We start from the raw sequence: 113,459 nt of genomic DNA, 5'->3' as shown, positions 1-113,459 counted from the left end.
AGATCATACACTAGAGGATGGTCTATAGAGTGGACATAAGCATAATTTTTAATTTTGCATTAGAGAGGGAATATGTCTCTATTTATCATAACATCCAAAAGATGGGCAATCCTGTAAGTCAGGGGTCCCCAACCCTTTTTGCACTGCGGACCAGTTTATTATTGACAATATTCTTGCGGATCAGCCGACCCGGGGGGGGGGGGTGGGGGGGGAGGTGAGGAGGTGGGATTGCCAACGGACAAGAGTAGCAGTCAAGTACATTGTGTTTACCCATATAGACTACAATGACCATGAAGCCTTGCGCGGGCACCAGTGTGCATGCGTGACCTGCACATGTGTGTACCTTCCGATTTTTTTTTTCTCTACAAATCGTTTTTGGCGATTCTGTTTGGGGGGAGGGGTGTAAATCACAACCGGAATATAGGTGATAAGTGGCTAATACACTCAATTTCATTTCTAAAAGGGTTTATCTAACGAATTTAATATTAAACACAGTGCATATTTTCCTCGCATGAATATAGTGATAAGTCAATTATCAGGGGAGGACAGGGGAGATTGAAGAAAGTGTTGAACGAACTTCCAGTAGAAGTGGTAGAGGCAGGTTCGATATTATCATTTAAAGAGAAATTGGATAGGTATATGGACAGGAAAGGAATGAGGATTATGGCCTGAGTGCAGGTCGGTGGGACTAGGTGAGAGTAGCGTTCAGCACGGACTAGAAGAGCAGAGATGGCCTGTTTCCGTGCTGTAATTGTTATATGGTTACATAAATCACTTATAAGCCAATAGCATCATAACGTTTTAAGTAACGTTTGGATATTAAACACACAGCACAGATTTTCCCCATATAAACATATAAAATCATTGCCACACACCAATATCGCTGAATCAGTGAGAGCCCTGGGCTTGTTTCCCTGCAACAACATCAAGGGGTGATGGGAGACAGCGATACTCGAAGGGGGTTCCTTATGTCCAGTCTATTCCACAATTTAGCTTTTGTTGCATTCATTGCAGAGATATGTTGGAAATGGAAGCAACGTTCTCAGTGCTTTCATGGCTATCTCAGGATATTTAGCCTTGCCTTTGACCCAGAATGCCGGCAGAGATGTTATGTCAAATATACCTTTCAGCCCGCCGTCATTTGCAATCTCGAGGAGTTGATCTCCTTCCCGCGCTGACATGGATGACGCGCGGGTAATGACCTCGCGTGCGTTCAAGCTCAACAGTGCGTGACAGGGAATGAGGAAAGGTGCAGCTGACTCATATCGCCAAATCATATCATTTCCTCGCGGCCCAGTAGCGCATGCTTTGCGGCCCGGTACCGGTCCGCGGCCCAGAGGTTGGGGACCGCTGCTGTAAGTGTGTCACTTTCTATGTTCTCACATCAAATATTCATCTAGGATTGTGTTCCAGTCTCTGGAGTGGGTTGAGAGCCAGACCAAAAAGCTGTCTCTGATATAACTTTAGTTGCAATTTCTAAGAGGCCCATTGATACATTGAAAGAGGGTGTGTGTGGATCCTCAAACTAGAGGGACAGCATGAATTCAGTTGTTACAGGGTCCTTAGCATGAATGCCACCAACCACTGGGTTATCTGATTGTACCTTTTTGAGCTATACTGAGCCCTGTGACTATGATGTTCTCTATACTGGGGTAATCTATTAGCATGGAGTTAGATTACTGAAATATTCACTAACTCCAGGATAAACAATATTTCAACTAAAATAAACTTTATACAACACACATAAAAGTTGCTGGTGAACGCAGCAGGCCAGGCAGCATCTCTAGAAGAGGTACTGTCAATGTTTCGGGCCAAGACCCTTCGTCAGGACTAACTGAAAGAAGAGCTAGTAAGAGATTTGAAAGTGGGAGGGGGAGGGGGAGATCCCTTACACATCATGGTCTTTTAGTTTTTAATACCTCCTATTTGAGAATAATAAGTGATTTGAGACATTTGGATGTGTGTGCATAAAAACTGATGTAATGGAACAAGTGTCTTATTGAACTCTTTCGTTCCATCACTGCAGAATTATTTTCAATGCGATTGGTTGTTCCTGTATGTGTAATCTTAAAAGTCAGTGCACTCAAAGTAGTCATTTAAATGGACCGACTTTAAGAGCCCACTTTCCCCACTCACTGTACCCATCCCATTCCCAAATCTGCACCAATACCATAGTATCAGCTAAAACCTCCTGTCAATATTATTGTTTATTTTCATGCTGTCTGCACAAAATTGCCTTTTAAATAATTTGTGTATATTGATGTGATCAATTTTTGGAATTATGTTTTGTCACATTTCACCAGTTTAAAAAAAATCACCTAATAATAATGGACACCTTCATTCTGCTTCAAATTTGTTTTTTTTTTAAATACAGCATTTTTATTTTAATGCTGGTACTTAGTTTTTCCTCAAACTGTATCTTCTCCAGTGTTAGATTGTAAGTTTTGTTATTGATGGTGAGATGGAAGGATATATCTGTGCAATCAGCATAAAACTCTTCAGAGACCAACTGCAGTCACTATAAGTATTGTCACTTACACCCAGACCACTAGTGAGAACACCAACAATGAAGAACTATTGCTCTAAGGTCAACAAATGTCATTATCCACTGTCAGTGGTGAGTAAACTGGAGTTGCACACTATAGTGAATGAAAACTTTTTTTTTCCCTCTGACAATCTGCCACTGAGATCTGTTGGGTTATTAGATCCATAAGACATAGCAGCAGAATTAGGCCATTTGGTCCATCAAGTCTGCTCCGCCATTTCATCATGGCTGATTTTTTCCCTCTCAGTCCAATCTCCTGCCTTCTCCCTGTGTCTCTTCATGCCCTGACCAATCAAGATTCTATTAACCTCTGCCTTAAACATACTCAATGACGTGGCCTTCTCGGTTGCCTGCAGCAATGAATTCCACAGATTCACCACTCTGGCTAAAGAAAGTCCTCAGCACCATTCTAAAAGGATATCCCTCTATTCTGAGGCTGTGTCCTCCGGTCATAGACTCTTCTATCATAGGAAAAATTCTCTCCACATCCACTCTATCGAGGACTTTCACCTTTTGATAGGTTTCAATGAGGTCACCCCTCATTCTTCTGAATTCCAGTGAATACAGGCTCAGAGACATCAAACACTCTTCATATGACAAGCCGTTCAAACCTGGAATAATTTTCACGAACCTCCTTTGTACCTTCTACAGTTTCAACACATAAGAGGGCCAAAACTGCTCACAATACTCCCTGAGGCCTCACCAGTGCTTTATAAAGTCTCAACTTTACACCCTTGCATTTATATCCAACTGCATACACTTACTAACTAGCGTTTTGTAAAGAAAGGGCAAATCTAAACAGATTTATTTTAAAGACAGAGTTTGCAGCCTTGCAAAATTAACAGCCAGTTCCCAGTGACTCTGGGGCATGAGCTGGCCAGTTACCAATCTAGGATAGTACGGAGGGGCAACTGGCAACAAACACTGAGATTTGGATGCTTTGGAGTTTATGAAGGCCATTTGATCAAATCTACTTTTTAATGAGGATCTTAAAGTTTAAACTTTAGAGCACATGGGTAATTGATAAAGTTACAAGTGCTAACAGTAGTGTAAAGCTGGTATTGAATAGGAAGAAGCACAAAAGAGAGTGAAAGCCAGAGGGTTTGGAGGATGGCTTAAGGGGTTGGAAACTATCACAATGCTAGGGAGGAATGAACTGATTTAACCCTGAGCCAGTTACCAGCCCAGGACAGCAAGGAGAGGCAATGGACAAGTAGAGATTTAGATGCACTGGAATTTATGAAATGTGCCAGATGCCAGGCTGGGTACGGGAAAATTGTAATTGTCGTGTACATACATCTACAGATGCCTTTGGACACATCTTCAGTGATGAAGGTACCGAGAAAGACAATGCTGAGGGAGGAAGGAAAGCAGGTAGCTTACTCAAAGAGCTGGTATGGATCCTTGTAGGTACAGCCTGCAAGTGTTTCCAGTTAATGACTTCTACCTGGATTATTGAGTCAGTTTCCCATGCCTTTTGATAGAAAGGTGAAAGATTGCTAGTCAGAATCCTGGATTCAGTTGCATGGTGCTGTCCATAATAATACGAGTTGCGAGGCAATACTGGAGCTGCGATTTCCCCTAGTCTTGACCCCACTGACGGGGTTGTTGGTGACCTAAGACCCGTAATGTTAACTATGCCTCTGCCTCCTTCAGACTCCAGACGTTGTGCTGAACTTTCCGATGGACATGCAGCCTCGTATAGGGAGCGGGCAGGGCACAGCTTTATCGACCACCTGACAGGTGTCCGTATAAGGATTGAAAAGAATCATATTTGGGATCGATGTGTTCCCTCTCCTCTCCCCAAGAAGATATATCTTCCCATTAACAGTAGCGCAACCACTGAAGAACTTCTGGTTCAAGCTTTCCTCATCCACAGGAGTCCACTCGTCCGTGTCTATGTCTAGACGAAATGTTTGACCTCCCACTACATATATTGCACCATTCAGGAAAGTGGCACATAGATCATACCTTAAACGGGTAAAGGAAATGCCAGTGTTAGTGGTGGTGTGATTAATTATAAGACTCTGGTATCCTATTGTCAGTTACAACATCATGGGTAAGGCTAACTTTAAACCGAGTCCTTTGGATAGAACTATGCTTAATTGTAAACAGAAAATACTGTGAACACTCGGAGGTCAGTAGATATTTGAAAGATATGACCTTCAGGAGAACTGGTAAATGTTACAGGTGAAGCAGATCAGTAACACTCACAACATGCTGGAGGAACTCAGCAGGTCGGGCAGCATCCGTGGAAAAGATTGGTCAACGTTTCGGGCTGGAACCCTTTGTCATGAAGGATTCCGGCCCAAAACATCGACCGATCTTTTCCACGGATGCTGCCCGACCTGCTGAGTTCCTCCAGCGTGTTGTGAGTGTTGCTTTGACCCCAGCATCTGCAGATTATTTTGTGTTTACGAAGCAGATCAGTAAGCAGATGTACACAGAAAGGAGGGGCGGGGTCAACAGCAACAAATTTCATGATAGGGCAAAAGTCAACAGTGATGATGAACAGAACTAAGCAAAAGGAGATAATAATCGGACATGCAGAGAAACAAAAAGGGACGGGGCTATAAATATGGAATTATTGCTTGCTATAAGAGAACAAGATGAAGGGCAGTTAACCAGTGAAATTATGGTGAATGTACATTAACAACTTTTCACCCCGAAGAAAGATAGAGCCAGAGAAGAACCATGTTAAGGTGAGAGAGAAACACAAATCTAAGCAGGAAAATCAACATTTGGTCAGTTATGTAACACATTGCAATGTTTCACTGCTAATGTTCGAGTTATGACTAGAGATAACAGGGCATTGGAATGTATGTTATCCAATGGGAGAAATGTTGTTCTTTCTGGTGAGTGTGGAAGAGAGATTTTCGCAGTCTTTTGTCGGCAAGAGAAGAAGAAGGAAGACCCGTGTGGAGAGAGCTGGTAGACCACCGGATGGAGTGGACTGGGAGTGAGGGTCTGAAGATCGGCGACACTCGGAGGAGGTTGATGGTTGATACATAGCCTTTGCAGTGAGCTCCAACGTGCACTTTTGACTTTTTCCATAAAATGGGCCCTTTCACTTTTTATTTTCTTTACCAACCCTATATCCAGATTAAGATTTATAAAGTTCAATCATTTAATTGGATATGGTGTACTGTTAGATAGTTTGCGGTGTGGGTGCAAAATATCCCGGATGAGCCCCCACAATTGTAACCCTCAAACTCGGCCAGCATGTGTTCGTCTAGGGGAAAACAACTTCTGGCCCCGCCAAATTGAGAAATTTTGTTTGTGTGGATGCTGTGTGATGTGTTGCCCGGTTACAAATCCACACCGCAAAATATCTGATAGTACACCATATGCAATTAAATGATTGAACTTTATAAATCTTAATCTGGAAATAGGGTTAGTAAAGAAAATAAAAAGTAACCATCAACCTCCTCTGAGCATCACCGAACTTCAGACCCTCGCTCCCAGTCCACTCTGTCTGGTGGTCTACCAGCTCTCTCCACACGGGTCTTCCTTCTTCTTCTCCTGCCGACAAAAGACAGCGAAAATCTCTTCCAGACTCACAAGAAAGAACAACATTTCTCCCATTGGACAACATGCATTCCAAAGCCCCGTTATCTCTAGTCATAACCCAAACATTGGCAGTGAAATATTGCAGTGCATTACACTTACAATTATGAATGTAATTAAAAAATGATGGAAGACGCAGGAGAATGACTAGTTCAAAGATGTTTTATGAGAAGGCAACCAAAGCCAGAACTTATAGTGATCCAGAATACTTTTCATTCGGAGTGAGAAAGAAGAATCAAACCAGTCGCTGTACAATATAAAAAGGCAGTAAGTGTGGGGAACAGAGAAATTGAGGTGGCCATGTTACAATAGAAGTTCCCAATGAAAAGATCTGGTGAAGGAGGGGTGATAAGAGGCTAGAAGGATTCTGGAGATAGGATTTATTGTGTCAGGAGAAGGAGATAGTGCAGAGGTAGAAGTAGAGATGTCAGCACTCAGCAGTACTATAATTAATTGAAATAACGGGGTAAATGAATAAAACAAAGGTAAGGCCTTTTCGCAGCATTAGAGAAGACAGGAAAATCATACACAGATTGAGTGGAGGCATTAGGAAAAAGGGGTTGGAAAACCATGAGAGGAAAAGCATTTGTACCGTTATTGGGTCTAAGAATTGTTGAGCGTGTGATTGTTGTAATATGAAAGATAGAATAAATTTTTAGTTAAAGAACCCACTAAGGTGCAGTGGCTAAAGATGGAATGAATGGAAATGCCCTCCAGGGTAAGCAAGCAAAGAAGCAAAATGGTCCTGCTAAAGACTGTGAAAACTTGAGTATGGCTCAGCATGTATTTCAGGAAGGGTTGTTTGCGGTCTCTTGATGCAGAATGAAAAACTTGGGTTTGATCACCCTGATCCAAAATGAAATAAATAAATCCGAGACTGAGAGGGTTGCAAAAATAGTACTGTGTCTGAAAGCGAATGTTGGAAGATCTCTGGAGACCATGACAGGTCAGATAACCTCCTCCTATGCTGCATGTTTCCATGAAATTCAAGAGAAACAGGAAGCCATGAAAGTAAATGAGATAAAAAGATGATATCATTGGCAAGATGATTGGCCAATGCTGGAACCAATGGGCAGTGAATTAAACACAAAAAAATCAGGTTAAGAAGTCACTTTGGAAACAAAGTTAACATATTAAGTTCATATCTTTTGTTATAATTGGAATATGTTACAAATATAACAAGTGTTAAAACAGGTGTAATGAAAGTACAGGGTGAGAGTTCAAGACTAGATGGGCGATAAGAAGAGAAGGAAAGAACAGGTGTGAAGTTCTTTGGCAGTCTGGAGAGTAAGAATAATTAAAAAGACAAAGGGTGGTGGTTCAAGCTAAAATGTGGTGGTAATGAGATGTAAATAAAGAAAAGAACGCACCGGGGAAGGGGAGAGAAGGAGATCACATCCCAAACATCTGTGTCCACAGCCAACCGCTGAACCCCGCTGTAGACATCACCATTTTCATCCAGTCCACACAAGACATAAATGCTGGCACCATCACTGACTGCTGCTGCTCTCTCGACCGGCTGCACCATACGATGCGTGCTCTCCCACTGTGTGTCCATCACTAGTAGCCGCTCAACATCAGCAATCACCGCCTCATCAGTGCTTCCTCCCAACACATAAACGTACTCCCCAGCACCAACTGCACAGTGCCAGTTGCGAGACTGCTTCAGGGAAGGCCCTTCCATCCAGTTGTTTTCCCAGTGGTTATAAATTAGCACCCAATCTACGCAGTACCACACTATCTCATCTCGGAAGTATCCGCCCGTAACAAAGATGTAATTACCTGTTAAAGAGACAGACAGGGAACAACTTAATCACAGAATGGAGAAACTATGGAGAGTCTATACAATTAAGGTGGTTAATCTCCTAGAATTACTTCCAGAAATAGAAAATGGCAATATCTGCTTTTATTGGTATTGGTTTATTATTGTAACAGGTACCATACAGTGAAAAGTTTATACAGATCAAATCATTAAACAGTGCATTGACCTAGAACAGAGTAAAGCAACAACAATGTAGAAAGTAGTGTAAAAGTTAGCAAAAAAAAGTGCTGTACAGGTAACAATAAAGTGCAAGATCATAGCGAGGTAGATTGTGAGGCCAAGAGTCCAGTTTAGCATACAAAAGGTCAGTTCAAGAGTCTGACAGCAATGGAATAGAAGCTAGCTTGATGGGAAAGACAAAGCAAGGAATATCCAAGGTATTGAGGTCATGGTTTATGATGAAATATAATTCTGGTGTTGATGGGTCACAATTTTTCATAAGTGCCCTGTTTTAGGCCACCAGATAGATTCTGACTTTATCCTGTTTAGCGCTGTGGTAATGCACTACTGCACCATGGATTACACCCCCAATGTAAATGGAGTTTTGTCTCTACTAGGGGTGAGGACTAAGTCATATAGCTCTATCCTTCCTGTTAGTTCAGTCTTCAGCTGCTACAGAATCAATCTGGCAGATATAAATTTTTGTATTTCACATGTCTAGTTATTATTGGTGCTACACTTAAGTCTCCCACTCAGAATGCTTTCATTGCCATTGATATTCTTAGTGCTTTATCAAGTGTTGTTGAACACAGGACAACAATCTGAGGTAGAATAATAAATGACGATCAGCAGGAGGTTTCTTTACATCTCTTTAACTTGATGCCATGTTTTTTTTTGGTTTGGAATCAGTGTTGTAGACATTGCAGATCCTCCACTACTATGCAATGACAAGATTATCAGTTTAAAAAAATTACAACCGCATCTAATCTATACTAAAACTTGGATAATATTTCAAAGTTTCTAGCTAGAGATTACGGTCAATTAAAGTTTCGCGAATGCAACACCACTGCACTCTTAGGCAAAATTACTTCTAATCTGTTAGCAGCAGAGTTAATAGTAATGCTCAACGGACTAGGGATTCTATGGATGGCAGGTCAGCTGACAGCAACCGGGGCTAGGTAGCTTAGCTGAAGGAGTGGCAAAAGAACTCTGCAGAGAGTTAACCCATGTAAGGCTGCCGGGCCAGAGTATTTGGAGAGCATGAAGACCAGCTCATTAATGTCTTTATGGACATCTTCAACACTTCACTCATTCAGGCTGCTGTCCCCACATGCTTCAAATCAGACACCATCATCCCTGTACCAAAGAAACTCTACTCTTTCAGAACTACTAGACTACCAACTGGTAGCACTGATGCCAACCACCATGAAGTGCTTTGAATGGCTGGTAATGCCACATATCAAAAACTCTACTCCCGCCACACTGGACACTCATCAAATGCTTACCAACAGATCTGTTCTACGACCAATGCTATAGCATCTGTCATGCACCTGGCCCTGACACACCTAGAAAACAAGGACACTTGTGTCAGAATGCTGTTTTGGGATTTCAGGTCAGCATTCAACACTATTGTCCCGTAGACTTTGGTGAACAAGCTCCTATTGCTTGGTCTAAATACACCACTGTGCAATGAGTGTTGGACTTCCTAACGAACAGACCTCCGATAGTCAGGATGCACAACCGCTTCTCCATCCCCATCATCCTCATCACCCACTGCTGTATACTCTGCTCACGCAGGACTGCAATGACAAACACCCTGTTTATGGACTGTTAGTCCCACTCCCATCAGTCAATGGGGTGTGGTGGGTTAGTGGATAGAGGTGTTGATCAGCTTTACTGCTTTGAATCTGGTGGACCTAGCGTGGATGCTACACAGCCTCCTCCCTGATGGCAGTCCCACTTTTTGTCCCAGTGATGCTTGACGGACCAGGGATTCTATGGACAGCAGGCCTGGCAACAACAACCTGGCCGGTGACTTAGCACTCATCCTGTCAAGTATAGTATTCCAGCATGCTCCCAACATGCCTTGTAGATAGTTACTTATCACATTATATAGCCTCTGTCTTGGTCTTGTAGGCATGCTGTTATGTAGTTGGTCTATTTGAGTTTCCAGTCAATGGAGTTTGACCATGGTTTTCTTAGCAAATAGATTCTAGGTAACCTAGTATCTAGCAATGGTGGTTTGCTATTGCCTACCGTTGGGCGAACCAGAGAAATCGCCATTTCTCTTCCCAAATGTTCATCCACCTGTACTATAGCCATTGACATTTGAGGTCGTAGCTCATCCGCCTTCTCCGTCATAAGTTCAGTTACTGAACCCGCCGGATCTGCCGTTGGCCTTCGCTCGTATCCTGAGCGAGGAAACCTTGCAGGTGCTACCGTTCTGGGTCAGAGCGGCCCTGGGAGCAATGAATGACTAAGGGGTAACTCCACTTTCCCCAAAGCTCTGAAAGTCCCCAATCAGAGCCTCATCACCAGTTGCAGTTTGGAGTCATACCCAGGACTCCTTTCTAAGGTAAGGGGCCCAAAACTGCTCACAATACTCCAAGTGAGGCTTCACCAGTGTTTTATAAAGTCTCAACATTACATCCTTGCTTTGATATTCTAGCCCTCTTGGAATGAATACTAACATTGCATTTGACTTCCTCACCAGACTCAACCTGCAAATTAACCTTTAGGGAATTCTACACTTGGACTACCAAGTCCCTTTGTGCCTCAGTTTTTTGTATTTTCTCTCAATTTAGAAAATAGTCAGCCCTTTTATTTCTTCTACCAAGTGCATGACCATACACTTTCTGACACTGTATTCCATCACAAAGAAGAGAAAATTTGCAGGCGTTGGAAATCCGAGCAACGCACACAAAATGCTGGAGGAACTCAGCAGGCCCGGCCACATCTAGGAAAAGAGTAGATGCTAGATACTGCCTGGCTTGCTGAGTTCCTGCAGCATTTTATGTGTGTTACTGAATTCCATCCGCCATTTCTTTGCCCATTCTCCTAATCTGTCTTGCAGCCTCTGCTTCCTCAAAACTACCTGCCCCTCCACCTATCTTCATCGGCAAAATTTGCAACAAAGTCGTCAATTTTGTCATCCTAATCATTGACATATAATGTGAAAAGAAGCAGTCCCAATGTCGACCCTTGTGGAACACCACTCGTCACTGGCAGCCAACCAGAAAAGGCCATTCTTTGCCTCCTGCCAATCATTTGCACTCAATCATTAGTAAAGTGATAGAAGCTCCTACAAAGCCCTAACAAGCAGCAATAGCAAACTCACTGATGGGTAGCTTTGGTAGCTTAGGACCATTGAGTTCTAGCTTTAATACTACAGAGGGGTGCAATAATAGTCTCAGAAATCAATTCAAATCCCACCTTGGAGATGTAAATTTATTTTCTGAACTTAAGTGGCATCCAAGAAAAATCTATTCTTAGCAATGATGGGGACAAAAGAATTGATCCTTCTAACCTTCCCTCTAACATCTAGTTCATTAATGTCCTCAGGGAAAGAAATTTATCACCCGTTCATGGTGTGAGTCATTTGTGACATCAGAACTACAGTAACCTAGATGACATTTCACAGTTACCCTCTGAAATGTTTTGGCAAAACATTCAGTTGTATCAGAAACTACTGCAGTACAACAACTCTGCAAAGTTGCTTCTTGTTCAATTGGCCTTGCAAAGTTTATTTTATGGACAGCTGGGAGCTGTTTGGGAGAGTTGTCCCACAGATTAGTTGATTTAATGTCGTAACTTGCTGCATAGGCATATCTTGTTCCAGATGCTGAAGGTATCTCCTATAAATATGATGAAATGGCTTCTATTTGTATTTTTCTTCATCATCAAATCTTGAATCATATTTCCCTTTTTAATTAAAAGCCATCAAATTCATAATCAGTTGGAGGCTTCAAACATCTTTGTCTTTAACCTCCAAGGCTAGAACAGTTGTGGCAGCCTTAGCCATGACAATTCATGTTGAATTATCATCTAAGAATGAATTTAGGATACTGTAAATAGAGTCTGGATTTAATCAACACACATCAAAGTTGCTGGTGAACGCAGCAGACCAGGCAGCATCTCCAGGAAGAGGTGTAGTCGACGTTTCAGGTTGAGACCTTTCATCCTGACAAAGGGTCTCGGCCTGAAATGTCGACTGCACCTCTTCCTAGAGATGCTGCCTGGCCTGCTGCGTTCACCAGCAACTTTGATGTGTGTTGCTTGAATTTCCAGCATCTGCAGAATTCCTGTTGTCTGGATTTAATCAGTTATTTTGTTGTAAAAAGGTATCTTTAATAGAAAGTAATACACACAAAATGCTGGAGGAACTCAGCAGGCCAGGCATGCTGCCTGGAAAAACATCTTTCCCTCCCCCACTACTTTCTGCTTTCCGCAGGGTTCGCTCCCTACACGACTCCCTTGTCCATTCATCCCTCCCCATTGATCTCTCTCCTGGCACGTATCCTTGCAAGCGGAACAAGTGCTACATCTGTCCCTACACCTCCTCCCTTACCACCACCCAGGGCCCTAAAAAGTCCTTCCAGGTGAGGCGACACTTCACCTGTGAGTCTGTTGGGGTCACTTACTGTGTTCAGTGCTCCCGGTGTGGCCTCCTGTACATTGGTGAGACCTGACGTAAATTGAAAGACCGCTTCACTGAGCATCTACGCTCCGTCCGCCAGAACAAGTGGGATCTCCCAGTGGCCGCCCATTTTAATTCCACTTTCCATTCCCATTCTGATATGTCCATCTATGGCCTCCTCCACTGTCGTGATGAGGCCACACTAAGGTTGGAGGAACAACATCTTATATTCGGTTTGGGTAGCCTCCAACCTGCTGGAATGAACATTGATTTCTCAAACTTCCGGTAATGCCCCCCTCCATTTCCAATCCACCTTTTCACCCCTCTCTCCTCATCTCCTTGCCTGCCCATCACCTCCCTCTGGAGCTCTGTCCCCCTTTTTCTTTCTTCCATGGCCTTCTGTCTCTTTCACCAATCAACTTCCCAGCTCTTTACTTCATCCCTCCCCCTTTAGGTTCTTCAGGTTTCAGCTATCACTTGGTGGTTCTCTCTCCCCTTCCCCCACCTTTAAAATCTACTCCTCAGCTTTTTTTCTCCAACCCTGCGGAAGGGTTTTGTCCTGAAATGTCGACTATAATTTTGTCCATAGATGCTGCCTGGCCTGCTGAGTTCCTCCAGCATTTTGTGTGTGTTGCTCGAATCTCCAGCATCTGCAGATTTTCGCTTGTTTGTGATTTAATAGGAAGTAAATATTTTAAAACAGTAGGACCATGTTGTTCAGGTGCAAGCTTAGTTGTTACACAAGTCAAAACAGATACAGTAATTGGCTAAACTCAAGCACTTCCCTTAACTATAACATATCCAAATCAGTGATGGCCCAGAAGTGTGGTGGATTGAGTGAAACATAGAAAACCTACAGCACAATACAGGCCCTTTGGCCCACTAAGTTGTGCCGAACATGTCTCTACCTTAGAAATTACTAGGTTTACCCATAGCCCTCTATTTTTCTAAGCTCCATGTACCTATCCAAAAGTTTCTTAAGAGACCCTATCGTATCCGCTGCCACCACTGCTGCCGGCAGCCCATTCCATGCACTCACCACTCTGCGCATAAAAAACTTACCTGACATCTCCTCTGTACCTACTCTCCAGCACCTTAAACCTGTGTCCTCTTGTGGCAACCATTTAAGCCCTAGGAAAAAGCTTCTGACTATCCACACCATCAATGCCTCATCATCTTATACACCTCTATCAGGTCACCTCTCATCCTCCGTTGCTCCAAGGAGAAAAGGCCAAGTTCATTCAACCTGTTCTCATAAGGCATGCTCCCCAATCCAGGCAACATCCTTGTAAATCTCCTCTGCACCCTTTCTATGGCTTTGTTTGTTTCTAAATAATTATCTTTTATTATCTCCACAAGTAAAGCAATTGTTAAAATTGCCGACTTTCCTGAACCATGGGAAAAAACAGCAATGCGGTGACAAATTTTCTTTTAAAATGTAGCATGAAGGGAATTTTACAATTAACCCAAGATCTATGCTTGACTCAAGCACAGGGTGGGCGAAACAGACGCAGTTCATACGCCAACACGGGCATGTATGGAAGTGAAGGGAAATAAAAATGTCAAGCAAACCGACAAACAAAATTCTATTGCATTTAAGTGAATGGGTGATTACTGATTACCGCAAAGCTTATTAAGGGCGTGAGATGAATTATGCGTCATGTCTCGTATACAATTCGGGTTGAGTTACCTACTGCTGCCACGGCGTATTGAGTGAGGTTTCTGCGGCGGAGAGGGGAGCAGGCCTGCCATGTGTTGCTTTTAGGATAGAACTGAAAGAGTTCTTGCTGTTCCAGCTCATGTCTTCCCCCGAGGACATACATGGTCTCGTAGCACCTGCTCCTCTGGGCCGCCGTCCAGGTGCGGGGAGGGTTGCGGTTCAGCACCTTCAGGACTCTGGTGCAGATGTCGTCCTCGCTGCTGCGCTTGGACCGTTTGATCAGCAAGTCCAGGAAAGTGAGGCTCATGAAGGGAGCTCTCACCAAGCCCAATAGCGGCAGCAAGGCCGCCTCCCTGCAGCGCCGGTGGCTCGCCCACTTGACCAGAGCCTCGAACACCTCGTCCTCCTTTCGCACGTAGAGGTCGTCGCTGGCCAGCAGCTCGACGAGCGCCTCCTCGGAGAGCTGCACGAACTCCTCCTGGTGGGTGACCACGGCTTCCAGGTGTGCGAGGGCGACGCGGCGGGCGGCGGCCGTTAGGCCCGGGCACGCGAAGCGCCGCGAGTAGGTCCAGAAGCCCAGGCAGTTGGACACGTGCAGCTCGCGCTGCAGGAAGGCGCTGCACAGCAGCTTCAGCCGGTCGAAGAGCAGGAAGTCGGCGGCCTCCAGCAGGGCCGTCACGTTGTCCCGCTCGATCTTAACCCGGCCGTCGACTGCGAAAGCCAGCAGCAGCTGAAAGACTTCGGGGTCCACGCCTCGCAGCACAACGTGGCGCTCAGACCCTTCCCTGGAGCCTCCGAAGAACATGGCCCGAAAGTACTCGCTGGCCCGCGACAGCACGCCCCTGTTGACATGGAACAGCCGCTGGCCGACTTCCAGGACGGTGTCGGGGGCCGGCTCCCTGTCACCGTGGCCTGTTAGCTCGCAAGCCATTTTGCCCTGGCCTCCTGCTCTATATTTAGGTTGATTCAAGGAGCAGATGCGACCGGAGCCAAGTAGAACTGGCATCCAGAGCGGAAAAAAAAGTAAGCTGCTGGTTGAACTCAGCGGGTCAGGCAAAAACCTATTTTAATAGCGTGACAAGGGTGATACTGGTCCCCCAAACCAGGGTGATAAGCAAAGCTCCTTTAAATCATATTTAATGTAGCAATGAAACCTGGTTCCGTCAAACGAAGAACATGTAAACAGCTCTGTCAATACACGCATTATTTCCAACTAAACAGGGTTAAAAATGGAAAAACACTGAAAAAGTAAATCTTGAAACTTCCAAGTTCTGTACCAGAACAGATACAGTATTGGAGTTGGTTAATTATTGTTACATATACCAGGATACAGTGAAAAGCTTGTCTTGCATACAGTCGTTACAAATGATTAAAATACCCAGTGCATTGTGGTGGTACAAGGTAAAATAATGCAGAATAAAGTGCAAGAGCTACAAAAAAAGTGTGGTGCAGGTAGATAAGAAAACACAAGATCAGAACAAGGTAGATTGTAAGGTCAAGAATCCCAGCAATTCAATTGCATTGCCTACTGAGTGTCTGTGGGTGGAAATTAGAAACAGGAAGTGGTCAATAACCACCCAATAGTAACAGGGACATTGAGGAACAGATAGGGAGAGAGATTCTGGAACCCTGCAATCAAAGCAGGGTTGTCGTGGTGGGAAATTTTAATTTCCCCAATATTGATTGGCATCTCCCTAGAGCAAGGGGTTTAGATGGGGTGGAGTTTGTTAGGTGTGTTCAAGAAGGTTTCCTGACACAATATATAGATAAGCCTACAAGAGGAGAGGCTGTATTCGATCTGGTATTCGGAAATGAACCTGGTCAGGTGTCAGCTCTCTCAGTGGGAGAGCATTTTGGAGATAGTGATCGCAATTCTATCTCCTTTACCATAATGTTAGAGGGATAGGAGCAGACAAGTTAGGAAAACATTTAATTGGATTAAGGGGAAATATGAAGCTATCATGCAGGAACTTGGAAGTATAAATCGGGAGCAGATGCTCTCAGGAAAATGTACGGTGGAAATGTGGCAAGTGTTCAGGGGATATTTGCGTGGCATACTGCATAGGTATGTTTCAGTGAGACAAGGAAAGGATGGTAGGGTACAGGAATCATGGTGTACAAAGGCTGTTGAAAATCTAGTCAAGAAGAAAAGCTTAAGAAAAGTTCAAAAAATCAAGTAATGGTAGAGATCTAGAAAATTATAAGGTTAACGGGAAGGAGCTTAAGAATGAAATTAGGAGAGCCAGAAGGGGCCATGAGAAGGCCTTGATGAGCAGGATTAAGGAAAACCCCAAGGCATTCTACAAGTATGTGAAGAGCAAGAGGATAAGACATGAGAGAATAGGACCAATTAAGTGTGACAGTGGAAAAGTGTGTATGGAACTGGAGTAGATAGCGGAGGTACTTAATGAATACTTTGCTTCAGTATTCACCATGGCAAAGGACTTGGGCGATTGTAGGGATGACTTACAGCAGACTGAAAAGCTTGAGCAGATAGACATTAAGAAAGAGGATGTGCTGGAGCTTTTGGAAAGCATGAAGTTGGATAAGTCACCGGGATGGGACGAGATATACCCCAGGCTACTGTGGGAAGCGAGGGAGGAGATTGCTGAGTCTCTGGCAATGATCTTTGCATCATCAATGAGGACGGGAGAGGTCCCGGAGGATTGGAAGGTTGCGGATGTTGTTCCCTTACTCAAGAAAGGGAGAGTCGAGATAGCCCAGAAAATTATAGATCAGTGAGTCTTACTTCAGTGGTTGGTAAATTATAGAACATAGAATAGTACAGCACAGTACAGGCCCTTCAGCCCACAATGTTGTGCCGACCCTCAAACCCTGCCTCCCATATAACCCCCCCCACCTTAAATTCCTCCATATACCTGTCTTGTAGTCTCTTAAATTTCACTAGTGTACCTGCCTCCACCACTGACTCAGGCAGTGCATTCTATGTGCCAACCACTCTCTGAGTAAAAAATCTTCCTCTAATATCCCCCTTGAACTTCCCATCCCTTATCTTAAAGCCATGTTCTCTTGTATTGAGCAGTGGTGCTCTGGGGAAGAGGCACTGGCTGTCCACTCTATCTATTCCTCTTATTATCTTGTATACCTCTATCATGTCTCCTCTCATCCTCCTTCTCTCCAAAGAGTAAAGCCCTAGCTCCCTTAATCTCTGATCATAATCCATACTCTCTAAACCAGGCAGCATCCTGGTAAATCTCCTCTGTACCCTTTCCAGTGCTTCCATGATTGATGGAGAAGATCTTGAGATGCAGGATTTATGAACATTTAGAGAGGCATAATATGATTGGGAATAGTCAGCATGGCTTTGTCAAAGGCAGGTTGGGCCTTATGAGCCTGATTGATTTTTTTGAGGATGTGACTAAACTCATTGATGAAGATAGAGCAGTAGATGTAGATGGATTTCAGCAGGGCATTTGGTAAGGTACCCCATGCAAGGCTTATTGAGAAAGTAAGGAGGCATGGGATCCTAGGGCACCTTGATTTGTGGATCTAGAATTGGCTTGCTCACAGAAGGTAAACCAAAAGAGTGGTTGTAGATGGGTCATATTCAGCATGGAGGCTGGTGACCAGTGGTGTGCCTCAGGGATCTGTTCTGGGACCCCTTCTTTTTGTGATTTTTATAAATGACCTGGATGAGGAAGTGGAGGGATGGGTTAGTAAATTTGCTGATGACACAAAGGTTGGGGGTGTTGTGGATAGTGTGGAGGGCTGTCAGAGAGGTTACAGTGGGACATTTATAGGATGCAAAACTGGGCTGAGAAGTGGCAGATGGAGTTCAGCCCAGATAAGTGTGAGGTGGTTCATTTTGGTAGGTCAAATGTGATGGCAGAATATAGTATTAATGGTAAGACTCTTGACAGTGTGAAGGATCAGAAGGATCTTGGGGTCTATAGGACACTCCAAGCTGCTGCGCACGTTGACTGTGTAGTTAACAAGGCATATGGTGTATTGGCCTTCATCAACCGTGGGACTGAGTTTAAGAGCTGAGAGGTAATGTTATGGCTATATAGGACCCTGATCAGAGTACTATGGCTATATAGGACCCTGATCAGAGTACTTGGAGTACTGTGTTCAGTTCTGGTCACCTCACTACAGGAAGGATGTGGATACTATAAAAAGGGTGCAGAGGAGATTTACCAGGATGTTGCCTGAATTGGAGAGCATGCCGTATGAGAATAGGTTGAGTGAACTTGGCCTTTTCTCCTTGGAGTGACGGAGGATGAGAGGTGACCTGATAGAGGTGGATAAGATGATGAAAGGTGTTGATCATGTGGATAGTCAGAGGCTTTTTCGTAGGGCTGAAATGGCTAACACAAGAGGGCACAGTTTTAAGGTGCTTGGAAGTTGATACAGAGGAGATGTCAGCGGTAAGTTTTTTTACGCAAAGAGTGTTGAGTGTGTGGAATGGGCTGCCAGCAATGGTGGTGGAGATGGATACGATAGGGTCTTTTGAGAGTCTCTTGGATAGGTACATGAAGCTTGGAAAAATAGAGGACTCTGGGTAACTGTAGGTAATTTCTAAAGTAAGTACATATTCGGCACAGCATTGTTGGCAGAAGGCCTATATTGTGCTGTAGATTTTCTGTGTTTCTATGACAGTGATGACTAGATCCAAGGTGGAAAAGAGGCCAGAGGGAAAGGATCAGAAAATGTCCATGGTACGCAACAAGAAAAAACACTCCCTTCATTGGACAGCGCACATTTCAAAGCCCCCGTTATCTCTAGTCATAACCCAAACACTGCTGCTACAGAAAAACCATTACACTAGCAGTGAAACCTTTCCCAGGGTGTTACATTAGCTTTTTGACATCTTCTCACATCTCCATCTGGATTAGACCCACCCACTGAATGTAAAACCTTTGGTCCCTACATTTGGGCAGGGGACAATCTCTACACATATTCTAGCCTCATCATCCAAATTGTGAACTGTATTTTTGGTTGACAATATAGTAGCTGTATCCTTAAAATATTAGATTTTTCCATTCAATATGCAGCTGGGTGGTAAAACATTAGATCACCTGCCGAGTCATGCTGTCAGCTGTTGCAATACAGTACATTACAACAATCAAAATAGGAACAGGAGGAGGCATTGGAGCCTCAAGTCTACTCAGCCATTGAGTAAGACTGTAACCTCAACTCTGCATTTCCATCAATCTGTTATACCCATTCACTCCCCTTTGCTAAATAAATATTGATATACCCTACCTTAGAAATATTCAAAGATTCTGTTTCCACTTCCTTTGTAGAATAGTGTTCCAAATTCATGACTCCCAGAAAGAAAACTGCTGAATTTCTCTCTTAAATGCACCATACAATTTTTTTTTAAAATAGTAATCCCCAGCTCTAGATTGCCACACAAGAGAAATAATTCTCTCTACCTTGCCAGGATCTTACATGCTGCAATTAAGTCACTTCTTAATCTCATGCAAAGACAGCCTTAAACCTAACATTTCCTCATTAGACAACCCACAGTTTGCATTTTAGTCTAAGAATCCCCTGAACTGCTCCCAACGCATTAAAATTCTTACATAAAGAGACTGAAATTGTACATTGTATCCTCGGTGTGGTTTTGAATCTGTTGGAATTCTTTGAGGAAATAACAGGCAGAATAGACAAAGGGTCAGTGGATGTTGTTTGTTTGGTTTTTCTGAAGGCCTTTGACAAGGTGCCACACATGAGGCTGCTAAATAAAATAAGAGCCCATGGCATTACAGGAAAGATACTAGCATGGACAAAGAATGGCTGACTGGCAGAAGAGTGGGAATAAATGGGGCCTTTTCTGATTGGCTGCCTTTCACTAGTGGGGTTCTAAAAGGGTTAGTGATGGGTCTACTACTCTTCATGTTATATTTTAATGATCTGGATGACAGAATTTGTGGATTTGTGGCCAAGTTTGCGAACGATACAAATATAGGTGGTGGTTCAGGTAGTGTTGAGGAAGCAGGGAGTCTGCAGACAGATTAGGACAATGGGCAAAGAAGTGGTAGATTAAATACTGTGTAGGGAAGTGTATGGTCATGCACTTTGGTAGAAGGAATAAATGCGTAGACTATTTTCTAAATGGGAAGGAAATTCAGAAATCAAAGGTCCAAAGGGACTTGGAAGTCCATGTACAAGATTCCCTAAAGGTTAACTTGCAGGTTGAGTGGTAGTAAGGAATTCAAATGCAATGTTAGAATTGATTTCAAGAGGAATAGAATATACTGTAAAAGCAATTATTTCATGCTGAGGATTTATAAGGCATCGTTCAGAACACATTTGGAGTGTTGTGAACCGTTTTGGGTCCTATATCTAAGAAAGGATATGTTGGCAATGGAGAGGGTCCAGAGGAGGTTTATGAAAATGATCCCAGGAATCAGAAGGGTTAATGTATGAGCAGTGTTTAATTGTTCTGGGCCTGTACTCTCTGGAGTTTAGAAGACTGATGGGATATCTTATTGAAACCTACAAATACTGAAGGGCCTAGATAAAGTGGATATGGAGAGGATGCTTCTTATGGCGAGAGAATCTAACATCAGGGAGCAGAGTCTCAGATGAGGAGGACATCCCTGTAGAATAGAGATGAGGGGTAATTTCTTTAGCCAGAGGGTGGTTGATTAGTAAGGGAGTCAGAGGTTATGGGGAAAAGGCAGGAGAATGGGCATTGAGGAGGAAAATAATTCAGCCATGATCGAATTCCGGGCAGACTTGATGGGCCAAAATGGCCTCATGCTGCTCTTCTGTCTTATGGTCTTGCAAATGCCCTATGTGACTAAAGCACAACCTCCCAAACTTTGTATTCAATTCCCCAGCAATAAATTTAACAATTCTGTTATTTTTCCTAATTACTTGCTGTATCTACATGTTAATCTTTTCTAAATCATCCATTAGGATACTCAGATCCCTTTGCTTCAGAGCTCTTAATTAAGTGGTAAATGTTGACCTCTGCTGTTTGTGATGAAACATATATAGCCTGAATGAAAATGTAGATGTGTGGGATAGTAAATTTGCAGATGATATAAAGATTGTTGGTTTTCTGAATTGTGTAGAAGATTGTCAACAGATTCAACAGGACATAGATCTGTTACAGATATAGGCAAAGAAATGGGAAATGGAGTTTAATGTGGGCAAACGTGAGGTGTTGCACTTTCTGAGATCAGATGTAAAGGGATAGTACACTGTTAATGACAAGAGCTTTAATAGTGTTGATGTACAGAAGAATCATGGAGTCCAAGTCCATAGCTCCCTGAAAATGGCTATACAGTTTGATAGGGTGATAAAGAAGGCATATAGCTTGCTTACCTTTATTAGTCAAAGATGGGAAGTTATAAAGCTCTAGTTAGGCCAAATCTGGAGTGCATTCAGTTCTGGTTATGCCATTAGATGTGGGATAAGGAGGCATTGAAGAGGGTTCAGAAGAACTTTATCATGATGCTGCCTGGATTGGAAGGCAGGTGCGAAAAGGAAAGTTTATACAAACTTGGGTTGTTTTGTCTGGAGCGCCAGAACAGAAGGGAAACATGATAGAAATCTGAGTGGATAGTTGATGTATTTTTCCCAGGATTGAAATGTCCAATACTTGAGAGCATGCATTTAATGTGTGTGTGTGTGGGGGGGGGGGTTCAAATGGGATGTGTGGGGTAAGTTTTTTTTAACATAGAAAGTTGTGGCCAAGGGTGGTGGTGAAAGCAAATACAATAGAGGCATTTAAAAGGCTCTTAGATAGGGACATGAATGTGTAGGGAACAGAGGGATTAGTTTAGTTAGACATTTAATTACTAGTTAAATTAGTTTAACACAATACTGTGGGCCAAAAGGCCTGTTCCTGTACTGTACTACATAAAATTCTTTTATATTATACTTAAATAAACAACTTCACATTTTCAACAGTGTGCAATGGTTCCTTTAATTTACCACAAATATTCAAGGCTCAAATTAATAGATTTATGGATACTAAAGGATTCAAGATCTATTTCTGAAAGATGAGAGAATTGAAGGATATAGGGATCTGACCCAGAGGAGAGATTAAGGCCAAAATAGATCACCTATGGTCATATTGAATGGTGGCCTACTTCTGCACTTCTTGAATTCTTGTGACTTGTTGTTTATGGTAATAAAAGGGACAACAACAAAAGGAACTGTAGATGCTGAAATTTGGAGTAAGAATAGAATGTTAGAAGAACTCAGTGGGTCAAGCAGAATTTGTGAAGGCAAAGGTGTGTGTCCATATTCAGGTTGAGACCCTGCATCTGAATGAGATGGAAGAGGAAAGATGAGGTAAGATCAGTCCTAAAACATATTGAATGTTGAAAATTATTTCTTATTTGTCAAGGCTTGGTTAACAGTGCTTTATTTTAAAGGGTGTATAAACTCAGTTAATTTTATTTCATTGGTAAAAATGCAAGGTGCTTAGCATTTTGAGTGAAGGGCTTTCTGGATGATTTCAGCATAGTATATTTCTGCAGTGTTTCTGTATTGGTTTATTGGTGGAGGAATCTGAAGTCAAGTTTAAGATAATACTGAAGGGGCGTCAGTGACCCTTAATGTTCTCTTATGACATCATCCGGGTCCCCTGACGCGATCTTAGGGTTCACTGAGAATCGGATGCTTCAGGGCAAGACAGCATTAGGACCCTAATGAGACAGCAATGGCGATCAGAGATTCGTACCTCCCTCTCAGATACTGTGAGGATCCGTTCATGAGGCTCCCTAAAATCCAGCTGGTTTAACATACCGCGATGGCCGGCTGGAAAACCGTTGATGTTGATTGACAAGGAATGGACCATTCAGAACAAAGGGAACGGCGATAGTTGCGTCACAATTGGTCAATGTTCATAGCTAGGCAGGCGCTAGGGGCAACAGGGTGGTAAATCGAGCGGCCAATGATTGGGGCTGGCTCTCCACTGGCAGGCGAAGGTGCTAATTTGTGTTTGTCGTCCTTGAAAGAAACAGCAATCGTCTGCTATTCTGTTCTTTTTGCTGCGATTTAAAGTTAATAGGAAGGTCGCCGCGCTCCGATGGATTGGAATTCCACCACTCCTTCCACAGCTGTCCATCATTTGATGACGTCAATGCAAATGTGGCGGCGACCCATTGTCCAACGGGCGCAGAGTGCACGACAGACTGCTCTGCCTGCATGGTCATATTTGGTTCTCTGCAGTGGGAAATCTGTATGGTTTTAATCGTTGTAGATTGACTGAAGTTATGTACAAAATCATCGCATATCTTTTCCGAGTAGAATTCATTGTTTAAGTAAGTCCTTGATATAAAATAGCTGCGGCCGGTTGAAAATTGATGTTTGCACTGTGACAAACTTGTATTCGTTTCAGTCTTTTAGGTATGTATTCAGAAATGATCCATACAATAGATAATTGACAAGAATTCAGTGTAATCCTTTCCTTAAGACACTGTGTTCCAAAGGCTAAGTTGTCCTTCGTATCTAACAATGACAGGCAACCTGAGTGGGGGAGTTTTTTTTTAAAGTGGAAAAGCCGTTGCACTCTGGAAACTCCACTCTCCACCTTGGAAGACCGGATGTAGTGGTAGGGATAGTTGTCACAAATTGGGGTCTTCCCAGGTTACAGTAGATGACCACGAATTGTGTGCCTTGCCATGCCCTTCGCTCTTCACGAAGTGTAGAACCGCCTTTTTGGCCGTTGGATCTCACTACTGCGGGAGCTGACTTCAAATGCTAGGGCAGACATCTGGTTTAGTCCGCCTGTTGAAGCGGTATACCGGGGTGTGGCATGCAAACGGCTACTTGAAGCAACAGGTGAGAGCTGAGTGTCGGGTGGGGCTGAAAGGTGAGTGAGCTGCTCCAGAACGGACACGATAAGCCCTCTCTCTCACCAGAGGTGCCTCTTCTACCGGACACCCTATACACATAAACGGCGATGTCCATACAGGATGTACAATACGATTCACGGATAACTATTATTGTGATAATTATGTTTCCATATTTGTGAATTTGGAAACTTTTGAGAAGAGACAATTACGTTTAATTATAGCTGAACTTTGCCTAAAGTTTCTCGTCCTGATAAAATAATTTTAAATTTCCCGTTGCTACTTAAGATGAGTTTTACTGTTTCCACGTGTTGATTGATGTACGCAATTCTCACCGCTCTCCTGCTTTTGTAGTTCAATTACTCAGCCAAATAAATAACCGAAGCAGCTTGGTGCACGTGTAATTTAAAAATAAATTGGTTCATTACTTACAGACCATTCTTGTCTTAATATATTTTGCTATTTTAAAAGTACTATACAAGTGCAAATAGTTTTTGATGAATGTAGGCAATGAGATGGAAAGTTACGGAGCCTTTAGAGGTTTTGGTATTGTGATTAGGAACTACACAGATGTTAGTTTGTCATTACTTTCAGAAACTGATAAAGCTACCTTGTATTTGCCAAAAATTTTGACTTTTAGATTTCCTGTAATTTGTTACCTTAATCTAAGCATTAAATCTCCTTTAGTGCACACTCTATTTTCACAGCAGTGAAGTACAGCACGAGTGGAAATCCTGATGAACTGAGGTTAGGATCCAAGCAAATATGCAATAAAACATGTTGATGTGGTAGATGTCATAAGATACAGACATTCAAATGTCTGCTTGGCTTATACATCCAATGCCTTTAGTCCTTTTTAATGTACCTGACTTTCCCAATTTACTCAACTCCATAAATTTAGGAAAGCTTGCACTATGACTCAGTGGGTTTATCAATAGCATAGCAAAACCATGTCAACTGGATTAGCTAATCCTTAGTTTGGTTGCAATATGAATGAATTTAGTGTTCATCAGGGAAGGTGGATGTGTTGTGGTTCAAATGGCCCATTGCTAACTAGTGATTCTGCTGCATTAAGAAGGGAGGGCTAATTGAGCCTGTAGTAGGGTGCCTATTGTAATGGATTTCTGTGTTTATAGGGCAATGTCCAAATAATGAAGAATAACTAACCTAATGAGGTTTTATCCCAATAAAATGGGTTGATTTGAAATCTACAGCATTATTTTAGTAAAGATGGGTGATGCTACTGTAGGATATTCTTTTAAAGAAGTTTGTGCCCTGAAAATCTGAGTTAACAAATTTGAGGTGGGATCCCAGCAAATGTGTTTGATTTGATAAAATTTTAAGATGAAACTTGCACAACTTTTGAAAGCTAAAAATTCCTACTTGTGAATTCAGCTGATATTGCTGTACATAGAATTGATCTGATTTTAAATGGTTCAGAACACTGGCTTCTCAAATTATGGGGAGGGGAAACTTACTCTAATTTCACAAAGCAACTGACCTGATTCAGCGACTGAATTGGCTGGACTGTGGCTCTTCTGTGTAGTCACCAAATAGTTATGAAAGGATTGTGAACGTTCCACCCTTGTGTACTGGGTTGATAATTTTCTATAATATTTGGTCCAACAATCAGAATTTTCTGGAAGATATTTACTTTAGTGTTCTGCAATGTCTGACTAACTGGGTAGTGACTACAGTGTAAAGCCATTAACAAATGCTGCAGACTTCTGAGTCATAGGGCAAGCTACCAAAATACTGGTCAGTGGAAAATCCAGTTTCCCATGAACACTGCAGACAGAGATAAATCTCAGTGCCTAACAGTACTTTGTGTCTTGTCCAAAAGATACACCATTTGAAAGAGTTGGCTGTGTGGTATTTTAGGTGGGTTTTTGCTTTGTTTATTAAGTGACTGAGAGCAACATATTACAGTGCTTACAAATCATCTAATTTTCCTGCAGTGATGTCCATCAGAGAGGTTTGAAGGAATTTAAAAATAATACTTTATTTACTCTTTTGAATTATTTGAAACTTTTCTGATCAATATTTTATCTTCCTGACCTAAGTTTTGGATTTCCATAGCTTTTTGTATTCCTTTTTGCTGATTTTTCTATTTACTGACCAGAACGTAGTTGTTCCTTCTGGGTTATGGGTTCATTATGCATGGCATTTCATTGCTGGGTCCATTGTTTGCTTCCAGCCTGTCTCTTGAGGACATTTGGTTTCCTGCAGATGCTAACACTTTCAAAAATAGGATTCTTGATACGGGCTTTGGGGATTGATTGTGCTGGTGTTCTTTAGAACCAGCCATTATCATAGGTTAGCTGGCTGGTGGCGTAGTGGCATCAACGCTGGACTTCGGAGTGAGTACGAATCCAGCTGGCTCCCTTGCATGCTTTCCATCCGCACTGGGTTGAGCGTCAAGCTAGCAACTCGACCTCGTAAAAATAAGAAAGCCTGCTTAAAAAAGAAAGTCGTCATGACGGCGTCCCAATGACACTGAGTTAAGGGCTGCCTTTTTCTAATTATCATAGATTCGTCATTTAGATCAAGATCGTGAGCTGCTTTTCACAAGTGGATTTGCTATTTGTAGCTCTAGTGTGGCTCTTGAAACTTGGAATTGTAGTTGTAGATGTGATGTTATCTGCAGTGAATCCTGGCCAGGTGAATTCCTTTAGTAACTGGGAACTATAGTTTCTATTTAAATAATGCGGAATAAATTTGGAATTCTATTGATGTCTAATCATGCAGGGCCAAGATAGGTAATCGCAGAAAGTAAGCATCATATTGTTTCACTAATGCAAATAATGATATTGTTTCTATCATTTTTATATTGGTTACAGTAAGACTGGTGAAACACAAACTTGCTCCAGCATCGGAAGGAGAAACCCTCAGATGAAAGACCAATAACGAGTTTACCTGACTGTTGGGCTCTGGCCACATGTGCACAATCTGAGTGTCGTATAACATTCACATCACTTAGTTTCGTTAGCAGCTGTAGTTATAGCCAAGTGATTCTGGATTTGCCAAATATTGCAAGATATCGTGTAAGAATGAGTGAATTCTGGTTATGTTTCAACTGCTGCATTGCAGAACAACCAAGGCCAGTAAGTATGCTTTTAATTTAATTAATCCCAGAGTTTAGTTTATTGATTTCATAATGTTCAGAAGTATACTACTAGATTGTTTGGAAAATTTTTTATATGCCTTCTATAGAGAAGACACAGAAGATTAGAACAGGGAGATCATCCACTTTTTGTATTCAAGGATGTACTTAAAAGTGCATTTATATTGCCCAGGTTGAGGGAAACCATATGGAGCATGTGATTATTCTGATGCTTATTTATTGTCTTCCATTTTCTTTCTTCTCAGACTAAACTGATTGATAATTGTAATTTTGTGGGGCAAGGCATTTCTAAAGAACCTGCAGTAGACATTATTTATTATTTCTGTCATGTCACTTTACTGCTGACATGCCTGTCTATTAAAGTGTAGGACCACATCCCTAATATTTGTAACTTTTGGTTTTTACAGAAAAGGCGGCGGCGAATAGATAGAAGCATGATTGGAGAGCCAACAAATTTTGTTCATACATCGCACATGGGGTCTGGAGATATGTTAGGGAATCAAATTAACTCTGTAAGTTTCTCTCAGCTATTTTGAAAGGTTACTAGATTTTTTCAACTGTAATTTTGTCTGCTTTGCAATGGTGTGAGAATGAGCAAGCCAATATCTCACAGGCCATAAGAGGTCAGTCATAGCGATCTTTTTAACATGTGTGCAGGTCTTCTGTCATCAAAGATTGGAAATTTCTTGTAAAGGAAGGCAGCAACAGCTAAAGTAATTTTTGTTTTTAAGTATTTGTTATTGCTGATTACAAGAGGATCACTTAATTGATTTACAATTCTACTCAGAATCCTACCATAGCAAAGAAGCAGTCCCTTCGGCCCACAGAATCCAAGAACTTCACTTGTTGTGTAAGATGGGTAGAAATGCCCATTAACTGAAGATAAAGTTGACTTGCCTTTAAGGTTAACTGGTGTAATTTACTAGTATGTCATAGACTTGTACCATATAGAAATAGGCCCTTTGAATTACTGTGTCAAATACTGTGCCTGTCTATAATAATTCCATTTTCTGGCATTAATTCCATATCCTGTTATGCCAGTCAGAAACCCATCCAGATACCTTTTAAGTATTGTTACTGCTCTGTCGTCCACTGGCAGCTCTCACCTAAAATCAATGCCGTCTAGTTTTAGATACTCCTATTGTAGGGATTGGATTTGGCTATCTACCATATCTATGCCTCTCATAATTTTATAAACCTCTATCATAGCAAGTCAAATAAAGTTTATTGTCATTTAACTATATACATGCATAGATGTAAATAACCATATAATGTATATAGAAAGACAACTTTTTTCCAAATCAGGGTGTAAAGCACAGTAGTACGCGTAACACACAGTAACTCATGAAGGTAAGGATAAAATCTACAAATGAATCACACATAAATAACCAAGTGCATTAATTATTAAATATTCTAAGCTGCAGAATGGATTAACCAGTGACACTTCAAATCGATGCGGCAGGGAGTTCAGAAGCCTAATGGCCTGGGGAAGAAACTGTTTCTCATCCTGACTGTTCTTGTTTTTATGCATTATAGTCTCTTGCCTGATAGTGCAAAGTCAGAGGATGCTGAATGGATGGGTGGGATCCTTAATAATACCAAGGGCCCTGTATATACAGCGCTCCTGATAAATATCCCCGATGGATAGTAGGGAAATCCCTTTGATCCTCTCAATTGTTCAATCCTTTGTAGGGACTTCTGGTCTGAAGCTTGACTGCTTCCATACCAGGTGGAGATCCAACTTGTCAGGATGCTGGCAATGGTGCTCCTGTAAAATGCAGTTAAGATGGGGGGTGGAGCCTTGTTCGCCTCAATCTTTCTAGGAAGTGGAAGTGCTGCTCTGCTACCTTGTTTAGGGAGGTGATATTAAGGAAATAGGTGAGGTCATCTGTGATGGGAACTCTCAGGAACTTGGTGCACTTAAATCTCTCTATGGAGGAGCCATGCATTTGCAGAGGGGAATGGTTCATCTGCACCTTCCTGAAGTCCACAATGATTTCCTTTGTCTTCTCCACTTTCAGGCTTAAGTTGTTCTTCTCACACCAATCCACCAGCCGCTTCACTTCCTCTCTACTCCATCTCATCATTATTCTTGATGAGGCCAACCACTCTTGTGTCATCAGTAACTTGATGACACGGTTTGAGCTGGATCCTTCGGTACAGTCAAACATCAGTGGTGGGCTGAATACAGTGCCTTGGGAGTGCCAGTGCTCAGTGTAATGGGACTAGAGATGTTGCTGCACACACAGACTGACTGTGGCCTTACTGTTAAGAAGTCCAGTATCCAGCTGCAGAGGGAGGTGTTGAGACCTAATGAAGACAGTTTCTGCAGTATGATAGTGTTGAATGCCAAACTGAAATCTATAAACAGTCTAGCATATGAGACCCCATTTTGCAGGTGATCATATCACATCTTGGCTACAGGCAGATTGGAAAGTGTATGGTCATGCACTTAGTAGAAGGAATAAATGCATAGACTATTTTCTAAATGGGGAACAAATTCATACATGAGGTGCAAGGGAACTTGAGTCCCAGTGCAGGATTCCCTAAAGGTTAACTCAGGTTGAGTCAGTAGTACAGAAGGCAAATATGTTAGCATTTGTTTTGAGAGGCCTAGAATATAAAAGCAAGGGTGTAATACTGAATCTGTAAAAGACATTGCTCAGAATACATTTGGAGTATTATACTGTAAGCAGTTTTGGGCAGGAAGAATGTGCAGGCATTGGAGAGGGTCTAGAGGATTAAAAGAATGAATCCAAGAATGAAATGGTTAACATATGAGGAACATTTGGTGGCTCTGGGCTTGTACTTACTAGAGTTTAGAAGAATGAGGGGAGGATCTCATTGAAATCTACAGAATAGAAGGACATCCCTTTAGAACAAATGAGGAGAAATTCCTTCAACCAGAGGGTAGTGCAGCTGGGGGAGAAAGCAGGAGAATAAGATTGAGGGGGAAAATAAGTCGACCATGATTGAATGGTGGAGCAGGCTTGATGGGCCTAATTCTGCTTCTATATCTTATGGTCATATACTCCAAAAGAAACAGATGCAACCTATCCGATCTCCCTTCTAACTCAACCCCTACAACCCAGACTTTGGATGTAGGACAAAGCCAAAGTACCCAGCAGGAACCACAGGGAGAATGTGCTCTACAACAGAGAGCACCTGAGATCCCTGTATCTGAGACGGCAGTGGTAACTACTACATGCCATGGCACAAATAATCTTGGGTGAGCTTCAACCAGCATACAAAAGACAAAACATTAAAAGGAATTTAACTGAATTTCTAAATGGGTATGTGGGAATAGGTATGAGTTGTAGTGTGGGGGACTGACCTCTACTTTGCTGAGGCCAGGAGGTAACTCCCAGACACCACTTCCTTCTTACCCCTTGAAAAGGACCTCAATTGGGACCATCAGGCAGTTGTGTCCTGCACCATTACCAACCTCATCAACTCTGGAGATCTCTCATCAGCTGCCACCAACCTCAAAGTTCCCTTACCCCACACTGCTTGTTTCTACCTCCTACTCAAGATCCACAAACCTGGCTGTCCAGATCAGCGCACTGTTTCTGCCTGCTGCTACCCCACTGAACTAGTATCTGCATACCTCGACTCCATTTTACTCTCCTTGGTTCAGTCCCTTCCCACCTACATCTGCAACACCTCACATGCTCTTTATATCCTCAACACCTTTCAATTCCCTGGTCCTGATTGCCTTATTTCCACCATGGATGATGTATCCCTATACCCTTGTACTGTATCTGCTACCAAGAAGGCCTTAAAGCGCTCTGCTTCTTAACAGACCCAACCAGTTCCCCTCCACCACCACTATCCTCAGAGTGGTGGAACTAGTCCTCACCGTCAACAATTTTTTTGTCTCCTCTCACTTTTTCCAAACTCAGTGTAGCCACGGGCCCAAACTATGCCTGTATTTTTGTTGGCTATGTGGAACAGTCCATGTTCCCCAACTCTTTTTGCATTATATTGACTGCATTTGTGCTGCTTCACGTCAATTTCGTCAACTTTGCCTTCAACTTCTACCCTGCCCTTAAATTCACTCGGTTTATTTCTGACATCTCCTTCTCCGATCTCCCTGTCTCCATCTTTGAGACAAATTGTCTACCGATATCTTTTTATAAACCTACTGATTCACAGGGCTATCTTGACTATACAGTACCTCTACCCACCCTGTCTCCTGCAAAAATGCCATTCTTTGTTTTCAGTTCCTTCTCTGTCACATCTGTTCCTAGGTTGAGTTTTCCTTCTCAGAACATGTCACCCTCCTTTAAAGAATGGGATTTCCCTTCTTCCAGAATTTATGCTGCCCTCACCTGCATCTCTCCATTTCCTGGACATCTTCACTCACCCCATCTTCCTGCTGCCTTAACAGGGAGAGTTCCTCTTGTCCTCTCCTACCACCCCATGAGCCTCCGCCGTCCAACATACCATTCTCTGCAACTTCCGCTATCTTCAATGGGATCTACCATCAAATACATCTTTGCCTCCCCCACTTCAACTCTCCATTTTCTCAGTGATTCCCTTGACTATTTGTTTCTCTCCCCCCCCCCCCCCCCGGCACATATTCCTACAAGCAGCACTTGCCCATTCACTTCCTCCCTCACCTCTTTTCAGAGCCCCAAACAGTCCTTCCAGCAGAGACAACACTTCACCTGCGAATCTGTTGCGGTCGTATACTGTAGCTGGTGCACCTGATGTAGCCTCCTTGGTATCAGTAAGACGCATCGTAGATTGGAGGACCGCTTTGTTGAGCACCTCTGCTCCATCTGCAAAAAGCAGCATTTCTCGGTGACCAACCATTTTAATTCCTTTCCCATTCCTGTTCCAACATGTTGGTCCATGGCCTTCTCTTCTGCCGTAATGAGATCACTCTCAGGTTGGAGGACTAACACCTCGTATTCCATCTAGGCAACCTGCAACCTGTTGGCATGAACATTGATTTCTCCAACTTTTTGTAATTTTTTTTACCCTCTCCCTTCCCTTTTCTTCAGTTCTCCACTCTGGTCTCTTGCCTCTTCTTCACCTGCCTATCACTTTCCCCTTGGTGTTCCTTTTTTCCTATGGTCCTCTCCCCTCCTATCAGATTCCTTTTTCTTTCCCCCCAGCCCTTTGTCTTTTACATCTCCCAGCTTCTTTCTTCATCCTCTCTCCCCTATCCACCTGGTTTCACCTATCATCTTGCTTGTGCTCCTTCACCTTCTTATTCTGGCATCTTCCCCCTTCCTTTCCAGTACTGAGGAAGGGTCTCGGCTCGAAATGTCAACTTGTTCATTCATTTCCATAGATGCTGCCTGACCTGAGTTCCTCCAGCATTTTGTGTGTGTTGCACTGGATTTCCAGTATCTTGTGTGTATGTAGGAAGAAATCTGTATTTCCTTTTGGACGTTATGGCCATGTCTACCATCCTATTAATGGTTTCTGTGACTCAGCGATCCAGTTCCTCTCCATTTTAAGACCTGGGGCACAGGAAAAGGAGAATTTTTAGAAACTGAACCCTTTGATTCTTTATCTTTCTGAAGTTCCTTGATTATATTCTGGCACCACCTAGCTGTGAAAATGCAGACCAGCAGGTGTAGAATTACATCTTGTCAAAAATAGTTTTGTTTCTTTTTCCTCCCTTTCTTTCACACACACACTTTCCTGAATTCTGTTGGATACAGTCATATTCAATAATGGGATAATGCATGTTGATTACTAAGTATTGGGGAGATGCCACCTTAACCTAGCGTGTATATTTTGACAATAGCTTCCACATAACAATCTTGAGGAACTAAATCTTTTTATGCTGAGCTAGAATTGCTCTTAGTGCCTAAATTAAGTTAAAGGATGTGGGTTTAACCTGGTAACTCCTTAAATGCAAAGTGACAGCTTCCAGCACTGTAGAATGACAGGTTAGCTCTCTGCTCAAATGCTGCAGAAGTGGCAATTCTTGGATCTTTCTTCTGAAGGAGTTAGTGGTAGAGGCCCAATATTTTGATAACATGACTGGATGTTGAACAAACTAAACTGAAAGTAAAAATACCCCAAGAATAATCAGAATAGAAATTACTCATAAGAATGTTCTGATAATGCAGCATTGAAATAGTAGATTTATCTAATTAATAAACCATTTTTTGTTCTATGACAGTTAAATGATGTATATGGCTTAATGAAATCTAAGGGTGGCTATGGGGACACCATGCCAATTAGTATTCAGACTCTGCATCTCATCGATTCAACAGCAGCATAGGATCATCAGCAACGGAGTTACACAGATCCAGTTAATCCATTAGTAAGTATTGCTGTTACTGTGATTTTGATTATAGAATCAAATAAAGGTTTTATCCAGTAGCATTGCTTTCATGATCGTATGTTACAGAACTTAGACAATCCCAGGAATAAATTTTGCGATCGTAATGGGGCAGCGCTGCCCATCACCACACTTGTACAGGGACTTTACCAGGTAATCCCTATGGAAGTCTTGATTTACAACATTAGATTTGAGTCAAAGCTGATGGTGGCACTTTAGACCTGCTATTGGCCTTTTGGATCCCGGTTTTCATGCTGTGATGCCTGCCCTCTATGCCTATGTCATGGTAAATTCTTGCCTGTCCACAGTAAAATATAGAAAACATAATTTGGAAAATAGCAGACAGTGAGCATCTCCAACAAGAGAGAATCTAGTTATCCACCCCTTTCTATTGCTGCTGCTCCACCAATGACGTTCTGGGAAGGTGGAGGTAGGTGGGGAAGGGGGCTGGGTAGAACCATTGAACAGAAACTCAAATGGGCCGGCCATTTGGATCCTCTGTTCTCAAGAAAGCATGAGGGTGAGTAGCTTCTAACATATGACTCATCTCCTGATACCTTAAAAGCCTTCATCTATCTGCAGGGTACAAATTAAGAATATGGTGGATTACTGTCCATTTAGACCATAAGACCTAGGAGCTGTGTGACTGTAGTTTTGCCATCTCCAAGAAGCACTACAGATATTCCTGACTACTTCAACAGCATTTCCTAAACTCATGATCTCTACCACCAAGGACAAATCACCGTGTATGTTGGAACACCACTTCCTGCAGATGTTGCTTGAACCCCTGAGTTTCTTCAGTATTTTGGTTCTCTTTGTATCACCTCCTCCAAGTTGCACTTCACTCCATGACTTGGGAGTCATGGAATCCTATAGCAGTGAAACACCCTTCTGCCCAACATATCCATGCTGGTCATCTGGTCCCCTAACTTCTGTCGATTTAGATACTACTTAAATGTATATGTATCTGTATCTGTCTCCTTCAGGCAATTCTTTCCAGATTTCAAGCATCCTGTTGAGTGAATATTCTTCTAAATCTCCCACCTCTTAAACCTGTTCCCACTGGTTATAGGCACCTTTTGCTTAGTCGAATTGTTTCAACAATCACTGTATGTCCCTCATAATTGTGTATAAACCACTCAGGATCCCTCTTGGGCTTCTCTGCTCCAATGAAAACAAACCCAGTCTATTCAGTTCTTGCAGCTGAATTTTAAGTAAGTTGACAATCCTTCATCATTGCTGGGTCTAAATCTAGAAGCTCACAATTCAACAGTAAATGGGCGTACCTTCAGATATTTGGTACAGTGGTTCACCAAAGGACTCACTACCTCTTCGAAGACCAATGGTGAGTTGATAAGGCCTCACTGGCTTTCGGAGAATTCTTTTACTGCAAGAGGCTGTTGGCACTGATATATGTAGCTCTTAAATTGCACTCAGCTATACCCAAGTTCTCAGGGCTACGAACCTAGTAGAAGATTGCCTAATAACAACTTGGAACAAACAGTGTGGTCCAGACAGCTGTGATGCTTTGTGTAAACAGCATGGGTACATCCTGCTTTGCACCTGAACCATCAGACTCAGGCTAATGTTCAATTCATCAGGCTGGACACTCACTTTAGCACCCATTCCAAAGGGACATTTATCGGCAAGATACATCTGTTTCTGGCCTTGGCATCACTACATGTAGTTTGTCTTAGCCAGATTAACTAGAGGTTTAGCCAATTCTCTGAATTGCCTTGGTTGTATTAATTTTGAGACTTTTTTGCATTGAGAGTATTTCCCTGGCAGGAACAAAAATCTTCTGAGTTATGGACCCATGTAAGTACAAACATGAATTTTTATTTTGGGTTATAATTTTTGTTTTGTGCCTTCAAAAACATCAGTTAAATTGCTTCATGGTAACCATTCCCCCAGCCTTGCTTTAGCAGTTTTTTAAAGTTAATCTTAGAGCACCATTCTGCTGCTCAGTTTTATTTCCTCTTTTCCCATTTTATTTGGTCATTCTTTGATTTCAGTATTGCCTTTCTAAATTGCTGTGTTAACTATCACTCTCAATTTACCATGTCACCTTTCCAAATACGTTGAACATCATTTGCCACCAAGGATAAATTAAAATGGCATTTTCACTTGCTGATCATGAGCAATGGCATAAGTAGTTTACTCGAGTATAACTTGCTGTCGTTGTTATTGCTATTCTATTTCATTTATTTATATATTGACTGGAATGCTGCATTGTAGTTTTATTCTTTTCCATTTAATTAATGGCCTTTTTAAACGTTTAACATTATTCACTTGCACAATGGCCGCTCTGGTTTGACCCTGCTTTTACTTGTTCCTGTTAATGAACCGTGAATCGATTGGTCTGCCACTAATGCGCCAATCCCTGCGAAACGCTCCTTTTTTTAAACTTCTCTCCGTGTGCGAAGCGCTGTCTCTCTTTGAATTGATTTGTCCGCTGCTAACTGATGGCAGCAGTGAGAAGAGAGCATGGCCTTGGTGGGTGTCCTCTGATGGATGCTGATGTGCTCAGTGGTGGGGAGGACTTTACCTTTGACGGACTGAGCCGTATCACTACTTTTTATGATTTTTTTTTTTTCCATTCAAGGGCTTTAGTGTTTTCATTCCAGGCTGTGATACAACCAGTCAATATACTCTCCACCACACAGAAGCTTATTAAAATTTTTAGATGTCATGCTGAATCTTCATAACTTCCAAGGAAGTGGAGGCACTGCTGAGCATTCTTCATAGTATTATTTGTGATACTATGACAGATCCTCTGAAATGATAACATGAAGGAATTTAAAGTTGCTGACCCTCTCAACCTCTATTTCCCTGATGAGGCTCATGGGCCTCCAGTTTCTTCCTCTTGATGTCAATAATCAGCTCTTTGATCTTGCTGCCATTGAGAGACAGGTGGTTGTTGTGGCACCTCTCTCTCGTACCATTGCATCTATGATTTCATTTGCTTAAGACCTATACTATGGAAAATCCGTCCATAAACCCTTTTACCTCTCTTTCAAGGCTCTGCCTAAACCCAATCTTTTACCAAGCTTTTGGTCATCTTCCTACGTGGCTCAGTATCAAAATTTGTTCATTAATGCTGCTGTGAAGCATGATGGAATATTTCACTGTGTTAAAAGATTGCTGTTTTAGCTGTGTTTTTTTTCCAAAAGATTTCTGTTTAATTATGTTTTTATTAGCTTGCTTGGCCCAGAGTGATAGTGACCTTGTCATAGCCTGACATGTTCATAATCCATTTTATGCTTTTTCCTCTTTCAATCTGTTATTATAATTATCTTACTGCACAATACTTGACAAGTTGGCATGTAAGCAGGAATGTATTCCTTTTATTACTCAGTCAACAAGTAAAAAGCAATCATTGTAGTCTCCGATGATTCACTTACAAACGTAGTTTATTCATAGTTACTGAGCCAGACTGATCAGAAAGGTTTGGTTCTTGGATTCAATTCATGGTCTACTAAACTGACCAATCACTGTGGGCCATTATAATTAGTTTCATCTTATCTAAGATGGAAGAGGACATAATCAACCAGAATTTTTTGCCCTAGTCAGCAGCAACGATGGAATGTGATCTTTCATAACTATGCCCACATTGCACTTAGCAGCAGCTTTTAACACGTAGCTGTATGACTCTCCTTTCAGGCATATCTGTTGACTTGCCACTTGGGATTGCAATCACATGGCTCCACTGTTCAAAGACTCTTCCCTACCCTTTTATATCTATCCTTGGGCCTTATCACTGTCACTGTTTACAAGAAAACAACAACATTGTATAGATCTATTCTTGCATTGAAGGTGATTATTTGTAACTCACTCAATGCCTTAACTGCCCCTGTGTCCAACATTCAGTCCTGGATGATCAGAAATCTTTCAGTCAAGTATGTGGAGTGCTGAAGACATTGCTTTTGAGATATGTTACAAATTGTTTTCATCAAATTTCTCTCCATCCATGGCCACTATCTGAAGCTAAACTTACAAAACTATTTCTTAATTTGATTGGGAGGTGACCTTCTAATCCCAAATACATGCATCCCCAAATTATGAAGTGCACTTCTTGAGAACAGAGCATGAGATCATTGGAGGATTTGCTGGAGAAATAATGCAATGGCAGATTTTAAAGCAGTAATGAGTGTGGAGGCATGTTAAATGAATCAGATTGATGGTGGAAGGCAAATATTAGACAATTTTTAAATTCATTTATGTAATGTGGGTGTCACCAACTAAACCAGCATTTATTGCCCATGGAGAAGATGGTTTGACTTGCAGTTCTGCCAAGGAAATCTGGTGGGAGATTGATAAATGATTTTAGATGGCATTGTGAGGATGATTGGGGAAGAATTATTTCAGTGACGGGAATTTCAGGATGTTGGGCAGAGATATGAGAAAGGAGCTGGCCAAAGGTGGTTGGAAGGGGTCACTAGCAGGGTCAATAGCAGAATAATGGCTGGAGTTTTTGGGAGTAATTTGGAAGGTGCTGGATATATACACATCCCAAAGATAATGAGGTATTCTAAAGGGGAATGATGCAACCGTGGCTGACGAGAACTCAAAGCCAACGTTAAAGCAAAAGAGAATGCATATAATATAGCAAAGATAAGTAGAAAGTTTGAGGATTGAGAAATTTTTTAAAAAATCAACAGAAGACAACTAAAAAAGCCATGAGAGAAAAGATGAAATATGTAGGTAAGTTGGCCAATAACATAAAAGAGTATACCTAAAATTTTTCAGGTATCTAAAGAGTAAACGAGGTAAGAGTGGATATTGGACTACTTGAAAATGACAGTGAAGAGGATGTAATGGGGGCAAAGAAATGGTGGATGAACTTAAATATTTTGTGTCGGCCTTCAATGTTGAAGACGCTAGCTGTATGCCAGGAAGTGAGTGTTGGGACAGAGGTGAGTGTAGTTTCTATTGCTAAGGAGATGATGCTTGGGAAGCTGAAGAGTCTGAAGGTAGATAAGTCACCTGGGTCTGATGGACTACACCCCAGGTTCTAAAAGAGGTAGCTGAAGAGATTGGAAAGACATTAATAATGAGGTTTCAAGAATCAATAGATTCTGGCATGATTCCAGAGGACTTGAAATTGCAAATGTCACTCCACTCTTCAGGAAGGGAGGGAGGCAGAAGGAAGGAAATTATATAGGCCAGATAGCCTGACCTCAATGGTTGGGAAGATGTTAGAGTCCATTATTAAAGATGTGGTTTTAGGATTCTTGGAGGCACATGACAAAACAGGCCATAGTCAGCTTGGTTTCCTTAAGGGAAAATTTTGCCTAACGAATTTGTTGGAATTCATTGAACAAATAACAAGCAGGATAGACAAAGGAGAATCGATGGATGTTGTTTACTTTGAATTTTTTTTAAAAAGGGCCTTTGAAAAGATGCCACACATGAGGCTGCTAAACAATATAAGAGCCTAGGGTGTTACAGTAAAGATACTATCATGGATATAGCATTGGCTGATTAGCAGGAGGCAAAGAGTGGGAATGAAGGGATGCTTTTCAGATTGACTGCGGTTTCTATTGGTATTCCATAGGGGCCTGTGTTTGGACTGTTTCTTCATGTTGTATGTCAAGGATCTGGATGACCGATTGATGGCTTTGTGGCCAAGTTTGCAGATAATACGAAGATGGGTGGAGGGGTGGGTAGTGATGAAGAGGCAGGAATACTGCAGAAGGACCTAGATTGGGAGAATAGGCAAAAAAGTGGCAAGTTGAATAGGGAGGTTCATGGTCATGCACTTTGGTAGAAGGAATAAAGGTATAGACTGTTTTCTAAATGGTGAGAAAATCCAAAAATCAGAGGTACAGAGAGATTTGAGTCCTCGTGCAGGATTCTCTAAAGGTAAACTTGCAGTGGTAAGGAAGGAAAATGCAATGTCAGCTTTCATTTTTAGAGGACTAGAATATAAAAGCAGGGATGTAATGTTGAGGCTTTATAAGGCATTGGTCAGACCATACTTAGATTTGAACCGTTTTGGGCCCCTTATTGAAGAAAAGATGTGCTGGCATGGGAAAGGGTCCATAGGAGGTTCACAAGAATGATTCTGGGAGTGAAAGGCTTATTATATGAGGAGCATTTGATGGCTCTGGGCCTGTACTTGCTGGAATTTAGAAGAATGGGGGGAAGGGGGTGGAATCTCATGAAACCTATTGAATGCTGAAAGGCCTAGATTGAGTGGATGTGAAGAGAATGTTTCCTTTGGTGGGGGAGGTGGCTGTAGAGGCCAGGTCACTGGGTTCATTTAAGACAGAGGTTGATAGGTTCTTGATTAGTCAGGGTGTGAAAGGTTTTAGAGAAGGCAGGGGAATGGGGTTGAGAGGGAAATGGATCAGCCATAATGAAATGGCAGAGCAGGCTCAATGGGCTGAATGGCCTAATTCTGCTCCTATGTCTTATGGTAATCTCTTGCATATATTAAAGGTGCTGTAAAATACAAGATTTAAGTATAACATTCACTCTCACTCATAAACATTTTGGGAAGTGCCTAAATGTCAACAATAGATTCATTTGATTCTTGCCTCACCCCTGCTATTGACATAAATCTGTGTTAAGAACTGGGGTCTAAGGAAGGGCTGGCAGCAGAGAGTCCACAAACAACTGTGATTGAAAGATGTTCTTCTTTGGCAGTTTAGGTCTTGAACAGTTTGGTGAGTAGAGAATGTTTAGTTAGGGGATTCCCAACCTGGGATCCACGGACTCCTCAGTTAATGGTAAGGGTCCATGGCATAAAGGGTGGTAACCCCTGCATTTTGCTTAGAGTTTGGATTACAAATAATGAAAAATCAATGTACCTGTAATCCCGTTATGCAGATAGTTCATGATAAATTTGTGTGCTTATTGGTCTGTCAGCCACTTGTATTAGACATGTCTTAAAGTACATCATCTCTTTTTCAGATTCCTGGTTTCTTTAAAGTGTTCTTCTGTAAATCCTTGATTCTTCAAAACTATTATGCCAAAATGTTTTGATACAGTTATCGAAGGAAAAAAACCTGTGTTAAAAGTTCCTGCACTCCTTCCGGTGGAACTTGTTGCTCCCAATACAAACTGAAAGCGCATCGATGAACTGCGCTTCAGAAGTAGATGATACAATCTCCATGTTGGTTAGGTCACTCAAAGTGGACGTTTTTTTTTTATTCATGACTATTTACATTGTTTTGACTAGCAACAATTTTTGGAATCATAATTGCCAATACATAGTTGAGAAATAAAACTTTTTATCAGCTCTCAAATGACTGTATAACCATATGGAGTGATATTTAAGTTTTGTGTTCCATGTTTAATTTATGGGTTCTATATTCAGATCTTTGACAGCATAATTTTTCCATATAGAATTGCAACTTAAGTGAAATATTGGATGTCCAATGACTTGATAATGGGAACTAGTTGCTTAAATTCATACATGTTTTTGCAAATATTGTTTTTAATAAAGTAATAAATTCAAGATTGCTTAATGTATTTCCTGTATACAAGTGTAAATGAGAATGAAATAATTGTTACTCTGGATCCAATGAAGCGCCAAAAAATAAAGATTTGAACAAAAACAATATTAATACATAAACACGAGGAAATCTGCAGACATTGGAAATTCAAGCAACATACACGAGATGCTGGTAGAACGCAGCAGGCCAGACAGCAGCCATGGACAGCATTATGGATGCTATCTGGGCCTGCTGCATTCCACCAGCATTTTGTATATCAATACATAAGATAGCTTATATGCATACAGTTCTATGCAGAAGTCAGGCACATGCAAAAAAAATTGTAAAGTAAAGATGCTTTCAAAATAATGAAATGAAGTATCTAAATCTCAGAAAATTACTACAGAGTATAAAGCAATAAAAGACTAGATCAACTCATTGGTGTACCTCTGAACTGGAAATAAAGCCAAGAGTCTACGCACTGAAGTACAAGGACTGGAGTGCTGAACAATGACAGTAAGTGCTCTGGAAACACGAGTTGAAATTTTTCACTCAAACAGGAGACAGTTTTTTTCTGTAAAAGAGGTGGAAGGTGCTACAGCAAAGTACAGTGGAGGTTCCCTGCAGGTTTGGGGCTTCATTTCTGCAGATGGAGTCAGTAATCTGGTCAGAATTAAAGGAATCCTCAATGCTGAGATGTACAAGCAGATTCTCATCCATCATGCAGTACCATCAAGGAAGTGTCTGATGATTCTCAACTTCATTCGGCAGCAAGAGAATGACCCCAAATGAATGGCCAAGGTCACAAAGAACTATCTTCAGCAAAAAAGAACAGGAAGTTCTGCAACAAATGGGATGATCTCCATCATTGAGGCCGTCTGGGATTTCCTGGCGAGACAGAAGCAAACAAGACAGCCAAAGTCTGCAGAAGAACTGTGGCAAGTTCTCCAAAATGTTCTCCAAACAGATTTCTTATAAAACTACACAGCAGTGTACCTAAAAGAATTGATGCAGTTTTAAAGGCAAAGGGTGGTCACACTAGATATTGATTTGAGTTAGTTTTTCTAGGAGTTTGATATTGGTTGCAGTTTCCACTGCTGTGCCACCTATGTGCAAGGGGGTGTGGTGGTGTGAGTTTTCCTGAAGTCCACTAACTATCTCCTTAGTCTTATTGACATTAAGGAAGAGGTTATTTGCCTGGCATCAACCCTCAAGCTCTTCCATCACCTCTGTAGACCATCTCATTGTTGGTGATGAGTCCCACCACTGTCAAGTCATTGGCATTAAATCACTTGATGTTGTGATTGCTAGGTGTTTGGCCATGCACTCATGTGTGAGCAGAATGTCAAACAATGGTCTCAGCACACAGCCTTGGAGGGTTTCCATGTTGAGGATGGGGAGGGAGGAGCGGTTGTGCGTCCTGACTGTCAGAGGGCTGTTGGTTAGTAAGTCCAACACCCAGTTGCATAGTGGTGTATTTAAACCAAGGAGTAGGAGTTTGTTCACCAAGGCCTGTGGGACAGTAGTCTTGAATTCCAGAAACAGCATTGTGACGTAAATGTCCATAAATGTCCTTGTTTTGTAGGTGTGTCTGTGACAAGTGCTACAGCAGCTGTCATTGAGCGGTTCTTTTGATAAGTGTATTGGTAGGTGCCCAGTGTGGCAGGAATGGAATTTTTGATACAAGACTATAAGGCATATGAGTAGAACTAGGCCATTTAGCCCATCAAGTCTGGTCATCCAATTTCACTCTCAACCCCAATCTCCTGCCTTCCCCCTGTCACTCCTTGACTAATTAATAACCTATCAAACTCTGCCTAAATACACCCAATGACCTGGCCTCCACAACTACCGTTGGCAACAAATTCCACAGACTCACCACCTCTGAGAAAAGAAATTCCTCCTCTTCTCCATCTAAGTGGACATTCCTCTACTGTGTGACCTCGGTCCTAGACTGCCCCACTATAGCAAGCATCCACTCTAACTAGGCCTTTACACATTCGATAGGTTTCAATGAGATTCCCCCTTATTCTTATAAATTCTAGCGAGTACAGGCCCAAAGACATTAAACGCTCCAGCGGAACCATTTCTACTGATAGGAGAAGGGCAAAGGTGGGTTACTGGTGCCTTAAAACCAGTCACTTTGGACAGATGGGACTCATCAGCCACTTGGAGAAGAAAAACTCTCCTCTCAAACCTCTGCTGCCTGGTGGCTGTACTCTCTCATGGGGAAGGCTTCGGGAATAAATCCCAAGGAAAAATCCAGAGCTGGGTCCCTAAGGCAGTACTACATTGAGTTCAATGCTGACTGGCAACTCTTGTGACATTGCTGATGCCAAACTATATTAGTCTCTGCTGTTCCTTTAGATTCATCAGCTGTGTGGAGAGGGCGAGCCTGCTGCATGGGCACCAGCTTGCTCTTCACATCGTAATAGCCTGGCTTGCATATCAAGTGGACAGCTAGGATGCAACATCCATGGTCAACCCCAACCAACTTGCAGAGTGAAGACTTCTCAGGTTGCCTTGTTGGAATTACTGTTCAGTTTATACCTCGATTTTTTAAAATTAAAATTTAGTGCATTCCACTTTTGGTGAGTTGTTTACACAGCTTTAGACTTGGAATAAAATTGTGCATTAGGTGATACTGATCACAGTTGTGTTTGGATTTCCATAATTTAGCAAGATCAATAAAATGTGATTGGGATTGTAAATGTAGACAGCTGACAGGAGAGGAAGAAAGTGTGGAGGGGTAAGGACAGGCCTGGAATTAGAGGAGTATGGTGAACAGTAAAGGGGCTAGGTTGAAAATGGCATCACAATTTGAGCAACACACACAAAATGCTGGTGGAACGCAGCAGGCCAGGCAGCATCCATAGGAAGAAGCAGTCGACGTTTCAGGCCGAGACCCTTCGTCAGGACTAACTGAAAGAAGAGATAGTAAGAGATTTGAGAGGGGGAGGGGGAGATCCAAAATGATAAGAGAAGACAGGAGAGGGAGGGATAGAGCCAGGAGCTGGAAAGTTGATTGGCAAAAGGGATACAAGGCTGGAGAAGGGAGAGGATCATGGGACAGAACGCCTAGGGAGAAAGAAAGGGGGAGGGGAGCGCCAGAGGAAGATGGAGAGCAGACGAGGAGTAATTGTGAGAGGGACAGAGAGAGAGGGAAAAAAGGGGGAATAGATAAATAAATAAGGGATGGGGTGAGAATGGGAGGAGGGGCATTAATGGAAGCTAGAGAAGTCAATGTCACAATTTGAGTTCTGTTTTGTTGATGGACTTAAACCAATATAAACCCTAATAAACGATTAGATTGTGTTTGTGCAATTGTTCTATTTTGTACTAGTTTAAATGTGGTTAAGCCAAGTTTAACTACAAGCTTATAGATTTGTTTAACTGTGTTCTCAAAATATTGATTAAAAAAATACATATACGTGTGCGTACAACCAAAGTATCCCGCCAGTATTTGGATCAGGTTTTTTTTTCTGTGAAGAGCTATACTTCTACCAGTACTAGTCAAGGTGTTTATTGTCCAAAGAGGATCACACTCCATATACAACCATCGTCTGGAAATTGATGTTTGTTACTCTTAAGCAATCAGTGAGTTAATTTGCTTGGTGTAACAACACAGTTTCACATGTGTAAATGTGTAGTCACCGTATAATGTGTGAATTTGTGCTGCAAAGTGACTGGGACACTGCATCAAGAATTCTGGACTTTGAACTTGTGCATTGCTCCACTTTACCTTGGAGTTCCAATGCAAGGCAAGATATCAATGATTATGGAGGGGAAAGCCACACGCTCCTCTGTGTCTTGAGTTGAGAGAGGTCCATTCAAATATTTCGCTCAGTCAGTGTAAGCGTTCAGAATGAAAGCAAAAATCAAAATTACTACAGGTTCTGGAAATCTAAAACAAAAGCATAAAACCCTGGAAATACTCAGCAGATCAGGCTGCATCTGTGGGAAGAGATACAGAATCAATATTTCAGATTGGAGACTTCATCAGAACTGGAGAGGAGTAAAAGGAGGCTTGTACAGGTGCAGGGAGGATTGGGGGGGGGTGGTTTTCTGATAGTATCCTTAAGTAGAATAAATCCACAGAAAAAAATTTGCCATTTACTGAAGACCTGTGCTAATCAACCATCTGGGGCATCTTCAACTTCTTACTTCAGCAATCTGAGGTACCCACCTACTTCAGGCAGGTATTGATAACAGTAGTGCCCAAGAAGAATGTGGTAAGCTGCATCGATGACTATTATCCAGTAGGACCAACATCCACTGTGAGGAAGTGCTTTGAGAGGTTGGTTATGAAGCATGTCAACTCCTGCCTGAGGAGTAACCTTGATCTGTTTGAATTTGCCTAATAACTCTTCACTCAGCTCTAGAAAACTTGGACAATGAAGATGCATATGTCAGGATCCTCTTCATTGAGTACAGCTGAGCATCCAACACTATCATCCCTTCAAAACTCAACACTAAGCTCTAAGACCTAGGCCTTGGTACAGTACCTGTCTGTGAAACTGGATCTTTGATCTCCTCACTGCAGACCCTAGTTAGCAGAGATTTACAGCACCATCTCTTCCATACTCATCATCAACACAGGTACACCACAGGGTTGTGTGCTTAGCCCCCTGCTCCACTTGCTTTATCCTTATAATTGTGTGGCTAAGTACAACTCCAGTGCCGTATTCAAGTTTGCTGACAACACCAGTATTGTTGGCTGAATCACAGATGGTGACTAATTGGTATACGAGAGGGAGAATGAAAACCTGTTTGAGTGGGGCCACAACAACCACCATCAACAAAACCGAAGAGCTGATTATTGACTATGTAAGGAGGAAGCCAGAAATCCATGAGCCACTCCTCAACAGGGGATCAGAGGTCAATAACTTTATATTCATTTATGTTAACAGAATAGCGTAAAGGACGTGCGATCAGGCATGAAGCAGATCACTGGCTTCAAGATTAAGGAAAGGAAGATCGAGGTCTGTGTGGATAGGGCCAATAGATTGAACTTGTTTTTCAACAGGTTCAGCATGGGAGCTCCTCCTGTCCCCTCCCTCACTTGGCCAAACCACACACCCTCCCTGACCCTGAAGCCTTCTCCCTCCACCCCAGTGAGGGCTTGTGTTCCAAAGCCCCCAACTTTGGAGTATCCTGCCTCCATGGGGATGACCATCTTCCCCTGCCTGACTGTGACTGCAGGTCAGGTTAGGAGACAGCTGGAGAGACTACATCAAGGCAAAGCTGCTGGACTGGTTGGTATCAGACCCAGAGTACTGAAGGCCTGTGCGAGCCAGCTGTCTGGTATTTTGCAGCACCTTTACAATCTGACACTGAGTCAGGAAAAGATTGTCATCGTGGCTATCCCTCGAGGTCGAGGATGATGGTCTTCATTCTGTTGATCTACTTATGAGCTCTCAAGTGGCTTATGAGTCCAATCTTGGCTTTGAAAGTTCTTCCGCATTCAGGACAGGTAGTTCCAGATGGCAGATCGGGCTTTGGTTGTTGCTGCCTCTCTTTCCATTTTCTTCTAATCCTGCACATCTGTTGGCTTTGAAAGATGCTGTTCCTTCTCGGATGATGGCTTGCCAGACCTTCCCGTCCTTGGCATTGGTTTCCCAATTGTTGATATCGATGTTACATTTCTTCATGTTGGCTTTTAAGACGTCTTTGCATCTCTTCTGTTGTCCGCCTCTTTTATGTTTGCCTTCTTTAAACTGGGAGTAGAAGATTTGTTTCGGCAAACATTCATCTTTCATCCGAACAACATGACCACTCTATCTTAGTTGGTTCTTGATGATGTAGGCTTCAATGCTTGTTGTTTTTGCTTCATTTAGCACACTGATGTTGGTCCTTCTATCTTCCCAGCTGATATTTAAGATACCAGGAAAAGATTCTGGTGCTATGGAAGACTTCCTGCTTGGCTCCTATACCAAAGAAGGTGTCTCCATCTGAACTTAATGACTACAGCCCAATTGCCCTCACATTGCATGATGAAGGTGCTGGAGAGGCTGGTCCTGACTTACCTTGGACTGCAGGTGAGATCTTCTTTGGACCCTCTACAGTTTGCCTACCAACCTCATGTGGGAGTGGATAATGCCATCATTTGCCTTTTGCAGAAAGCTCACTCCCACCTGGATGGTGCAGGTGGCATTGTGAGAATCACATTTTTTGGGATTTCTCTAGAGCCTTCAATACAATCCAGCCACTTCTGAGTGAGAAGCTGCAAAGGATGGGCATAGGCATCCTCATGTGGGAGTGGGATGATGCCATCATCTACCTGTTACAAAGCGCTCACTCCCACCTGAGTGATTCTGGTGGCATTGTGAGAATCACAATTTTTGATTTCTCTAGAGCCTTCAATACAATCCAGCCTTTTCTTCTGAGCGAGAAGCTAAAAGAATGGGCATAGATAAATCCACTATCTCCTGGATTACTGATTACCTGACAGGTAAACACCAGTTTGTAAGCTGGGTAATTCTGTCTGAGATGGTGGTGAGTGGCACTGGAACACCACAAGGGACTGCCCTGTTTCTGTTCACACTGTACACCTCACTTCCATTACAAATCTTGAGTCTTGACACTTGCAGAAGTTCTCTGATGACTGTGATGGTTGGGTGTATCAGAGATGGGCAGGAATCAGAGTTCAGAGGACTGGTGGACAAGGGTGTGGGAGGAATCACCTGCTCCTGAATGTGGCAAAAACCAGGGAGACAGTAATTGATTTTAGGAGGAGGAGGACTGTTGCAAGTTCTGGATACATTCTGGGAGAAGTTGCCATGGTGGAGGAGTACAAATACTTGGGTGTTTACCTCAACAACAGACTTGACTGGAAAGCCAACACCAAGGCTGTTTACAAGAAGGGGATGAGCAGACTATTTTCTAAGGAAGCTGAGATCCTTCAATGTGTGCAGCAGGATATTGGAGATCTTTTACCAGTGTGTTGTAGCTAGTGCAATCTTCCTTGCAGCTATGTTGGGAGAGTAGCTTTGGTGCTGGAGATGCAAGAAGTCTAAATAAACTCATCAGAAAGGCTGGATCCATCCTGGGCTACAACCAGACTCTCTTGATTTAGTGGTGGAGAGGAAGTCACTAAACAAACTGTTATCCATTATGGACAATCAGGCACATCCTCTCCATGACCTACTGAATAAGCAGCAGGGCACCCTTTCAAACAGGCTCATTCAGCTCTGCTGTCACAAGGATCGTTACAGGAAAAGCTTTCCAAGTGCAATAAGCATATACAACAGTTCACCTTTGCCACAGGAGAACACACATCGTAGTACAATAGCCCCTGTTTTATTATTTCATACATTTATTATTGCACAGTATTGTACATTACTAAATTATTAGGATATTATATTATTATTGCTAAGTGTTTTTTAAATGCTGCTGTAACTAAATAATTTCCCACTTGGGATAAAGTACTTATTATATGAGAAGATCTGTCCTGGGACCAGCACACAAGTGATTATAAAGAAGGCATGACAGCATTTCTACTTTCTTAGAGGTTTGTGTAGATCTAGCATGTTACCAAAAACTTCAGCAATCTTCTATAGCTACACTGTGGCAAGTATCCTGACTGGCTGCATCAGAGCCTGATAGGGAAATTTCAATGCCATGAATGGCAAAGGCTACAGAAAGTGGTGGATACAGTCCAGTCCATCACAGGCAAAGTTCTTTCCACCAATGAGAACAAGGAGCACTGCCACAGGAAAGCAGAATCCATCATCAAAGAACTATTCCACCTGGCCATATCCTCTTTTTGCTACTACCATTGGGCAGGAGGTACAGAAACCTTAGGTCAACCCACACCACCAGGTTCAGGAACAGTTGTTACCCTATAACCATCAAGCTCCTGAACCGGTATAGATAACTTCATTTTCCACCACTCTGAGCTAATGCTACAGCTTTACTCACTTTCAAGGACTCTTTACAATTCACATTCTTGATATTATTATTTTCTATTTGCAGTTTGTCTTCTGCACATTGGGTGTTTGTCAGTCTTTGAATATTTATGTATAGTTTTTCAATAAAATTTCCTTTAAATGCCTACATGAAAATGAGCCTCAAGGTACTATAGGTCTTGAGCTACATTTTCACACAGGCATTTAAAGGAAATTTTATGTTAAAACTATACATAAATATTCAAAGACTGATACATAGATAATTTTACTTTGAACTTCCATTAACTGAGTTTTGACGTTGGTTCTGTTTCCCCATGTAGGTCTCACAGCCAAGTTTCACTACATAGGTACGTTTGATGTCTTAACCAAGACCTGTACTTAGCTCTTATTATCATTGTATCAGCAACTTTTCAGCCCACTGCTGAGGCCTTGGGTGTAATAGGATATGTTTCAGAATGGACTAAATATTTCTCAACTCACTTAAACCAGATGGATGCTGTCTTGTTTTCATTTTGAGATATCCAACACCTTCACTTCCAGCAAAAAAAAAACAAAACAGCTCCCTGGTGAGTTGTTTAATTTTTGCTGGCAGTTTAAATGCTACTTTGCAGCACTGTTCCTCTATCTCAAGGTCTCATTTTGGTCTTATGGGTATGTGTTCTTAACAGTTGCCACCAATGACTTCTCAAAACAGTTCCTGGTTCATAATCCTGTGATCAATACACAGATTTACCCTTTAAAGAAATAGTATGGAACAGTAAAGTGCAGGAGTGGTGGTTCAGCCCAGTGTGACTGTGCTAACCTTGATATCAATCTAAACAAATTAATCTGCCTGTCCATATCCCTTTATTTCCCATCTCTCTAAATGCATCTTAAGCATTAAGTGTAACATTTTCAATTTCCTTCTATTTCAGCATTCTGAAAGATCTTCATTTCTTCAAACATTGGTTCAAATGTAAAACATTATCCATTCTTCTGTTCTGAGATGCTTTTTAACCCTTTGACTACAAATTCTTTTATTGGAGGCAAAATCAATACAAAACAATGGAAAAACAAGTTTATTGTACACATTGGACAATGTTTAACATCCATGTCCAGCTTCAAAAAGTAAACAAGGGAACAAACCAAATCTTAAAAGAGACTTACATTAAATTAAGTTCTATGCAAGACTCCAACACAAGTTACTGAAATGTTATCCACAAACATCCGGAATAACCATTCAACATAGCTTTATTTTTTTTTAAAAAAGGAATTGAATAAAAGTTGTTTGAGAAAATAAAAGGCAGCTCCAGAAATGGTTCATTTTAAATAAACAATGTAAATGAAAAGTATAAAACTGCAGGTTTCTAAATCAGCTGGTTTTTGTAACAGAAGTGTCTTTCACTAGTCTTCCAGCTGGGGCTTGTGGTGTATCATGACTCCAGTGCCCGAGGCAGCTCAGCAATCTGAAATAATAGCACTAAAACACTGAACACTTAGTAAGTCAGACAGCATCTGTGGAGAAAGAAGATTATGGTTTTAGGCAATAACCTTGGAAAAAGGTCACTGATCCAAAACATTAAATGTTTCTCTCTCCACTTGATGCTTTGTGACGTACTAAGCATTCCCAGCATTTTCTGCTATTATTTCAAATTTCCAGAATCTGCAGTTTTTTGCTCTTTGAAGCTTAGAATCTGCACTGCCATTGGTTTATTTCTAGAAGTTAGCTCCATGTGAAAACACACCACTTCTCAGATTACTGGTAATAAAACCAGTCCTGTAATACACAACTTGGCAATAAGTTCATGATTGATCTGTATACGATAAAGAAAGGAGTACAAACTCTTGCTTGTCACCCTAACCACTTGTCCTCTTTAGCACACTTAGAAACCTCCCAGTGCTGGTGATATTATAAGACCCATCAAACACATCAGCTTTGGCTAATGGATAAAATCAACTACATCGAAATCCTGAGATCTGGTGGTGTGCCATCTCCAAGCTAACCATCCTGCTGCTGTATGAAAGGGTTCGGAATGGCCTCCATACCATCTTGCGGGCAGATTAGAACGACTGAAGTCCCTCTGCACACAACCAAGCCAAGTTGGCGTGTGTCTTCAGTCAATTTGTACTGGTCATCAGGATCTGAAATTCAATAACACAAATTATATTTTAGCTCCTGAGCATCCAGCTTTACAACACAAAACATGGCATAGAAAATACTGGACAAATTGAGGAGGAAAATAACCTCCTGCATTTAAGCAGGAAAATTAGTTATGTTTCACTGAAGCCGCACAGCTATGTTATTCTTCGCAACCCTGTACAGCATCATGATGCACCAATGTCATCCAGCATTCACTGTTGGCTTAGGCTAGAAATTAGCATCAAGCTCCCTTTAGTATGCCAAGAGTAATGACTAATGAATTAGTGCTAGATTCTAGCATCCAGGTAGCCTTAGAATTCCCATGTTACATACTTATACAAATCTGGTTGCAATTAGCTAATCTAATTAACAGTGAAATGTTACACAGATTCAGCAACAAACTTTACAGGTCCGTTCCTTCTACGGCACAAAACTTCTCTCAACCGACTTGATTAAATGTTTTGAAAGCTTAGGTGACAGGATGAAATAATATCCAGCCAAAGGGACTTGGGGCCCTATTTTAGAGCCCAGCTAGGATTAAAGTTATAATTTCATTAGAAAGTAGCAGCTAAATGCATGGCACCCTTAAATCACTGTAATGTGGATTCTTTACTGCAAGTTTTATAATAAGAATATTGTCGTACCTCTCACATATTCTATAGTTCCATCCAATACAAGATTAAGGAGTGGATCAAACCCTTTCAAAATCCCACTGGCTGTGGAAGAAAAGAATAATTACACCAATCAGTATTATATCATACTTCCATTTTAGCAATTCTACTTTTAGGTAATACAGACTCCTGTTAAAAGACTTTAAATAAAAATGCAATAGAAGTACAGAATGGGCATATTCTTTGTAAATAAATTCCAACAGTTTGATTCATTTTTTTTTCATTCAATCTTGATTCATTCATTTTATGGCATACAGTTTGCTGGAAAAAAAAACAGCATTTGCTATCTATTCTTAAATACCCTTAAGAATGTGGTAATGAGCCATCTTCTTGACCTGCTATAGTCCTCCTCCTACAGTGCAGCTGGGTAGGGAAATCCAGCAACAATGAAGGACAAGCCATATATTTCCAAATCAAGATGGTGGACAACTTGGAAGAGAATCCAGATTGTGTTTTCCCATTTATCTCCTGCCTCTACCCTTCTTGGTTTGAGAGATACTGTTAGAATAATCTGGTTGACCAACTACAGTATACCATCATCAAAAACAGTTGCCAAGCCAGTGGTGTAAGTTTATGGAGATGGTTCACGGGGCCTGCTTCCCGTTGAGCTTCTTGAAAATGATTGGAACAGCATTCGTCCAGACAAGTGGAAGAAAAGGCATTCCTCTTTACTTTGTGCCTTGTACATGGTGAAAAGCCCTTGGGGTATCAGGATGCAAGTGATATACCACAGGATATCCATCCTCCGTCTCACTGTTTATGTGGCTGTCCAGCTGAGTTTCTGGTCAATAGTAACGATAGTGGAGGACTTGGCAAAAGTAATGTCACAGAATTCCAAGTGTATATGGTAAACTCTCTTGATGGATTAGGTTATTTTCTAACAATTTGTGACTTATGTTGCCAAATGAGTCTGGTTACCTTTTATCATAGAGATAGCTTAAATGCTAACCCGAGTACTTTAAAATGTTGAAACCTTTCATAAAATACAGACTGCTTCTAATAGCAGGAAAAGCAGAGATGGAAAAAAAAATCAAGCAGGCAACTCAAAATAAATTCATTATGTTTGAGTTCAGAAAACTTGAGATGTTTTGCCACAAGGAGTGATTAAAGGTAACTACTTTAGATGCACTTTAGACCATATAAAGGGGTGACACTGAAAGATAAGGAATGACAGGAGATTTGAATACAATGAACTACTTGGACCAAATAGTACATATATTATCCACAGACTTTAAAATGACCTTCAATTAAAAATGAATTTGAATATCTTACTGCCATTAAGAATAAGCTGGAAGATCTTGACTTCATCCAGTGACATACTTAAAGGACTGTGCTCAATTCCACCCCCATACCCTGCCCACCTAATTCACAGCTGCCAACATTCTTCCTTCCCCAAGCTCGCCAGGACGGAGGTGTGGGGGGGGGGGGGGGTTCAGACTTCTCATCCTAGAACAAAGTTTCGTAAACCTTAAAGCATTCTAGACGAGCTATTATACATTGAATAAATCAACAAACGATACCTTCTCGCCCTCCTTGAAATTTCACACGGATTGTTTTGTCTATGTACTTGGAAAGGTCGAGAATACTCTCCTTCTTCTTCTTCTCCTTATCCTATATTTAAAAACGTATAATTGTTAATGGCGTAAAAAAAATTTAAAACAAGGCCGAGCCGCTAATAACACACGTTGCCATAAATCCACCGTTCTTCCAAGTTGCTGTTCCGCGGGGCGGTAAAACTCAAGAACCGGCTTCTAGCGGTGGCGCTCCGACATAAGCGAACCCACACACAGGAGAACAAAGTTGGGCTCGCTCTGCAGCCCGAGGTGGCTTTAGAGTTCATTACCGCCGTTCTGCCATCCCCAGGGGCCTTGCTCCCGTCACCCACCAGGCACTAGCCCAGACTATCCACACTCACCGCCATCTCCGCGCCGGCAGCCTGTGACCTCCGAACCGCAGAGAACTTTAACCCCGGCCGGCCAGCTGAGTTCCGGCTGCCAGTTTGCCGGCGTAGGCCCGGCTCCCGTCAGCGGCTCTAGAAACCAAAAAAACAATGAAACGTAAATGAAAATAAACAGACGCCCTCCGTTACCGACCCTCGCTGCTCTTGGCCCTTGGACGGTTCGAGCGGGTGTGTGGGCGCGGCAGGGACGCGGGGAGGAGCGGGCTGTAAAATGGCGCTGAGAGTACGGCTACTGCTGATTGCACTGCAGCTTCCTCAGGTCAGCGGGCGGCCGAGCCCGGGGCCGGATCCTGTGATCGCAGCTGTCCGGGTCGTCTTCCTTATACCTCCACCCTCCCCCAGGTCCGCGCACCTCCCCCTTGTCCCCATTCCCGGATCCGTAATCCTTCCCCTCCCACCACACCACCCCCAGGTCCGTGTCCCTTCCCCCAACGCACCCTTTAAGGGGTCCCTCAATACATCCTACATCGTATCCCTTCCCTCAACCCTTCTACCCGTCGTGTCTACCTTTGTGCTTCCCCTTTACCACCCCCACTCCCCCATATGAGTCTGCAACCCCACCCCGTGGTCCACGTCCGCATTTCCCCAATCCCGGGTCCTCTCCCCCACTTCGTCTGCAGTTAGCATCCCTCTCGAGTCCGGATCGGGTCCTGCAACTCCCCCTCCCCAACATTTCCTGGGTTTCTGCCCCCTCAGTACCCCACTTGCTGCAACCTCCTTAGGGCTGTGTGTTCACCCCACCCGACTTGGGTCCATGTCCCTCCTTACAGGGTCGTCTGCCAAAATTCTTCTCTTCCCCCCAAACTTCTCTCCTCCTGTACTATAATCTTTTGGCAATTTTGGTTATTACCAAGTGGTATGATCTAATTATGTATTATTCTTCCTCTAATGCTAAAACTTGTGATGAGCCATTCCTTGAATCTTATAAATTTAGAACTTTTCTAGATAAATAGTCAGATAGTTCAGAGGTATGTGAAGGGGAATAATTGTACACAGTTATCTTGTGTTTTTTTTTCAGCAGATGATCTAGTGGTGGGTTTGGGTTAACTATAGCAGGTATCATTTGTATTGTCTATATTCGGAACTGCTAGTGTGATGCATTTTGCTATTAAATATGCAGGTGCTGTCTGAGTATGGAATGGTCCACGTGTTGTCTGAAAAGGAGCAAGGAAATGCAAAAGATTACTGTATCCAGTTCAACCCCTCCTGGGCATATTTACCTATCGATCTCAGTAAAGCGGTAAGTATGGTTTGGGTAACATTTAGCAATTGCATCTGGAGCTCACCCTGGCTATATGTCACAGATGCACCTTAAATTTTTCTGACAGTGGATCTTGATTGCCCCAAGCCCCACCACCCCCATTACTTTATTGTATGCTCACAAATGTGGTGTGGTCAGAATTTATACCTTCAGGATTGGATGTAGGGTGAGTTGAAATTTACATAATTTGCAAGGCCACAGGATCATTTTTTCAGGCTTCTAAATTTATGTAAATATGTGGCATTTCAGAAATGCTCTTGACAGCTAATAGAAATTCAAGGTTATTGCAAAGTATATTTGAATTATCGGTGATACTCAAAGGCAGATGGTTTTTAAATATGTCAGCTTTCGCTCCATTTCATTAAAGTGGAAGTTTGTCTGAAGTCACCAGTTCCTTTGGCTTCCTTGTCACCTTGTTCAATTTTTCACGTTATGCCCACCGTTTAGGTGACAAGAGGCAGGAAAGCAGTATAAACCACTGATGGGGAACAATGGGAGGAAGCAGTGGTCTCAATGCAGAGATTTGACCTGAAATATCAATAATTCCACCCAACCCTCCTGCAATTGATGCTACTCTGAACCTCCATTTTCTCTGCTCTATATGTCACTGAATGGATTCAACATGAATGACGAATTGTGTAAAGAATGATGGTAGAACATAAAACAAAAAGAAGCTCCTGCTTCTGCATAGCTTTCTTCTGGATAACATTCCCTTTTAGGAATGACCTAGATTTATATCCTTCATCAGCTGATTGATGTCAATTTTACTGCATTTTATAAAGTATGCAAATTACTTGTGCAAAATATCCACAATTTATAAAGAGGATGAATTTATATTTCTATTTAATAGGTTCAATTTAAAGTCAGAGAAGTATATATGCATCCTGAAATTCTTTTTCTTTGCAAACATCCACGAAAACAGAGGAGTGCCCCAAAGAATGAATGACAGTTAGAATCCCGAAGCTATTCCAGCTCCTCCCTCCCATGCATAAGAGGCAGCAAAGTGATGACCCCCACTACCCCACCAGCAAAAAAATTGACAACCCCACCAAGCACTCAAGCGTGCAGCAAAGCATCAATAAAGACACAGACTTGCAGTACCCCCAAAGACTACTCGTTCACCCAGTAATTTGGCATACCACAGACTCTCTCTCTCCCTAATAAGGGAGAAAGAGGTGTCCCTGTTTCACAGAGGGGAGACATAACAAAACAACTCGCTGATTTATGGTCTTAAAAGTCTGTTGCATCGCTTTTTTTGAGCTCTGTGCCCAAAGATCTCAGGTCTCTGGGCATACAGCCAACAGCCAGCTTGCTGCTTTCAATCTTCCATGTACTCCCATGACACACTAGTTTTCTGAGGTGACACTGACCTCGAATTCACCGGCTTCCAGAGCCACGAAAATCTGGTACTCTGAAGGCGCGGTAGTCTTCTGGTCCACATCTTTGGCATATCGAAAAACGGCTGGTCATGAGGCCCTGAGAGTGGGTCCCATTCCCGCAAAGAACCGAAGTCAGCGTGTAACTCCAGGTCAGGGTCTTCAAAAGAATCCCGAAAAGCAAAGAAAAAGATATTAAAGATAGAAATAGAGCTGTTTCCGAAGATGCAAGCAAAGGAATCGCTGTTAGGTGCCATCATCCTGAGCTCCACCCTCTGTACCATTCTATAAACAACTTTGTTAGTTAACTGGAGTAAAGATAAACTATGTAAGCATGTGATTTTAAGCTTATTCGATAAATACTGATCTGTGCAAACGTGGAAGTTCCAAGTTCTGCATCAGCTTTCTTTGAGAGTCTCTTTGTTTGTTTTCACCAAGAATGTGAAATAGATAGCTGTCTGAAAGGCTTTGTAGAATACTGTATTACCGAGATTGATCATAGGGATCTTCATTGTTGTACAACGTGTTGATGTTCACTTTCTATGCTGATGTACAAAAGATGACCAGTTAGCAAAATTACCATACTGTATTTGATACTTGGGGAGACACGCTCTTTGTTCTAGTGGAAAACTCTGTGTTTTAAAAAGAAACAATTGTCTCAATTTTTTCCTACACAGCACACAATGAGAGATTGTTTATATATAATTTACTTTTATTGTTGTAATATTTTAATATGAATATTTATTTAAAAATGTACAATTCTAGAAGTAGTCATAGAGTTTAAAAGCAATCTGCGGGAGAAACTCAGCATTTGATTACTCTGTGTGTGTGTGTGTGTGTGTGTGTGTACGCACGCGCATGTGTGTTTGTGGGAGGGTGGAGGAATCATTGATATTTTGGTTCAGACCCTGCATCGGGACAGCTCTAGTCATAAAGTTGAGCAGCAAATAAATGGGCCTTTCAGACAGTTTCCCTAAATCAGTACCAATCTCACTTATCCGTATTCGGTCCATATCCTTCTATGCTGTGCCAATTCAATTGTTGCCTAGAAGTCTCTTTAAGTGTAATGATTGTACAGTATCTGATTGTGCCACTGGCAGTGAGTAACAGATATCAACCAATCTCAACATAATTAAAACAATCTTCCCCTCATTTCCCTTTTAAGTCTTGTTTCTCTTTAAAACTATTCCTTCTTGATATCTCTACCTTGGGAGGGAGATACTATTTACTCTGTGCCTCTTATAATTTTATATTTCTCTGTCAGGTCAACCTCAATCTCCTTTCTACAAAGAAAATAAGCCCATTTTATCCATTCTCTTTCCATTACTAAAACCCTCCAATCTAGGCAACATGTGAATCTCCTTGCCACTTTCCAATAAGGCAAAGTGGTTTATTTTCATTGGAAGCAGTTTTGATTTACTGTAAGGGACTTTTGAAAATATTTTCTGCAATTTGTTTAACCTGCATCTAAAATTGTGATCTTTTTCAGTCTCTCTTGCAGGTTCAAGACTTGACATCTTCTGTGCTGTGCTCACCTTCAGATGTGCCCCTACATGGATTTAACAACAGAATTCCTATGGTGATGCGTGGAAACTGTACTTTCTATGATAAAGTGCGACTTGCACAAATCAATGGAGCCAAGGGATTGCTCATTGTCAGTAGAGAGAGCCTGGTAAGGAAACCTAGAGAATAATATTGACCAGTTTAGCTGAAAGTGCTTTTAGTAACTTTATGCCACTCTGACACCTGCTAATCTGGAGACTATGTCACGATAAAAGTTCACAAAAAAGAACATGAACCCTATGTCCTTCATTCTGCTTCCACGCCTCCTTTTAGCAGTGGTATATCTGTTGCTACTTAATTTCTCGAGGCAACATTACAGGCAAGCTTAGGCTGATGACAGGTTTCTGTTCCAAACTCAGCCTGAATTAAAGTTTCAGCTGCCGTGAGAGGTTTTTTTTTGTGGTGTGGGGGTTTGAGAGTTGATGTTCTTGTGCTTTTGCTATTTTGCTCTGTGCAGGGGAGGGGGACTTGGGGGTCGATGTTCTTATTACATTTTTGTGCGGGGCAAAAAGGTTTGAGGGTGGATGTTCTTGTTGAGTTTTTGTTAGTTTTTGTGGTGAGAGTGGAGTTTGGGTGCCAATGTCGTTGCAGTTTTGTGCTGGGAGGGTGGTTTGGGGGGGTCAATGTGCTTGCTGAGGTTTTGTTAGTTTTTTTGAGGGGAGGGTGGGTTTGGGGGCTGATGTTTTTGTAGCATTTTTGTGCGGGGAGGGGGTTGATGATCATGTTGCCATTCTTTTGTTTGTGAAGGGAGCTAGGTGTGCTGTTTCTCCTTGAATTTACTTCCATAGTTTTTCTTTGTTTCATGGCTATCTGGAGGAGAAGAATCTCAGAGTTGAATATTGCATATGTACTTGGATAATAAATGAACCTTTGAGAGTTAGTAAAATATTCCTCTTTTCAGTAGGCTATTTCAAGATGACCAATTTAACTTTTTTTCAGAATAAGGATCAGCTTTATTATCACCGGCATCTGTCGTGAAATTTGTTAACTTAGCAGTAGCAGTTCAATGCAATGCATAATATAGACGAACGAATAAATCAATAAATTGCAGTATATATATATTGAATAGATTAAAAATCGTGCAAAAACAGAAATACTGTAATATGTTTTTTAAAGAAGTGAGGGTTCACGGGTTCAATGTCCATTTAGGAATCAGATGGCAGAGGGGAAGAAGCTGTTTCTGAATCACTGAGTGTGTTCCTTCAGGCTTCTGTATCTCCTTTCTGATGGTAACAATGAGAAAAGGGCATGCCCTGGGTGTTGGGGGTCCTTAATAATGGACGCTACCTTTCTGAGACACCGCTCCTTGAAGATGTCCTAGTACCCAAGACAGAGCCGATTAAATTTACGATCCTCTGCAGCTTCTTTCGGTCCTGTGCAGTAGCCCCCCCCCCCCCCCCCATACCAGGCAGTGATGCAGCCTGTCGGAATGCTCTCCACGGTACATCTATAGAAGTTTTGAGTGTTTTTATTTTTACATAGCTTGTAGAAACTTTTACAAGTTATTGTTTTGTTTAGATAGTCCAAGCCTAACTATCATCAATGATGTCCTGTAGATTTCTGATGAAAAATAAAGGGGACACGTAGAGCTGATGTGCTTCATTATTTATGCCTAATGCTTGTAGTTACACATAGGTGTTTGCCTCATTCAATATTTAAAGGAGATTTAACTGCATTATCCATATTGTGATGCAGGCAGTGTTTCCCTAGAAGGGACCCTCCACTCCCGCCTTGAAAATAGTAAAAGATTCTGCTTCCACCATTCTTTGTGAAAGCATTCCAAAGACTTTCTATGACCCTTTGAGAGTCTAAAAAAAAATCACCTCACTTTTAATTTACTGAACCACACAACCCCCTCCCCCCTTATTTTTAAAAGATGACTCCTAGTTTTAGGTTCTGCACAAGAGGTAACATCCTCCCCTTGGTAATTCCATTGAGACCCCCCAGTTCTTGTATCTCACTCAAATTCCTTCTCATTCCTCTAAATTACAGTCAAGACAAGCGCAATATTCAAACCTTATAAATAGTCTTTATTCATAACCATTCCAGATATCAATTGAGTAAACTTTCCCTGAACTGCTTCCAACTTATCCTTCCTTAAATATGACTAATACTGTACATGGTACTTCAGTAAAGACAACGAAAATAAGAGTGGGAGTAGGCCATTCAGGTCTCAGGTCTGTCCCATCATGCAGCATGACCATAACTGTTCCTCCCTCAGATTCAGTTGTAGAAAATGCATCAAGAACATTATTGAGGTTCAGGGGATCAATGAACAGGAACCCCACGGTGTGCTTCCTGTCAAGCATGATATGTCCTTGCCTCTACATTCTGAAGGTACCATTGGAAGGAAGAGCTCTGGTTTATTGTAACGCCAATATTAAAGTTGATACAATGAATTCGAGCAATACAAAATTATCACTGTGAAGATTTTTAAAAACAAATATGATGTAATTTAAAATTGAGGTGTATGAATCGTGACCTGGAAGCAATATATTGCTTGCTGCTTTGCTTTCCACGTTAACTCCATAGAGCTTTCTGGACACATTTTCAAGATTCAAGATTCAAGATCCAAGTTAATTCATCACGTATACATCAAAGTATATAGTGAACTGTGTCACTTGTGTTATCAATACACCCAAGGGTGTGCTGGGGGAGCAGCCCGTGATAATTGCTGCACCTTCTGGTGTCAACATAGCATGCCCACAATACTTGGCAGAAACGCACAGAACACAACAAAACAGGGCACAATGAGCAGTAAAATAACGACAGCAAAACAAGCCCTGTTCTTCCCTCTAACTTACACACATACGTAGTCCTCTAAAACCAAGACAGACGACTTCTTCCTACTGGGTTCATTTAAAATTGTTACAAGCCATTTTGTGGAAATTTGTATCCCACTTGCTACCCACTGATGTGTAATTTATTTTTAAATAATATTGGGTGTTAAACATCATCTACATATCTAGATTTTTGGAATCCAGGTCTTACTGGATGAATCCTTGGGTGGGATTCTGCAAATATAGAGTAAAAGCTGTGATACGAAAGGATTCCTGTGGCAATTATGTAAATTTTGCCAAATATTTTATGCATGTCTAAATAACTTATTAAGTTACTTTCAACTGTCATAAAATGGTGTTGACGTTTAACTTTGAAATTGTCTGTGGAAGTGGCTCATCTGAGGCTTCAGTTCTAGACTGTGGACAGCAGGTGCTGCTGTGGAGCTATTTAAAATTTTCCTGGGCCTCGTGACAACTGTTCATTTCCAGTCCTTGGTCTAATTTTATTTTTTTCCTATTCTTGTTTACAATAATTTGTAAATTTGCTTCCTTGTCTTTCTCCAGTGGTTATTCACCATTGTGTTGGGCTTGTACCAGCAATAGTCTTCTGCTTTTTTTTAGTGCTCCTCCACACCCATGAGGTATTCTTTAATTCCCCAGCAAGTTGTGCTGTGCCTCCTGTAACCACACCCACCTCACCTGCTCAGTTCCTGCATTTACATTGTTCTTCCCTCTTTTTATTTCCAAATTTATGTGAAGACCTGTTTTGCAATGCTTTCTCCCACTTCCCCTTTATCAGTAGTCCAAAACCTCAATTCTTCATTCTTAGCTACCTTGTAAATCCACTCTTAATAGCTGTTTGAGAGCTATTAAGACCTCATTTAAAAAAAAAGTGGTTTGTAATTAAAATAATTTTCTATTTATATCTGTTCTAGATTGGAAGTTTGCTATCAGAAATGATTAGATAGGCTAGCTCTTTTTTCACTGGAATGAGGAAGGCTTGAGAGGTGACATGATAGAGGCATATAAAGTTATGAAGGGCAAAGGTTAGATAGGAATGTATGTTTACCATGCTAGGGGCCTCTAAAACTAGAGAGCATAGGTTTAAAATGTGGGGGTGGGGGGTGGGGTTAAAAGACATCTAAGGGACAAAATTTTCATGCAAATAGTAGTTGGTATCTGGAATGAACTACCAGTGGAGGTGGTGGATACAGGAACAGTCATATTAAAAAAAACATCTTTACTGTTACTTGAATGAGCAGTGCAGAAAGGAATATTGAAGGCAAGTGTGATTAGTGTAGATGGCATGCTGGTCATTATGGACTGGCTGGGTTGAAGGGTCTGTCCCTGCTGAACTACTCAATTACTCTGTTCCTTATTTTGATGATGTAGTTGTACATGTTTTGCATAGCTCTGCCTTTATTAATATTCCCAGATTGTGCTTTTTTTTATAGATTTCTCCATCTATTGTTTTAATAACTTCATGAGCAGTGTCATGGAAAATCTACTGGTTATGGAATAAATGCACTGCCTGTTATTCTGCCAACTATTAGATTCCTTGTGGTGAATCCATAGGAAACGTTGGCAAATATTACAAGGCATGTACTGTTTGCACTGACAGCGCCCAAGGCTTTTGCTTTCTCCTCTTACATTTCTTAAAAACTATTAAATAAATGCATAATGGAACAATATGATCATAGATATGTTCGTGTAAACTATAATGTTTGATTGATGTAGAAATTTTGTTCCTTCTACTCTGCAGGTGCCTCCAGGTGGAAATGGGAGTCAGTACGAAGAGATTGATATTCCAGTTGCTCTCCTAAGTTACGATGATATGCTTGATATATCAAAGGTAAGATTTCTCAGGTGTCCATGTTAGAGGGTGTGGTGTTCTGAGAAGTATTTACTGCTGATTAGAGTGGGTCAGCTACTTCATCTTTCACTCATAGGCTGTTCGGCATGTGAGGAAGAAAGTTGAGGAGTATTTGGAATCTAAGAATAGACTGAGATTAACTGGCAAGTACTGTGCATCTAGGGCTCAGGGAAATAATAACTAGATGAACAGCATCCATAGTTTTTTTGCATCAGTCTTCGCAATTAAAGAATCTAATTCACAGTATTTATGATATCATTGGTGCTCCAGTGTTTGATGAGAAGGTTGTCCATGAGCCTCATTTTTCCCTCATTCAGCAGCCATACAAGCCTATAAACAATGATTGGGAACAGGAATCTTGATTCTACCCTCTTGACCAAAGAGTACAAAAGTTTTAGCCCCGCAGCTGAAGGATAGAACCAATCTCTGCCAGCCGTCATCTGCTGTTCTATAGCATGTGCTCATGAGCATTATGGAACAAAATTTGGTAGTGAAGCATTTAAAGAATTATCAGGAAATATAATCAAAAATTTGGCCAACATGGTAGGCTTTATGATGAATTCTGAAAAGAGGAGCGAGTGATAAAGAGATGTCGGGGTTTAGGAATTGAATTCTAGTAGTTAGATCCTTACCAGGTTCAGAACATTGAAAATATAGATTGCATAAAAGACCAGGAAAGGGGTAAGAAGTATCTAAGTTTAAAGCTTACGTTCATGGCATTGGAAATGGTAGTCTTTGTGATGAAGTGGTAGACCACCACTTTCATGAGATGACTAATTACTTCTGTTACTCCCCTCTATTGCAATAACTAACTGGTGCTTGGCATTGCTTTCCTTGATACAGTTAAGAGAGTGAGTGTGTCCAGGAATGTTTTGCATTTTTGCAGTGCCTTGGGTTCATGTGTAGAGAGTTTTGATCAGTTCATGCAGTTAGATAGTATGATGTACATGTTATTCACTTGAAGTGCTGGAAGGTGCATTAAGAACTGTGAGTAAATTGTGGTGTACATTACAACTTTCCCTTGCTCAGCAAGAGGATACTGTCCAGATATGACACCTTCGTCTCTAGGTATTGCTGTCAACTAAAGAGTCTGTTCTGGAGCAGGGCCATCAAGAGATTGTTGGTAGCACTCCCAGTGACAATCAAGAACTTCTTTAAAGAGAACAAGACCCTTGGAGGATCCTGTTGAACACTGAAGTTTTGATAGATTATTCTGGTTGATTTACTGAATTAAAGGGTGTGGTGTTTGAAAGTATTTACGGCTAGTCAGAGTGGGTCAATTACTGCAACTTTTACTCATAGGTTGATAACCTATGAATGAAAGCTGAGAAATCCATTTTCTTACAATTATTGAGTTCTGAAGCAAGATGGTGTACTTAATGTAGATGAAGCAGTGATTAAAGGGCATGCTTGGAAATATTGCTCTGCTGCAGTACTGTCAATTCATCCAAATTATTGCAGTACTGTTTTGCATTTGAACTCTATGCTTACTGGTATTGATACGTTTTGAATTTGTAGGCTTTCTGATTGGACAAGAGCTACTTATTATAGCAAAGGGCTAAATCAGAATAGCAGAAAAATTAGTGTCGACAGCTTTTGTTTCATGTAGAGGATTAAAAATTGCATCAAGCTTTATATGCCAATACTCAAAATTCCAGCGTGTCAACCTTAGATGTGTGAAAATGCCCTTTATAATGACTGCTATTGTAGCTGCTGGAAGATGCAGAAGCAGAAGAGGAATACATGTTTACTACTAAAAAGTTCAGCATGTCAATTTTTTTCAATTCTCCATGGTCAGTAGTATCTGATACCAATCAGTGAACTGTGAGCTTAAACGAACTGTTTTCTTTCCCTAACAGACATTTGGAAAATCAGTCAAAGTGGCGATGTATGCCCCAAAGGAACCGTTCCTGGATTATAACATGGTGGTTATCTTTGTTATGGCAGTTGGTACAGTAGCTATTGGTGGCTATTGGGCAGGAAGCAAAGATGTAAAAAAGTAAGTGATCATGGTATGTGAAAATAACCAATCGTTTTGGAGTAAGACATTGCATTGGTAGATGTGGGTACTCTGCTAGTCAGCTTGTCTGAATTTGCCAGAATAATGTTTACATTATGTTTAAATATAATTTTAGAACATTATTTGCATTAGTGTAATTCTATTCTCCTGTCCGCTGTTGCCTATATGATGCTGCAATCTACCTGTAATAAATTCTTGAGGTTGGTAATGTTGGGTACTTAAAAACATAGAATCACACAGCATGGGAGAAGACCCACTGTGTCCACGACAGCATCCAAATTCTATTTCCAAGCACTTGGCCCATCAGCTTCAAGTGCTCATCTAAATATTTATGGATATTGAAATTCTCACTTATCATCATATCCTCTTCAAGCCATATGTTCCAGATTTCAACCTTACTTTGAGTTAAAGAATTCTTTCTCAAATCCCCTCTAAATCTTCAACCCTTTCCTTTAAACCTCTGTCTTCTGGTTCTAGACAGCTGTACTAAAGGAAAAATATCCTATGTATCTCCCTTATAATTTTAAATTCCTCATTCAGGTCTTCACTCACCTGTGCCACTTCAAGGAAAACAAACCAGCCTGTCCATTCTCTCCTCTTGGCTGAAAAACTTCATTTCTGACAACATCCTTATAAATTTCTTCAGCACTTTTCTTTAGTGCAATCTCATGTTTCCTGTAGTGTGGTGGCTTCAAATGCACACGGTACTCCAGCTGTGACCTGGCCTATGTTTTAATAATGCCATAAGACGTAGGAACAGAATTAATCCATTTGGCCCATCGAGTTTGCTTCACCATGGCTGATTTATTATGCCTCTCAGCCGGATTTTCCTGTTCCTGCCTTCTCCCCGTAACCTTTGACACCTTTACTAATCATAAATCTTTCAACTTCCGCTTTAAATATACCCAAAGACTTTGACTCTACAGCCATCTGTAGCAATGAATTCTACCTATTCACCACCTCTCGCTAAAGAAATTCCTCTTCATCACTGTTTTAAAGGGACGCCTTATAAACTGATCCTAGACTGAAACATCCTCTCCACGTCTATTCTATCTAGGATTTTCAATATTTGATAGGTTTCAGTGAGATCCCCCTCATTTTTCTAAGCTCCAGTGAGTACAGGTCCAGGGGCAGGACCATAACCTCCTTGCTCTTATATTCATTGTGCTTGCTAATGAAAGCAAGTGTCACATATGCTTTCTTAACTATCTTACCTACCTGAACTGCTAATTTTAGAGTTCCTTAGACATGCCCCCAAGGTCTACCTGTTCCTCAGTGCATCCTGTGGTCCTATCATTCATTTTAATATCCTAGTTTAATTAGTCCTCCCAAAATGCATCACCTCATATTTTAAGGGTTATGTTCCATATGCCATTTCTCTGTCCTTCTGACCAACTTATTGGCATAATTCTGTAGCTGAAGACTAGTCTCCTCATCATTAATATTATCATCAAATTGTGTGTCATGTGTGAACTTACTACTTGTATGTCATACATCTGCATTCAGATCATTAATGGGTAGTTAAACATCAAAGGTCGCAACATTTATCCCTACTGCACATCACTCGTCGTAAGCTTCAACTATCAACCTCTGTCTCCTGTCAACAAGAGACAGTTGGAAATAATTTGCTAAATTGCCCTAGATTATGTGTGACCTTGCTGAAGTTCAGGTAGACTTCATCAACTTTGCTATTCTCACTGGAATTCTTAATCACCTTCTTAAAAAAAATTCAAACCAATTAGTCATCACATCAGTATGTTCTTCCACCAAATTGCACTTGACATTGCTTTTGAGTTCATTATTGGAATTTTCACGGGATTTGGAGGTGTCATTGGAAATGAGACGCAACTCCACTTGAAGTAGAATTTCTTGGTCCAAAGTTGCTCACATAAACGATTGGAAAGGTAGAGTAAAAGTTTCTTTATTCTCCCAATAATATTGTCCGTCCTAGAAGGTTTTTCATACAGTGTCAGTGTGGTTTACTCTACTTCTAAATGTAAAACAAGTCCAAGTCTTTTGTTGTGGCCAGTGCTGTAGAAGCTGGATCATGATACTAAAATCAGTGTTTGACAGCAGAGAGAGACTTCAACCTTTCAGGATTTGTTTGATTTAAATCAGTGCATCATGGGTGAAGGTTTAATATCTAATCTCACTGCATCACTTGTCTTCCTTATATAACCTATTGTCATATAAAATCAAAGTGACAATAATACTTACTTGAACAGAATAATTTCAGATTTTTACTTCACTTAACCCATTGCTTTTTGGTCTTTTGGGCAGTGTGTTAACTTATGGAAATCATACTGTTTTGTCATATTTATATCTTCAGGCTGTATGTAAGCCCTGATGTGATAAATGTAGGTGAACTGTGCCTATTTTATAATTCTTCAAGGCGCTACATGAAGCAAAAGCATGATGGAGCAGACAAACAAGATGATGAAACTATTGATGTGACACCAATTATGATCTGTATTTTCGTGGTTATGTGCTGCTCAATGCTGGTACTCCTTTACTACTTTTACGATGAGCTAGGTACGTAACCCCTTACTGAATTTCTAGGTGCCTAGAAGGTTGGATGTTGCACAATAAAATGACATTGCAGATAGAGGTTCTGACAGGTACAGTCCAAAGGAAGAACTTGTACAAAGACAGATGGAGAGACTAGAAAGAATATATGAAATAAATCATTCAGCAGGAGGTTTGTTCTGTTCTGTTCTTAACTCCATCTGTTGCATTCTGTGTTCTACTTTGTCCTAAGTTCATTAATCTTAGTCAAATAGAAGAAAAATAAGAAAAGAGTAGTAGCTGTGTCTTGAATTGATGGATCCAGCTATTATGTGTATTGTGAACATCAGCAAGTTCTACATTGGGCTTGGGTGGGAGTCCTTGACAGTTATCTGGTTACAATTCACTATCTAAACTTAAATGTAGAATATGTGAGGTGACAAAAAGGTAATTGGTCTCAGTAGCAATAAATGTCTTTTTTTTCAGCAGATAGAAAAAAGCAAAAAAAAATGGACATGGGGGAAGTTTAGGTTTAAAATAGATGGCATCATTTCCAAGTGTTGCAGGGAGGAACGTTTTGGAAACTACTTTGATATTTCTGTTAAGTATTTCTCACAGTGTCTCTTTCTTCAAAACCAGTGTACATAATTATAGGAATTTTCTGCCTTGCCTCTTCCATTGGACTTTATAGCTGCCTGGCCCCATTTGTTCAGAAAATTCCTTCCTGTAAATGCAGGTATGATACAATGTAAAATTTGTTCCTTTTGAAATCAATAAAACTATACCATTTCTGACTTTAGCATTCACACCTTGACCTTGTAGTGTTAATGTGTCTTTTCTCTCTATTTTCAATCAGGACTCCAGACCTACCTCATTGTCATAAACGACCCCAAGTACGGATGTTGTTTCTGGGTGTGTTTTGTGTCTCAATTAGTTATGTTTGGGCAGTATTCAGAAATGAAGACAAGTAAGTTGTTCTTTACCTCACAACTTATGGGTGGAACCACTCACCTTCTATATTATGTTCATTCCAACGCACTGGGGAAATCAAACATAAGTTAGGTGATTTGGCCAGAAGCCTGTTCTACTTGTGATGACCTTGAACTACCCTTTGCTTTCCCTCTACCTTTACATATGCCTGTTTGTGTGTATCAGTAATACTTGCTGCAAGTTCAAAGGAGAACACCTTTCTCCTAGACTCCAGTGTTAAAGATAAATGTTTCTTGAATTATGATTTTTCAGTATTACACCATTGGTTACTGGATTAATTGTAGACTTGTGCAGTTTGCTTCTCATATAGGTTGGCATAGCAGAAACACAAGGGAGAGGTTGTTAATGCAAAATAATAGGTTACAGAAGGTATATGGATGAATGGGATCTGTTGTATTGAATGATATTCTGTGTCATAATGATATATGGAAAATATATGACTAAACCTCTTGTGGAATGTGGCTTTGATTTACAAAGTTACTATGAAAAGTAACACACCATTTACAGTAATATATTGAAATAAAATTCCCACAATACATTTCATCTGTCTTTCTCAATTTACAAAATTTCACTTAGCAAAATTTTTCCATGATTATTTCATTTTCGTTCATCCAGGAATAGCTGTAATTCCACACTGAAACTACAGTCTCTGTTTTCCTAAAACCAGGGAATGCTGGTGATTCAGAGCAAGTGGTGATTTGGTATCCTTCCTTGGAGTGAAAGTTCTTTGTCTGAACACTGCTGGTGTTGGCTTGCTTTTTTTTAGATTATTCAATTATTTGCCTTTTCTTATTTTGCTGATTCCCACCTCTTCCCATGATAACGTAGCAGTTATAGCTCTAGGTGTTCTGCAGTTCAGAGTTCAATTCTGGCACTGTTCTTCAAGGAGTCTCTGTACGTCCTCCCAGTGGAATGCGTGGGTTTTCTCTGGGTCCTCTGCTTTCCTCCCACAATCCAAAGACATACTGGGTATGTGTAAACTGTCCCGTGATTAGGTTAGGGTTAATCAGGTTTGTCGGTAGTTGCTGGGGTGGTTGGATCGGAAGGTCAAAAGGGCCTACTTTGCACTGTATCACTAAATTTAAAAAATTAAAACTTTCATCTGAATTTTAAATCTCCCAATATTCTGAGTGAATGTTATCACTCCCATCCCTATCGTCCACTAAATCTTTTTAAGCATTGATGTTCTGAGGTATGCTTAGTTTCTTTTCCTCACTCGTTTTGTTCTCATCTGCTTTGAGTGCCGATAAATTTTCATTTTCTCCGTTTGTGTTCAGTGAAAGGCTCTTCTCAAAGCATTAATTTCTCTACTTCCCACACAATTACTGACTGACTTTTTGTTTCTCCTTGTTTCACATTTCTAATATTTGCTTTTTGTTACATGTTGACTATTGTGATTATTATTAACGTATAATTTTCTGGCCTTAAAATTACCTAGAGTCATAGAAAAGTACAACACAAAAACAGGCCTTCGGCTCATCTAGTCCGTGCTGAACTACTTGAACTGCCGTAGACCTGCACTAGGACCCATAGTCTCCGTACCCCTATCATTCATGTATCTATCAAAACTTTGAAATCGAGCTTGCATGCACTACTTGTGTTAGCAGCTTGTTCCACACCCTCACGACCCTCTGAGTGAAGAAGTTTCCCTTAAACTTTTCACTTTTCATCTTTCACCCTTAACTCATGACATCTGGTGATAGTCCCACCCAACCGCAGTGGAAAAAGCCTGCTTGAATTTACACTATCTGTCCCCCTCATAATTTTGTATACCTCTATCAAATCTCCTCTCAATCTTCTATGTTCCAAGGAATAATGTCCTAACCTATTCAATCTTTCCTTATAATTCAGGTCATCCAGACCCAGCAACATTTCTCCGTACTCTTTCAACCTTATTTACATCTTTCCTGTAGGTAGGTGACCCAAACTGCACACAGTACTCCGAATTGGGCCTCACCAATGTCTTATACAACTTCAACAAATGCATCATCTTGCACTTGTCTGCAGGAAGTTCCATCTGCCATTTCTCAGCCCATTTTTCCAGCAGGTCCAGGTCCCACTGCAAGCCATGATAGTCTTTCTCACTGTCCACTACAGCTTCAATTTTGGTGAATTCACAAATCTGCTGATCCAGTTAACCACATTATCATCAATAATGAACCCAACACCGAACCCTGCGACACTCCACTAGTCATGCCTCTACTACTGCTCTCTGGCTTCTCCCACAAAGCCAATGTCCAATCCAATTTATGACCTTAATGTAGATATTTTTTTCTAATCTCAGTTGATTATGTCAGAGTGCATTTTCCATTAGTAGACTAGAGCTATTTAACCTGTATAGGTATAAAGAAATATTATGTAGTTGTATATCTTTTAATCACTTCATGTAACTGTATATTCACGTTGTGATTATGCACTAACATTGGATCTTGAGATTCAAGGCATATGACATGCTTGTCTGTACTTAGTTAAGGCATTATGTTCAAGAGTTAAGAAGTTATGTTGCAGCTTTACAGAACTGTAGTTAAGTCATATTTAGGAGTATTGTATTTAATTCTGGTCACCTTATTGTAAGAGGGATTTGGAGAGTTTGGAGAGAGTTTAGAAGATTTTTATCTGGATGCTGCCTGGATTAGTGGGCATGTGCTACAAGGCGAGTTTGGACAAACATGGATTGTTTTCTCTGAAGTGGCAGAAACTGAGGGAAGATCTGATGGAGATTTATAAGTTTACCAGAGGCTTAGATAGAGTAGACAGCTGGTATCTTTTTCCCCACAGTCGAAATGCTTATTTAGGCTGAGAGGGGTAAGTTCAAAGGACGTGTGAGGCAAGTTATTTTCACAAAATGGTGGATGCCTGGGATTTGATACCAGAGACTGTGGTCCATGCAAATATAATAGAGGCATTCAAGAGGCTCTTCGATAGGCAATTAAATCTGCAGAGAATGGAGAGATATGGACATTGTGTAGTCAGGAGGGATTAATTTAGTTAAGCATTTCATTGCTGGTTTAATTAATTTGCGCAGCTTTGTGGATCAGAGGGTCTGTTCCCGTGCTGTACTGTTCTATGTTCTGTTTGCAATATAATTTATTCAAAAATTCAGTCTCTAATTTTTGGACTAATATTCAGAGTACCATAGTCTCTGCCCAAGCTGTAACCTTGTAACGGTACTATCTTTAGGCCAGAGATTGCAAACGCACAGATTGATAGTTCACACTTCATAGTTTAACTTTATTCAATGAGTAAAAAGCTGAGTAACTTACTTCCTTTAAAATTACTGAAGGCTTGCCATGGTATCTTTTTACATGCATGTCTCAAGTGGTACAGAGAACAAAATTAATGAGAAAATTTTAAAAATTCCATTAGTTAAGTTGTCAGTATATGCAGTAACTTATATAGACCTTGAGTTTTGAGACACTGAATAGATTCTATTTTGCAGGTGGGCATGGGTTTTGCAAGATACTCTAGGAATTGCCTTTTGCCTTTACATGTTGAAAACAATCAGACTGCCAACCTTCAAGGTACAGTTCCATACTTGTATTGTATGAAAACTAACTAATTGTTATGTAATGTCTCTGATTAATTTTTAATTCCACTTCTGTTGTTCGGTATGCTAGATTTGTACATTAGTCATTCATTGTATTTTGCAGAGTAAATTACAGCACATCAATGTAGCATTGATTCCTCGTTGAAATTAATTCCAGTGGTGAAAAGTTCACATTTTATTTCAGATTTTTCACCTTACTTAAACTTTTGGGCCATTAACCATTGCACGTATACTCTCAACAGATCTTTACCAATTGATTTTATTCCCCCCTCTCCCACAAGCTTCAACATCTAAACACATCTATGTTGCATAAGAGTTTTGATTGTAAACTGAGATCAGTTTCAGTATTGAGGTAGTTGGCTGCTCCAACCTCCATAGTTTAAACTTTATACATTGCTGAGTAGAGGTTCTGCAGACGCTAAAAATCCAGTGTAATGCACTCAAAATGCAGGAGGAATGTAACAAGTCAGGCAGCATCTATGGAGAGGAGTAAACAGTTGACCTTTTGGGCTGAGACCCTTGATGAAGAGTCTTAACCCAAAATCTTGATTGTTTATTCCTCTCCATAGAAATTGTCTGGCCTGCTGACTTCTTCCAGCATTTTGTGTGTGCTACCCCAAGCCTAGGGAGTTTAAATGAAAACCTAAGTTATTGTATGTCCTAGATCTCATCTTGTACTAAGAGAGGAAAGCTGATTATCAGCTAGGAAAAGTTGCTGCTTTCAGTGAAGCCAACTTTCTTTTTACAGAACAAGTGCAAGAGTGAGATTGAAGGAGCTCTGTCATTTTTGTCGTGTGTAAATTCCTCTATGTTTATGTGATCTGGTTGATAGTCCTCAGTGACCAGTGCTGCAGTGGATATATTGGATGTGAGATTGGTGAGAATAGGAGCAGCTATTTTGTTTCTATAATTCATATATTTGAAGTATAGTCAGTAGTTGGGATCTCTGAAACAGACAGTTAAGTTAATATTAAACTGTTTTCTATTAGCAGAAATTTCTATTTTATACTACTAGGTGGCGCCAGCTACAGATTTATAGACACATGCTATCCTGGCAAAGTGGACAAATACAAACATTTCCACTTCCAGGTTACATAGGGTTGCTTGGTTGGTGTGCCTCACCAAACCTGGCCAAGTACTAAAGACCTGTGCTGATCAACTGACTGGAGCGTTCACTGAGATCTTTAACCTCTCACTTCAGCAGTCTGAAATATCCACCGGCTTCAAGCAGACTTCACTTGCATTGATGCTAAGAAGAACGTGGTAACCTACCTCAGTGACTATTGTCCAGTAGCACGTACTGTTGCAAGAAAAAGTTTGTGAACCCTTTGCAATTTCCTGGTTTTTTGCATTAATTACTCATAAAATGTGGTCTGATCTTCATCTAAGTCACAATAGTAGATAAACACAATCTGCCTAAACTAGTAACACACAAACAATTGTACTTTCCATGCCTTTATTGAATACACTGTTTAATCATTCACAGTCCAGGCTGGAAAAAGTATATGAACCCTTGTATTGTAACTGGTAGAAACTCCTTTAGCAGCAATAATCTTCACCAAATGTTTTCAGTAGCTGCTGATCAGACTCACACAAAGAAAAGGAACAATTTTAGACCACTCCTCCTTACAAAACTGTTTCAGTTCATCAATATTTCTGGGATACTTTGCATGAACCTTGCAATTAGTTGCATGAACAGCCTTCTACAGGTCATGCTGTAGAATCTCAGTTGGGTTAAGGTGTGGACTCAGACTTTCCTCAATGGTGTCCTTCCATGAACAGCATTCTTGTTGTGTTTTTCTTATAGTGGGCATATAAATAGGGACTTTAGCAAGTTCTAGAGATTTCTGCAGGTCTTTTGCTGTTACCCTTGGGTTCTTTTTCTCCTCCATCAGCATTGTATGTTGTGCTGTTGGTGTGATCTTCACAGGATGCCCACTCCTAGGGACAGTAGCAACAGTACTGTATTTCCTCCATTTGTAGACAATTTCTCTTTCTGCGGTCTGTAGAAATGCTTTTGTAGCCTTTTCCAGCTTCATGTCTCTACAATTCTTCTAAGGTCCTCTGAAAGTTGTTTAGATAAAGGCATGATAAACAGATCTTTCTTGAGAAGAGCAGGCTCTGTCAGTAACCTGACTTCGTGTGTTTTTCTTACAGGACAGGGCACCCCTACAACCCACACCTCCAATCTCATCTCATTGATTGGAACACCTGACTCCAAATAGCTTTTGTAGAAGGCATTAACCCAGAGGTTCACGTATTTTTTTGTACCTAGACTGTGATTGTTTAAATAGTGTACTTAGTATTGACGAGAAGTACAATTGTTTGTGTGTTATTAGTTTAAGCAGATTGTGTTTGTCTATTATTATGAAGATCAGAACACATTTTATGAGTAATTAATGCAGAAAATCAGGTAACTGCAAAGGGTTCATAAACGTTTTCTTACAACTGTACGTCCACAGTGTTGAAGTGCTTTCAGAGGCTGGTGATGAAACATATCAAATCCTGCCTGTGAGGCAACTTGGATCTGCTCCAATTTGCCTACGAGCACGAGTGCACAGTAGATGCCATCTCATTGGCTCCGCGCTCAACCCTGGAACATCTGGACAGTAAAGGTGCATATATCAGGATGCTCTTTATCAACTACAGTTCGGTATTCCAAACCACCATCCCCTCAAAACTAATCAATAAGCTTCAAGACCATGGCCTCAATACCTCTTTGTGCAACTGGATCCTTGACTTCCTCACTTACAGACTGCAGTCAGGTTGGATTGGCAACAACATCTCCTGCACAATCTCCAACAGCACAGGTGCACCAAAGGTCTGTGTGCTTAGACCTCTGTTCTATTCACTTTACATTTATGAATGTGTGGCTAAGCACAACTCCAATGCCACAATCAATTTTGCTGATGACACCACTGTCATAGGCCGAATCAAAGATAGTGATGAATAAGTATATAGGAAGGAATTGAAGGTCTGGCTGAGTGGTGCCATGTCAACAATCTCTTACTCAATGTTAGCAAGGTCAAGGAACTGATTATTGACTTCAGGAGGAGGAAACTAGAGGTCCATGAACCAGTCCTCATCGGAGGATCAACTTTAAATTCCTTGGCGTTGTGGCGACCCACTTCCCAGCGTACACGAACCGGCTCACAAAACAGCGCACGCCGGCAGAGAGGCCGGCCCCAAAAAGGACGCCAGGCCATCTTCACCAGCAGGGGGAGAAACCTGCGCGGGAAGGGTCTGCGAATATGCATTCCCCACAGCAGTCCCGCCCGGGGAGGGCGGGAACGGGAAGGCTTTAAAGCAGGCCGCGAAGTTTGAATAAATCTCTTTTATTGCAACTCCAACTCACTGACTACGTGTCGTTATCCTAGCGCTGTGTGTAGCACACTGCTACAGTTGGTGACCCCGACGGCCCAAACGATACTTGGACCAGAGATGACCGAGGCCGCATCTGTTCATGCAGTTTCGTTAAAACTGCCAAGCTTCTGGACGCTGCGACCCCACTTATGTTTCGAACAAGCAGAAGCCCAATTCCACATTCGGCAGATAACCTCCGATTCCACTCGTTACTACTACGTGGTGAGCTCCCTCGACCGGGAGACAGCTGCACAAGTTGAGGAGTTTATACAGTCGCCCCCGGAGGACGGCAAATTCACAGCATTCAAAGCCCTGCTCATAAGGACTTTAGGACTCTCACGGCACGAGCGAGCTGCCCGCTGACTGCACCTGGATGGTTTGGGAGTCAGGCCACTGTCGGCATTAATGAATGAAATGCTGGCCCTGGCTGAAGGACACAAACCCTGCCTCATGTTTGAGCAGGCGTTCCTAGAGCAACTGCCTGAGGACATACGCCTGCTGCTGTCCGACACAGATTTCAGCGACCCCCGGGAGGTGGCGGCCCGGGCAGATGTGCTGTGGAATGCCAGGAAGGAGAGAGGGGTGTCTGTCGCACAGATCACCAAGCCGCATGCCCAACGACAGACCAGACCAGGCCCGGCAGCAGAGCCTACAAAACCCGGCGACGGGAGTGAGGAGCCCAACGAACAATGGTGCTTCTACTACCAGCAGTGGGGCATAGAGGCCCGCCGCTGCAGACCGCCCTGCAAATTCCCAGGAAACGCCAGGGCCAGCCGCTGCTGATGGCTATGGCGGCTGGCCATCAGGACAGCCTCCTGTATGTCTGAGACAAGCAGTCGGGACGCCGCTTTTTGGTGGACACCGTAGCGGAGATCAGCGTCTTACCTCCAACGAGTTACGACACCTGCAACAGAGAACCGGGACCCACCCTGAGGGCCGCTAATGGCAGCACAATACGAACCTACGGCACCCGCATGGTGCGACTACAGTTCAGCTCCAGCCAGTTCACATGGGACTTCACACTGGCCGCCGTGGCCCAACCACTCCTGGGCGTGGATTTTCTGCGAGCTCACAGCCTGCTGGTCAACCTGCAAGGGAAGCGACTAGTCCACGCCAAGACTTTTCAACCGTTCTCCCTGGGTGAAGCCAAGTTGCCAGCCCCACATCTGGACTCCATCACGCTGTCCAACGACAAATTCACCAGGGTCCTGGTGGATCTCCCATCAGTTCTGACACCGCAGTTCACGGCAGCCATGCCCAGACACGGAGTACAGCACCACATCCCGACCCAGGGACCACCCCTCCACGCCCGTGTTCAAAGGCTCCCCCAGACAAGCTCCGACTGGCGAAGGAGGAGTTCAAGAAGATGGAGGAATTAAGGATCATACGATGGTCCGACAGCCCATGGGCCTCCCCCCTGCACATGGTGCCCAAAGCAGCGGGGGGCTGGAGACCATGCGGTGACTACCGCAGACTGAACGAGGCTACAACGCCAGACCGCTACCCTGTGCCACACATTCAAGACTTTGCAGCAAACCTACACGGCGCAAGGATCTTTTCCAAGGTAGACCTCATCCGGGGATACCATCAAATCCCGGTACATCCGGACAACATCCCGAAAACAGCACTCATCACCCCGTTCGGCCTTTTCGAATTCCTCCAAATGCTGTTCAGCCTAAAGAATGCCGCACAGATGTTCCAGCGGCTAATAGACGCAGTGGGACGCGACCTGGACTTTGCATTCATCTATTTGGACGACATCCTCATAGCCAGTAGTAGTGTCAGGAGCATCTGTTCCACCTCCGTCAACTCTACGCCCGACTGAGCGAATTCGGCCTTACAATCAACCCGGCCAGATGCCAGTTTGGACTCGACACCATCGACTTCCTAGGCCATGGTGAAGGATTGCTAAAGACGGGGCAAACCCTGTGCCCGCCAAGGTAGACGCGGTCCGCCACTTCCCCCAACCCAACACAACAAAGGCCTGCAAGAATTTGTGGGTATGGTGAATTTCTATCACCGTTTCCTCCTCTCAGCAGCCCGAATCATGTGCCCCCTGTTCACGCTGATGTCGGGTAAGGGCAAGGACATTACCTGGGATGAAGAGGCCGCGGCCGCTTTTGTTAAAACCAAAGAAGCCTTGGCAAACGCCGCGATGCTAGTGCACCCCAGAACGGACGTTCCTACTGCCCTCATGGTGGACGCATCCAACACAGCGGTCGGTGGAGTGCTGGAACAACTCATCGAGGGTCGCTGGCAACCCCTGGCATTCTTCAGCAAACACCTATGACCACCCGAACTCAAATACAGTGCTTTCGACCGGGAGCTATTGGCACTATACCTGGCAATCCAGCATTTCAGATACTTCTTAGAAGGTAGGACCTTCACCACATTCATGGACCACAAACCGCTTACCTTTGCGTTCACTAAGATGTCCGACCCCTAGTCGTCCCACCAGCAGCGACATCTGTCCTACATCTCTGAGTACATGACGGACATCCGGCAAGTCTTGGGAAAGGACAACGTCGTGGCGGACGCACTATTCAGACCTACCATACAGGCCCTGTCCCAGGGGGTGGACTATGCAGCGCTGGCGGAGGCACAGCAGGCAGGCGATGAGATCCCTAGTTACAGGACTGCAGTCTCCGGTTTGCAGCACCAAGACCTCCCCGTAGGCCCAGGTGAGAGGACCCTACTATGTGACGTAGCTACCGGCCAACCCTGCCCCGTCGTCCCAGCAGCCTGGCGCCGGCGGGTTTTCGAATCCATTCACAACTTAGCGCACCCCTCCATCGGGACAACCATCCAGCTGGTCTCCGACAGGTTGGTTTGGCGTGGACTTCGTCAACACGTCAGTGAATGGGCCAAAACATGCATGCAGTGCTAAACGGCCAAGGTGCAGCAGCACACCAAGGCTCCGACGCAGCAGTTCGAACCCACCCGCTGGAGGTTCGACCACATTCATGTGGATACCTGGGGCCCCTGCCAGTGTCATGAGGAGCGCGGTAGCTCCTAACTATGATAAAGTGGTTCACCAGATGGCCAGAGGCAGTCCCGCTCACCGACACCACCTCCGAATCCTGCGCCCGAGCACTGATCGCAACCTGGGTAGCACGTTTCGGGGTACCAGCCCACATTACCTCCGACGGGGCGCCCAGTTCACCTCCAGCCTGTGGTCAGCTATGGCCAACCTTTTAGAACATAGCTACACCACACAACTGCCTGCCACCCACAGTCGAACGGACTAGTGGAGCGTTTCCACCGTCACCTGAAATCGGCTCTCATGGCCCGCCTGGAGGGGCCTAACTGGGTGGACGAGCTTCCCTGGGTCCTGCTCGGAATCCGCACGGTGCCCAAGGGGGATCTGCACACCTCGCCGGCCGAGTTGGTGTACAGCGTACCCCTGGTAGGCTCGGGAGAGTTCATACCAGCCCCAAGGGGGCAAGAGGAAGAACCGGCAGCAGTCCTGGACAGACTACATGAGAGGCTCGGTAACCTGGCCCCCATACCCACTTCACAGCCCGACCTGCGTACCCAAAGACCTGCAGAACTGTAAGTTTCTTTTTGTACGGCGGGGCGGACACCGGGCACCGCTACAGTGGCCGTATGAGGGGCCGTTTAAGGTGATCAGGAACAACGGGTCCACGTTCGTGCTGGACATTGGGGGGAGAGAGGTGGTTTTCACGGTGGACTGACTCAAACCGGCCCATGTGGACTTGGCGCAGCCGGTCCAGGCTCAGGCACCGCGGCGCAGGGGCAGACCTCCCAAACAGAGGCCGATCCAGACTGTGGACATTGGGGGATGTATCGCCGGTTCTGGGGGTGGGGGTGGGGTGTTATGTGGAGACCCACTTTCCAGGGCATGCAAATTGGCTCAGAAAACGGCACGCGCCGGCAGAGAGGCCAGCCCCAAAAAGGGCGCCAGGCCATCTTCACCAGCAGGGGGAAAATCCCACGCGCGGAAAGGGTCTGCGAATATGCATTCCCTACAGCAGTCCTGCCCGGGGAGGGCAGGAACGGGAAGGCTTTAAAGGAGGCCGCGAAGTTTGAATAAATCTTTTTTATCACAACTCCAACTCACCGACTACGCACCGTTATCCTAGCGCTGTGTGTAGCACACTGCTACAGCGTTATCATTTCATAGGACCTTTCCTGGACCCGGCATGTAAGTGAATTATGAAGAAAGAACGTCAGCACATCTACTTCCTTAGAAGTTTGCGAAGATTCGGTATGACATCTATAACTTTGACAAACTTCTATAGGTGTGTGGTGAAGATCTTATTGACTGGCTGCATCGCCAGCTGGTATGGAAATACCAATGCCCTTGAATGGAAAATCCTACAGAAAGTTGTGAATATGGCCCAATCCATCACGAGTAAAGCCCTCCCCACCGTTGAGCACATCTACATGAAGCCTGGTCGTAGGACAGCAGTATAAATCATCAGGGGACCCCCACCTCCTGGATAATGCTCTCTTCTCACTGTTGCCATCAGGAAGAATGTATCGGAGCCTTGCACCCACACCACCAGTTCAGGAACAGTTATTATCCCTGAACCATCAGGCTCTTGAACCAGAGGGGATAACTGCACTCAACTTCCACTTGCCTCACCATTGAAATGTTTCCACAATCTAAGGACTCAATTTCAAGGATTCTTCAAGTCATATTCTTGCTATTTATTGCTTATTTATTTATTTTTTTTTTCTATTTGTATTTGCATAGTTAGTTGTCTTTTGTGCACTGGTTGTACGTCCAGGTTGGCGCAGTATTTTGTTGACTCTATTGTGGTTATTATTCTGTTATGAGTTTATTGAGTATGCCCACAAGAAAATGAATCTCAGTGTTGATATGGTGACATATATGTACTTTGATAATAAATTTACCTTGAATTTTGATAATATAGAGACTTCCAAGTCTGTATCCTAATCATTGTTATTGGCCTCTCGGTAACAGTAGCAGATAATTTATCCCCCTTGGGGCTATCCTGGATGATGGTTAGCCTCGATAAAGTAATAATGATAGCTTTGTCATGGCTTTTGATGTAATGCTGCTCCAGCATTTTGTTGGTTGGACAGATTAGTAAAGAGCTGTAAATCCATTATCTGTGTATCATTGCTGGAAGATGTTGTTCAGGTTGAGCACTAAGCTGGTTTGCTTATGCTAAGCTACCTTTGCAACCTGAGCAACATATTTGTAATTGTATTTTTTGGACATGGTCAATGTAATACTTTAATCAATTATTCTTCTGGTTCATTGCTTGAACTTTGGCATGATAAGTACCATGTATTAAGATATTTATTGTGTAATGACTCAGATCAGTTAATGAATGCCTTTTGTTACTCGATCATTATCTATTTCTGGCTCATGTTGGCTCAAAATTCAGAAAGCACAAGCTTTTTTTATGTATTCATTTTTTTGGATACTTATCACAGTTGGTTAACTAAGTGGGGAAAACTTAAGACTCATTGAGTGCTATAGCACAGAAACAGACCCTTCAGCTCAACTGGTCCAAGCTGACCTCAGCATCCTCCCTGCTATCCCAGTTGCCCACATTTGGCCCATAACCCTTGAAGTCCCTCTCCTCCATATACTTGTCCAGATGCCTCTTAAATGCTGTAGCTGAATCCACCTTGATCACTTCCTGTGGCAGCACATTTCAGGTACTCACTACCTTCTGTGTCAAGACGATATCTCAAGCCTAAAACATCTCCACTCTTACCTTGCATCTGTGCCCTCTACTTTGGGTTCCCCACCACTGGGAAGAGAATATGACCATCCATCTTATTCTATACCCTCCTGAATTTTACTAACTTCTATGAAGTTACCCCTCATTCTCCTAAGCTCCAAGGAATAAAGATCCAGTGTAGTCAACCTCTCCCTATTGCTGAGATCCTTTAATTCAGGCCACATCCTCATAAATCTCTTCCCAGCCTGACAATGTCTTTCCTATAATAAGGTGGGCAGAACTGTACATAATACTGAGTGTGGCTTCACCAGTGACATATATAATTGCAATATGATGTCCCTACTCTCAAACTCATTGCCCTGACTGATGAAGGTTAGCATGCTAAACAGCTTCTTTGTCACTCTGTCTACTTGCGTGGCCACTTTCAGCAAACTGTGCTCTTAGATTCCCTGTTGCCTCTGCTCCACAGTAATTGTCAGTGCCATGCCATTTACTATACAATAGTGATGTTACTGGTATCTGGTAGGATAGTGGCACACTCAGATGCAACAGTATCTGTGGGGCCAACCAAAGGTGTTATTGTCTTTTTAAATGTATTTTTTATGATCATAATGCTGGACATTAAGAACTTAAAGTACTGCAGATCTACTCCATCAGTGGGTTGCTCGTTGGTGGAGAAGCTGAAGGAGGTGGACTTGATGCGTGTGGTGTGGCTGCCTGCTTCAGAGGTACGGAGTGGGTGTGTAGTCTAACAGCGAGTGATCGTCTTAGTCACTTTCCTTGTGATCGCAAGACCCAGGTGAACATTGTTAATGTAGGATTCTGTAAGTCCGATTCACTAATTTATTGATGAACGACAGGGAGTTGCACGGCCTTGGTCATTTTGAAGACGAAGCCTCAAGTCGCTGTGTTGTCTGTTTATAGCCGCCCAGGGGGAGGTGTCAGAGTCGGTGCACTCTGACGGAGCGCCAGAGGCAGTGTGTTGTGGTGTGGTGTACATATTAGAGTCAGTGCTGCTCTCCAATTTTCGCTCGCCAGAGGACAAGTTGTCTTCGACTGCATGCTGCTGCAGCATTCATGGACTCAGAGACTTTTTGTGTGTCTGTATTTATTAACGTCTTATATGTGTGATGTGTGCTTTGTGCTGTGTGTGACTGTTGGTACTGTGTTTTGCACCTTGGCGTTGGAAAAACACTGTTTTGCTTGGCTGTATTTATGGGTATTCACATATAGTTGAATGACAAATAAACTTGAACAAATCCTACTCCACACTTGTCCAAATTGAAACTTTAAGATTTGTAACTGCAGACTGCAGCAAATAACCTGACTGTAGCCATTTCTAATAGTTATCTGATTTTAATATATATTCTCATTTTAACATATTCCAATCTCCGTTAATCTAATCCATCTAGAACCCACTGCCTCTGATTTGCATAATTGATTAACTCTTATTATGCTCAATCGAATATAATTGCTAAAGAATCTCCCAGTTTATGAATGGGACATTCAGCCCATCACATTTATACTGATATTCAAGTATGTCATAGAATTGAATTTCACAGTTCTGCATATTCTCCAAATGCTCCCCTCTTCTCAAAACAACTGCCTAATTTCTTTTACAACAACTTACTGTTTCCTGTCAGACAGATGCATGCACAGAAATTTAAATTTGTTCAGTTTGAAAGGGGCATGATTTATACATGTGCTTGCTTTTCCTCCCTATTCCCCCATCAACTTGTGTATCTTGTCACACACGTACCTTTTCTAGTGGAATAATCTTTGTTTCAGTTGCACCTTGTTAGGATTTTGTTCTAACTCTTCATTTTTTTTTGTGCCTATAGTTAATTTGTTTCCTTTGTTATCTCATTTTCTGTGAAAATAATATCCAATTTATTTATTGCAATCCTTTTAAGTCTTAAAGATCTGTATCAAATCAATTTTGCGTTCCAGTTAAAATAACTTTCCCATAATTTTTCATCTTTTATTGTTATAATTGTTCGTACAATGTGGAAGGGTGCCATCAGCACAATGAAGAAGTGTTGTCCGTGAGTAATTCTAGCAGTCCTAGACCTCTGCTTATTTCCCTGTAACTCATTCCCTTGCGCATCCTATCCACTCCAACCTAATCCTCTTGCCACCCACCAGTCATAGACTGCACAGCAAACTCTGTAGAAGACTGGAATCAAATCCAGTTTGCTTTTAAGTCAAGGTAGCAGCAGCACCACCACCCTGGCACTCATAGGATACCTGAAGCATCTGAAATTTCCTCACCCATCCCTCATTCGTGACAATGTCCCATTAAAAATATTGTTCTTTTCATATTTTTAAAATGCTGTTTGCAAAATTTCACTTCTTAGTTATTCTTAAAGCAGCTAGTACAATATTTTCTGTTGTCCAAAATACAGGTTCATTAATGAGCACAGGTTTACAGTGCTGTTATTAAAGGAAACATCATCAAGCTGTTTGCTTTCTGAATTTGTGACCTTAACTTCATGTGGCACTGAATGTCTAGTTCTGAATCTTAAAATTCAGATATGTTATGTGTACAAGTTTCACATGATATACACAAGAGATGCTGCAGATGCTATGTTCATGTTCTACACTTATTTTTAATGTTTCAGTGGTTAATAATTGACAAAGTGATTTGTTTGAGTCTCTAGATTAGTGAAAATCAGCCAGATTTCCTCCTCTTGACCCCTGCTGGGCAGTATAGATCTTTAGCTGTAGAATGGCTGGAGTCAGACTTGACTGTGTCATTCTCACACACCAGGCAGCATTTAGCATCTAAAATTACTCTGTGCAAATGACAATCTGGGCTTTAGCAATGCCTGATATGCACTGCACTGCCCTGAGCAGGGATCCAGGACTCAGAGTACTCCACGCTGGGGAGCTGCTGTCCAAAATGTAATCCGTATAGAAGTGGGAATTTTTAAATTTTAAATCAGTCTTGTATAAAGATCAAGTTCTTGTTTCAGCAATAGATTCTCGACATTACTTCACATTTTTGATAGTCTCTTAATACATATCGATAGTTGGACTAAAATTCAATGTTCATTAACATGTGCCCTGAACTTTATCATAGGCTACATACGAATAGACATCATGTAACGTTAGTGGAATGTGATTATATTGTACACTTTATACTTCTAGCTTCAATGTTAACTATTTGAAGACTCTTATTAGTGTTTTTTTTTCTTCATTCCAGGCTTGCACATTACTGCTGGTGGTTCTGTTTGTATATGATATTTTCTTTGTCTTCATTACTCCATTTCTCACTCAGGTAAGCAGACAACTTCCCTGCATCATCTGTAACCTTAACAAAAAAAAAGAGGTGTTACAAAGATAATACTCCACTTATTTTTGTTCCTTAAAACTTCAAAAGTTCTGTGCAGGCCCATGCCATAGTAAAATATCAGCTTTGGTGAAAAGTAATCAGAGGTCAAGTGTTGGGTCACCTCTCATTCTTCTGAATTCTAATGAAGACAGGCCCAGTGTGATCAAATGCTCTTCATACAATAAACCATTCAATCCTGGAATCATTTTCGTGAACCTCCTTTGAACCCTTTCCAGTTTCAGCACATCCTTTCTAAGGTAAGGGGCCCAAAACTGCTTACAATACTCCAAGTAAGGCTTCACCAGTGCTTTATAAAGTCTCAACATTACATCCTTGCTTTTAGATTCCAGTCCTCTTGAAATGAATGCTAACATCACATTCTTCTTCCTTACCACTGATTCAACCTGCAAATTAACCTTTAGGGAACCCTGCACAAGGCTTTCCAAGTCCCTTTGCACCTTTTGTATTTTCTCTCCATGTTGAAAATAGTCAACTTTCATTTTTTTTTCTACCAAAGTGAATCACTGTACTCTCCTTGACATTTTCCATCTGCCACTTCTTTGCCCATTCTGCTACTCTGTCTAATACCTTCTGTAGCTACTCTACTTCCTCAAAACTACCTGCCCCTCCACCAATCTTCATACTGTCTGCAAACGTTGTAACAAAGCCATCAAAGGTCCTCTGAAATGATAACGCCAAGGAATTTAAAGTTGTTAATCTTCTCCTCCTGTGATCTCCTGATGAGGACTGGCTTATGGGCATCCGGTTTCCTATTCCTGAAGTCAATAATCAGCTCTTTGATCTTGCTGACGTTGAGTAAGTGGTTGTTGATATGGCACCACTCACCAGGTTTTCACTCTCCCTCCTATATGCTTATTTGTCATCGACTTTGATTTGGGCTACAACAGTGATGTCATCAGCAACCTTAAATGTGGCATTGGAGCTATGCTTAGCTAGACAGTCATAAGTGTAAAGCGAGTAGAGCAGGAGCCTTAAGCACAGAACCTTGTGGTGCACCTGTGCTGATGAATGAGGTGTTGTTGCCAATGCGACCTGACTGGGGTCTGCAAGTGAGGAAATTGATGATCTAATTGCACAAAGAGGCATTGAGGCCAAGGTCTTGAAGTTTATTGAACTGAGATACATCTCTGAATCCCAGAGAAGTTAATGGTTTCTATAAGAAGTACAACCACAATCAAGAGCATGGCACAGTGGTTGACTCCGCTGTATGGAATGGTAGTAAGATAAAAGAGAGTTTTATATTAAATTAATTTCCTGGGACCTTCACATCACTGGCATAACCAGAATTTCTTGACATCCCTCATTGCTTTTAGGTGGTGGAGAGCCGCCCCAAAGTTCTGCAGACCTTATGGCAAAGTTTCGAACACAATGCTATTGCCTCTAGACCAGAAGGAAAATTTTAGGAGCAGAATTAGGTCTTTTTGGCTGTCAAGCCTGCTCCTCCATTTAATTATGGCTGATTTATTTTACCTCTCAACCCCTTTATCCTGCCTTTTCCCCATAACCTTTGACACTCTTACTGATCAAGAACCTATCAACCTCCACTTTATACCCAATGATTTGGTCTCCACAGCCATCTATGGCAATGAATTCCACAGATTCATCACCCTCTGGCAAAATAATGTCCTTCTATTCTGAGTTATTTGTTTAGAAGAGCACCTAGGTACCAACACCATTGAAACTCACCACTTTGAAATATTTGGCTCTCCTTTTTTCTTACCATAGTTGATGTGCTTGTATTTTTCCACATTATTTTTCATACTACCATGTCCTGGTCTGCTCAGTCAGCCTCTCCAGATCCTTTAGAAGCTTCTCTACTTTCACCTCACTACTTGCACTGCCACCAAACTCGTTATCAAGTGATACAAAGGATATGGTGGTGCTGGATAAGGTAAAGGGAAAATTTGGAAAGGTATTGCTGAGGCTAGAGAATTATGGTTATGAAAATTATGAACAAATTCCGACCCATTAAATAAGTTACATTTGTTTTCTTTAGCACAGTGAAGATAAGTTGATTAACAACACTGGATAGTCATAGTCATACTTTATTGATCCGGGGGGAAATTGGTTTTCGTTACTGTTGCACCATAAATAATAAATAGTAATAAAACCATAAATAGTTAAATAGTAATATGTAAATTATGCCAGGAAATAAGTCCAGGACCAGCCTATTGGCTCAGGTTGTCTGACTCTCCAAGGGAGGAGTTGTAAAGTTTGATGGCCACAGGCAGGAATGACTTCCTATGATGCTCTGTGTTGCATCTCGGTGGAATGAGTCTCTGGCTGAATGTACTCCTGTGCCCACCCAGTACATTATGTAGTGGATGGGAGACATTGTCCAAGATGGCATGCAACTTGGACAGTATCCTCTTTTCAGACACCACCATGAGAGAGTCCAGTTCCATCCCCACAGCATCACTGGCCTTACGAATGAGTTTGTTGATTCTGTTGGTGTCTGCTACCCTCAGCCTGCTGCCCCAGCACACAACAGCAAACATGATAGCACTGGCCACCACAGACTCGTACAGCATCCTCAGCATCGTCCGGCAGATGTTAAAGGACCTCAGTCTCCTCAGGAAATAGAGATGGCTCTGACCCTTCTTGTAGAAGGCCTCAGTGTTCTTTGACCAGTCCAGTTTATTGTCAACTCATATCCCTAGGTATTTGTAATCCTCCACCATGTCCACACTGACCCCCTGGATGGAAATAGGGGTCACCGGTACCTTAGCTCTCCTCAGGTCTACCACCAGCTCCTTAGTCTTTTCACATTAAGCTGCAGATAATTCTGCTCACACCATGTGACAAAGTTTCCTACTGTAGCCCTGTACTGAGCCTCATCTCCCTTGTTGATGCATCCAACTATGGTAGAGTCATCAGAAAACTTCTGAAGATGACAAGACTCTGTGCAGTAGTTGAACTCCGAGGTGTAAGTGGTGAAGAGAAAGGGAGACCCAGTGCTGCTGATCACTCTGTCGGACACACAGTGTTGCAAGCACACGTACTGTGGTCTGCCAGCCAAGTAATCAAGAATCCATGACACCAGGGAAGCATCCACCTGCATCGCTGTCAGCTTCTCCCCCAGCAGAGTAGATAAGAAAACAGAATGGACCCTATCAGAGACTTCAGAAACAAAGCAGCATGGGGTTACGTTAATTGGTGGAGGGACTGCAGAAGAGTTTGGGGGAACAGTTATTTCATTCAACCAGTAATATACTAGACAAAAGGGTGAGGCAGAAGTTCTCACCAAATTACAAATGCACATTCAGGTCCTTGTTAGGAGTCATAACTTGCTAGACAGTGAACTAAGAGCTGAAAAATGGGGTTAGCCTAAAGATCACGTATTGGCTGATGTGGATATTATGACCCTTGTGTTCTCATCCCCAGTATCCTTAGTTAGAAAATAGGGTGGAAATTATGGCTCATTCAGAATTTTTTTTTTCTAATCCATTTCCTGAGAATTCTGAAGGACATGTTTAACTTTTTAAGTATAGATGTTTTTTTCTAAAGAGTGAACTTCTGTGTTTCAGAGTGGCAAGAGTATCATGGTGGAAGTGGCTGCTGGTCCTTCAGATTTCTCTACGCATGAGAAGGTACAGTGGAAAAAAGCCTGAAATATGCCCTGTTCAAATCTTTGGGCTGTGTGTGGTGTGTGTTAATTACTTAATCTTCATCTTTTCCCTCATTCTGCTCTCTTTTTGGTAGGATCATAACTATCTTGTACTTTCTTACCAGTGACTGTACCTTCCCGCCCCTCCAGGCACTCATACCCTTTTTCATCTATAATTTGCATTCAGGTTTTTCCCCCTACAGGCACTTTAAGATAGCTTTGAACTGCTGTACAAATGTATGGTTTAGATGCTCTGTTTGAAGGTGAGGTCTGTTGGAATGAGAGTCACATCACTGATTTTCCCCCATCATCCTGCCTGATATTTTTGCCACTTGTTTCATATGTTAAACCATGTAATGCTCTTATTATGCACTAGGTGTGTAGAATATTTACAGTGCCTATAAGAAGTATTCAACCCGCCCCCCCAGAAGTTTTCATGTCTTGTTGTTCTACAACATTGAATCACAGTGGATTTAATTTGGCTTTTTGACACTGATCAACACAAAAAGACTCTTTTGTGTCAAAATGAAAACAGATCTCTACAAAGTGATCTAAATTAATTACAAATATAAAACACAAAATAGATGATTGCATAAGGATTCACCCCTTTAATATGACACATGAAATCATCACAGGTGCAGCCAATTAGTTTTAGAAGTCACATAAATAGTTAAATAGAGCTCATCTGTGTGCAGTCAAAGTGTTTCAATTGATTGTAGTAAAAATACATTTGTATCTAGAAGGTCCAACTGTTGGTGAGTTAGTACCCTGGCAAAAACTACACCATAAAGGCAACTCTGTGAAAAGGTTATTGAAAAACACAAGTCAGCAGATGGATACAACAGAATTTCCAAGTCACTGAATATCCCTTGGAGTACAGTTAAGTCAATCATCAGGAAATGGAGAAGAATATGGCACAGGTATAAATCTGCCTAGAGCAGGCCATCCTCAAAAACTGAGTGACCGTGCAAGAAGGTGACGAGTGAGGGAGGCCGCCAAGAGGCCTATGACAACTCTGGAAGAGTTACAAGCTTCTGAGGCTGAGATGGGAGAGACTGTGCATGCAACAACTATTGCCTAGGTGCTTCACCAGTTGCAACTTTATGGGAGAGTGGCAAAGAGAAAGCTACTGTTGAAAAAAAACTACATGAAATCTTGGCTAGAGTTTGCCAGAATGCATGTGGGAGACTCTGAAGTCAGCTGGAAGAAGGTTCTCTGGTCTGATGAAACCAAAATTGAGCTTTTTGGCCATCAGACTAAACACTGTGTTTGACGTAAGCCAAACACTGCACATCATCAAAAACACACCATCCCTACCCTGAAGCATGGTGGTGGCTGCATCATGCTGTGGGGATGCTTCACTGCAGCAGACCCTGGAAGGCTTGTGAAGGTAGAGGGTAAAATGAATGTAGCAAAACACAGGAAAATCCTGGAGGAAAACTTGATGCAGCCTGCAAGAGAACTGCGACTCAGGAGAAGATTAGTTTTCCAGCAAGACAATGGCTCCAAGCATAAAGTCAAGCTACACAGGAATGGCTTAAAAACAACGAAGTTAGTGTCCTGGAGTGGCCAAGTCAGAGTCCAGACCTCAATCCAATTGAGAATTTGTGGCTGAACTTGAAAAAGACTGTTCACTCATGATCCCCACACAATCTGACAGAGTTTGTGCAGTTTTGTAAAGAAGAATGGGGAAAAATTGCAGTGTCCAGATGTGCAAAGCTGATAAAGACGTATCCACACAGACTCAAGGCTGTATTTGCTGCCAAAGGTGCATCTACTAAATATTGACTTGAAGGGGGTGAGTAATTAGGCAATTATTTTGTGTTTAATAAATGTAATAAATTTAGATCAATTGTAGAAATTTGTTTTCACTTTGACACGAAAGAGTCTTTTCTTTTGATCGGTTTCAAAAAGCCATTGTGATTCAATGTTATAAAACAATAAGACCTGAAAACTTCAAAGGGAAGGGAATACTTTGTATTGGCACTGTATTTTCTGCTCAAGTATTAAATATGCAGTGCTTTGATTTCACTCCCCTCCATTTTAAGGCAAAACTATAGTTTGCCTTAGAATGTGAAGCTGAATCTGAATCTCATGCCTTTCTTCAAATATTAATTGAGCCACGACAAATTCTAGCTAGACATATTTCCTTTCACATTTCAACTGAAATATAGAGATATTTCTAAACTACATTGGAAATCTTGCCCAATATATCACTGATAGTCTCTACGTCAGAGGAGCAGATTGAGTGCCCTTCTGGGCTGAGTGTGGGCATTGCCAAGCAGTGACTAAATGATGACAACTTCCAGGAAATTAGATTCGTATTTGATTCTCAGCCTTCTAGCAGAAAATGATTTGAGGAAATTTCATTGAGACATGCAGGGCTGCCTTTCTGACTTTTGAACAGCAAGATTACCAGTCTTGTTTCTAATGCTTCTGTTGGATGAACATTGGACACTGCTACAGGTTTGGCACACATCTCTAGCAGCAATTTACTTTAACCATAGAATTTGAAGGAGGATCATGAAAATACTCAAGCCCATCCCTATATATCTCTGACAAGCTGAATTTCTGTCCTTAGATCTGCAACATTCTTGCAGTTTAATATTTATTCTCCTGTTCTGATTCCTTATTGGGTTGGTTTTATATGTTTGTTTATCCAGATTGATATTATTCATGTTTACATCTGGAAGGAAATCTGGAAATGGAGAAGGTATTGCAGCTGAATTTAGTCCTGATTTTTGTTTATATCAGATGTTGACAATCACCACTTTCAAAAGGGTCCTTAATATGTTGTGATTTGTGTAAGGAGTCATGGTCTGTTTGCAATTTTAAGCTAGAGGCACTGAAATCACAATAATTTACAACCTTCCTGGTCAGAATGACCTAGGTATTTAACAGATAAGTCACTAGCAAACAATATTAGAATTTCATTACGCTCTTACTGACTCTTCCTTCAGTTAGTCCTGACGAAGGGTCTCGGCCTGAACCGTCGACTGTACCTCTTCCTAGAGATGCTGCCTGGCCTGCTGCATTCACCAGCAACTTTGATGTGTGTTGCTTAGAATTTCATTAATTTTGTCCAAAAGTTTTGAACTAATTTGTATGTTTGCCAATAGCACTTGAGCAGATTCCTCTTCAAAAGTTCATTGATATTTTGTGGAGCATATTGCTCATCACAGTGATTCTGATGTTTATATTTACCCTCAATCTCCTTGTCTGTATTCAGTATCAGTTTGCACAAGTGCTTCAATGCATGTTTTTGATGCTATAATAAATTGCATTGGGTCCAGGTACCTGAAATTTTGAATTAAATACTTTAGACTGAGTAAGTGGCAAACAGTTTCCTTCTCTTTTTAGTGGAATGAAATGATTTGTTGTATTGGTGAGACTGTTGTTTAATCTTCAGCTCCCAATGGTACTGAAGGTGCCTCGGTTAAATTCCTCGCCTTTGGCACTGTGTGACAGACCATTCTCCCTCCTTGGCTTTGGTGATGTCTTAATACCAGGTAAATAATCTCTGCTTTTCTGTGAACCCAGGTATTTCATTTGTTTGATTAAAAGAAATAAATGTGCTTGATTTCCTTCACTGTTTTTGGATAACTATCCTTTTTAACAGAGCTGACATATATTAAGCAGTTCTTACCGTGGTACAGGCACTTTGTGATTTGTTGGCAGATTTTGTGGTTTGCAAAAATAGTGTGTTGAATTTTTAAAAAAATTTATTCACTTGTTTATAACAAAAAACATTGTGTCATACTGAAATTCCTTTTGATTCTAAATTTGTCTTGTCGTCTACAACAACAACAAGTAACACCATATCTTCCTTGCAGGAATGTTAGTGGCATACTGCCACAGGTTTGATATTCAGGTGCAGACTTCAAGAATCTACTTTGTAGCTTGCACAGTCGGTAGGTGCCATCGTTTATTTTCATGTGACTACAAAACAGATGCTGGGGAAAAAGAAAGAAATTGGAGAAAGAGCTCAGGAAGCCCTCAAGATTCATTACTGCTTCCTTCAGTTTAGCATTGCCATACTTTTGAAGCTTTTCTATATTCATTTTTGGGATCTGGACATTGGTTGTAAGGCCAGTATTTATGGCTCATCCTTACCATCCCTTGAAATGGTGGTGATAAGTCACCATCTTAAACTCCCACAGTGCTGGGAGTTCTGTGATTTAAATCTTGTAACAATGAAGGTCCAGCAATACTTTTCCAAGTCAGAAAGGTGTGGTATTTGGAGGGAACCTGCAAGTGAAATGCATAAGGAGTGGCTGTGGTTTGCTGGAGAATGCACTGACTTGGTGCAAATGATACTTGTATCAGTAAGGTTGTTTAGTTTCTAGATATTAACATTGGAATGGGATGGTTGAGATAACACACGTAGGATCTAGCTGAATAATACCGGTATTTAAACAAATTGAAGCAAAATATGCATCTGCACAAAAATGTTCTTAATTCTTGGCCGTGATGGACATTTGATCATGAGAACTGCATCTGAACACAAAGAGTGGCTTACTCTTGACAGACATGCTGATCAGTGGAAGAAACCAGGAATGCAGAAAATGCTGAAGTACGTGGAGCAATTAGTGGAGCAAAAGAAAAGAGGAGTTCATGTTTTGGGTCAAGACTCATTTTTTTTGCTATTGACGTGAGAAGACTCCCTTGTATCTGATCAAATCAAGAGTAAAGGTTAAGCTTTTAAGACCAAACCCATCAATTACTTTCAAGAGGATAGTTAATAGGTTTAGTAAACTCAAATAATGGCTTTTAATTAAATGTTGTAGAAAGATTCAAATGTTTGTGTTGTGCCGTCATTTTGAAACTAGTGTATTATAAAATTTAAAATATGAAGAATGAGACAACTCTCAAAAATTGAAAGAAAATAATAGAATGGGAATGAAACCCATGAGTAGAATCCAGAAGGAAAAAGTACATATAGAACTGAGTTTGGTGAAGCGCACAGAAGTCATCAATTTTTCTCAAATGGAGATTCCTAGTCCTGAAGAAGAGTCTTGGCCTGAAATGTTGACTATGACATTTCCATAGGTGCTGCCTGACCTGTTGAGTTCCTCCAGCATTTTATGTATGTTGCTTTATATTTCCAGCATCTGCAGAATTTCTTGTGCTTAAGACAGATTCTAGCTTGTGTTCAATTACGAGTGTCAGTGTGGTGATGCATGAGTTTTGTTTTACAAACCCCATTTCCAGAAAAGTTGGGATATTTTCCAAAATGCAAGAAAAACAACTAATCTGTGATATGTTAAGTCACGTAAACATTTATTTAACTGACAAAAGTACAAAGAAAAGATTTTCAATAGTTTTACTGACCAACTTAATTGTATTTTGTAAACATACAGAAATTTAGAATTTGATGGCTGCAACACACTCAACAAAAGTTGGGACAGAGGCATGTTTACCATTGTGTTACATCACCTTTCCTTTTAATAACACTTTTTAATCATTTTGGAACTGAGGATACTAATTGTAGTAGATTTGCAATTGGAAATTTTGTCCATTCTTGCTTGATATAAGACTTCAGCTGCTCAACAGTCTGTGGTCTCCGTTGTCTGATTCTCCTCTTCATGATGCGCCATACATTTTCAATAGGAGATAGATCTGGACTGGCAGCAGGCCAGTCAAGCACACGCACTCTGTGCCTACAAAGCCATGCTGTTGTAGCCCGTGCAGAATGTGGTCTGGCATTGTCCTGCTGAAATAAGCATGGACGTCCCGGGAAGAGACGTCGCCTTGATGGCAACATATGTCTCTCTAAGATCCTAATATACGCCTCAGAGTCAATGGTACCTTCACATACATGCAACTCACCCATGCCGTGGGCACTGATGCACCCCAACCCATCACAGATGCTGGCTTTTGCACCTTTCACTGATAACAATCTGGATGGTCATTTTCATCTTTGGCACGGAGAACTGGACGCCCGTTTTTTCCAAAAACTAGCTGAAATGTGGACTCATCTGACCACAGCACACGGTTACACAGTCTTTCGGTCCATCTGAGATGAGCTGGGGCCCAGAGAACTCGCCGACCTTTCTGCATAGAGTTGACGTATGGCTTCCTCCTTGCGTAATACAGTTTCAAGTTGCATTTCTGGATGCAGTGACAGACTATGTTGAGTGACAATGGTTTTCCGAAGAACTCCCAAGCCCAGGTGGTTATAATTGTCACAGTAGCATGACGGTTTCTCAGGCAGTGCCGCCTGAGGGCTCGAAGATCACGCGCATTCAACAGTGGTTTCCAACCTTGCCCTTTATGCACTGAGATGTCTCTGGATTCTCTGAATCTTTTCACAATATTATGTACTGTAGATGTTGAAAGACCTAAATTCTCTGCAATCTTGCGTTGAGAAATGTTCCTTTTGAACTGAATAACAATTCTGTCACGAATTTTGGCACAAAGGGGTGAGCCACGACCCATCCTTGCTTGCAAAGACTGAGCTTTTGATGGACGCTACTTTTATACCCAGTCATGATACCTCACCTGCTACCAATTAGCCTGCTTAATGTGGAGTCTTCCAAACCGGTGTTACTTGAATATTCTGTGCACTTTTCAATCTTATTTTAACTCTGTCCCAACTTTTGTTGAGTGTGTTGCAGCCATCAAATTCTAAGTTTGTGTATATTTACAAAATACAATTAAGTTGGTCAGTAAAACTATTGAAAATCTTTTCTTTGTACTTTTGTCAGTTAAATAAAGGTTCACGTGAATTAACATATCACAGATTTTTGTTTTTATTGCATTTTGGAAAATATCCCAACCTTTCTGGAAATGGGGTTTGTAAAACAATTCACATTCTTTTTAGAAGTATCTGTTGTTCATTTCAGGTTTCTTGTCTTTTGTTCCTCAGCTTATGGGATTGGTCTTCTCATCACTTTTATTGCTCTGGCACTGATGCAGACGGGTCAACCAGCGCTCCTTTACCTGGTCCCATGCACTCTGATTACTAGCGTCTGTGTGGCTTGCTGGCGCAAGGAGGTGGCAATGTTCTGGACTGGAAGTGGATTTGCGGTGAATACCAGTTTGATATGACTGCCTTGAAGAATTTTTTTTTCCCCCAAAATGTAATAGTAAAGTTGAGTAAATTTGCAGTTCTATCATTATGCAATTCTACCTTGGACCGGGTACAACATTTGAGATTAAAACGAAACCAACTTATTTTGGAATCATTCATTGCCACTAAATACCCATTTATGATTGACTATAATTTAATGTCTGAATTATAACATTTAAGGAGGAAAGATTAGGAACTTCATTGGAATCACAAAATGAGCTGTTACCAGCATTAAACATTCCATGTAAAATAGGATATTTCCATCCCAGTAAACACTCCAGATAAAATTGATGTTTGATTTGGATTAAAATCTTCCTGGTTGTCTTAATCTTAACTTTTAACAGTACTTCCCATAAAACAACAAGCAGATTATGTAGGTTGAACTGACATTTACAATATATGTAAATTGTTTTAATAAATGTTCTAATTTGATTTGAATTGGATTTTTCCAAATTAAAGTATCAAAATTCTTAATGGCTTTGTTGATGTAGTTTTTTAATTCTTGCAAGCCTGCATCTCTCTTTTTCAAGGTTTAATTTATTTAACCCTTTACAGTCTTCAGGGCAGTGTTGTTAAGTCTCCAAACAGTGTATTATTTACTTAACAAACAAGCAATTAGTTTAATAGTGTCCCATTTCCATGGCAAACTCTACACATTGATATCAAACCAAAGAGCCGTAGGAGACTGTCAATAATGCCATCCATAAGACCTACACTCTGCTACTTCATCAAGGGAGAATCTGAGGATTTACTGGTTGGTTTGGTTTAGTCATTGTACTTTAAATTCAGAGTCTGTAAAAACCCTTGGAGTTTATGCAGTGTTGTAGACCAAGCACAAAATAGATTCAAAACCTGCCCATGACAGTACATTGAAGAAAGGGAGTTAACTGTGCCTCGTACTTCAGAGGTTGCAGAAATCTGGAAGCAAGAACCAGTGCTTCATTAGTAAATCATTATTGTTAAGTTAATGGAGCAATACACCATTTTTTGTATCTTATGTTCGATGAAAATAATTTTCTTTTCAATCAAATTCTAGAGCAATTCACACGTCACCTCGTGTGTTGCCTCGTCACCTCCAACTGCACCGAAGCTGGTAAGTGTCCCTGAGGTTGTACGAAACCAATTAAATCAGGGGTGTCAAACTACCGGCCCACGGGCCGCATCTGGCCTGCGAAGGGGTCCAATCTGGCCTGCGGGATGATTTGGGGGAAAAAAAGTATATTCACGACCATTTATTATGTATCCGTACGGCAGCCGCTCTCTCTCCCACCACTGTCTGTGCAGCCTGCCGCGCTGGCAGCTTGTTGTGTGCACTTAGAAAACAATAGGCGGCAGTTAACCACCCGCTGTGCATAAGCACCTACCACCCTGCACTGAAGAACACTAGGGCCCCACTTACGTTGTCAGACACAGTGTAAACACACAGAGTACTCAGGTAAGTAACACCTGTAGCAAGGCTGAGACTGTTTGCTGCTGTGGTTCAAAATGCTTTCCAAGAAAAGGGAAGTTGACATCGAAGGTTGGATATTCAACGATAATTGGAAAGATCGTTTTTTCTTCTGTGAGGTCAACGGCAAACCTGTGTGTCTGATATGCTCGCAGCAAGTGGCTGTGGCAAAGGAGTACAATATCAAACGACCCTATGAGACGTCACACAGAGAAAAATATGACAAGTATGCATAACGACTCAGAATGCAAATGATGAATGAGCTTGAAGCAGCTCTGAAAAAACAGCAATCAGTGTTCACCAGAAGTCGAGAGACTCATGATGGAGCTGTCAAGGCCAGCTATATTATTGCCAACAAAATAGCTGCTGCGTCGAAGCCATACTCAGAGGGGGAATTCATCAAAGCATGCATGCTGACGGCAGCTGAGCTGGTGTGCCCTGAGAAGAGACAGGCTTTTGGTAATATCAGCTTGTCAAGAAATACTGTGGCAGAGAGAATCGGGGACCTTGCAAGAGATTTCAACAGTCAACTAAAAGACAAAGTGAAATCATTTATTGCCTTCTCTATTGCAATTGATGAGAGCACTGACGTGACTGATGTAGCTCAATTGGGAATATTTATTCGTGGTGTTGATGCATCTTTGACTGTCACTGAGGAGTTTGTGGAGATGGTGCCCATGAGAAACACCGCAATGGCGAATGACGTTTTCCCCAGCCTCGTCGAGGCCTTGGACAGACTGGGGGTTGACTGGAGTCACGCTGTCAGCGTGGCAACAGATGGCGCACCGTCCACGGTCGGGAAAAAGGCAGGTGTTGTTGAGAAACTCGGAGAGAAAGTCCAGACAGAGAATCCACAGCAGGAATTCTGGAATTTTCATTGTATTATACACCAGGAGGCGTTATGTAGCAGCAGCCTGAAAATGGACAATGTCATGGATGTAGTAATCAAAATGGTTAATTTTATTAGAGCAATTTGACACTCTTTTGTCTGAAAGTAATATTGGACACGGCCTACCCTACCACACTGAAGTCCGCTGGTTGAGCAGAGGGGTTGTGCTCAAACGTTTTTTTCAATTACGTGCGGAAATTGGACTATTCATGAACGAGAAAGGGAAGCCAGTGGCAGAGTTGGATGACCCAGACTGGCTTCATGATCTTGCATTTTTAGTGGATATAACAGAGCACTTAAGTGTGCTTAATGTCAACATGCAGGGCCGCAACAGACTTGTTACAGAATACTACGACTGCATTCGTGCCTTTCAAATTAAATTAGGCCTGTGGCAGATGCAACTATCCCGGAGCAACCCAGCTCACTTCCCCCCTTTGCAGCCTGTGCGTGTCGCTCATGGGAATAATGACAATATGGATTATTGGACAGGTACAAGGATAAAACATCACGGCTGAAAAGTGAGTTTCAGAATCGTTTCCAAGTCTTCACTCAGCTCGAGAAGGAACTCTCACTATTTTGCTCGCCGTTTGCCGTCAACGCAGCATCAGATGTGCCGGAGGAACTCCAAATGGAACTAATTGAAATTCAGTGAAACTCGGCTTTGAAATATAAATTTGAACTGTGGGTCTGGACTCATTCTATCAATACCTGGGACCGATGTACCCCAAGATGACAGACTTTGCCTCAAAGATCCTTTGCATATTCGGGACAGCATATCTCTGTGAGTAGGCATTCTCCATAATGAACATTAACAAATCCAAACTGCGCTTGCAGCTGACACACAGACATCTAAATGACATGATGAAAATCACAACTGCCCAGAAAGTGGTCCCTGATGTTGATAGGCTGGTTAAAGCCAAGAGATGTCAGGTGTCTGGAAGCAGCAAGTGAAAAATGAGTGACATTGTTCGATGCACTGCGACATGTAAGCAAAATGCATTATGTAATATTGAGTGTCATAATATTGTGATCCATTCATTTTCTGACTATTCTATTACTGTAAATCACTTCAATAAAATTTAGAGGCTAATTGTGTTCATTGTCTGAGTTTGACTGTTGGAAGCAGGCTAATAATAATTAGGTGCAGTTGTGTAGCCTACATTTACAATTAGTTTCGTTAGGTCTACGTTTGTGTCTGCTAATGTTCGATTTCAAATGGTTAATTAATGGAAAGGGTGTGACTCCCAAAACAATCTTAGCCAAAGTAGCATCGTTTTTTCTCTCTCTCATCACAACTTTCTTGTAGCCTATGACTGTAAGTTAATAGCAATCATAAAAATAATGCTTGCTAGGCAATCTTCTTCATAAGAAACAAAATTCGTAAAGTGAAGCACTTGGTAGTTATAGCAGAGATTAAGACACGAGAGCAGATTGAAGAAATAAAGGCAACGAAAGCGTGGGAGCATGTGCGCGTGACCTGCATGAATTTGCATTTTGTCCAATCCGGCCCGTGACCTAAAGTGAGTTTGACACCCCTGAAGTAAATACTTCCCCAGAAACTGTTTAAAATCAGTGTTCCTTGACCACACCACTTGAAGTAGCTAATGTAGTACATTTTTGTTAGAATTGATGTTGCCTCACCTTGCGTATTCTTACCTGCATAAGAAATAGCATGAGTGGAATAGCAAGTCCTCCAAAGATCTGTCTTGTTGAATTTCACCTCAGTGTTTTAACTATCTGTGATCTGAAAAGATAATTTAGTGCTGGATTAATTGAAGACAAGGGCAATGTTATCCCTGTGGAGAATGATCCACTGCTATTGCAGGTAGGTGACTCTGGATATGACTCAAGCATTTTGGGTTGTACTATCCTGACAGGTATTTACTTTAATTTGTATATTACAGGGAGAGCTCCACTCAAAGTCGGTATCTTTAGTTACTGACAACTGTCCACAGGCTGATGACAAATTAACTGCAACTACTCCACACCATGAAGGAGAAGCCCTGACCACCTCACCAGCAACATCCATCAAGGAAAACGAAGCTGAACCTAGTGAGAACTTCCCAACAAAAGATGAGATGAGCCAATCACATTGCTGATAATGTACTCTAATGCTATTTTTCAGCGTGCTTACAGTTGGTTTATATACAATGAAATAGGAGCAGTATCGCAGCAGATGAAGGAGTACCCAGGGGGTGTTAAGTTCTCCTCCTAAATTATCATGGCCATTTGCACTGTACCAAACTATTCCCAGCTCCCACAATCAGTGACAGCTATTCAATGACCCTACTCAAGCTGCTTGCATTCTCAAAGCTGACACCACTCAGTATAGAATAACCATTACCTTCCTAATTCTTAGGATAATCAAATGTTCATTGTAAGAATGACTTGTCAGGCAAACAATAAACTCATTGCCATATCCCCTGCCCCTTCTGCCATCAACTCTTCACAGCAAATCTGCAGGCCTGAAGTTTTTTAAATAAATATTTTTGGAGATGTTATTCAAGTTATTCTTTCTGGACATGAATAACAAACTGCTGAACAATTTCTCCAACTTACTAGGATGCTTACTTAAAGATAGCTACTATGGTAAGGAAGTTTCTGCAAAATAACTATTTCTCCTAAACTGAGTACTCCTAGCTTACATCCCATTGAAGAGGAGGAGTTGCACATGGACTATTTTTGGGTAGATGGCAAGTTTGGAATATAGTGATGGGTAATATGATCACTTAGGTTTAATCAAATGTAACATCAATGTTGGGACTGTGAATCTGATGAGCCATATTTATAGCACAGTAACAGTAGGAATGTACAATTCCAGCAAGGCCCTTTTGGCCTATCTGATCCAGAGTTCATTAATGAAACACAATGTTCACAGCACAAGCAACTTTAGAACCAGAATGGCTGATTTACCATTCCCACACAGCTTCTACATAATACCCTTTTTCCTTAGGTTTTCTTTTCTTTCTCCCTTGCCCCTCTCCCCAGCCTTCTCTTCCCCAACCCCCTCTCCCCCTCAAACTCTCTGCATAATAATAACTTCAACTTCCCACTTGCCTGCTTCTGCCTGTGCCTCTGGGAATGTTTACAGCTTAGTGATATATGAGATGATAGCTGTGGTACTGTCTCTTGTGCTTCATAACTCACAATGAAGTTATCTAGCACCAGAAATAGCACTGAGGTTCCATCCACCATCAGTCTGCAGGAGGACTGATGCTTTCTGTGTTCCTGAATACCAATCATATTTTGTTCCAAAATCATGTGGTCCTCAGATTTCTTCCCTGGTTTGTTAATCATAGACAAAATCTCTTTTTTGTTAAATTATCTGTAGAATTACCAGTAGTTCAAGGATGGAAGTTAATGCAGACTCAAGGAATATTAGATCATTTAAATTTGGATATTGGAATGTTACTCCTTAATACACCCTCATATCTAATAGATATTTAGTTTTTAAACAAAAATAAATTATGTGCCACCCGTTCTGGTAAAAATTGGTTAGGAATTTCTCTTTGGTCAAACTCTTCATAACTTGTTAAACTGATTGGCCTCATTTCTATAGTGGAGCAACTTTAAGAACAATTTTAAACTATTCAGGGCAGTTGAACTGGACCTGATCTACATGGCAGTGAAGTGAATTAAATTTCATTAGTTTGGATTGATAATTTGTGGGTTGATGGCAGTTTTAACTTCTCAAAATTCTTGTATTTAAGTTGTTTACTTGTACTTGGTAACAAGCTCTGTGCCTGTCACATAATTAACTGAGAACAGCATCAAAGTATCATGTAACATTGTTAAACAGCTTGACAGATTGAATGAAATTTAAAAATCTCTTGAAAACCTAAAAAAATCATTTAGTCCAAAAATAGTAGGTTCTGTGGCATGTTCTCGATGAAATTACTGGGAATCCATGAAGTTATCAAAATCTTGACATCATAATATGTCAGAAAATAAAAGCCTATGTGGGCAGAAATGATTAATCATGTTTTCTATGTGTTTAATACAAATACATACAACTAATAACATCAGCCAAAATAAGTATCTTTGACTAAAGAGCTTTTTTTTTAAAAAAAGGTGACTGCGTAGATTTAAAACCCAATAAAAGAAGGAACATTCCTTTTAAATTCTGTATTATCCTCTCTTTTTACATGGTGCTCTAAATTAGGCAATACCGTGAAAATGAATTTTAAGAATGAAAATGTGGCTTTTATTTCTTTATTTGAAAATTGTGCAATAATAAGCCAAATCTCTCAACAACCAGTTCCTCCAACAGAAACACAAACAGGAAAATAAAGTCAACATTAAACTTCTCTGACCAATCAAGAGTTTCTTCAAGTTACTGTTGATGATTTATCCCTAGTTAACAGACTGGGCACAAGGTTTATTTATTTTCACACAATGACGCTGCTTGACATACATATGGTACTGATTCCAATAAGACGTATTTTCGTTATTCTAAAAAATCATTTTGTGGATTATCATTTCCAAATAAAGCATTTGTAGTTAAAAGAGCACTCTCTTGAATTCCACTGTGCTATGTTGATTTGCCTTCAATGCAAGATGGGACCTATGATCAAGAAGAGGTTAGGATAGTAGGCCTCTTGATTCCGATTCATTGATCCGTGCTGGAAGGAAAATCCCAATTTCCCATTGTTACTTGTCCACGTAGAATGCAATTTGTCAAGAAGTACAAGGTATTGTATCTTAAGGGGAAATCAAAACAAAGCACAATAAATGATGTATTAAAGAGTATAGAGGCATTCTCAGGTGTGTCATAGTGTCATAACCCTTCAGCTCAACATGCAAGATGTCCAACAAAGCTAGTCCCGTTTGTCCATGTTTGACTCATATCTGTCTAAGCGTTCTATATACTTATCCAAATGTCTTGTAGATGTTAATTTACTGCCTCAATCATTTCCTCTGGCAACTCGTTACATATATGCAGCACCTTCTGCATAAAGAAGTTGCTTAAGTTCCTTTTAAATCTTTCACCTTCAACCTATGCCCTTTTGTTTCTGATTCCTCTTTCCCAGGAAAGGTACTCTGTGCATTCACCTAATCTCTGTCCCTTATATCACCTTTCAGTCTCCTGGCCGTCAATGAATAAACTCCTAGACTGTTGAACATTTCACTATAACTCAGGCCTTCAAGAGCTGGAGACATTTTTGTAAATGTTTTGTACTTTTTCGAGCTTAATGACATCATTCCTACAACAGGGTAACTGACATTATACAAAATGCTCCAGGTGTGGCCTCACCAATGTCTTGTACAGTTGTAATATAACATCCCAAATCCTCAGTGACCTGACTGATGAAGGCCAGTGATGCTAAATGACTTCACCATCCAGTCTATTTGTGACACAACTTTGAGGAAACTGTACTTGTACTCCTAGGTCCCTATTCTACAACACTCCCCAAGGCCTAATTGTTCACTGTGAAAGCCCTACCCTGGTATGACTTACCAAAATATAATACCTTGTGCTTATCAGAATTTCTATCTCTAAAGGTAGCAGGGAAATTAGATATTGTTTAGAGGCCACGTGATCCCAGTCCCATTAAGGACCCCCACCATCCATGACATGTGCTCTTCTCATTGTTACCGCCAGGAAGGAGGTACAGAAGACCCTGGAGAGACTTGTTCTGGAAATGGTCAGGCCACACTTAGATCCTCTCCAGTTCGCCTACTAGCCCCGACCAAGAGTTGAGGATGCCATCGTCTACCTGCTGAACCGTGTCTACGCCCACCTGGACAAGCCAGCGAACACTGTGAGGGTCATGTTTTTTGACTTCTCCAGTGCGTTCAACACTGTCCGCCCCGCTCTGCTGGGAGAGAAGCTGACAGCGATGCAGGTGGATGCTTTCCTGGTGTCATGGATTCTTGATTACCTGACTGGCAGACCACAGTACGTGTGCTTGCAACACTGTGTGTCCGACAGAGTGATCAGCAGCACTGGGGCTCCACAGGGGACTGTCTTGTCTCCCTTTCTCTTCACCATTTACACCTTGGACTTCAACTACTGCACAGAGTCTTGTCATTTTCAGAAGTTTTCTGATGACTCTGCCATAGTTGGATGCATCAGCAAGGGAGATGAGGCTGAGTACAGGGCTACGGTAGGAAACTTTGTCACATGGTGTGAGCAGAATTATCTGCAGCTTAATGTGAAAAAGACTAAGGAGCTGGTGGTAGACCTGAGGAGAGCTAAGGTACCGGTGACCCCTGTTTCCATCCAGGGGGTCAGTGTGGACATGGTGGAGGATTACAAATACCTGGGGATACGAATTGACAATAAACTGGACTGGTCAAAGAACACTGAGGCTGTCTACAAGAAGGGTCAGAGCCGTCTCTATTTCCTGAGGAAACTGAGGTCCTTTAACAACTGCCGGACGATGCTGAGGATGTTCTACGAGTCTGTGGTGGCCAGTGCTATCAGGTTTGCTGTTGTGGGCTGGGGCAGCAGGCTGAGGGTAGCAGACACCAACAGAATCAAACTCATTCGTAAGGCTAGTGATGTTGTGGGGATGGAACTGGACTCTCTTGACGGTGGTGTCTGAAAAGAGGATGCTGTCTAAGTTGCATGCCATCTTGGTCAATGTCTCCCATCCACTACATAATGTACTTGTTGGGCACAGGAGTACATTCAGCCAGAGACTCATTCCACCGAGATGCAACACAGAGTGTCATAGGAATTCATTCCTGCCTGTGGCCATCAAACTTTACAACTCCTCCCTTGGAGGGTCAGACACCCTAAGCCAATAGGCTGGTCCTGGACTTGTTTCCTGGCATAATTTACATATTACTATTTAATTATTTATGTTTTTATTACTATTTAATTATTTAGGATCAGAATCATACTTTAACGAAAACCAATTTCCCCCGGGATCAATAAAGTATGACTATGACTATGACTAGAATCCTGAAGGCACACACTCAGCGATTCAGGAACAGCTTCTTCCCCTCTGCGATCCGATTTCTGAATGGACATTGAACCCATGAACACTGCCTCACTACTTTTTTATTTGCTTTATTTGCACTTATTTTATCTATTTAATAGACACATATATACTTAATGTAATTGTTTTTTTTCCTCTATATTTATCATGTATTTCATTGTACTGCTGTCATAAAGTTAACAAGTTTCACAACGTATGCTGGTGAAATTAAACCTGATTCTGATTCTGATCCTTACCTTCGTTAAGGGTAGGCAGACACTTCAAATTATGTAAAACATGAGTGAGCCAGAGATAAGAGTATTGTGCACAGCTTTGTAGAAAGAATGGGAATGCACTAGGGAGGTTGCTATAGAAGTTGTTCCCAAGGTTCTATCAAAACTCACAAAATAATAGTTATAAAGAGAGATTGACAAGACTGGAACTGTCTGCTTTGGACCAACGGATGCCATGAGGAGATTTAACACTGAAAAGTTTAGGTAGGATAAACAGGAAAGACCAATTTCCTTTGCAGACAGGACAATAACATGGCATATATATTTAATATTATTGGTAGGTCAGGGTAAGTAGAAGAGATGAATTTTTCAGCAAAAAGTGCTGTGAATCTGAAAAATGATCCCTGAAGAAGTGATGATGTCAGAAGTTCTGATTTCATTCAAAAGGGCCCTAAATGAACATTTTCCAGTTCTGTAGACAGGTTATAGATAGAGAGCCAAGAAGTAGGATTAGCTTAATTAATGTTGTATTTTACTGACATGGACATAATAAGCTGACTGGTTACCTTCTGTGCAATTAATTTCTGAGATATTTGATATTCACTGCTGGCCATGAATATTTTACCACAAAATTTATTAGACTGCAGTCAAGAACACCTTTTTCAAAAGTATTCTTTTTATTAAATTGATTCCTCATTGTCATCTTCAACCTTGTATGCATCCTGCAATACATTTTTAAAAGTATTCTTTTTATTAAATTGATTCCTCGTTGTCATCTTCAACCTTGTATGCATCCTGCAATACATTAGCCAGACTATTTACCTGTGTTACCAAATCAAAACAATTTTTTTCTCTCTATTCCACCATATTCTTGAGGTAATTATTACAAATGTTAGAGTAAATACTTTGACCCTCATTAATGTACAATCTTGCAAATTTTACAAGGGTTTTCTTTATAAATATATTGTATGTTGCTTCCTGTTTCTTATCCAGATTTGTCACGAATGTCAATCACTTTTACCCTACGTGATAGCTTGCATATTATGGTTCATTTCCTTGAAAAGTGGCATGGGGGTATGGAGTGTGTAGGGCGGGTGGTTAACTTGGATACAATTAATGTTTCGGTGGCTTTCTCTGGCTGCAAGTTACAGTTCTCCCTTCATTCCCCCCAGCTTCTGTAATGAGTGACTGGAAAGCAGTTAATCATGAATGCTGAAATGATGCTGAAATTTCCTGCTTGTGTCAAAGATATTTCCAATGTTTCCTCCAAAGGCAGAAACGTCTAGATTAACACATCATTCTGGTGGTAGAAATGCAGCTATTGTGCTAGTCATTAATCAATGACACTACCACACAGTCACCTATTGTTACTTTCAACAAGGAACCCGAACATTTCTCTTAAATTGCAAACTTCTACTTTATCACATGGTGTAAATTCCTCTTCTTATTCAGCTATTTTTTTAACTCTGTATCAAGACTCTACTAATTCATACAGTATCTGGTATCTAACTTCTACATCAAGCTCTACATGTGTATACAATTCCTTTAAAATATCCAAGGAGTATTAATACACAAAATTTATCTTTGTACCACTTCGGCCAGTTGCCAAAAAGCTTGGTACAAAATGTGGGCTGTAAGTCAGAGGTTTAAAGATAAAACTGTTTGTTTCAGGTGAAGTAACATTCTACTTTTATTAGCTGCATCAAGTTTGTCTGTCTCATCTACAGCCTACATTTGGTGCACTCATTTTACAGTCCTGTTGACCCTTAACCCTTCTGATCATCTTCCAAACTTGTCATTAGCTTACTATCTCCCAGCTCCTCTTTGCCCGTGAGACACTCCTCCATTAAACTCATTGATCCATCTATCTGCCTCTGCTCCTCTATTTCAACCTGATACTGGGTTCATCTGCTAATGAAATTTGCTAACGATACTACACTGATCGGCCTTATCTCAAATAATAATGAGGCAGCCTACGGAGAAGAAGTCATCACCCTGACACAGTTGTGTCAAGAAAACAACCTCTCCCTCAATGTCGCAAAAGCAAGGGAGCTGGTTGAGGACTACAGGAGGAATGGGGCAGGCTAACCCCTATAGACACCAATGGATCTGGGGTTGAGAGGGTGAACAGCTTTAAGTTCCTCGGCAGACACATCACCAAAGTTCTCTTTTTTTATTAATCTTTTTATTGATTTAAAAGGAACATAAATACAAACAAGAGGAGAATTATCTCAAATATATATAGCAATAACCATACAAACAGATTAAAATAGACATTATCAGAATCATACATAGTGTTAAGCTAGTGTATAATATGTAATAAAAAAGAAAACAGCAATTCTCCTCTTATCAGTTCATGAAGAGGATAGAAAAACCTTGAATTTTAAATGAGAAAAAAAAAGACCCCTGCTACTCTATACAAAAAAAAAGGGACTGGGCTGTCCATTCTGAGGATACGACCAGAAAAGAAAAAGAAAGACTTTCTGATCAAATCTAAAACTTCAAAAAAAAAGTGGAAGAGTAATAAATCAAATCAAGTGAAAATATTGAATGAAAGGTAGCCAGATTTGCTCAAATTTAAAGGATGTATCAAATGTCCGACTTCTTATTTTCTCTAAACTTAAGAAGGACATAATGGAGGAGAGCCAATAAAAGACCGTAGGTGGATTAGAATCCTTCCACCTCAGTAAAATGGCTCTCCTAGCCAATAAAGTCGAAAAGGCTATCATACATTGAGCAGAAACAGGAATATTTCCTGGTTTTGATGGGGTAATCCCAAATATTGCCGTAAGTAAATTAGGTTGTAGGTCCAGATCCAAGACTTTTGATAATGTTTTAAAAACATCTCTCCAAAAATTGTCTAGCTTTATAAAAGACCAAAACATATGAGTTAAAGTGGCTGCTTCGCTATTACATCTGTCACAAATAGGATTAATGTTGGAAAAAATATGTGCTAGTTTATCCTTTGACATATGGGCCCAATGCACTACCTTGAAATGTATCAAGGAATGATGGGCACAAACAGATGAATGAAATAAATGAAGAATTTTACTCCATTGATTATCTGAAAATGACTCTTGAACTTCCAATTCCCAAGCACTTTTATTTTTATCATTAGATATCATTTGTAAATTCAATATCTGTTTATAAATTATAGCTATCAACCCTTTTTGAAGAGGTTTAAGCTGAAAAAGAGCATATGTCATATTAGGTGGATAAGCAGAAGGGTAATTTGGCAGCAAACCACGTAAAAAATTCCTAATTTGTAAATATCTAAAGAAATATACATTAGGTAAACCATATTTATCCACTAACTTTGGAAAACCAAGGGAATAACAACTTTTTCAGTTTTGTTTTTATGGGACTGTTTAATGAGAAAAAGACTGAATCTGAAAAAGTTGTTATTCCCTTGGTTTTCCAAATTAAAAAAAGGTCTTATCCAAAACTGATGGTTTAAAAAAATAATTAAAATGGATATTACTAGAAAGAACAAAATTATTTAACTCAAAAAATCTACAAAACTGAAACCAAATTCTTAAAGTATGTTTAATAATAGGATTAAAGTCTTGTCTACTAATCTTAGAAAACAAAAAGGGAAGAGGAGCTCCCAGTAAAGAGGCCAAAGTGAACCCTTTCACCAAGTTTTCCTCCAAATCCAACCATGAAGGACATTCATGTATGTCTGTATAATGAATCCAAAAAGTAATATATCAAATATTAATTGCCCAATAATACATTCTAAAATTTGGCAAAGCCATACCACCATCCTTTTTAAATTTCTGTAATAAAGGTTTACTCAATCTAGGATTTGTATTATTCCAAATATAAGATAAGATTATAGAATCTATTCTATTAAAAAACATTTTAGGAACTGCCTGAAATGTATATAAGAATTTCGGTAGAACTATCATTTTAATAGCATTAATTTGACCTATTAATGATAACGTCATAGATAACCATTTAGAAAGCATTTGTTGGGTGTAGTCAATTAATGGAAGAAAATTATATAGGTCCTTAAAATTTTTAGTAATTTTAATACCAAGATAAATAATTTTTAGCAATACTAAAAGCTACTTGATGCTATTAATCCAAGTAATTATTAATGGGAAATAATTCACTTTTATATAAATTTAATTTATATCCAGAAAAACTACTAAATTCAGAAAATATAGATAGCATAGAAGGAATAGATTTCCTAGGATCTGAAATATAAACTAACAGGTCATCTGCGTGTACTTTGTCCCCTCTCTTAATACCCTGAACAGTATTGGAATCTCTAAGAGCAATAGCAAGGGATTCTAAAGCCAAGTTAAATAATAAAGGGACAAGAGGACATTCCTGCCGAGTACCTCTGTATAATCTAAATCACCAAAGTTCTCAAGTCGTCTGTACATACCAGCTGTGTGGTGAAAAAAGCACAACAGCACCTCTTTCACCTCAGACAGTTGAAGTTCGGTATGCGTTCCCAAATCCTAAGGACTTTCTACAGGGGCACAATTGAGAACATCCTGACTGACTGCATCACTGTCTGGTAATGGGAACTGTACTTCCCTCAATCGCAGGACTCTGCAGAGAGTGGTCCGGACAGCCCAGCGCATCTGTAGATGTAAAATTCCCACTATTCAGGACATTTACAAAGACAGGTGTGTAAAAAGGGCCCAATGGATCATTGGGGACCCGAGTCACCCTAACCACAAACTGTTACCATCCGGGAAATGGTATTGCAGCATAAACTGCACATTGCACATTTAGATGGAGAAGTAATGTAAAGGTTTTTATTTATCATGTATGTGAAGGATGTAAGAAATAAAGTCAATTCAATTCAATTGTCTCTCAATCTGACTCCCTGCAGACAAAAATGGAGGCAAGATAACAACTGCAGTATAAAATTTATACTGACAAGTAGGTGTGAGGTTGCCTCATTATATTTAAGCAAGTAATCCACCTCCTAACAGTGGGTTGGTTGTCTATTCTTCCCCATAACTATATGGTGGGTTCTCCCAGATTCAGATTTTTATCATTTTTAGACCTTCCCCAACCCAAACCCAGCTCTCTTCAATGTTTTAAGTCTTGATATTTTCTCTGAAATATTGTATTTAAACCCTTCCAATACAAACAATGGCTTTTAATTTTAATGGGGCAGACAAGAGAAACAATATCAGCACTACAAGTTCAGAATTCATTCATCTATTCAGTGCACAGCATATGGGTAAACATTTGAGTTCTCAGACCTAATAAAGGATTAGGTAAATAAATAGCAAGTAAGATTGAGGTCAAGACTATTGCAGCTGATGTGACGAAGTTAACTTTGAAAAGAACCTGAATGTAAAAGGAAGATAAATAGAACTAGAAAATAAAACATGCCATGAAGACAGTCTTAAAGGGATCAGAATTCAGTTTAATGTCACTGACATGTAAAATTTGTTGTTTTGTGGCAGCAGTACAATGTAATACATAAAATACTATAAATTATAATAAGAAATATATACAAAAATATTAAATAAGTAGTGTAAAAATAATGAGGTAGTCTTCATCCATTGGTTCATTGTCCATTCAGAAATCTGATGGCGGATGGGGAAGAAGCTGTTCCGAAAACATTAAGTGTGTGTATTCAGCATCCATACCTCCCCTCTGATGGTAGTAATGAGATGAAAGCGTGGCCTGGATGATGGTTGTCCTTAATGATGGATGCTGCCTTTCTGATGCGTTGCCTTTCAAAGATGTCCTTGATTCTGGGGAGGGTAATGCCCATGATGGTGCTGGGCTGACTGCGTTTGCAACAGTCTGCAGCTTTTTCCAATTCTGTGCAATGGCTCCTCCATACCAGACAATGATGCAACTAGTTAGAATGCTCCTCATGGTACATCTGTGGAAACTATTGTTAGAGTCTTTGGTGACATACCAAATCTCAAATTCGCTATGAAATGTAGCTACTGACATGCCTTCTTTGTAATTACAGCAATATGCTGGCTCCAGGATAGATCTTAAGAGATGTTGACACCCAGGAACTTGAAATTACTTACCCTTTTCATTGCTGACCCCTCAGTGAGGACTGGTATGTGTTCCTTGACTTCCCCTTCCTGAAGTCCACAATCAATTCCTTGGACTTACTAACATCGAGTGCAAGGTGGTTGTTGTGACACCACTCAACCAGCCAAACTACTTCACTCCTCGTCACCATTTTAGATTCTGTGAACAACAGTTGTGTCAACAGCAAATTTATGGATAGTGTTTAAGCTGTGCCTTGCTACACACTCATCGGTGTAGGGAGAGTGTAGAACAGCAGTGAAGCACATATCCTTGACATGTGCCATTTTGATCGTCAGCTAGGAACAGATGTTATTTCCGATCTGGACTGACTGTGCTCTGTCAATGAGGAAGTCAAGGATCCAGTTGCAGAGGGGGTACTGACGTCTGAGGTTTTGAAGCTTGTTGATTAGTACTGAAGATGTAGCAATGAAAAAAATGAACATTAATTGGAAAAAGTGGAACAAAAGCAAAACCACAGTGGATAAATAAACTGAAAACAACAGCATTACAAGACAAAGAAACTACTCAAACCAATAAGTTTCAACTTGATATGTCAGATGAATGACTTACAGTTGTGCATTGCCCTTCATATCTTTTAGGATGTCCGAAAATGCTCTGCAGCCAGTGAACCATTTTAGAAGTGGAGTATGTGTTGGAATGTTGGAACCATGTCAAATTCCACTTTCCTGCTCAATCCATATTTATACTTTTCCAAGTAACTGTTCGATTTATCTAAAAGATAATTTATAGATATCTTCTAAAATGAACTGTGGTAGGGAAATAAACATGGCAACCTTTGTTGGACCATTACCATTAATCTTCTCTTTAATAGTACAGTAATGGGAGTTTGGTTTTCCCACTTGACATTTTATACACTGTGTGATGATTACTAGCCTTTTTATTGGCTATGTCATTCTGTAATTCTTAGGACATCTTGATCATGGGGCTTCACTTCTACAATCTGCCCCTGTACAACTTTCTTCATTTGGAATTGGGAACTGGTCTTTCTCATGCTCCACTTCACAGGCATGGAATGAAAGTAACTAAATTTTTTACAAAAGATCTTTTGAAAAAGGATCTAGTGCTTTCCCGGCACATACAATGAATAAATTCTTCTCAGCTTCCTGCTGGGTCCAGGAATCGAATTTAACCAACATTTTGATGACAAACTCTGCCATCTTCATCAGGGCTGATGCCTGGGCATGTCTAATCCGGTGGTATTTATACCCCATTGTCCATCCCTCCTGATTCGTTAGTCCTCATCCAATTAAGTTTCCGCTGTCCCACCTTGTTTACAATCAAATTCCAGTTCTTACTTAGAGTGAGACCTTCGTCTTTGTTAAAATTCTTTTCCTCTAGTTTTATTTCAATGGCTTCTTCACCAGATGGTCCCAATAGTTTTGTGTCACCAAAGTCAAACCTACGGCCATTGCGAACGCAATGTTCTGCTACTGCTAATTTCTCTGTGTTAACCCAAACAGATACACCTCCTGTGCTCCTTGATGTGGGTTTGCACTGTGCGTCTTGTCTGGCCAACGTATGCTGCTCCGCATTCACAGGGAATCCTGTAAATGCCAGCCATCCTGAGCCAGGATCTTTTGTACGAAAGATCCATTTTGCCGTCTTAGATCTTAACTGGGAACCTAACCTCATTTTTATCAATGTGTGATCTGCAGCAAATTCATTGACCCACACATGCCTTCAGAAATGACCATGCAAGTACTCAGTTGTATTACAACCATTTTGTTAAAACAAATAAAAGTGTAAAAGCAGCCAGCATTGACCTTGACTGAATTAACATGTGACAAGTTTTTCCCACTGCAATCAATCTTGCAAAGTTCTCCAAAATGTGTTTAAGCTGAATGGTTTGTCCCACAGACTAGTCAAGCAGTAGCATGAGATACTCATAAAACCGTATGTAAAACACCATGTCAAACTATTACATCATCTGTATCAAACATATGTGCTCAATTCATGATTCAGGAATTCACCAAAGCCCTGCTTTCACCCAGTGGAGCTGTGCACTTCCAAAGGGCAGCTACTGGATAGTAATCACAAGGAGTGACCAGGTCCATACTCCAACCCAGAGCCATTGACAATTTGTATGGTCGCTGAGGAACTCTCAGAGCCATGAACAAAACTACCTTGGACAGAATGTCTGTCACATAAACGCTCTAGGTCTATGTTTGTTTGTACAGGCCCTGCCCAAATCAATGACGGATAAACAACAGAATACATAGAGAAAACCAAGAAATACTTGTCATTCTCTCCCACGCTCCTTAGTAATAAGAGAGGAAAGGTCAAATGAAGGTACATTCCAGGGTTTGGTCTTGGTTAACTCAAATTCCATGAGCGAAAAACATAGAAATTACATCTTTCAAATTCATCTCTGTGTAAAGTGAGTGCTAAAGAAATGTGTGTTGATAGGACTAAACAAACCATTAGGGCCACTTTGTGAATGCATTCTTGAGATATTGATGGCAATCACAAAGACAACATTTATTGTCCATTTCTCATTCTCTTGGGAAAGTGACAAAGTGCTGTCTTCTTAGACTGCTTGAAAAGTAACTATCATTTCATGTCAGTCCCTGCGTGTGCATGGGTGGGAGGGAGAAAGGGGCTTTTTTTTTGTCATTTTGTGGCTTGTTGTGTTCTGTGTTATTCTGTCAAGCAATGTGCTAACACATATGTCACCACATGCAACTCTGAGATTCATTTTCTTGTGGGCATACTCAATAAATCCATAAAAGAATAATAACCATAATAGGATCAATGAAAGACTGCAGCAACTTAGACATTCAACTAGTGTGCAAGTACAAAAAGAAAGAAACAATAATAACAAAAAAGCAATAAATAACGAGAACACGAGATGAAGAGTCCTTGAAATTGAGTCCATAGGTTGTGGGAAAATTTCAATGATGGGGCAAGTGAAGTTGAGCGAAGTTATCCCCTTTGGTTGAACAGCCTGATGGTTGAGGGGTAATAACTGTTCCTGAACCTGGTGGTGTGGGTCCTGAGGCCCCTGTACCATCTTCCTGATGGCAGCAGCAAGAAGAAAGCTTGTCCTGCGCAGTGAGGGTCCCTGGTGATGAATGCTGCTTTCCTGCAACAACGTTCTGTGTAGACGTGCATAATGGTAGGGAGAGCTTTATCAGTGATGAACTCGACCATATTCACTACTTTTTGTAGGATTTTCCATTCAAGGGCATTGGTGTTTCCTTACCAGGCTGTGATACAACCAATCAACATACTCTTCATTACACATCTATAGAAGTTTGTCAAAGTTTTAGATGTCATGCTGAATCTTCACAAACTCTTAAGGAAATAGTGGTGCTGCTATGCTTTCTTTGAAATTGCACTTCCACACTGGGCCCAGAACAGGTCCTCCAAAATAATAACTCCGAGGAATTTAAAGTTGCTGACCCCCTCCACCTCTGATCCTCTAATGTGGACTGG

General features: G+C 41.3%; 4 protein-coding genes and 1 long non-coding RNA gene across 15 annotated transcripts; 2 read left to right on the top strand and 3 right to left on the bottom strand.

Moving 5' to 3' along the window:
• Positions 1 to 3,888: 3,888 nt before the first annotated feature.
• LOC140187997 (kelch-like protein 23) lies at positions 3,889 to 15,101 on the bottom strand. The gene is made up of 3 exons (XM_072243865.1): positions 14,201 to 15,101; positions 7,483 to 7,894; positions 3,889 to 4,516 (listed from the first exon to the last, which is right to left on the bottom strand). Exons 1-3 carry the CDS (start codon positions 15,099 to 15,101, stop codon positions 4,198 to 4,200), a joined length of 1,632 nt encoding a protein of 543 aa, XP_072099966.1. The 3' UTR covers positions 3,889 to 4,197.
• A 7,899-nt stretch (positions 15,102 to 23,000) lies between these two features.
• Positions 23,001 to 43,995, top strand: LOC140188224 (CDC42 small effector protein 2-like). 7 transcript variants are annotated; one of them, XM_072244297.1, is made up of 5 exons: positions 23,001 to 23,421; positions 26,793 to 27,056; positions 27,484 to 27,588; positions 33,222 to 33,365; positions 43,193 to 43,995. In XM_072244297.1, exons 2-4 carry the CDS (start codon positions 27,003 to 27,005, stop codon positions 33,321 to 33,323), a joined length of 261 nt encoding a protein of 86 aa, XP_072100398.1. In that variant the 5' UTR covers positions 23,001 to 23,421; positions 26,793 to 27,002; the 3' UTR covers positions 33,324 to 33,365; positions 43,193 to 43,995. The 7 variants fall into 7 exon arrangements, with proteins under 7 accessions (XP_072100398.1, XP_072100396.1, XP_072100399.1 ...); XM_072244295.1 differs by lacking the exon at positions 43,193 to 43,995 and adding an exon at positions 38,133 to 40,292; XM_072244298.1 differs by lacking the exon at positions 43,193 to 43,995 and adding an exon at positions 33,453 to 33,681.
• A 5,779-nt stretch (positions 43,996 to 49,774) lies between these two features.
• On the bottom strand, positions 49,775 to 53,732 carry lsm7 (LSM7 homolog, U6 small nuclear RNA and mRNA degradation associated). The gene is made up of 4 exons (XM_072244237.1): positions 53,438 to 53,732; positions 53,043 to 53,133; positions 51,496 to 51,567; positions 49,775 to 50,853 (listed from the first exon to the last, which is right to left on the bottom strand). The coding sequence occupies exons 1-4, from the start codon at positions 53,441 to 53,443 to the stop codon at positions 50,711 to 50,713; spliced, it is 312 nt and encodes a 103-aa protein (XP_072100338.1). The 5' UTR covers positions 53,444 to 53,732; the 3' UTR covers positions 49,775 to 50,710.
• Positions 53,462 to 99,835, top strand: sppl2 (signal peptide peptidase-like 2). 5 transcript variants are annotated; one of them, XR_011883237.1, is made up of 16 exons: positions 53,462 to 53,741; positions 54,603 to 54,722; positions 57,609 to 57,791; positions 62,225 to 62,314; positions 64,195 to 64,334; positions 66,748 to 66,887; positions 67,500 to 67,596; positions 67,717 to 67,827; positions 71,290 to 71,371; positions 83,650 to 83,724; positions 87,327 to 87,389; positions 90,816 to 90,915; positions 91,240 to 91,317; positions 94,275 to 94,499; positions 95,515 to 95,571; positions 98,719 to 98,741. XR_011883237.1 is itself a non-coding variant. In XM_072244234.1 (16 exons), exons 2-16 carry the CDS (start codon positions 54,621 to 54,623, stop codon positions 98,911 to 98,913), a joined length of 1,674 nt encoding a protein of 557 aa, XP_072100335.1. In that variant the 5' UTR covers positions 53,464 to 53,579; positions 54,603 to 54,620; the 3' UTR covers positions 98,914 to 99,835. The 5 variants fall into 5 exon arrangements, 4 of the variants coding, with proteins under 4 accessions (XP_072100335.1, XP_072100334.1, XP_072100333.1 ...); XM_072244234.1 differs by having other exon boundaries at positions 53,464 to 53,579; positions 94,275 to 94,435; positions 98,719 to 99,835; XM_072244233.1 differs by having other exon boundaries at positions 53,464 to 53,650; positions 94,275 to 94,435; positions 98,719 to 99,835.
• On the bottom strand, positions 83,708 to 110,661 carry LOC140188201 (uncharacterized). The gene is made up of 3 exons (XR_011883238.1): positions 110,574 to 110,661; positions 98,471 to 98,558; positions 83,708 to 83,757 (listed from the first exon to the last, which is right to left on the bottom strand). It is a non-coding gene; the product is annotated as an uncharacterized lncRNA (long non-coding RNA).
• Positions 110,662 to 113,459: the final 2,798 nt, after the last annotated feature.

This window comes from Mobula birostris, chromosome 26 (assembly GCF_030028105.1).
Source record: "Mobula birostris isolate sMobBir1 chromosome 26, sMobBir1.hap1, whole genome shotgun sequence".
In the NCBI taxonomy this organism is placed as follows: domain Eukaryota; kingdom Metazoa; phylum Chordata; class Chondrichthyes; order Myliobatiformes; family Myliobatidae; genus Mobula; species Mobula birostris.
The sequence above is the reverse complement of the archived record's forward strand: the minus strand, read 5'-3'. Positions and strand labels throughout refer to the sequence as shown.

Bases quoted from the DNA above. Each gene is read 5' to 3' on its own strand.
- sppl2 (XM_072244232.1), top strand. From the start codon at position 53,694: ATGGCGCTGAGAGTACGGCTACTGCTGATTGCACTGCAGCTTCCTCAG. The intron at 87,390-90,815 runs GTACAGTGGAAA...TTTAATCTTCAG, and splicing joins ATTTCTCTACGCATGAGAAG to CTCCCAATGGTACTGAAGGT. The intron at 95,572-98,718 runs GTAAGTGTCCCT...TGTATATTACAG, and splicing joins CTCCAACTGCACCGAAGCTG to GGAGAGCTCCACTCAAAGTC.
- lsm7 (XM_072244237.1), bottom strand. The intron at 51,568-53,042 runs GTATCGTTTGTT...TTTCTTCCACAG, and splicing joins ATTTCAAGGAGGGCGAGAAG to CCAGTGGGATTTTGAAAGGG. The intron at 50,854-51,495 runs GTACGACAATAT...ATTGAATTTCAG, and splicing joins AACTATAGAATATGTGAGAG to ATCCTGATGACCAGTACAAA.
- LOC140187997 (XM_072243865.1), bottom strand. From the start codon at position 15,101: ATGGCTTGCGAGCTAACAGGCCACGGTGACAGGGAGCCGGCCCCCGAC. The intron at 7,895-14,200 runs GTAACTCAACCC...TCTCTTTAACAG, and splicing joins ATACGCCGTGGCAGCAGTAG to GTAATTACATCTTTGTTACG. The intron at 4,517-7,482 runs GTGCGTTCTTTT...TACCCGTTTAAG, and splicing joins TCCTTCTCTCCCCTTCCCCG to GTATGATCTATGTGCCACTT.
- LOC140188224 (XM_072244297.1), top strand. From the start codon at position 27,003: ATGAGTGAATTCTGGTTATGTTTCAACTGCTGCATTGCAGAACAACCA. The intron at 27,057-27,483 runs GTAAGTATGCTT...TGGTTTTTACAG, and splicing joins TTGCAGAACAACCAAGGCCA to AAAAGGCGGCGGCGAATAGA. The intron at 27,589-33,221 runs GTAAGTTTCTCT...GTTCTATGACAG, and splicing joins TAGGGAATCAAATTAACTCT to TTAAATGATGTATATGGCTT.